This window comes from Xenopus laevis, chromosome 9_10L (genome assembly GCF_017654675.1).
Source record: "Xenopus laevis strain J_2021 chromosome 9_10L, Xenopus_laevis_v10.1, whole genome shotgun sequence".
Taxonomy (NCBI): Eukaryota; Metazoa; Chordata; class Amphibia; order Anura; family Pipidae; genus Xenopus; species Xenopus laevis.
In genome coordinates, this window is record NC_054387.1 from 3,966,150 (window position 1) to 4,110,328 (window position 144,179).

At 38.7% G+C, this 144,179-nt stretch overlaps 3 protein-coding genes and 2 non-coding genes across 5 annotated transcripts; all 5 read left to right on the forward strand.

The window, feature by feature from the left end:
• The first annotated feature begins 22,097 nt into the window (after positions 1-22,097).
• Positions 22,098-68,098, forward strand: uqcc1.L (ubiquinol-cytochrome c reductase complex assembly factor 1 L homeolog). Its single transcript, XM_018234790.2, has 10 exons — positions 22,098-22,253; positions 28,285-28,380; positions 33,684-33,785; positions 35,215-35,322; positions 38,112-38,184; positions 38,826-38,883; positions 45,285-45,393; positions 60,523-60,600; positions 60,866-60,979; positions 66,448-68,098. Exons 1-10 carry the CDS (start codon positions 22,230-22,232, stop codon positions 66,580-66,582), a joined length of 897 nt encoding a protein of 298 aa, XP_018090279.1. The 5' UTR covers positions 22,098-22,229; the 3' UTR covers positions 66,583-68,098.
• A 13,377-nt stretch (positions 68,099-81,475) lies between these two features.
• On the forward strand, positions 81,476-93,745 carry fam83c.L (family with sequence similarity 83 member C L homeolog). The gene is made up of 4 exons (XM_018234791.2): positions 81,476-82,207; positions 87,240-87,407; positions 90,641-90,765; positions 92,432-93,745. Exons 1-4 carry the CDS (start codon positions 81,692-81,694, stop codon positions 93,213-93,215), a joined length of 1,593 nt encoding a protein of 530 aa, XP_018090280.1. The 5' UTR covers positions 81,476-81,691; the 3' UTR covers positions 93,216-93,745.
• A 1,884-nt stretch (positions 93,746-95,629) lies between these two features.
• On the forward strand, positions 95,630-95,701 carry trnaq-cug. Its single transcript has one exon. It is a non-coding gene; the product is annotated as a tRNA-Gln (tRNA).
• Positions 95,702-96,009: 308 nt separating this feature from the next.
• Positions 96,010-96,081, forward strand: trnaq-cug. The gene has a single exon. It is a non-coding gene; the product is annotated as a tRNA-Gln (tRNA).
• A 1,812-nt stretch (positions 96,082-97,893) lies between these two features.
• On the forward strand, positions 97,894-102,981 carry eif6.L (eukaryotic translation initiation factor 6 L homeolog). The gene is made up of 7 exons (XM_018234792.2): positions 97,894-98,052; positions 99,619-99,749; positions 100,780-100,865; positions 101,445-101,620; positions 101,843-102,019; positions 102,327-102,508; positions 102,685-102,981. The coding sequence occupies exons 2-7, from the start codon at positions 99,643-99,645 to the stop codon at positions 102,692-102,694; spliced, it is 738 nt and encodes a 245-aa protein (XP_018090281.1). The 5' UTR covers positions 97,894-98,052; positions 99,619-99,642; the 3' UTR covers positions 102,695-102,981.
• The last annotated feature ends 41,198 nt before the right edge of the window (positions 102,982-144,179 follow it).

Genomic DNA, 144,179 nt, shown 5'->3' on the forward strand with positions numbered 1-144,179 from the left:
AAGGAAATATAAGTAGAATCCCTTGTCCAGAAACATGTTACCAGAAAGTTCAGAACTACGGGAAGGCCATCTCCAACAGAGTCTATTTTAATGGTAACTAAGCTACAGGAGCCCATATTGGTGGCAAAAAAATCCTACTGGGTTTATTTAAAGTTTTAATGTTTTTTAGCAGACAAACTATGTTGCAAACCCCCAGGTCTCAAGCATAGTTCCTATCCCAAAGTAAAATACCGTCCTTATATAAATCAAATAAATCCGTGCTGCATAACTTGGTATGGAAAGAGTAGTGCCGGGAAGAATGTAGTGACATTTTTTTCTTTACATTGTTACTTGGTATTGGAGTCAAAGCCTGAATAAGCTGAGAACATAAAACTGATCATATGTTGCAAATGTAACTGCAATTAGTCAACATATGATTTTGGTCTACCCCTGTATTACCATATGTTAAAGTATGCATTCCAACAGAGAGGTAAAAGAGCGAAAGCTCAGTCAGCACAGGAAGCCCTCAGAGATTTGCACTATGAGCCTTTAATGATGCTTGAAAGAAGTGTTTCCAAAGTCCAGCCTTGTTTAAAAAACATAAAACACAGCCGCCAAAAATATCAGGTGGAATTTGACCTCAATGACCTTCAGTCTCAAGGTAGTCTACATCAGTCCATGCCAAATAAAGCAAACGATGAATTGGAAAAAGCAAAGTACAACAAAGAACAGGCTGGTAGGATGATAATGCTTAAATCACACGCCGTTCCAAATCTTGACCCAAAGGAACATTTTTTTTTGGTTTAATATACTGTGAACCAATTCTAAATGACAGAAAGCCAGATACTTTAAAGTTGATATCATCAAAGGACAACAGAATTCAAATTGATAATGATATTTAATGTCAAGACTTGTCTTGAATGGTTCAATTAATAGTTCTTCCAAGTTCCTACATTCTACAACTCACTTTAATAGCAAAAGGGTACAGAAGGGGTCCTGGAAGCGAAACTGAGAATTTTGGGGGGCAATGGATGGCATTTATATCATCATGCCTAATATTTTCTTGTAAATAATGCTGTGAAGGTCAATATGGCATGGTCTATGGGACTTCCAACTACTCAGGTAATGGATGTTTAGGAGGCTATTTATCAAAGCTCGAGTTGTTTTTTCCTCTAAAAATTTGAGTTTTCAAGGGTTTATTTTTTGTCAAAAACTTTTTTCGGGTTAAAAAAAACCTTGAATTTTTCAAGATTTATTATACCCCAAACCTGGAAATTCCTGAATCTGAAAATATACCATATAAAACCTGTCCAGGTCATGTAGAAGTCAATGACAGAGGTCCCTTGAACCATTTGAAGATGATAATAGCCTTCATGATGTTTTTTTCGGTGGGTTTTGCTTGAAAACAATTTGAGTTTTTTCACCGCAAACTTGATCGAGTATTTGAGTTTTTCACCCCAACTACACTGATTTGAGTTTTTTACATTCAAGTTTATTTTTAAATTAGAAACCATTCGAGTTGTGAGTTCATTTGAGGTCTAAAAAAGCTCTGAAATTAGACCATAGTAAAATAAGCCCCTTAATCTTACTTTTCAGGTTCTGATTGTTTTATCGAGACAGTTAATGGATTTATGGTTGAATAATCACAACATATGCAGATTGTTTCCAAGTTTCCAAGCAGAACAAATGGGTTTATGGGACTTCATAGCCCAAAGAGTTTTGGCAATATCTGAAAGCAGCACATTTATAGTGCTTTGCAGTTGCATTTGAATACTGCTGGTTTTAGGAACTAAAGGTGAACATACCAATGGAATTCTAGTTTAGTTAATAGACTCTAGGTCCTAGTTCAGAAGATAAACTGCAATTGCCCATTGTGCATGCCATTCAGATGCATGTGCAATAAAATATGACCTAGGAGTAGATGAGAATATACAAAAGAGTAGAGGACTAGGAAAAGTGTGATTTAGTTCTAGAAATTCCATCAAAAGGATTTATTTTTGTAAAAGTTCTCCTAATAACTAATCATGATATTATTACTACTAATACCTGGAAACATGTTGTTAAACTCTTCCAACTCTAGTAGTGCTATTGCCTTATGCTCTCAAGGGAAAGATGCTTTTAGGTTGATCCTATATTTATATAGCAACAACATATTCTACAGAGCATTAAAGAGAATCTTTAATCATGCACATCATTTCCACTCAAGGCAGAGGTTACAGACAAACTTCACAACTTCAGGCACACAAATACACATTTGGGTCAGTTTAATCACGAGCCTGTTAACCTACCAACGTATTTTTTTGCTGCGGAAGGAAACCGGAACAGCCTAATCTAACCTATGCAAACACAAGGAGAACATACAGACTTCATGCAGACAGAAATGAGCCTAAGTCCATGGTGCTTTGAGACATCAGCACTAGCTGTTGTGCCACTTGGCCTTCTATCAACGCCAGAGAAATATCTCATTCAACATTTTTTTAAAATAGAATCTGTGTGGTTTGGGTTGAGTGGCTTAGAGGGGCTTGGATTGTCCAAACGTCCGATAGACAGTTCCACATCGATCAGGGCAAACAACTAGGTACAATAAAGGCACTCCTGGGAATCTAACCTGAAAAGCTATAACTAATCTTACCTTGGAAAACGCCAGAAAAGCTATCCCCTTTTGCTGTTTATAGGTTTCTTCCTTTATGGAGTGAAAAGAGAGGACACAGTGCTCACCTGATTAAGTGTAGCAGCTCCCAACCCAGTAAGTATGGAAGAGCTTTGCTGGAAGGACTTTGCCAGGCAGTTTGGTGACTTCAGACCAACTTATTGTTGCTTTAGACGCAACTCAACTAGACATGGACCTTCATCTTTGAAGCAGCCCCAAAGTTATCTACAAGCCAGAATGAATTTAAAATAAAGTAGGCAGATCCAAAACCATTACCCTGTAGTTGGACCCAGGGGGTAATTTATGTCCATTCTGCAGATTTTATCACAGTCAGTTCTATAAGAATACCAATCATTAAAAGTTAGTCATTGTGTCTCACCAGTGTTTTCAGTATAGACATCTAGAGGGGCAATTTATTCCTGAAGCTTGCACGAGGCATTTGCTGACCTCAAAGTTAGAGGGACAACACCTGCCTCCCTCTTCAGTTCTGCACCTTCAGGCCACCAGGTAAATTACTAAATGAAGGCTCACTGGCCATTCTGCAGATTTTCTCACAGTCAGTTCTATAAGAATACCAATCATTAAAAGTTAGCCATAGTGTCTCACCAGTGTTTTTAGTGTGGACATCTAGAGGGGCAGTTTATTCCTGAAGCTTGAATGTGGCATTTGCTGAACCCAAAGTTAGAGGGACAACACCTGCCTCCCACTTCAGTTCTGCACCTTCAGCCCACCAGATAAATGACTTAATGAAGGCTCACTGGCCGTAAATATATATGGAGAACATCGGAATGATCCACATAAGGACTGATCATTGGCCCTGGTAAGATCACCCATGGACTGATGATTGGTCCTCATAAGATCACCCATGGACTTATCATTGGCCATCATAAGATCACCAATGGACTAATCATTGGCCCTCTTAAGATGACCTTTAAAATGTAATGTTATATACCCAGAGAGGCTCATAACATACATATAAATATGAACGTTTCCAGAAAAAAAATTAAAAAAAACCCCCACATACAAGGGTCTGAATGGGTTTTCAGCTGGAGGAAATATCCTTTCTTACTTATGCTTGACTGCCCAGGACACAAACATTGTACTGTATGTGATAACGTGTAATTGTTCCAGCATGCTCCTACAAATGAGTGTGAGTTGTGTCTTTCAACACAAAACCGACACATTTCTTTAAAAACTGAACAACCTATTTGTATTCCATGGAAGCAACATTTGTAGCATTCCTTAAACATTACGGAAATACTGAGCTTGCCGCTAGAAAATCATGTTGTGCCTAGGTTGTTACAATAGGGTATGGGATTTTTTAAAATGTTTTTTTACATGTGCTCCAAGTTTTTTACAAGTCCAAAATTTCATCTGCTATAACAACCAATGAGCTATAAGTTTTGAGTTTTTTGCTACTTTTTTTGCTACTATATGAATAAAGAAACACCTAATTGGTTGCTACCGGCAATTGCACTTGTGCAAACTAAATTGAAGTAAAATATCACATTTTGCACACCACCTAGTGGCAGAAAGGAGCTCACTGTTTACATAAAGTACGTGCTGTAAATCAGGCCAACTACAAGATTTGTCTTCACAAAACATATCTATTCAGGTTTTACAAGTTTAGACAACATGACTGCCATAACAGCAACATAGCTAGAGGGTGCTGAATGTAAAGCCTGAGCTGAATTTTGAATTTCTGTGAATTGTGAAATTCTTTGAATTTGCTGTCCTCATTTACCCTGAAGGCTTAACTAGAATCTATATAAGCTGATATTTGCCTAAATTAATATTATTAGAACTACCGGAGGATGAAAGATTCCACCTAAGTTCCTACACCTTGTTATAAAGCAAAAGGGTTTGGATTTTTAATCAAAATTAGGAGACTGAGGTCAATTAATTTATCAGTCTAATAATGAATCCAATCTATGAGTCTCTACACAATTTGTTTCACAACCTTGTGAATAGCAGTAGTCTATCAGGACTAAAATGGGCATAGGGAAAACCAGTAGCAGAAGGTGACAATATGTACTAGGATATCTAGAACAGCAAATAAGTGTTTAGCCCAGTTCTGATCCTACTTGCTTTAAGTATTTTCTGAAAGATTAAATAAACATTTATTTCCAATCCACCCTCATTGATCTTTAGGTTGTGTTCACCATCTACATCTTTGGTGACCCCAAGAGGGTCAACATCAGAGTCAGGAAACCTCTTCTGAAATTCACGTTTATACAACATATTTTAGAAAATATTCTCTGCTGATATTTAAGCTAGCAGCATACAATATTTATTTCTATCCTAACACATTTCAGTGCCCCAGAAGTACTAAGAGTCAAGTTGGCATGCAGTACGTGCATCCCATGCCAAAACCCTAGAGCAGAACACAAATACCCTTTATTTGCACATTAGAATACTTGTGAGATGAATTGGCACACACATTTACAATGGCTAAAAGTCATTGGGAGAACATATGTTTAAAATATGGGCTGGGAGGGCATGGGTCTTTGCTGTGTAGATGCCAGCTGTAACAATACTGGAAAATTAATTTAGAAAATCAAATAACATTTGAGAACATAGACTCATTTATGCCGTTTTAAACCAATCAGTGATCAGTTTACCAGGTTACCAGCCAAAACAGAGTTCAAAAGGGCAGAAAAAGTAAAAAAAAAGAAATGGGGCATAGTATAGTTCCAGTGGATAGGCTGTTTGCTAAAATATTGTATATATGGTGGGGGTTATAGTACTGCTTTTCCACAGGTGGGGCCTTCCATGACCCCAAGCCCGTCCAAGGCCTCCATATGCCTTCTCGGGCTGGGTGGGTTCAGGCTGACAATTTACTTTATTGACGTTAGTGCCACCTCCCCAGTCCCCCCCAGTGCATCTCCAGTGATCAGAGAACAGGAGCAATTGTTAAGTTTCAGTGATAACAAATCTACATTCATACATGTAAGCATTGGTTTGTTTGTTTTTAAAATACATCAGAATACCTTTATCTCAGCCCTATCTCTGGTTTCTACTTCCAAGCAACCTTCAGTCATATACCATATATGTATTGACTTCATAATGCACATCCACAACTATTTGGTGGTTATGATTATGTTATGGGGCTAGACAGGTGAGTTGGGGGTTAAAGCATAATCAACAGATAAAGGTAGACAACATTTCAGGACCTGATGCAAGGCAAACAGGACCAAGCCTTCTTCTTGGGATCCACTGCAAATATGTTAGGGTTTTCTAACCAGATTTCAGGCCTAGAACTGAAGGAACAAGAGGAAAAGTATTAACTGTTGCGTGCTTTGTGTTGATGTGCTCCTTTCCACCATACTATTTCAGGTGGACAAGTACTCTAATTGGTATGTTTAAGACAAATGAGGTATCCATGGTCACCATTTGAGTGTTCCTTCTTCTAACATTACATAAGAATATCATATGAACTGCTAATTGGGTATTTGAAGTAGACAAAGTAGAGCAGAATATCATAGCCAGTAACCCTAGTGCTTTGATGCCAATCCGAGTTTATAATAATATTTCATATACTCTTCTTGCACCGTGTTTGACAAGTCTTTAGAATTAGCATAAACATTTGCTCAATATTGTAAAAGGATCCGAACATATGTTATTCTCTTAGGCCATCAGAGAACCTGCTCAAAGTGCACCTGCCGTCCATTCTGCAACCAAGCAAGGTTTTACCCCACCCTTTGGTATGTATGTATATGTTTATACTGGTTTCATGACATCTCCTTCTCACGAGCCTGATGAAAATGTGTTTGCAATTAACGACCCAGACTGGTATAAAAAAAAATAAAGGCAACGAATGACAAAAGTTTTAATGTGTTTATAGCATAGCCTAAAAATGACATATCTTTCAAAAATGTAGCATAGGTTAACCTCTCTCTGGCATCAACCATCTGGAATAAGCCCTCCTATGGGGATTATTTTGTAGTGTGCCTTTATTAACTAGATAGAAGACAGAGTTTGTATACATTTTTTTGGGAGAGAGACAAGGCGGATAAAAAGGAAAGAACATTTAGCAGTTACTCAGATGCAATTGAACTGCAGACTGTCAGCTTTATTTCACTGTATTGAACAAAAAAATTGCATAAAAATGTGAGGAACTAAAGCCTCTTTTTAACACAATCGCTTCATTTCAGGGGCTCAAAAGCAATTGGACAATTGAGTCAAAGGCTATTTCATGGGCAGGTGTGGCCAATCCCTTCATTGTGTCATTATCAATGAAGCAGATAAAAGCCCTGGAGTTGATTTTGTATGTGGAAGATTTTGCTGTGAACAGACAACGTGCGGTCAAAGGAGATCTCCATGCAGGTGAAACAAGCCATCCTTAAGCTGCAAAAACAGAAAAAACCCACCCGAGAAATTGCTACAATATTAGGAGTGGCAAAATGTACATTTAGGTACATCCAGAGAGAGAAAGAAAACACTGGTGAACTCAGCAACGCAAAAAGACTTGGACATCCACGGAAGACAACAGTGGTGGATAATCGCAGAATCATTTCCATGGTGAAGAGAAACCTTCACAACAGCCAAACAAGTGAACAACACTCTCCAGGAGGTAGGCATATCGATATCCAAATCTACCATAAAAAGGAGACTGCATGAAAGTAAATACAGAGGGTGCACTGCAAGGTGCAAGCCACTCATACGCATCAAGAATAGAAAGGCTAGATTGGACTTTGCTAAAAAAAAATCTAAAAAAGTTAGCACAGTTCTGGAAAAACATTCTTTGGACAGATGAAGCCAAGATCAACCTCTACCAGAATGATGGCAAGAAAAAAGTATGGAGAAGGCAACAGCTCATGATCCAAAGCATACCACATCATCTATAAAACATGGCGGAGGCAGTGTGATTGGGCGTGCATGGCTGCCAGTGGCACTGGGAAATTAGTGTTTATCCATCATGTGACACAGGACAGAAGCAGCCGAATGAATTCTGAGGTGTTCAGAGACCAGCAAAAAGTAGTCAAATAGATTGGGAGGCGTTTCATAATACAGATAGACAATGACCCAAAAACATACAGCCAAAGCAACCCATGAGTTTATTAAAGAAAAGTAGTTGAATATTCTTGAATGGCCAAGTCAGTCACCTGATCTGAACCCAATTGAGCTGCATTTCTAAACTAAACTTCGGACAGAAAGGCCCACAAATAGCAACTGGAAGCTGGTGCAGTAAAGGCCTGGCAGAGCATTAAAAAGAAGGAAATCCAGAATCTAGTGATGTCCATGAGTACAAGACTTCAGGCTGTCATTGCCAGCAAAGGGTTTTCAACCAAGTATTATAAATTAAAATTTTATTTTCAGTTTTTTAACTTGTCCAATTACTTTTGAGCCACTGAAATTAAGTGATTGTGTTAATAAAAAGGCGTTAGTTGCTCACATTTTTATGCAATCTTTTTGTTCAACCCACTGAATTAAAGCTGAAAGTCTGCAGTTGTCTTATTTAAAATTCATAGTGGTAATGTACAGAACCAAAATGAGAAAAAAGTTTCTGATTTATGGGCCTAACTGTATGTCATCTAAAGGCAGGACGTCTTTAGTTGTGATGATGCCAGGGCAAAACAGATATACATGGCCAGCCAACTGTTGCCCATGGACAGCCCTCAGCTGTTGGAATATATAAGTAATTCATACAGGATAGAAAACACTCACCATATTGTCCCATCTTTGGTATCTTTGGTATCTTGTCCTACTGTCGCCATCTTGCTCTACCTACTACCAAAGAAACATGATGACTGGATTGAGTTATAGTATGGTGGAAGAAGGACACTTTAAGAACAAAAGGTAAAGGTAGTGCAGCATTAGTCATTACAGGCTTTTTATTTTCTCCCCATACCATATTATTGAGCTTTACCTTTAAGAATTGCATCCAACAAAAGTTCTATTTGCATGAAGCAAGCACACATTTAAGCACTTAGCTAAATATCTAAATTACATGAACTTCTCTGTTTCCAAGGAGGTAAAATTTGCAAGCTGAAATGAAAAGCATTCCTATGCTATTGCCAGTTAATGGTCACAACCGAAGAGTGCTTTTCTTCATAACTCAAAAGGGGCACTATGGCGAGATTAGCATGTCTAATGGAATTGGGTTTAATGTATGAAAACGAATGCTCAAGTTGTATTTACAGGGAAATATGCTGTTTTCTATTAAGCAAAGAATTTGGGTATGTGTGTGTGCGGCAGTTACCATACTGTACATGCCAACATTACCTTTTTGGGAGGAGGACAGAAAAATGGATTGAGAAGGCCCAGGCTAAACCCCGTGCCTGTTATTTTTCATAATTCTGGTTACAGGACTATGAAGGTACCAGAATCACACACAAAAGTTTTATTTACAATAGACAAAGACAAAGGGGGAAGGTGCAAGTGCAAGTGCAAGGTAAATATGCCCCAAAGTCATGGTGATTATTCTTCAGAGGCATTATCAGCATAGGTGCATGCATGCATAATTGTTCTGTACAGGTTGTGGCCCCTATAGTACGGCCACAATCTTTGATGTGGTTTTTCACTTTTTCAATGTAATCTTTTAGCTATCTGTGTATAATCCAGGTTTGTTCATCATTTCTTTTTGAAAGGCATATGAAAGACATATGTTCTTGGCATATGGGTCTCGTCAATAAAGTGGCGTTTGGTACTGGAGATGGCTCCTTGCCTATTCTGCTTTCATGTGAGAACTACTGCTGAACACCCTAAAAGGACAGCTCCCCTTTATATTAAGCTGCTCAGAAACGACTATAAGCACCACTGCATAATGCCTCTTATACTCCTACCACCATAAAACTGTGGAATCAATAGCAAATGATAGATGCACCTCTCCAATGGTGCATGATGACTACTATAGAAACCTCCATCTGAAGGGATACATTGCATGTAGTTTAACTTAGCACACTGCCTTTGTATTACTTTTAATCATGTGGTCCAGTATATTTGCCCTCAGAAGGAACCTATGGCTCAAAGTTCTAGTCCTTTTCACCACTGTCCTTTTCCTTTTGTCCCTCCAGTCCTAGGCTATATGCAATGTTTTTGGCTGGTGGGTTGCATTCTTCCTACCTCACTTTCCTCTGCTTGGTTTCCAGGGTTAATGGAATTTGTCACAGTTGCCTCATGTGCCGCTGGAAAAAAAGTCCTCAGAATTGCACTTCCCTACTGCACCTTAAATAGCAATATTCAAACCCTAATTTGCTTTTTTGTGACCTGTTTGTAGGGGCTTTGCTCATCAGTGGTAGCTTTCGTCCACTATTTGCCTGGTGATGATATGCATTTGCACAATCACCTACTGGTGACCTCTAGCTTCATCTCTTAGTCCTTTCATGATTTCCTTTTTCTTTAACTGTGCAGGTATCTTGTTACTGAAGAAGGCTTAGGACTCCAGTGATAGAGTAATATGGTGCTAGGTAAGGAATCCCAAACCCGGAACAAACCCAAGGTCCCGGCCTCGGCTCACTCTTTTGCCTATAATTGTGACCTTTCGCTTTGGGAGGAGCCCTCCGCTACTTGAATGCCGACAGGTCTTATAGTGAGAGGGCCAAGGGGAAAGTTCTGGGCAGGCAAGGGAAACCGATGTGAACTAGAGAACGAGGAACAAGGAACTTGGTCAAGGGACAGGTCGAGTCGATACCAATCAGGGAGAGCAGTACCAAATCAGGAGACGATAGCGTAGTCAAGATCGGGGCAATAACGCCAATATCGCAGTACAATAACAGGGTCCAAGAGAGTAGTCAATAAAGGGCAAAGGTCTGGACAGGCAGCAAACTAGGAATGGCCAGGGACCGGCAAGATTGGACCCAGTAATTATAAAAATAGACCTACGTTGGGCGATTGGAAAAAGTTCATTGTAGCTTTAAATATTTAAATTATCTTGCCAAACGTGATGACATCAAGTAAAAATACGCTGGCGTCAATCCCACGCGTCAAACCCAGAAGCGGCAGTGCACCGAAGACAAGTTGGCGCCACCACTAGACCACCAGGTATTCTCACAATGGGCAAGTAGCTCATACTCAAGGTCATGAACCAAGTAACCAGCTTATATGACTCTATGTCACTCAATAGGCCCTTGAGGTCAAATGGCCCCAAATAAACTTCTTCACATATCCAAACATTTTAACTCAAAATATTACCATTTCTTTTGACTAAAGGGTTTGTCACAGCTTGAGCCCTCATGATCAGAGGAAGACCTAGAGAAGGTATGGCAGCGGCGTGAAAAGGGACGCAATTGAGAGAGCGAAAGAGAAAGACTTCATACAGACACGAGTGCAATAATGCCTCGATTTTGTTTACATAATCCTCTCGTTTTAATCTTCTGCTAAGATTTATGCCTCCTAAATGAGTTCAATATTTTTCTAACATTACAAATTAGTGACTGACGTATAAACTTTCACTTAACAAATGCCAGAAATAAAGAGCTGCCATTATTCCTTTGTGAATTGAAGTGTTGCCGTTTGCAGTTACTGAAACAAAATTCCTTTTATAGTACTTCAGTGGACCATAAATGACTACATCAGTTGAACTCAACTATTTCCTGCCTTCGGGGGAAAATAATTGCATGTGAAAAGATAATTATACCATTTAGGCATACTAAGTAACTGGATAGCGAGGGCAGGCATGGGGGCCCGCAGGGTAAATTGATGCCAAGAGCCCAATTTCTCCCTGCAGCACTTTCTCTTTCTCTCTTTACTGCAGTTTCAGTTTATAATCATCATTTTATCTCTTTCTTTTGGTCAGGCAGACCGAGCTACATATGTTCAATGTCGGCAACAACGGCTGGATGGCAGATTTTTGGCCAGGGATGGAATTCATTTTATTGGCCAAATTTATCAGCACATTAGGAACTGTAATAAGTGCACTCATTATCACAAATACGTTCAGTGGTTCCAAGCTGGCGCATAACTAATTACTGGGGGGATCCAAGCCCTTATGATAACTAGTGATAGGAGACATGGCGAGATCTGTTTACAGATTATGCATTACTGAAACAGTTGATGCAAGGCATACAGTTCAATTATGATTTATGACTTTTACCAAATGATTTCATAATGAAATAATACATTTCATATTAAATCATAAATTAATCAAAAGACCTCTCCTTATTGTTGGTATAGGAACATGGGGCCGATTTCTCAAAGGTAGAGATTGAAAACAAAAACTTATTTTCAATCTTTTATCACAAGTCAAAAAAAATTGGCCTCCCGTTGCAAGAAACAATCATACTTTTCTGTCTTTTTTAGTTAGCTGAATTTCCCCTAGACTTGAATTGTGGTAAATTTGTACACAGGAGAGAAAATCTGATTAATAGAATTAAGTGATAGTTTTGCTGCAAATTTGTTAAGATTCAACTCAGTGAGGAAAAGGTTTATCACGTTAAACCTCAATTTTTTTCTGGTTGGGTTTTTGAAGGGGAAAACTAAATTTTTAGAGATCTATTATAAAAATCTGAATCCGAAAATACTCCAGCTAAAACCTGTCGGGGTCATGTAGAAGTCAATGGCAGATGTCCTTGGAGCTGTTTCTTGACATTGTGATGCATGTTTTTGTTTTCGATAATCCGATAAATTTGAGTTGTCAAGTGGCATCCAGTTGATTTTCAGAGTGTCAATTCTAAAAAGTTGCACCATTCGAATTGCCGCCCGATTTTGTTGCAACGTTTTTTTCGAGTTGATTTTTTTGATGAGTTCAATTTGTGGATGGGAGTTAGGTCGACTTTGTTTTAAGAAAAAAGTTTGATAAATGCTATTTTTAAAAAGCAAAGTAAAAAGAAATATGTAACCACAGTCACAAAACTTTTTTGACATGTCTCAACTACTATTCGTATCCCGGACTCACTGTTCCTAAGACTCACTAGTCCGCCGCACCCTTCACAATTGAACCATAAAATTATCATCTTAGGTATTCAAATTTTACCTATTTAGTTATAGGTTTAATATATCAAATTCTCTTTCTGGTTATTAACGGAAACAGTTGAAGCACAAAGTTGAAGTTGAATCAAAAAATCTTAAGAAATACTAAAACCTATTTGTAATATGCATTTCCAGTGTGGTTCCTTTGTTCTTATGTTGCACTATAACAAACAGGGCCACTAAAGAGACACGGGGGAAGTCAACATACTGACACTTGTACTATAAATAGTAAACATTTAATTTATGAATGTAGAAAAAAATAGGGGAGTACTTTCTTTCTACAGGAGCTCAGGTGGGACCAGTCTGAAAACTGCTTTCACGGCAAAATCTTCATCCAAACTGAACTAATATTTTCTGAACAAATAATTACTACTAACTTGGGCTCCGAGGGGGAACCGGAAGACCACACCACATGTTTAATGGTAAAAGAGGAAGAACTTGGATATTTTTACTGGGGTGGAAGTAGGGTTACACTTTATAAAATGTAGTTATTTATTTTTAAACTATATGCACGGGGGGCTTGTGATTTAAATTGGTGAATTTCCATAGGTAAATTTCCAATGAATAAGTCGTCTGATCGGCCGCCACTATTTTTTTCTCTCTTTGACGTGAGAAATTTGGCTGCAAGAGACCTTGCTGCCACATTACGTTCTAAACGTCTTGCTTTTTTGATATATTTATACATTTAGAAAACATTTACTATAAAACCTAATTACAAATACAGTATGTAAGGATCTCCACTTGTATTAAAGATTAAAATCATATTTGTTTCTACAGCCTTATGACAATAAAGTCCTTTTCATCTGTCCAGCATAAAGTGGAGTGCTGTCCATATTAGGATAACTCATAGTCTATAGAAGAAAATGGCACCATGTTTATCCAGATTTTTAGTGCTCTTGTTCCTTAGATGTCCAAAACTTGGACTCTGAAAGAAGGCTTACTTGTTGCCAAACCCCATAACCAGAAAAGAAGACAAGAGTGTAATTTAAAATAATCTTAAATGTCTGTCAATAACCTGAAAATTACATTCGCGGGATAATATCACAACTGATAGCCAACTTTCTTTCAGCACTGACTGCTGCCAAAAAAGGATACGGTAATGTTAAATAGACCTAACGCCATTAGAAACACTGGGCACATTAATACTATAACACCTTCATGGCTGCTTAGTAGAATTCTGATGTATAAAACCTCAAACAGCAAAAAATTGCACAATAATAGTCTCATTAGTGATGACTTTGCGCTAAAGATGAAGGGAAAAAAAACCCCACACTGAACTGTTTTAAAGCAAAATAAATTGTATTCCTTATTATTCTAGGGCATATGCATTTATTGGGCTTAAACAAAAATTCCCAGTAGAGCTTTATGGCAGATCCCTCCTCTGGTCATTTCAAAAATGTAAAAATAAATACCTATCCAAGCTCTATGTGGTCTTCAGCTGAACAAAAATGCTGCCATTGGTATGGCTTTTTGACAATAAAACAAATTCTGTCAATATTTCTAAAATAGGCATTTTTTGAAAACCATTTATCAGGTTCAATTCAAAAACTCGAGAATTTTTCATTTGTTAGATCTCAAAAATTCAAGTTTGGAACCTTGAATTTGAAAATAATTGATCAAACAATAAAACAAATTGAAATAAAACAAATTCAGTCAATATTTCTAAAATAGGCATTTTTTCAAAACCATTTATCAGGTTGGCCAATTACTGCCCACCTTCAGGTAATATTATTGTGCTAGTGCATTAAAGTACTAAGGACATAGGAGTTCATCTAGACACACCAGTTTCCATCTGCCCATGGATTTAATAAAATTTAAATTTCAAAAGAAACTGAAATGAACACAGCACATTTACGTAAAAATTACACAAAATCACATTCTACTGTTCAATACCGTAGAGTTTGCAAAATTCTGAGATTTATTCAAAAACTCGAGAATTTTTCATTTGATAGATCTCAAAAATTCAAGTTTGGAACCTTGAATTTGAAAATAATTGATCATCAGATAGTTTAGAGAATCATACATGTTCCTGAACGACACAACTTTACTGAGTGATGGGCTCATTGAAATTGGGAAATGGATTTTTTTAAAGGGAATCTAAACCCAAAGATATTAGTTTAAGTGAAGGTGTTCATAGTGGTCCTCTGATAACTTTTGAAATGTACATTAATTTTCAGTTTTCTGAGCAGTTTATGTTGCTAGGTAGGCTTGGTTCAACAGCCCTTTTTGAAGACTCAGAGGGTCAGTGATCCTTACTGTCTATGTAATGTCTAGGCACAGCCTGTATTCAGTTAATTCTCGGGTTGTCAAAAACATGGTAGTAGTAGTTTACCACTGAAAAAAGAAAATGTATCTAAATTGCAAAAGTACTAAGAGAAGTACCATTAATTCATTTTTTGGGCTTAGATCCCTGTTAAAGAAGTAGTCGTTTTCGGTTTAGATTCCTTTTAAAGAGAGCATTGTTTAATACTGTGAGTGGTTCATTGCAAAAATCAGGTTTTAGAATCCCAAATTTTTAAATAAATGCAAGTATTGTATTTGCATTTCTGTGAAGTGGTAAATATTTAGTGAATGGCATGTTACCACACAGGGATATAAATTTCATCACAGAATTTCATAAGAATAGAGACTTTATGAACTTCTTTGATTTCAGGAAACATGAATGGTGCCTTCCAAGGAACTAAGTTTTTAAGCAGTGTGGTTTTAGTGAATGGTTGCGTTATTCAAAGGGGTGGCATTTTAGAATTCCTTGTGAAATTTTAGAATATAGTAACATTCCAACATATTAAAAATGACAGGCTTAACTGTATGCTTTCTAGGACAGTTGATATACTGTAGATATTAGAATTACCAGCAAAAAGAAATCCAGTTTGGGCCAGCAGATACACATTGTCCTACAGTGAAAGCCACAAATCCGTCTGTAGCCCATCTGTAGTATTCAGTACAGTTATGGTCTCCATTAAACAAAGAAACATCAAGGCCAGGCATGCTTGAAAATATTCAGCTATTATATGCTGGGCATGGTTCAGTTCCTTATACTGGAGGTAATAAGGGGATATCCAAAGACAAAACCAATTAACATTTCTGGAGTCAGAAATAAATGTTTATCATCATTATTTACTAACTAGAAGTAATTTTGAACTTATACAAATCATGTTTTCATTGGACATGAACTGTCTAAAGATCTTCACAAGTTGATGAAACCTTTCAAGAACATTTTGGAGCAGCATTAATAGGCCACGTAGTGCACTTTTTCACTTGGAGAAAAGCTTTTTATTCCTTGTCCCTCTGAGAATAGAGCACACTTTTATCTCACTCCAAACACCATCTTTTATTTGCAGTTACCTAAGAAGAAAAATACACAACTAACTTCATTGACAGATTTAAATCAAAGGTCCAAGTAGCAAGCAAGAAATCCAATGAAAATATTTAGAAATGTTGTTGGAAGCTTCAAATGTTTGATTTTCTGAATCTATTCAGTAGGCTACCATAAGGATCTGAAAAACTAATACAAGCCAAAAAATTTAAATGCTTAAGATTGGAAATCAAGATCGGTTCCTACACTGTCTGCATTCAATGGAAACCAGGCAACGTCAGGATCATAAGTAAACTTTTTAGTAGGGTTTTCTTGGAGAAGTAAAGCAGTGTTTGTCCAGATTTTAGTCCATTATACTTCATAGTATTTCTTCAGAAAGAGACTCGAAAGTCTACTGCCACTGGGGGTGAAACATTTTCATAGTTATGCAGCTAGTTCAGTTGTTTTAGGCTTATCACTGCTAGATACTGTAGAGCTGAAAGCGAGGTCCAAGTAGCAAGCAAGAAATCCAATGAAAATATTTAGAAATGTTGTTGGAAGCTTCAAATATTTGATTTTCTGATTTTCTCGTTAGGCTACCATAAAGATCTGAAAAACTAATACAAGCCAAAAACTGTAAATGCTTAAGATTGGAAATCAAGATCGTTCCTACACTGTCTGCATTCAATGGAAACCAGGCAACATCAGGAACAGAATTAAACTTTTTAGTAGGGTTTTCTTGGAGAAGTAAATCAGTGTTTGTCCAGTTTTTAGTCCATTATAGTTCATAGTATTTCTTCAGAAAGAGACTCGAAAGTCTACTGCCACTGGGGGTGAAACATTTTCATAGTTATGCAGCTAGTTCAGTTGTTTTAGGCTTATCACTGCTAGATACTGTAGAGCTGAAATCTTGATGGCAGAAAATCTCCCCTAGTGTGCTAAAGAACCATATACAGTAATCTTGTTAGTATGGCATCATCCTTTATGAAAAGATACGACCATGAAAGAGCAGAAAACTGGACCACTAAATGTAGAGAAATACAGTGTAGGTAGCACTGAATCAATGAAATTGTCCAGTAAAAAAAAAGATATGCCTGGCCCACCTTCAAAAGTGTCTCCTCCAGTATACCCATATGGTGGATTACAGAAAGATCAATTACAGATTACAAAAATCCAAGAGCTTTTATGTAATTGATATAAAACTACTCAAGGAATAGGAAAAGAGTAAGAAATCCACATAATATTTATTGTAATTCTTTCCTATGCTTCCACTTCCTTATGCCAACACTAGAAGACAGATTTAATAAAATGTAAGATCACGCGATGTTGAATATTTTTGAATTTGAGTTTTCTGAACTTGAATTTGTGAAATTAATCAATAGAAAAGATTTCAACAGTTTGAATGTAAAACATTCAGCAACTAAAAATATATAGAAGTCCATGGGAGATGTTATCAAGGCGGTTCAATTCGTAATGACTCTGGATTAAAAGAAACCTGCCCCAATGTGCGAAACAAGAAAATAGACATCAGGGGCAAATGTATCAAGGGTCGAATATCGAGGGTTAATTAACCCTCGATTTTTGACTGCCAAATTAAAATCCTTCGACTTCGAATATCGAAGGATTTTGCACAACGAACGATTCGAAGGATTTTAATCCATCGATCGAAGGATTATCCTTTGATCAGAAAATTGTTAGCAAGCCTATGGGGACCTTCCCCATAGGCTAACATTGGCCTCGGTAGGTTTTAGTTGGCGAACTAGGGGGTCGAAGAAATTTTTAAAGAGACAGTACTTCGACTATCGAATAGTCGAACGATTTTAAGTTCGAATCGTTCGATTCGAAGGTCGAAGTCGAAGGTCGAAGTAGCCAAGTCGATGGTCGAAGTAGCCAAAAAAACCATTCCAAATTCGAACTATTTTTCCTCTATTCCTTCACTCGTACATAGTGAATGGCCCCCCCAGGTCTTGTCAGGTGTCGACATCACTTCAACTTTGCTACTCTGTGTGTAAGATACTTTAAAGGGAAATGAAGGAAAAGTTCATGCCACTGTAAATCCATAATTTCACTTTTACAGACCAACTGTAAGTTTGGCCTGGGGCATTGCCAGTCTACGTATTTCGAATGGAAAACGCAGTGATAAAACATTTTTACCCATTTCTAAAGCTTCAAAGACATTTTTCTATTTAGAAATTCTCAATATCTGCTCCCGCAGCAAAAAAAAAAGATAATTTGCAGCAATGTCAATAATACTCTGAAAGTTGAATAATGGTTTCTTCTTCACCAAAAACATTATTTCACTGGGCTTGACCTCATCACTCATTTGCTCTGCTTTTACTCTTAAGTTTCATTGACCACAGTATAAAGTTCTTTATCTTCTGGCAGACATTTCGGCAGCACGTTTAAATTTTGCTGTCTAGGAAGAAGAAAGTTAACAATGTACCTTTTTACAGATTTCACATGTTTGAATGAGGCACTTTGCCAATCTGTACACACGGTAGAACCGCAGGATGGAAAATGTTACATTCTGAATCAATTTTGTTTCATTTTCCCAATTTATTTCAACATTCTTATTTATGTGAAACCCGCGTTTGTACAGTGGTCCTTGTCAGTGATGACCTTTCATTATTGTGTCTTAAATCTTAATGACTGTTTCATTTTGTTTTTTATGAATTCATTTTTTTTTGGGTATAGCAGATTTTAAATTGAATGATGTTCACTGGGGAATGAATAGGCTTTGTATTGTGAGTCATCCTAAGGTGTAAATTATATGTACTTCTGGTGTTGCCCAAAATGTAAACATATATGTAAAACATACACATATACGGGTCTGCTTCTAGTCACTGATGTCTGTGATGACACAGTCATTCATTTAAAACTCATATAACAGGTGAAAAATGTTCTCCATGTGCAGTAGCCCATAGCAACCTATCAACAGTTACCATTAATTGGTGTTCCGTAGTTGGAACAAAGCAAACATCTGATTGGTTGCTATAGGTAACTAGCCTTTTACAACATTAGCTCAGACAGATAAACCATTATATAACATACACTAGCACTTTGTAGGTATAAGACACACCACATAGGACCCAGTTAATACATCTGTAAAATATATAAAGCTGCCTTTAATTAGGGTATGGTTAAACTTCAGCCCCACTCAGTAGGACACCTAACACAAATGACTGTTGTTATGTGTGAAATGGTCATAAAAACAACTTCCAAGGGGATGGAGAACAGGGTGGACTCAGAAACTGCCATGGAGCTCAAGATGTTATTATCACCATCAAACTGCAATCCACATCAAAAAAAAGTTGGGAAACTACAAAAGGCGAATGCAAGAGATATGCCAGAGTTTTTAAAGCTCTTGTCTGAAGACTGGTTTTCAGGATGTATTGACGACTCTTCGATAAAGACCCTAATATTGTATAGGTCATGGTAATACCTTAACCTATAGCAATAAGCTATATTATATAGCAAATCCGATTTATGGTGCAGTATATAAAAGGCTCCTGCTTTAAGGTCCTAGCAAGGATGTTCCCACAAGTCTTAATCTTCTCACAGTAGAGTTCATAACAATGCAGAATATTTTGGAGAGGAGATTTCTGACAGGTGGTTCTTGTAGTGCTAGTATTCTTCATCATTGTTAGATTTGTGATGAAATGGAATGACCTGAAAATACAAGAATGACAGCATCATATGTAGGTTTAGTACCAATACCTAGAAGATCTGTATGGAGCATGAAGCAGGTATAACCTTCTGAAGGTCTACTACTACATGCGTCAGATGTTCAGAAGTTCTTTGGTGTGCCACGTGGATTTATCAAATGTTTAGGGGAATCTATAAGAAGTAGGCATTCTTAACCATCACAGCTGGGTTTAGAATATGCAGTTGCCTAGAAAAACACCTGCCTTTAAAGGATGTGCTTAGAGTAATATGAAACCCTTCCATTTGGTTAAGTAGGAACTATTGTGAAAATGAAAATTTAATACAAGCTTCATCATACTGAAATAAGAAACTTTCTAAATACAATAAATTAAAAATGATGTGTTGTTGCTGAAATAATCAAGTTCTTCTTCACTATCCCTCTCTCAGCATCTGTTTCTCTTCATTCTCTCTTCATGCAGGAGTTGGGTGTCAGATATTCATTGACAGTTTGAACCAATACATCTCATAAGGGGGCTCCTTTTGCCTAAAAGATGTATTAGAGCTCACTCTATTAAAATCACCATAAATCCTGTCTCTCTACATGCAGAATTTGCACAAAAGGCAGTTATTTTGTTAGATTTTGTTTGTAATGGAATCAGTTCGGTGAGCTCTATAAGATATATTGGATCTAACTGTCAATAAATATCTGACACCCAACTGCTGCATGAAGACAGAATGAAGAGAAACAGATGCTGAGAGAGGGACAGTGAAGATAAACTTGATTATTTCAGAAATTATGCCAAATATTTAATTGATTGTATTTACAAAGTTTCTTATCAGTATGCTGAATTTTTTATAAAATGTTCATTTTTATAATAGTTCCCCTATAAACAGTGGCCTTCTTGAGGTTCTTTTATGTAGAGATAACAAGGTCTTGCTCTTGGGACCTTAATTCTCCGGCAGTTCTGCCATTCTTATATTTTACACCAATTCTAAGGTATTTTCAAGAGATTTGTCTCGCGGGTAGAGCTGTTTCCCCACAAGCGGCAAATCTCCGCCTGTGCCATTACCATTACAAAGATATATAAATACGTCGGTTGAATGAGACATTTCATGGGAAGTCGTCTGTGCGTATATAAACACACTAGAGGGCCATAAATTACATTTTAACCTTCAGTGGAACAGAAATAGCCGCTGGAACATTATACTTGTGTAAATTTATGTTCATGTTATACATGGGATAGGACATTCCACAGGGAAACATGATCCTAAATACTTCTAGCAGGGTCACTTGAGGAAAGGCAAATAGCAGCTTGTTTATCTAATATTTGAGTGAAAAATTTGCTATAATTCTAGAAAATTTCAGGCCTCCACTGGAACTATTCATTGGGCACATTACTATGAGCCAGTGGTCCCCAACCAGTAGCTCATGAGTAACATGTTGGTCTCCAACCCCTTGGATGTTGCTCTCAGTGGCCTCAAAGCAGGTGCTTTTTTAAAAAAATTCCAGGCTTGGAAGCAAGTTTTAATTGCATAAAAACTAAGTATAGTGCCAAGTAGAGCCTCTTGTAGGCTGCCATTCCACTAGGGTTGCCACCTTTTCAGAATTGTTTTACCGGCCTGGTGGGGGGCGGGAACAAAAAGGGGCGAGTGTGACGTCAAAAGGGACGGTGCCGTGCCGTAAAAGGGTCGTGGCCACGGAGCAGACACTTCAAGACGGCCACAAAAGCTACGTTTTTACGGGGGATTGGGGGCAGGCCGAGGGGTCTTTTTAAGGGTATTACAAATTTACCGGCAGCTACATTGCTGGTAAATTTGTAATACCGGCCCCGGCCTTTGCAGGTGTTTTACCGACTAGGCCGGTAAAATACCGGCTGTGTGGCAACACTACAGTCCACATAGGGGCTACTAAATAGCTTATTTGGCACCCAAGGGACTTTTAGATGCTTGTGTTGCTCTCCAACTCTTTTTACATTTGACGGTTCGGGACCCTTACTATAAGCAATGCAGTTTGTCTGCTAAAACTACAGCCAGGGGCCTACAAAGGAAACAGACCCTGCCGGTCGGCCCAAGAGGTATAGGGACCCCGAGGCCCTAAATAATTTCAATATGTATTGGTAATAAAGGATAACCTCTGGTTATGTTCGGGGCCCTAATATGAATTTGCTGTGGGGCCCAGTAACGTCGTTGCCCCTGTACCGACTACACGCTAACCAGAAAGGTGACTTTTCAGTCATGAATTCATTGTGGTATAAATATTATTAAAGGCCACAATGCTGCTCGAGCTATTATCATTTACTTTACGGTTTAAACTCAGTCACGCCGCTGCTTTATATGAAAAAAAGTCTTATTCACTCCCCAGAAATCAAAGACATCCAGTCAAAATATCCTCACAAAACCTAGAACCCCCAAAGTTTGATGTTTGTCACGTTATATATCTATTAAATAGGAGAGTTTGGCTTCATAACTCGTTGAAAACGCATATTACTTCTATCTTCCCTATCTAGAAGTTTATATAAAAGGATTCTGGCGCAGCTCAGAGCTCAAATTTCTCTCAGTGTGACCTTCTCAGTCACACGCCGCGCTCTGACTGAAATCGACGCAACCCGCGCCAGTCACAAGATGGCGGACCATTAGAACTGAAAGAAAAGGGGCGGATGCGTGACGCTTTCACCGTCGGAAGTGTTTCAAGTTCCAGCATGAGACGAAGAGATAGGCTCCGCGTCTGCGAGTAAACTCTCCGGCGTCACTATGGCAGCGCTCGTCAGATTTGGAGTAAGTAAATTAACGATGTATTGATCGATCCACCTTCTCCCCCCCCCAGCGGGCGTGTCAGAGTGGTACGGTCCATGAGGGGGCGTGGAAAGGCTCTGGACTAATGGATTATTGTTATGAAACAAGGTCACTAAGGAGCAGTGTATTGTTTATATTAACATTTAGTCTGATGTAGAGAGGGAGATTGTGAGATCATTTGCATTTTTTATTATTTAAGTTATTTAGCTTTTTATTCAGCAGCTCTCCAGTTTGTAAGTTCAGCTGTCTTGTTGCTAGGGCCCAAATGACCTTAGCAACCATGCACTGATTTAAATAAGAAACTGGAATAGGAGAGGAAAGTTCAGTAATACAAAGAAACAATAACAATACATTTGTAGCCTTTCAGATGGGGTTGCCACGGGCCGGTGTTTTACTGGTTTAGCTGGTAAAACACCTGCCGGTGACGGTATTACAAATTTACCCATAGGGGCAGATTTACTAAGCTCGAGTGAATTTTCGAAGTTAAAAAAGTTAGAATTTCAAAGTAGTTTTTTGAATACTTCCACCATCGAATAGGATACTACGACTTTGAATTTACTTTGATTCAAAGTAAAAATCGTTTGAAAATTCGATAATCGAAGTACTGTCTCTTTAAATAAAAACTTTAACTTCAATACTTCGCCAAATTAAAGCTACCGAAGTGCAATGTTAGCCTATGGGGACCTTCCACAGCACTTTTCTAAGGTTTTTTGATCGAATAGAAAGCCTTCGATCGATCGCTAAAAATCGTTCGATTCTAACGATTTAATCGTTCGATCGAATGATTTCTATCTGATCGATCAAATACGCTAAAATTCCTTCCACTTCGATATTCGAAGTCGAAGGATTTCAATTCGAGGGTCGAATTGAAATCCTGAAGTTTTTTTTAACTTCGAAATTTGACCCTTAGTAAATCTGCCCCTTCATGTAGTTGCCAGTAAATTTGTAATACCCTTAACAAAAGCCCTTGGCCCTCCGCTTGAAACTTTCATTTTCTCCGCCTTCTGACCATCACCCGCCTGGCTCCACCCCCTTTTAAGTTCAAATTTCAAAGTAATTTTTTGAATACTTCGACCATCGAATAGGATTCTACGACTTTGAATTTATTTCGACTTCGATTCGAAGTAAAAATCGTTCAAATATTCGACCATTCAGTAATCGAAGTACTGTCTCTTTAAAAAAAACTTTGACTTCAATACTTCGCCAAATTAAAGCTACCGAAGTGCAATGTTAGCCTATGGGGACCTTCCACAGCACTTTTCTAAGGTTTTTTTGATCGAATAGTAATCCTACGATCGATAGCAAAAAATAGCTGGAATGGTTCGATTCGAACGATTTCTATTCAATCGATCGAATACGCTAAAAATCCCTCGATATTCGAAGGGAAGTATTTCAATTCGAGGGTTGAATTTCAAAGTGTTTTTAACTTCAAAATTCTACCCTTAGTAAATCTGCCCCTTCATGTAGTTGCCAGTAAATTTGTAATACCCTTAACAAAAGCTCTTGGCCCTTCTCTTGAAACTTTCATTTTCTCCGCCTTCTGGCCATCGCGCACCTGGCTCCACCCCCTTTTAAGTCACAGCCCACCCATTTTGCGCCACAGCCCGTCCCTTTTGTTCCGGTAAAAATTTTCTGAAACGGTGGCAACTCTACTTACGGAGCATTTGTTTTTTTTTAGATGGCTGTCCCGTCCCCCCATTTCAAAGCAGTTTTTGACAAATCACTCAAAAACTTTAGAATATAAAAAATGAAGACCAATTAAAAGGTTGTGCATTCTGCGCACACCAAAAGTTAACTTCCGAGAGCCTCCCGGAAAAGAATGGAACACCAAGAGAATGTAGACCATCATTTTAAAAAAATGTAAAAACATTAAGGGGCAGATTTATCAAGGGTCGAAGTGAATCCGAGGGAATTTTCAGCGTAAAAAAAATTGAAATTCGAAGTCATTTTTTGGATACTTCGACCATCGAATAGGATACTGCGACTTCGATTCAAAGTAAAAATCGTTTGTATATTGGACCATTCGATAATTGAAGTACTGCCTTTTAAAAAAACTTCGACTTCAATACTTCGCCAAATTAAACCCATGCTTTGTTAGCCTGTGGGGACCTTCTACAAACTTTTTCCAAGTCTTTACACATCGAATAAAAACCCTTCGATCGATCGCTGAAATCCTTCGAATCGTTCGATCGAACGATTTTTATTCGGTCGCAGGATTGCCAAATTTGCTGAAAAAACGTTGAATTCGAAGTATTTAAATTCGATGGTCGAATTTCGAAGTATTTTCAACTTTGAAATTCGACCCTTGATAAATCTGCCCCTTAAGGTGGCCATACACGGGCCGATAAAAGCTGCCGACAGACGGAAACTTATTGACCCGTGTATGTGGCCCCCGACGGGCTTTACCGATCACCGAAAGTCGGCCAGATCTCGATCGGATGGGACGAAAAATCCTGTCGGATCGCGGCCGCATCTATTCGTTGATGCGGTCCCGCGATCCAACCGGCCATTGCTATTCGTTAGGATCCGATCGTTGGGCCCTAGGGCCCACGATCGGATCAGCCCGATATTGCCCACCTCAAGGTGGGCATATCGGGGAGAGATCCGCTCGTTTGCCGACATCGCCAAACGAGCAGATCTCTCAGTGTATGGCCACCATTGTAATTGCTTATCTAAGTCCTCATCTCTAGGTTGTTGTATGAATACAGGCGCGTGTCCAGTTGTCTTCTGAGAGGCGAATCAAGCCGTTGAGTAGACTTTCCAGATCCAGTAATGCTGAAAATGAGCTTTGCAGATATCCGGAATTGGTTGCTTAAAGAAAGACCACCAAAATCTGCTGTCTTCAGTTGAAGCTTACATAATTCTTATTTCAGACTTGAGTCAGAATGCTCTACAAAGAAAAAGGTCAAGGCATCTTAGACAGTAGGACTCTACCAGACTATTAAAGGCAGTGAGACCGTTGCAGAAGACTTATGATAATGTCCTAGGCTCTTACAGAATTACTTTTTAAAGCCGAGAATCCAAATTGGACCAACGGGGACTCTTCTATGCAGGAGAAGAAATTGATGTCTCATCTTAAACAAAATGCTGGACATTCCTTTCACTTCTGCAGTTATCAATCATATGCCAAACTATTATCTCATGACTTTGAGATAGTTTCAGTACTGTAAGGTTTACCTGATCTTGAAACAGGATGGAATGCAGAAGACTTTGGGAACATCTGGCAAGGACCCACCAAATTCCACAGAGTGTGCTTACTTGTTTATAATGCTCTTCAGCCTTTGGCCATAAACCCTTGTCAAATTTACACTAGCATGCTAATGTGCTTGTACATTATTCTAACTGAGCTAAAATATCCAACACTGTCCTTAATAAAGGTAAACCAAAGTAGTAGTGAAGGTGCAACCAAGCAAGTTATGAAAAGAAATATGAAAATCACCCAAGAACCAAGGGGCCTAGAAGTAAGCACTTGGATACATGTACACTTCAAATATCTACAAAATACAGTTTACAAAATGCAGGACTTCAAAAAGTTAAAAACAATTTGAGTCATCAGGTCCACTGTTTCTGCTCTGACCCTCTAGGACTGGTAGTTTGAACTCTTGTAGAAATTTAATTGGGCCTAATTAACAGGCTAGAGGTCAGGGCAGATAGAACTAGAGTCCGATCAGCAGGCCAGATATTAGAACTTGGAAATAACAAAAAAGAAACTAAACCAGGCTCAAGGAGCAGGCATGAACTGAGGAACACTGGAGCTCAGTAATCACAAAGAGGCTGGATGACAGTTGAAAGCTTAATGATCAAGCACCTAGCTGTTACGTGAGGTAGGCTTGTAGATTGTTGACACTTGGAATTGGAATGAGGTAGGAGATGGAAACAGCAAAGAAGGAAGATATACATGATTTTCTAGTAGACTTAAGGCATGAAGACCCAAATTACGGAATGATCCGTTATCCGGAAAACCCCAGGTCCCAAGCATTCTGGATAACAGGTCCCATACCTGTACTAGATGCCTGTTATGGTTTTTGACCAGCCCAAGCACCAAAAGCCTCCAGTGGCTTACCATAGTAAAACACACAGCCCTGGTGTTGGATCCAGACAGGTCCTCACATACCCCCCTCCCCTTTGAGTATGTCCAGAAGAAGCTGCTCGGATGAGCAGTGAAACGTCTTCAATAATTATTCAGCAAGTCCAGTTGTTTTATTTTTTGAATTGCTTGTATTAGATATACCATGACCTGGATGAATGAAAATCTTCATAGTCTTATGTCCAGGTGTTAATTTTTAGGCCTCTTGGGTCTGGGGATGTTTTTGAGCATGCCCATTATGCTGGCGTGACTAAACCAGAGGGTGTTCATCTTCGTTAACTAATTCATATATCATATAGTTAGTTCCATAGTTATGTAGGAGGATTTCCACAGCCTCCCCAAAAACTGACCAGCATATTTCCTAAGAGAGTCACTCAAATAGGCTTCTCATCAACCCCAGACCCCTCTAACGTTGGCCTGTTTGGCCCAATACAGTACCAAGACTTTAGCAGCAGCATTCAACTGATTTCCTTGTTTTGGTTGTATGTTTAAGACTTTATACTAACAGCTCCATATATCATTTTTATAAAAAAAAAACAGCCTTCTCGGACCATTTAAGTGCGATTTACTTCTTTTTTTTTCGTACCTGAAATGTACCATGAGAAATGCGATCAATAATACGTATAGTCAGGCTTCACTACGCATAAAGTTTCCAGTCTAACCTGTTTAAATGTGTAGTCCTCTTTTAGTCTCTTTTTTTTGAAAGCAACATTGTGAAGAAAACGTAAATAGTCATCATTTCCACCACATATTTCTAAAGTGGACATGTTCCAAGTGTGTGGTTCATTATGGTAGGGTTGGTACTTGTCAGCATGCTGGAAGGAGACCACTCATACAATCAACTGCAGATGAGCTCAAATGATCTTTTCTTATGTGTTTGGCATGGCGGCCCAATTTAGCAGCAGTCGCCATTATAAATATATGCAGATTTAGTGGCACATCACAAGAAACACCAAACCCAGTGGCTGCTGTAGGGCCTAGTGAAGGTGTTCACTGATTGGCAGTTTCATGGTCCTCAAGGATTGGGTGTTTAAACATTCTGTGGGTCCAGTATCATTTGTTGGTTTAAGAAATCCTGGCAGTCCTCATTTCAAACATTCCCGATTGAATCGGACCGATATCGGATGGGGAGGCAGTGGGAAACTGCCCTTACATGGGCAGATAAACTGCCAACTTGGTCTTAAGGAGCGAAATCAGCATCTTCTGCTGATGTATGGCCATCTTAAGTCTTGCTTATTTAAGGAGAAACTGATAATTCCCAACTTTCAAAAATGTAAAAAAGCCATTACATGCCATGCTCAATCTGTCCTGGACACACCCAGACATGTTTTTTGGAAGTCAGATTGAAGGGGCATTATGCAGGGATAAGTGCTGTTTTAGAAGAACAGTCAACTCTTTGATGCCATCATCAAACATTTACAATTGGGGTTGCTGATAATTTATATATGCCACTCCCTGTTGGATTTGACTCACTAGTAACTTCACCTCTACTCAAAGTTGGAATGCCATAGTTGCCGCCATTTGAACACTGTCACTGATCCTTGGTGCTGTTTGAGAATTGAGGCCTTATGGGGTCCAAAAATGCCTCACCTACCAGATATTCGAAGCCCAATGGCCATATCTATAACAGTACCGTTGTGTTTATAAAGGCCCCTTTCCCATAACTATTAATTATGGAGTAAGTGCAGGGCCCAGCGTTATAAATAAGTGTATGGCATAGCTTTTAATATTTACCCATGGAATAGGAATGATATATGACTTATTTAGGACGGTTTTCCAAAAAGAATTTCTAAACAACTGTTTCCAATAATTCATATGCCACAATTTTGATTTGAAATATTCCCATTTAATGTGTTTTGTTCCAGCCTTGCCAAACAAAGTGAAATGATTGATTGTTAATCTTGTCTGTTTTCTTATTCCCTTTAGGTGCGAATAAACACGCAGATAACTGCTTGCAGTGCATTACCCCAGAGCTCCTTCATGCCCATCCATTGTATGGCAGCCCGGTACCGCACAGGCCAGGTAAGTTTCTGCATGTCTGCTGTCTTTTTTTCAGACTGCTGCATGGGTAACAAATAAAGACTCATTTGAAAAAGAATACAGCCCAGGGTGCAAAAAACAAGAGCAAGCCATATTGTACTGCACCAGCACTTTGCAGCCGTAGGCCCAAACTGGAGCACAACGACTTTTGTCTTCCCCATGAATACTATGCTTTCTGCGTTCGGCAACACTGTATTCATGAGGGGCAGTTGAATGGCAGTACATAAGCATGCCTGATCCTTACGTGTTCCCTAACTTGTGCATCATTGAGAGAAACAATTTAGGGAGCAAAGGGCAAATTTGGACTCTTTAGTGCTCATGTAGGGAGTAGTTATTACATTACTAATTAAATCTGTGCTTTCATTTCCTAACTTGTAGTAAGTCGGTTGCAAGCTTTCCTCTCCATGGGGCAAATTTACTAAAGGGCGAAGTGACTAACGCTGGCGAAAATTCTCCAGCGTGACGTCATTTCAGAACTTCGCCGATTTACTAACGGGCACTGGCGTAAATTCGCTAACGAAGGAGATCGACTCTACCGATACTTCACACTCTTAACACCAGGCGAAGTTTCGCTCTGGCAAATGAACATAACTACGCAAATTCACTAAGATGCGGATTTTACTGAACGTTACCTCTTGCGCCAGACTTGCCTTCGCCACCTCAGACCAGGCGAAGTGCAATAGAGTAGATAGGAGTTCCCAAAAAACACTAGCGTCTTTTACTTTTTACAGGGTGATAGGCTGAAAAAGATAGTACATTTTTTTTTGGGGTTCCCTCCTTCCCCCCTACATTTCCTAACATATGGCACCTAAACTATACAGTGGGCACATGTGTAGGGCAATATAACACCTCTATTTTATTTTATTAAGGTTCCCTGGCCTTTTGTAGTGTAATGTAGTTACTGCAACCTATACATCCATTGTACTTTAACTTTACGCCATATGCTAATTAGGCATCGCTAGCGTAACTTCGAACTGCTTATAGTATTATCACTAGCACAACTTCGCAAGCGTTCGGAACCCTTGACGCAATTTTGGATTTAAGTGAATTAGCGTTCTCCTGGCGAATCTAGTGTTGCGATATCAGCTGGGGCAATTTCGGAGGTAAGTAAAGTTGCCCCTATTATGGAAGGATTATTAAAGGATTAGGGTAGGAACAAAATTTGGAATATTTACACAGCAAGATCCTGCTGGGCCCTTGGACATGTCAACAGCTTTTGGTGCACTTGTAAAAGTGACCATTTGTGTCTGATCCAAGTAAGGAGCCTATGTTTGGATTCCTCACCAGGGAACAATTCTTACTGTGGTCAACAACCAGATAGATGGTCAATCCGACTGACAATATATTTGCATGCATCACTTTTAGGTACAGCTGCCCTGTATGAGTCAATTCTCTTAAAGTATTCTTCATATGCGCTGGATATTAATATGCATTAACACCATTGTAGGAAGCCTTCTCAATATAACATTGACCCAGCTAGACTACAGTAGGTGGCCAAGTGCTGACTAGTGCTCTACAAGATCACCTCAAGTTCCATGGGGACCAGTTCAGCATTATCCTGCACTCCAAGAGCTAAACTACCTCCATACTTGTAGAGCAGCTCTATTAACATGCAAAGATTTATTTTTGGGCTTAAGTTCCCCTTTACACCTCAAAGTGGGAGTCACCAGTGGCACCAACTCCATATTTTACCTATATATATGAAAGCAAGGCACCCTCTACTTCTCAAAGGAGATTTCTGCACGGATGATTATTAAAGTTGAGTACTAACTGCGACATCGGTTACTTAGCAGCAAAAACGGTACAAAATATTTGCTATTTAAAGGTCAGTAATGTTTTCACTGTAATATTCCTCAAACATCATGGATACCGAAAAAAATCTTAGTTTAGCACATTTTGATGGTCCTTAAGTGAGGTTTCTAAAAACGAAATGAAACTTAAATGGAAAAAAAACTTCTTTCCACAACCGTGCGGAAAATGAGATTGCACTGATTTGTATATTATCCAGATTATAGCTATTTAGGGGTATGTTGTGTTTTAACTGGAGCAATTTATTATAATGATCCTCTTACATGTCATACCAAGTCATGTGCATGCGTCACCTGGACCCTCTACTGTTCGGAATATTGTTTGTATCTTGCTAGAAACGGAGATGCCTTTGTTCCTTTTGGCCGTACAAGCACAAGTTTTACAATTTGTTCTAGTGCTTTAATTTTATACACTAATATGTTATGTGGAATAATATTAAAAAGGTTTGTGAAATTCAGATACAACTATGGAATCTATTATCCGGTACCCCCTTATGTATATAGCTCTCAGTTATGTTGTGTTGTTCCAATAAAGGCTTTTAAACCTTGGTTTGATGGTGTTGTTTATCGAAATTGAGTGTAATTTCCTAAAGTGCCATGTTTAGTTCGATCAGTTCTAGCTTCATGTGATCATGCTGCCAGTTCAAAAAGCACTTGCTCCTGGATCTGAATCCAGTTTTAGCAAGGCAGCCCTGTTCCTACTGTTTCAACTAGGCTTGAACTTATCGAACCAACCTAAAAGATCAGCATCTCTTTAATAGTTATGATCCAGGCCTTCAAGGTTGTCACAGGAGTTTCCCATTTTGGATTTTGTTAGGAATGTCTATGACATGCTCCAATAGTCCTCCCTGACCATATCTGGGCAAAATATCGATCTTGATATCGATCAGGCAGGTTTAATATACCTCTAGAGCAGGGGTCCCCAACCTTTTTTACCCGTGAGCCACATTCAAATGTAAAAAGAGTTGAGGAGCAACACAGGCATAAAAAAAGTCCCTTGGGTGCCAAATAAGGGCTGTGATTGGCCATTTGGTAGCCCCTATGTGGAATGGCAGCCTACAGGAGGCTCTACTTGGCACTATACTTAGTTTTTATGCAATTAAAACTTGACTCCAAGCCTGGAATTCAAAAATAAGCCCCTGCTTTGATGACACTGAGAGCAACATCCAAGGGGTTGGAGAGCAACTTGTTGCTCATGGGCTACTGGTTGGGGATCACTGCTCTAGAGTGAGGAACGCACAGCTCAGTGATGCAGTACTTGATTTGACCACCTGTATCTCTTTTGTTGCAATCTTTTGGGTCCTAGGGTCAACAATTGGATCAGCCCAATATTGCCCACCTCAACATGGGCATATCGGGGAAAGATCCACTCATTTGACAACCTCAACAAACCAGTGGATCTTCAACTGTATGGCACGCTTTAGACAGTGGTCTGAAAATGTTGGTTGCTGAAGGTTACGAGATAATTCAAACTTTATAGCTTCTATTACATTATCTATATCTCCTAATGGTCTACGTTTAGGTGGGATAATCCTGAATCTCATATCCCAAAAAGAAAAGGACGTCTTGCAGAGTGGGCGATATGGGTGTAGCTGGACATGGCCAGGATAGATTGGGGGTGTTGCCTGAATTGTCCTTGTTTTTAATATTAGTTTCTTGTCGTTTTAACCCTAAATTTGCACAAATACAGATGTCATCTGGCCATTTCCATTATGTCTCCTGCATCTACACAAATCTTGACATTCAAGCACTTTCCTTACATATGTTCTGGTACAAATGAAAGCATGGGGGGGAATGGCATAAAGATCCACAGCTGTGTTTATTATCCAGCACTAACTAAGATCCTAGTGGAAGTCTGTTCGTGGCATAATACCTCAATGATCCCCAGATGTTTTTCAAATGACACTTAATCAGGCAAAAGTACATAAATAGTAAGAAATATGTTTCATAAATCACTGCAAAGTCAGCTGCAAAATCTCCGCATTGAAATTATTTTAGAGGAAATGCCAATGCCGTTGTTTATAGAATTATCCTATGTTAGTAATGTAAAATATCTTCAAAAGTGCAGGCGTGTAATGTAGAAAAAGCATATAACCGTGAAAAGCACACGGCATGGCGTGAAGCGTCGCTGCCAGCGCTATGACACAGGAAGGCCAGGCGCCAGCAGCTGAGAAGATGATGACCTATATATCATGGGTTGCTGTGTAGTGAGAACGCTGGTACCCACAGAGATTGTTTTGATAGTGAAAGTTTTACTGGCAAGTGCCTGAACACGGAACATAGCTGTGGAACAGTCTTCTATTGTGGGCTCAGCTCCCTGCTAGTCCTTTTAGAGACATACTCTTCTATAGGCAAACCACAGACAGTAAAGAAATCTGGCTTCAGAGATGCAACGCCAGATAGCGAACCCTAAATGCACAAGGCCTTTAGTTCACAGGATACTTTTGCTAGTTGATTGGAATTTGCAGTTCACGTCTCCTCGGCAGTTGTACAAAAAGTGATTGTTTGGCAGTCAAGACGGCACATCTCTCCGGTACCAAAGCATGGATACCTAAGCATTTGCAAAAGAAAAGCTTTATTCCACGTTAAATCCATAGAGGTTCATTTATCCACGTTAAAAAGAATCTTGATTTTATGCCTGTATGACATGAAAAAGACTTTGAGAGAGTAGAAATGGAGAAGAAAGTAGGAGACGTCTAAATCCAAAGCCTCTTATCCATCCTGGGGGCCAGGTTGGCTTCGTAGGGAATTTAGTAATGGGGAGTCTACTAATGTGCGACCTGCACAATACAGTTGAACATTCTTCATTTTGTTGATGTAGCAAATTCATGAAAAGGCTCAGGAAATGCTGGTTCATGAGCCCCAGGAACTTTGTCAAAGGAATTAAGGTAGTGTGTCTTGTTGTGTAGCCTGTTTTACAGTCAGCATGTATCCCATAGCAACCCATTGTGCTCTCATTATTTATACATTTCCTAGGCCAATAAACGGCTTACTACTAATTCCTTGCTGTGAAAGATACTCAACTTGTTTTATCTTCATAGCCTTGTCGAGTACATGAGTATCTTGTATACTCTTCCTACCTATTGCAAAGGCTCACCTGAAAAAGTTTAGTTGGGTAGATATTATTGAACTTGCTCAATTTGCTAAAATTTGTGACCTAGTCCCTAGATTTTAGATCATTTTGAGGTATGCACCAATTAGAAGGAAGTTGGTTCTACTGAAAAAAAGAATACAAGGAGTTACTAGCTTGAGAAAGGCGTAGTATGGACTCACCAGGAATGTAAGACCTTCTGAATGAACCTCCGCAGACCCTCATAGTGGTAGCAAGTCATAATGTGACCGTACTAACAGTGGGAAGGATTGGTTGTCCTCTGCATTGTTACACAATGCATCTTAATAAAGTATCCTTTGAATGTAGGCTTGTTCTTCCCCATTAATAAAGAAAATAAAATCAATTTAGTATATCTTTTTTTCCAGCATCCCAGTCATTCTAAGGGTGAGCTGAGAGAAGTATTCAGTGGACACAGAACCCCTGCAGTGGCATCACAAATATGGAGACCTCTTCATGTCACTCACATGGTAAGACATTAGTTATTGGACTCCGTGTCTGGCTTTTTCATTTGAGTGCAGGGTATTATTCCTCTATAAGAACGCCTTTGCTTACAACAATACTAACATTTTATTTTATTGGCATAAAATAAATGTGCAACTACCACATGGATTCATGGCAGTGACCACTCACAAGTCCAGAAGACCTAAGAATAATTATAGGTCATGCATCTTAGGGCTGTTGAAGGCAGTATGGGTTGTTGTTGACAGCAGGAGCGGAACACACTTCTGGACCCTGCCTGAATGCAAATCGACCATAACATCTGAACATGCATGGAATGAAGCAGACTGTTATTTTCCATCCAGTTGGGGCACTCGACTTTACCTGCACTGATTTTGCTTTCTTTCCTGCTGTCACAAAACATTACGGTGTGAAAATGTTAAAAACAGACTCTTTGAAATCAGTCCTTAATATATTTGACAGTTTCAGAAGAAATGCAGGAAGAAAGTTACCCCTACCTGCGAAATGGAAACTTTGACACGTGTAACGTGAGCCTTCAAACAAAATTCAGTTTCTTTACATGTCCAAAATGGCTACATCAACGCAGAGAGCGTCCTGATTCCATAGTTACAGCTGTGTCTAGGCTTGCCCCGGTGGTGGCATTCTCCCTGTAGAGTTCAGTAAAACCATACTTTACAATGAAAAAATGCAAATATTTAGGGAGAGAGGTTGTCAGGTACCCCCTTATGCTTTACTGTTTATTAAACAGAAGACATGAATTATGAATACATATCTTAAAATATATTTTCTGTCTGAGTAAAAAGGTAGAGCCACATTGGATTGGTGCCTGGCATCCATAACCTGTGGACCTTCAGTCTCAGTAGAGAAATGTGGTTTCTTATTGTTGGAGCAGTTGTGGGAATGTGTTTCCAATACAGTTTGTATAAGAGATGTCCAACACGTGGTTCTCAAGTTCTACAACTCCTAATATCCCTGGAGGTGTTAGCTTAGCAGTGACTGGTGGATCATAGGGTTTTTTTTTGTTTGTTTCTTTTCAAGATAGGGTCCCTAAATTATCCATTGACAGTAATATGTCATGTGACTTTCATGCAGTAATCAGTGGAGTAACTACTTGCCAGCGGGCCCTGGTACATTATGGGCACCCGGGCCCCCTGTCAGTCCCTCCCCCCTATGAATCGCTTGCGCTGTAGAATCTCCACCTGCCTAGCCACCCTTGATAACCATTATCGTGGCTCCGGCGGGCCACAAGGGAGTGCGGGCCTGGGTGCAATCGCACCCTTTGCACCCCTGGTAGTTACGCCACTGGCAGTAATGGTAATCTTTGTCTTGGTAACTGATATCCTTAATTGCCTAATTCATTGAGTAATTTGTCAAAACAGCGTTTATAGATACTCCTCAGTGTTCTCGCTATTCAAGGCTGTTTTTTTTTTCATGTAGAACCAGACAACGAAAGACAAGCTTCAGCCATCAGAGGAAGAAGTTTCAACTTTTACAAAAATAATTGAAGCAATGGGTTTCACTGGACCTCTGAAGTACAACAAATGGGTGAGAAGCATTTGGTAGATCAGTAAACAAGTTAGAGGGAGTGTATCAAGCCACACAATCAAAATATTATTTTATTGCAGTTATGTAGTAGTACAAGTAAAGCCCCAGTGAAGGTTGAAGCAATGATACCTGTCTCCGATGTCTCATTGCAAAACCAGGGTGACTATATGAAGGAACATTGTTGGTAGAACTTGCTTCCATTCATACTTAGGAGGCTAGGAACAGATGTTGGGGAAATTTAGTCTGGCTTGCATCAGCATTCCAATTCATGCTGCTGGGGTTCCATCGGGTTTAGGTCAGGGGTTTGTGCAGTTCAGACAAGTTCTTCCACTCTAAAAACTAATTCTGCACGAACCTTATTTTATCTATGGGATTATTGACCTTCTAAAAACAAGAACATTCCCCAAACTATTGCTGCAAAGTAGAAAGCACAAAATTGTCAAGAATGTCATTGTATGATACAGTGGCACCTGTGTTCGCAATGGCCAATTCTAGTAATTAAAGGAGAGTCCAGATACTTTGGCCATATAGTATACATGTTGACTTTACCTCCATTTTAAAAACATTCTATGAATATTATTTAGTGCTGACAAATTAAGACCTCCCTAAACAGCCAAATCTTTCCACGGATGGCCATCTTAAGGTTTTCCTGTTTGACCTAATTTGGGGTTGCTGGATATTCCTTTTAAAACTCACTCAGCACCTTAAATGCTCTGACCAGACTGCCCTTTATTTAGTCTTAGAAGAATTTAATGTGAATTTACGTTGAAGGGTTTTCTAAGTGGAAAATGTAATATGGCCTTCATTTACGCTTATAGTTCCAATGTGCTTAATTTTAGAGCAAAAAAAGTCTTAATGCACATCAATAAGTGGAAGCCAGAGCCATTTTTTTTTTTCCAGAAAAAAAAATTAATAATTTTTATTTGAGAAGAAGAAAATAATGGTACTCTGTGAAGTATGTAGTGTGCAAACTGTAGGACATCTGTTCCTTGTGGGTTTGTGGCATCTGGCATGTTCTAAATGCTGACATTTTAACTCCTTTTAAATAAAGGTTAAGTGATTTAATGAAAACGTTAGGCCGAGATTTTGCCATTTAAGGTGCGTTGAATCACACTTTTTGTGTATTTTGCTACCTTTAGATCCTTCGGAGGAACTTTCCTTTGACCACTTCCAAATTTACATAATGAGTCTAAATTCTGAAGACTTCACTTGCTAAATGCAAGTTGTTCCTTGGGATTGCAATACCTTGGGCCATGAGACATTTATCAGTTGGTTTCACAGTGAACATGTGCTATCAGGCACGAATCTTAATTTTAAATATGAATATGCTCTAAAGTGCTAGATTTTTGTTAACAGACATAAATAGAAACTTAAAATAAATGGTCCTCCGGCTGCTCTTGGCTCCCCAGAATGTCAGAGTGTGCCCGTATGCAGTTAGGGACATAGGCGGATTGACTGAAACTTCTTAGCTAGACTTAGCTCATCTCAAAGTGCTAGGCAATACAAAGTGTCACAGGAATTGATTGTCTTGAGGAGCATTGTCTTGTCTTGAGGAGCATTATGGGCAAGTCTGGGATTTCTCCCACTAGTCTGACACTGCCCCCCCCCCATGTCCAAAGCCCAATTGGAGCACCTGCTCTTCTCTTATCAGACCTGAGGTGGCCATACATGGGCCTATAAAAGCTGCCGATCTGGTCTTTCCAGACCAATTTGAAGCGCATGTGCTCCAAGTGGGCTTTGGAGAGAAAAAATCCCAATGTATGGGCCTGGGCCAATATCTGCACAAAAATGTGCTCAGAGGGCTCGAGAGCAGATCCTTAAAGGATCCTGTCATCGGAAAACATGTTTTTTTCAAAACGCATCAGTTAATAGTGCTACTCCAGCAGAATTCTGCACTGAAATCCATTTCTCAAAAAAGCAAACAGATTTTTTGATATTCAATTTTAAAATCTGACATGGGGCTAGACATTTTGTCAATTTGCCAGCTGCCCCTGGTCATGTGACTTGTGCCTGCACTTTAGGAGAGAAATGCTTTCTGGCAGGCTGCTGTTTTTCCTTCTCAATGTAACTGAATGTGTCTCAGTGGGACATGGGTTTTTACTATTGAGCGTTGTTCTTAGATCTACCAGGCAGCTGTTATCTTGTGTTGGGGAGCTGCTATCTGGTTACCTTCCCATTGTTCTTTTGTTTGGCTGCTGGGGGGGAAAGGGAGGGGTGATATCACTCCAACTTGCAGTAAAGAGTGATTGAAGTTTATCAGAGCACAAGTCACATGACTTGGGGCAGCTGGGAAATTGACAATATGTCTAGCCCCATGTCAGATTTCAAAATTGTATATAAAAAAATCTGTTTGCTCTTTTGAAAAATGGATTTCAGTGCAGAATTCTGCTGGAGTAGCACTATTAACTGATTCATTTTGGGGAAAAAACATTTTTTTTTCCATGACAGTATCCCTTTAAATGTATGGCCAGCTTAAGTTGATCTTGTTAAATCACATTGACAAACTAAATTGACTAGTCACGGTGATATTTGCAAGCCATGACTGCTGATGCTTCTAAAATGCCTTTGAATTTACAGATATTTGCATGTTTTAGAGAACATAGACACAGGGTGAACATACAAACTCCTTGCACATTGTCCTAGCTGAAATCAAACTCAAGACCCCAGCGCAGATCCATTAATAGTTTACAGAAAACCTAAATATTTACAGATCAGAAAAATGCCTTACATTCCTTGCATTTTGCAAGATTTCAGTTCCAATTATTATTCTAATTCTATTTTGCTTGCAGAAAATAAAAATCGCTGCCCTGCGCATGTATACTTGTTGCGTGGAAAGAATAGATTACGATGAATTTTTTGAAAGTAAGTATATTCTAAGACCCTTCTGGTGCGTACAAGTCCGGAAGGCTTGGAACCTGGGGGGTTTCCTATAAAACATTTAAACATTAAACAAACCAAATAGGATTGTTTTGACACCCAAAGAATTAGTTTTATGTTCTTCTGATGGTGGAAGAATGTCTAGTTTCCATGGAATGCTTGTCAAACTTAAATATACACATACACTGTGGAGCTATGAGTAACGATGTCTGAAATGATAATTCAGTCAAACTCCTAGTAACCCATAGAAACCAGTCAGTAGTTAGATTTTTTGTTCTTTTATAATGGAGATGGCCCCCTAGATGACACCAAGCTGATGCTGCACCGATAAATGCAAACTGGGGCTTTGCTTCACAAATATTCTTGCAAAGGCCGGTCAGCATGATATTTGGGGAGATTACTCATCTGTATAAACCTATAATGAAACCTTCATTTTACATATCCTGATTTTATGTTTTCACTTTTTTATGGTCCCACCACAAGTATTGTTTTTGAATATGGGAGGAAACCAGACTAGAGGTGAACATAGAAACTAAATGCATAAAGCTCCCAGTTCTTTGTTTGTTTATGTATAGTTGCATACAATTCTGTATTATAGAGGTATGTTTGTGTCTTTTCAAATACAGAATGCAGTCTGCCGGACACACTAAACTCCTGGTTCCTTGTAACTCAACTTCATGTCTGGTAAGTTAAATATGAAGGATCCGCCGTCAGTATAACATTTGCACTTTAGTGGAGAGGTGGTTATTTATAGGTTCTTCACATACCTCGCTCCGATAGGAGTATAAACATCTAGGGGCTATTGACCTTTCGGTACAAAATTATAACGGAGCCCGTGCTTAAAGGGATACTGTCATCGGAAAACATGTTTTTTTCAAAATGCATCAGTTAAAAGTGCTACTCCAGCAGAATTCTGCACTGAAATCCATTTCTCAAAAGAGCAAACAGATTTTTTTATATTCAATTTTGAAATCTGACATGGGGCTTGACATTTTGTCAATTTCCCAGCTGCCCCTGGTCATGTGACTTGTGCCTGCACTTTAGGAGAGAAATGCTTTCTGGCAGGCTGCTGTTTTTCCTTCTCAATGTAACTGAATGTGTCTCAGTGGGACATGGGTTTTTACTATTGAGTGTTGTTCTTAGATCTACCAGGCAGCTGTTATCTTGTGTTAGGGAGCTGTTATCTGGTTACCTTCCCATTGTTCTTTTGTTTGGCTACTGGGGGGAAGGAAAGGGAGGGGGGTGATATCACTCCAACTTGCAGTACAGCAGTAAAGAGTGATTGAAGTTTATCAGAGCACAAGTCACATGACTTGGGGCAGCTGGGAAATTGACAATATGTCAAGCCCCATGTCCGATTTCAAAATTGAATATAAAAAAATCTGTTTACTCTTTTGAGAAATGGATTTCAGTGCAGAATTCTGCTGGATCAGCACTATTAACTGATTTTTTCCCATGACAGTGTCCCTTTAAGAGTTTTAATTAAAATGTTCATAATAATTTGCCTTGAAATAACAATTGCAGTAATTATACAGTTTAAGTAGAAGCACTGGATAAAACCCTCTCTCAAAGAGGCAATGTGTTTCTCGTGAACATAAAATTCCAAGTGATCCCTAGGACTACAGGTAACATTGTTAAACCACGGAGAATGCAGAAAATAGCCGCCTATATTACTGCTTTAAGTTCCTTAAAAAGTGGTTTCATTTATACGTCCCAGTTGGGATTTTCCTTGCATTTCTCGGTGGATTTGAAGAGTTATTGCTCCGATATTTGTTACACCTTAAAAATCCACCCGCAATTTTCCTAAATTTCAGATTTGTTGCTTGTGAAAATATTAAACGCCTAAGCAATATTTTTTTCCTTTTCATCTCCGAGGTAAATAGCCAAAAAAACATTGTTTAATCCGGCATCATTGAAAAGGTCACAGTGTGTTGCAGGAGAAGGAAGGTATATTTCTTAATGTGTAACAGGAACCTTTGCTAAAGTACATTCAAACATTTGCTAACATGCCGGCAAGAGCTAGCACATCATAAATTGAACTGATTGCTGAGGCTGCCTTGAGAAGAAATGTATGGAGCCTTATTTAAACTCTAGAGTATTTTTCATGTCTCAGGCCATGAAACTGTTTCTTTAGGTCTGGAATCCCCCCTCTGTATAGCCGCAGATATGGAATGTTCAGGCAGAAAGGCTTTGCAGGACTTTATGCTGCTGCTGGGGTGGTGGTGGGTTGTCTGGAGGTCTTACTTGACCTTGAAGACTGGGTGGACTTATGAGAATGAACACTTGTATATGATTCGTTTTCTACAGAGAGCACTCTTCCATCCATATAATCATTCACTTGAGCAGAGACGTGGCATCAACCACAAATGGGCATGTTCCCGTTGGTGGAAGTGTATTTAGAAACATATATTTCCTAAGGAACTATTTTTTTACATCAGTTGTTGACTCAATATTAAGGAACCAGGCTATGTTGTGTCTGACTCTGTCCACTGATATCAAACAGCGACCTTTGAAACAAATGCCTTTCCTCAATCAAAAATGTGAATCGAAAACCGAGGTCAGTGTTTCCATAACTAAAAAGGTCATTCAATTGGGGACTACTCTGTCTTCTAGCAAAAGAGAACTAAACGATTTTACCCCATTAGATGGTTCTGATTCATTAAAGGGGTAGTTCACCTTTAAGTAAACTTTTAGTATGTTCTAGAATGGCCAATTCTAGGCAACTTTTCAATTCGTTTTGAATTATTGCCCTCCTTCTTCTGATTCTTTCCAGCTTTCAAATGGGAGTCACTGACCCCATCTAAAAAACAAATGCTCTGTAAGGCTACACGTGTATTGTTATTGCTACTTTTTAGTACTCCTCTTTATTTTCAGGCCCCCTCCTATTCATATTTCTGTATGTTATTCAAATGAATGCATGGTTGCTAGGGCTGCTGAATAAAAAGCCAAATATCTCAAAAACCACAAATAATAAATACAATTATATATGAATAAATGAAAACCAATTGCTAATTGTCTCAGAAAATCACTCTCTACATCATACTAAGGGGCCGATTCACTAAGGGTCGAATATCGAGGGTTAATTAACCCTCGATATTCGACTAGGAATTAAAATCCTTCGACATCGAAGTCGAAGGATTTAGCGCAGATAGTTCGATTGAACGATTGAAGGATAATTCCTTCGATCGAATGATTAAATCCTTCGAATCGAACGATTCGAAGGATTTAAATCCAACGATCGAAGGAATTATCCTTCGGTCAAAAAAAGTTAGCCAAGCCTATGGGGACCTTCCCCATAGGCTAACATTGACTTTGGTAGCTTTTAGATGGCGAACTAGGGGGTCGAAGTTTTTTTTAAAGAGACAGTACTTCGACTATCGAATAGTCGAATAGTCGAACGATTTTTAGTTCGAATCCTTCGATTCGAAGGTCGAAGTAGCCCATTCGATGGTCGAAGTAGCCCAAAAAAAACCTTCAAAATTCGAAGTTTTTTAACTTCGAATCCTTCACTCGAAGTTAGTGAATCGGCCCCTCAAAGTTAATTTCAATGTGAACAATCCCTTTAAAAATTCTTCTTTTTCATGACATATTTTTCACAGGGACTACGTTTTACATGCACATTGCTTTCCAAGGTTAAAATTCAGATGTTGAGTGTAGGACTTGCCTATATATTGCAATATATGGACAAAGAAATTCACAAAATGCCTTAATGTTCTAAATATCTTGAGTGCAGAGGATTTTGTGCTGTTTTCCTTGACCACAATGTCTTGTTTGCATCTATGATATGGCTTCATGAGTCCCATGGTCACTCTATATAAAGCATTTCTTCTTTTATTCTTCAAGTGTTTAACTAACTGTACATAGAGCAGTTCGCTAAGTGTTCAGGCTCCACATCACCCCTTCCCTTGAGTTGACCATGCTTTTGACCTCCAGAGGTCTCCTAACAATCGGGAAACATCTTCAGTAACTGAACTTCCATACGCCAGTGATTTAAGCCCTGATAAATCTTTTAGGAAAATTTCAGTGTGGGTGGTATGAGCGTGCATATGTATGTGCACTGGGTTTCATTTGGAAGGGTTGAACTTGATGGTCTGTTTTCAACCCAACTCAAACTAATGATGCCAGTATCTCACAAATCAGTTGTTGTTCATAGTGGGCCAAGACAGATTCTAAGGTTTACCCATGGTGTCAATAAAGTCTTTTATTTTTCATTGACACATTGAGTAGTCTTTATTGACGCATCTGGTGTGCACAATGTTCATGACGCATCATTAATTGTAGTGGAAAGTAGGGTGTAGCTATATGTACCAGATGCATCAGTTAAGCCTGCTATTTCTCCATGTCTACATTTTCTTGTATGTCAGATGAGATGTTTAACTCGGTGACCTCAATGATCTCACATTTTCCACCTGAAATCCAAAAGGAATCATCACATATTCCCTGTCAAGTTTCATGTGATCAAATTCAGCATTTTTGGGAATGACATTGGCCTGTTTCTGAAGGAGTCAGGTGGAAAAAAAAAGAAGAAGAAGAAAAAAAACATGATTCCTGTTACGGAAAATATTACTAAAGTGTTTAAGTTGAGAATTCTAGCAGGTTTATTAAGATTTTGTAAACAGAAATGCAATGTTACCTTTGTGGTTTGACAATGATGAGTCAGACTCTTAATGCTCTACAGGACCAGCATCACGAACGGACCTGATTATAGAAGGGAGTTTTATTGACTGAGAAAACGTGTGTCTTTTAAACCCCAGATGGCAGGTGCAGGTGAAAAAAAAAAGAGAATGAAACTGCAATATTTTCAAATAAAAATAAAGAATTCCATGACCTCACTGTTTCTACTGACAAGTTGGTAGGCAACACTACATCAAGCATAGACCTTCTCCTCAACGTTAAAGACTCGCAGAGTGACATGAAGTCAAAGTGCAGAGTGACATGACTTTGTTTGGAGAAACCACATGAAAACGCACGAGGCCTGATTATTTTCAGACTGACAAATATGGCCTAGAACTGTTTAGAGAATGGAACCTCATGTCTGCCAGACATTTACTCAAGGGTCTTGTTTGGTGTTTTAACATGTATACTATAAAGACAGGTCCGTCATATCCCCTTTTATATAGGGCCAAGTTTAGACAAAGATTTGTTTGTCAACTCACCATCTCTAGGTTCAGCACTGTTATTGCAAATGTTATTAAGGGGAAAATCGTGTATAATACCAAAAAAAAAAAAAAAAAAACAAGGTTGGGTGTTTAACTCAGCTTGGCTCATAGGATAAATAGGTTTGGGTTTCCAAATCCTAAAAAACTGTTTTGTGAACATTTCTACTGTCTGTACTCTTGTAGCTTAAAGGGAACCCATCATGAAAATTAGGGATGTACCGAATCCAGGATTCGGTTCAGGATTCAGCCAGGATTCGGCCTTTTTCGGCCGAATCCTTCTGCCAGGCCGAACCGAATCCAAACCCTAATTTGCATATGCAAATTAGGGTCAGGGAGGGAAATCACGTGGCTTTTTGTCAGAAAACAAGGAAGTAAAAAAAATTCCCCTTCCCACCCCTAATTTGCATATGCAAATTAGGATTCGTTTCGGTATTCGGCCGAATCTTTCACGAAGGATTCGGGAGTTCGGCCGAATCCAAAATAATGGATTCAGTGCATCCCTAATGAAAATGTAATATAAACTATCCCTCACTCAGCATCTGTCTGTCCTCATGCAGGAGTCGGAGTCAGATTTTGATTGACCGTTAGGTCTACTAAGCTCCTTTTGCCTAGAAATACTCTCTCTCTACCTGCAGGATTTGTACTAGTCCGTTATTTTGTTTTGTTTCTGCTGGAGTCGGTTATTTGAGTTAGCTCTAATAAAGCTGCTAGAAAAAGGAACCTCCCTAAAATATGTATTAGACCTACCTGTCTATAAAACTCTTTTTAAAAATAGTAAAAACCACAAAAAGTCTAATACAAAATTTTCCAATGTAAATACAGTCCAGGTCCTATAGAAGTAATTGGGAGTTGTATTGATCTTATCAGAAATAGCAAATGTTTAGAGGTCTTCACAGTATTCGTATTTTTTGCAGATTAGAGGTTTTTTTTTGTTCATGCTCTTTTAAAGGGATACTGTCATGGGGAAAAAAAATTTTTCAAAACGAATCAGTTAATAGTGCTGCTCCAGCAGAATTTTTCACTGAAATCCATTTCTCAAAAGAGCAAACAGATTTTTTTTTATATTCAATTTTAAAATCTGACATGGGGCTAGACATTTTGTCAATTACCCAGCTGCCCCCAGTCATGTGACTTGTGCCTGCACTTTAGGAGAGAAATGCTTTCTGGCAGGCTGCTGTTTTTCCTTCTCAATGTAACTGAATGTGTCTCAGTGGGACATGGGATTTTACTATTGAGTGCTGTTCTTAGATCTACCAGGCAGCTGTTATCTTTGTGTTAGGGAGCTGTTGTCTGGTTACCTTCCCATTGTTCTTTTGTTTGGCTGCTGGGGGGAAAGGGAGGGGGTGATATCACTCCAACTTGCAGTAAAGAGTGACTGAAGTTTATCAGAGCACAAGTCACATGACTTGGGGCAGCTGGGAAATTGACAATATGTCTAGCCCCATCTCAGATTTCAAAATTGAATATAGAAAAATCTGTTTGCTCTTTTGAGAAATGTATTTCAGTGCAGAATTCTGCTGGAGCTGCACTATTAACCGATTAATTTTGGAATTTTTTTTTTTTTTTTTTACCCATGACAGTATCCCTTTAAGAAATTATACGGCTACATGTAGCTGTCAGATTTTGCGCGGATCCTAGGTGGACAAATGCGCAGTATAGAAATCTCGGAAACAGTTCTGAAACGCACATGTGATTGCGCAGGAGCGACGGGGGCCGGCTGGGAGATCCTTGAGTTACTTTGCAAAATTTCTGTTTCTGTGACCATTTGACCCGTTTGCTGTATTAAAGCATTGAATGTTTTTTAAAGGCAAAATACACCATATTGTGTGTAGTCATGAACCTGCCAGTTTCAGTCTCGTCATGCTCTGAACATTAACAATCCATTTCATTCCGAGCCATTTAAACCCCCTTGACTTGTTTTGATAGGATGTGCTTGGTGCGGATGAAGCAGGAAGGCCGTGCTGGAAAGTATATGTGTAGATACATAGTCCATTCTATGTGGGAAGATGTTGAACAGCGTGGGAAAGTCATGGGGGTAAGTCCTTTTGTCTTCTCAACAGATATTGTATTGAATGTATTCAGGATACGTGAGCTGTTACAATGGGAATGTGATTTGAGCTGCCGGAATTGAGCCTGGATTTAGACCCAGATCATATCAACCAGATAGATGCTGAAATTTTAAACTGGAGAGTTGAAAAAGAATCTAAAAAATTTAAAAAAAAAATGGAGATCACATTGTCTCAGAATATCACTCTCATCTACATTATACTAAAAGTTTATGTTAAGGATAACAGCCCCTCCCTGGAAAACCTTTCCTCTTTATCTTTCTTACTTACAACCATATTATAATGATTAGAATTACTTTCACAGGTAACGTGCTTGTTTGTAAACTTAAATTCACGTTCCTTTCTCGCATAACACTTGTGGGCCGATTCACCAAGGGTCGAATATCAAGGGTTAATTAACCCTCGATATTCGACTGGGTATTAAAATCCTTCAACTTCGAATATCGGATTTAGCTTAGATTGTACGATCGAACGATCGAAGGATTATTCCTTCGATCGAACGATTAAATCCTTCGAATAATTCGATTCGAAGGATTTTAATCCACCGATCGAAGGAATATCCTTCGATCAAAAAAACTTAGGAAAGCCTATGGGGACCTTCCCCATAGGCTAACATTGAGTTCGGTAGGTTTTAGATGGCGAACTAGGGGGTCGAAGTTTTTTTTAAAGAGACAGTACTTCGACTATCGAATGGTCGAATAGTCGAACGATTTTTAGTTTGAATCCTTCGATTCGAAGTCGAAGGTCGAAGTAGCCCAAAAAACACTTTGAAATTCGAAGTTTTTTTTACTTCGAATCCTTCACTCGAAGTTAGTGAATCGGCCCCTTAGTCCCGTTAACAACACATGAACTACAGAGAGCAGGGGATATTCTCACTGGAGAACCTTGCTGCATGTCAAATGAAAGAGGACATCGGCACAAGAAGTCAAATATTCATACAGAACAAACACTGCACCCCATTGATTTGGAGAGGGAAGAGGGTGTGACTGCAAGTGCTAGTAGTCAAAATAAAGTGTGCTTCGCTGCAGCCCACCGTGCAATGGAAGATGTATCAATGAGCATCTAACTGTACTGGAGGTCTCCCTACTGTTTTATGTTTTTTTTTTCTTCTGGTTAAATTTGTTTATGATGGTTGAGGGCTTTTATTTGATAATTACAAAAAATCTCCAGGTGTGATTTAGGAATGCAGTACAGAAGGCAAAATTGAGACACAAATCACCATGTTAGTATTAAAAATCGCATTTTCGAAAGTGTTTTTTCTAATTCAGAAATCACAAATGTGTGCTTATCCAGTTTAAAAAGAAATGGAATTTTAAGTTAAAAACATAGTGAAATTACATTCCACTTATAATTTCCAATTTCCAACAATATTAAGGGGCAAATTCATCAAGGGTCGAATATCGAGGGTTAATCAACCCTCGATATTCGACTGGGGAATGAAAAAAATGAAAATGAGATTTTGCGCAATTACTTCGATCGAACGATTAAATCCTTCGAATCGAACGATTCAAAGGATTTTAATCCAACGATCAAAGGATTATCCTTCGACCAAAAAAAGTTAGGCAAGCCTATGGGGACCTTCAGCATAGGCTAACATTGGGTTCGGTAGTTTTTAGGTGGCGAACTAGGGGGTCGAAGTTTTATATTAAAGAGACAGTACTTCGACTGGTCGATAGTTGAACGATTTTTAGTTCGAATCCTTAGATTCGAAGGTCGAAGTAGCCAAAAAAACACTTCGAAATTCGAAGTTTTTTTCCTTCTATTCCTTCACTCGAACTTAATGAATGGGCCACTAAGAGTAGCTTCCAGCCAATCCAAACGATAAGCAAGATCAGCTTAGTTGTTGTCCTAGCAGGCGATGGCGATATATTAGATATCCAACAATATAATATTCCTAGCCTAAAAACGGCTGATTATTTTTTATCCACTTTCGAAAGAGATCAATTTGTTTTTTTGCTCCAGTCGAAGGTATTTAAGAAAATAATTGGCTTCTCTATCTGCCTATATTTCCAGATGCCCACGTTAAAGAAAGGTTCATTTCTCCAAAGTTGCCACCAAAACTTCATATCTTGATGAATTTTTTCTCATTTTGTCATAAACAAAAGTGTACAGCAACCATTGTCCTGTAGGCACCTACAAAGCATGCCGAGTAGATGCAGTGCTTTTGTCACCAAGGAGAGTTTTCCCAAGATTAAAAATATATAAAACTATGGTGGACAGTATTGGAGGAATGGTCTTCTCTAGCTGCCTAGATTTTCAGGTGAACACGGTCAAGGAAGGTTCCTTTCTCAAAAGTTGCCACCAAAACTTAATTTCTTCATAAATTCTTTGCCACCTTGCCATATACAAGAGTGTGCAGCAACCACTGTCCTGTAGGCACCTACAAAGCATGCTGAGTGCTTTTGTCACCAAGGAGAGTTTTCCCAGGATTAAAAATATATAAAACTAGGGTGGACAGGATTGGAGGGATGGTCTTCTCTAGCTGCCTAGATTTTAAGGTGACCACAGTCAAGGAAGGTTCATTTCTCCAAAGTTACCACCAAAACTTAGGGGCAAATTCATCAAGGGTCGAATATCGAGGGTTAATTAACTGGGAATGAAAATACTTCGAATGTCGAAGTCGAAGGATTTTGCGCAAATACTGCGATAGTACGCTCGAAGGAATAATCGTTCGATCAAATCCTTAGAATCGAACAATTCAAAGGATTATCCAGCGACCAAAAAAACTTAGCCAAGCCTACGGGGACCTTCCCCATAGGCTAACATTGGGTTCGGTAGCTTTTATATGGCGCACTAGGGGGTCGAAGTTTTTTCTTAAAGAGACAGTACTTCGACTATCGAATAGTCGAACGATTTTTAGTTTGAGTCCTTCGATTCAAAGTCGTAGTTGATGGTCGAAGTAGCCAAAAAAACACTTCGAAATTCGAAGTTTTTTTACTTCGAATCCTTCACTCGAAGTTAATGAATTGGCCCCTTAATTTCTTCATAAATTCTTTGCCACCTTGCCATAAACAAGAGTGTGCAGCAACCATTGTCCTGTAGGCACCTACAAAGCATGCTGAGTGCTTTTGTCACCAAGGAGAGTTTTCCCAGGATTAAAAATATATAAAACTAGGGTGGACAGGATTGGAGGGATGGTCTTCTCTAGCTGCCTAGATTTTCAGGTGACCACAGTCAAGGAAGGTTCATTTCTCCAAAGTTACCACCAAAACTTAGGGGCAAATTCATCAAGGGTCGAATATCGAGGGTTAATTAACTGGGAATGAAAATACTTCGAATATCGAAGTCGAAGGATTTTGCGCAAATACTGCGATAGTACGCTCGAAGGAATAATCGTTCGATCAAAGCCTTAGAATCGAACAATTTGAAGGATTATCCAGCGACCAAAAAAACTTAGCCAAGCCTACGGGGACCTTCCCCATAGGCTAACATTGGGTTCGGTAGCTTTTATATGGCGCACTAGGGGGTCGAAGTTTTTTCTTAAAGAGACAGTACTTCGACTATCGAATAGTCGAACGATTTTTAGTTCGAGTCCTTCGATTCAAAGTCGTAGTTGATGGTCGAAGTAGCCAAAAAAACGCTTCGAAATTCGAAGTTTTTTTTACTTCGAATCCTTCACTCGAAGTTAATGAATTGGCCCCTTAATTTCTTCATAAATTCTTTGCCACCTTGCCATAAACAAGAGTGTGCAGCAACCATTGTCCTGTAGGCACCTACAAAGCATGCTAAGTAGATGCAGTGCCTTGTCACCTAGGAGAGGTTTGCCCAAGATCACAAATATATGGAGCTATGGTGGACATGTTTGGAAGAATCGATCTTTAGTATGATGGGACTAATGTATATAATGTTTAGTCAAGTCCATTCTATAGCAGTAGAAAACTTTTAGGGGCAGATTTACCTAGGGTCGAAGTAAAATACTTCGAATACCGAAGTCGAAGGATTTTACGCTATTCCTACGATCGAACAATCGAAGGAATAATCGTTTGATCCAACGATTAAATCCTTCGAATCGAACAATTCGAAGGATTTCAATCCATCGACCGAAGGATATTTCTTCGATCAGAGGCTAACATTAGCCTCGGTAGGTTTTAGGGGGTCGAAGAATTTTTTTGAAGAGACAGTACTTCGACTAGCGAATGGTCGAATAGTCAAACGATTTTTAGTTCGAATCGTTCGATTCGAAGGTCGTAATCGAAGGTCGAAGTAGCCCATTCGATGGTCGAAGTAGCCAAAAAAAACATTCGAAATTCAAACTATTTTTCCTCTATTCCTTCACTCGAACTAAGTAAATGGGCCCCCCCAAAGTCTTTTAAACAAAGCAAGGTAACTGGTGGGACATTACAGGAAGAAAGACCTATTGAGTTGGAAAGTAAATTGCATCCAGACAGCATTACCGAAGGCCCAACAAATTATTGCAAATTAATAGTCAACCTGAAGAGATCTTCACCATTTTTCTTGGCCAGTGTATGATCTTTACTTAAAGAAGACTTCATTGCACTGTAGATAAATCACCTGACCCCCCCCCCAGACTCAGGCACTGAGCAAGCTAAGAGTAAGAACCATGTTTTCATTAAGGAAAGTTGGCAGGGTGATGGGTAATCCTACACTATGCTGTCATTTTTGGCCAAACCAACTTTACAAAAGTAGAGTTAATTTGAAATTTGGACCATTCGTTCAGTTTGTATTTTGGTTTTCTTTATATTTTTTTTTCATAAATCCATCTACAACAAATGATGAGGGTTTTTATGCCCTGAAAGATGTAAGATGTCATTTTTAACGACGCTTTACACTGCTACCATTTTACTGCGGCGCTTATTTTCCGCCCTTCTTTTGAGTGCCGTCCTCCCTCCTTCCTGATGCTGTGAGAGCAGAACCAGGGCAAAGCAATCATTTTTATTCACTTCTGAAAGGTTACAGTAATAAAGAGACCCTTGTTAAGATCAGAGAACATGGCAGCCCAAAGTTTTCACAGGCTTGTCATTGTTTATTTTATCTGTAATTTGGAACCTTCTGCACTCTTAAAACATTGGCAAGCGCATGTTTAACCATTGGTCTGCTTTAGCGGCACACAACCTGCTGAACAACCAAGTGCTCTTTTCATCTGCTCTCAAATGTACGGCACAATCTAACCCTGATTTTCAAGAAGTGTCTACGTTGGCAATAAAGGAAGCGCGGTTTTGTGTTACCTTTTAAAACACGATCACACAAGTTCTCCGAAAAACTGGACAAACTGTACTGTTCACCAGCTGTGTAGTATGAAAAGCCTATTCTTCGCAGCATGAGGCTGTTTCTTTACCCAATTGCTTCGAATTTGGTATAGCCCCCTGACTCTATGTGCGCTTATAAATATCATTTATTATTATCGTCATTGATCTTATAAAGCGATACTGATTGTATGTGGTTCTGTGTACAACCCTGATGCGAAGAGTTTAATGCCCGAAGGTGCAGGGAGATAATGTGATTCGCCCGAAGCTAAAGAAAATTGACACATAAGACATTGGGGTATATTTATCAAAGAGTGAGCCCGTTTTTTTTGCCCGATAATGAGGAATATTTATCAAAGGGTGAAGACATTGCCACAGTCCTCTAGAGTACCACCACTCTCCATTCATTTCTATAGAATTTTTAAAAAAAGTATTTATCAATTGGTGAACGTGAAAGTTCATCCTTTGATAAATACGCCTTTCAAAATCCCACAGAAACTCTAGCAGACTGTGGCGATCTCTAACTTCACTCTTTGATACATATACCCCATTATCGGGAATTGAATCCTACCTGAGCTAGATTCCCATTAAATTAAGGGTTGTTTATGAACGCAGACGCTATTGAAGTTGTGCTCAAATGGAAGCTGACGTTTTTTATGCCATTCATTAAAGGTACTTGCACTTTTTACATAGATGCTTTAAGCGCCATTTTGTCTGCCCTGTCTCTACAGCTGAATCACACACAAGGGCACTTATTGATGCTGGGGAACCCTGGGGCTACTGTCAACCCTGAATGTGGTGCTAATTTTAGGCTTCCCTCAGTTGCTTGCACAAGACGAATCGTATACTAATGTCATTTTAAAGCCCAAAGTGATGTAGTCCCCACTGTCCAAATGTTAGGCTCAACATGCACCCCATTAAAGGAGAAGGAAAGGTTAAAACTAAGTAAGCTTTATCAGAAAGGTCCACCTAAATATATCAGTAAACCCTCAAAGTAATGCTGCTCTGTCAAAAGAAACAGCACATTTCTTTCCTTCTATTGTGTACTCATGGGCTTCTGTATCAGACTTCCTGTTTTCAGCTTAAACCTCCAGGGCTAGGGCTTGAGCATGCTCAGTTTGCTCCTGTCTCCCTTTCTGCTGTAATCTGAGCCCAGAGCTATAAGTGAGCAGGGAGAGACTCAGAAAGGAAGTGATGTCACACCAAGCTAATACGGCAGCTCCTTTCCTAAACAAACTCAAGTATGGTAAAACATTCTACAGAATAAATATAGCACTCTAGCTTGCGCTTTTGCAGCTCTATTGGCAATAAAATGCCTCTGTAGCTTTCCTTCTCCTTTAAGGAACATGTGCAGTTTCATTTCTGCCACATTGAGCGCAATTGTGGCAGATGCAGATTGTCATGATTTCTACCCACGGTGCATTTGTTTTTAATCGATTCAAATTTTTAACATTTATTTTCCTTTTTCTCTGTAATAATAAAACAATAAATCCTGTAACAATAAATCCTTATTGGAGGCAAAACAATCCTATTGGTTTATTAAGGCGTTTATTTATCAAAGGTTGAGTTGACTCAAATTTTCGGGTAAAATTATTTTTTCGAGATTTATTGTACCCCGAAGCTGGAAATAGCTACAGTAGAAGCCTCAATGGCAGAGGTCCCTTGAACCATTTGAAGATGTTTGTAGCCCTCGTTCGAGTTTTTTTCTGTGGGTTTCACTGAAAACTTGATCAATTCGAGTATTTTAAGGTTTTCACCCTGACGACACTGATTTGTGTTTTTTACATTCAAATATTTTATTAAATCAGAAAACTTTAGAGTTGTGAGTTCTTTCGAGGTATAAAAAAACCTCACAAACCTCTAAAACTCGACCGTTGATAACTAACCCCCTTAATGTTTACATGAATTTTTAATAGACTTAATGTATGAAGATCTAAATTACAGAAAGATCCCTTTTCTGAAAAACTCCAGGCTGACAGTCTGGATACCAGGTCCATACCGGTATCTTTTAATACAAACTTCTCAATAATCTTTTTATTTGAATAGACTTTCTTTTCTGCCTCTCTTGATTGTGTACATTAAAATGCAATCTGGTTATTAGAATGAGTGGCCTCCTGGAGCCAGAAATCAGGAAGATTATGTTTTTAGATTTTTCTTACTATGATTCTTATTGCCTAGTTACACAGTAAGTGAAGACACATGTCTACCAAGTTCAACCTTTTGCTTAAATAATTCCTTTGTTCTTGTTGATCCATTGGAAGGTAAAAAAAAAAATCATCTCTAAGCAGTGTCGCACTATTGACTACTCAAAATGGACCGCGCGTTGGATTTCAGGTTGACTATAACGCAGCACAAAGTCGTTGAGTAAAAGAAACATACCAAAGTTTCCTTTTAAGCAAATAGCAGTGGGTCCACTGTCAGGGCCGGCCTATTGGACCAATTGGGCCCAATAGGGCCCCACGCCAGTGGTGAGCATGGACAAGTATTCCCCCAGGACATGACACTGCCCAGCCACCCCCAATTTCGTAAGTCCAGCCTGCCCCCAACTCCACAAGTCCAGTCCACGCCCAATTTTATAGGCCCAGCCTACCCCCAACCTGATTGAGCCCACTCCCAACCTGAATCTGTCCAACCTGCCCCAATCCTGATTGGTCCAGTCCACTGCTATTTCCTTCCTCGCTCTTTCGCTCTCTCTCTCTCATGCCCCTATTCCTCCCTCAATTTTGTGCCCTTTTTTCCCCTTTCTCTCTCTCACTCTTGCCCTGTGTGCCCCTATTTCTTCCTTTCTCTCTCTCTCTCTCTTATGCCATGTGCCCCTATTTCTTTCTTTTTCTCTCTCTCTTACCCCTTTGCCCCTATTTCTTCCTTTCGCTTTCTCTCCTACCCTGTATGCTCCTATTTCCTCTCCCTTTCTCACTCTTGCCCTGTGTGCCCCTATTTTCTCCCTCCCTCTCTTCCCTTGTGTGCCCCTATTTCAATTTATCTTGGTCCTGTATGCCCCTATTTTCTTATATACTTGGTGTGTCAGTAGTCCGCAACACTTTGGGGCAAATTTACCTAGGGTTGAATATCGAGGGTTAATTAACCCTCAATATTCGGCTGCTGAATTGAAATCCTTCGACTTCGAATATCGAAGGATATAGCGCAATTCGAACGATCGAAGGAATAATCGATAGATCAAACCAATTTCCAATTTTCAACCAATTTCCAACTTGCTAACCGTGAGGCAGGTAGTGTAAATTTCAATTACATAGTTCTATTTAATTAAGTATTAATTATGCAATTTGTGACCACAAGACTATCCTTTACAAGGGTTATACCCACCAAGACACCTCAGCCTACTAATAATACATGTTCCTTGTGCTTCTTCACTTAAAACCCAGCAGATATTTGGTGCGTGTATATCGGGAGATGAGCCGACCGATATTGACAGAAGACTTGGATATTGGTTGGCTCATCGTTGGGCAGGTCAGAAAATTTTGAACATTGCCCATGGTTTACTGCTGAATTGTCAGATACAGGTAGAATTCTATTATTTCTACCTGTATTTCTCAGCTCTAAATGTCTGAATTGGAAACAAACTATCTTTCCTGCAACCAATGGTCTACACACCACGCAACTTCTACAGCTACCTAGGTATCTTGTCTACTGATCCCTGGTAAGGCCTCATCTTTAGTATGCTGTGCAGTATTGGTTCCCAGTCCTTAAGAAGGATATTAATGAGCTGGAGAGAGTCCAGAGACGTGCAACTAAATGGGTAAAAAATGGAGCAATTAAACTACGAGCAAAGACTATCAAGGTTGGGGTTCTTTTCAGTGGAGAAAAGTCGCTTACGAGGGGACATGATTACTCTTTACAAAAGGACATTATAGTCAGATAGAAGGGAATCTTATGTCACATAGAAAAGAACAAGAGGTCCCTCTTTAGACTTAGTCAATAGAACTTTCACTTGAAGCAACACAAATGGTTCTTCATGATGAGGCTGTGGAATGCCCTGCTGGGTGATGTTGTGATGGGCTTTAAGAAGAGGGGCTTGGATGACTACATTGTTTGGGTGGTCTCTTTGAGAAATGGCATTCCCATATTTTGGCTCTTTCTGGATAATAATTGTACATGTCTGTAGAACATGTATGATTCTAAACCATATTAGAAAGCAAAAGGTGCAAGGAGAATAACGTCCCCCAGTTGATGCGAATCAATGAAACATCAATTATTTAGGTTTGTTCAAATGTGTGGAGCTTTTGAAATAAAATCTGAGCTGGTTCTAAAATTCCACTTAGCAGAAAATCAAAATACAATTTAGCTTGGATATTTCTTTAAATACGATCCCTGATCACCAACAAAGCAGCCATGGGAGAACCTCACCGCTTTCCTTTGCCCTGGCAAATCTCCTGCGGCTTGCGGAATTCGCGAAAAACTATTTGGCCATTATAATAAACTTGTAATTAAATTTAAAACTTACAGCCATCAATTTTCCATCATATAAAAGCAACGAGTGCATCATTTACAATTTTATTTATTTTTTTTCCAACTATAAACACCTGCGCAAGGGATCCCGGTCCTACTTCCATCTGGTTATTACAATATTTTAATAAGCCCTTGATAAACTAACAAAAGACACATTGGAAGGTTTACATTATGATTGCAACTTATCTGTTGGTCCAATTAGATTTTTTTATGGCGCTCGCAAACAATGATGTCATGTCTGACCAATGAGCGCGGCGCTTTCTAAAAACCAGTTTCAAGACATGTTTTTTCTCAGCGGAATACATTGTAAATTAGCATTACTTTGCTTTAATAAGGCAGACTGGGTTACATGTCGCACACTCCATAAATTACTTCTCCGTTTTTAAATAAACAAATTCCACGCCTCGCAATATATCTGCTATGCTCTTTTTATGACACAGTAAAATTGTTACCTTGAGAATTGCTTAACACTTATTACAAAACTTGCGTCGGGCAAATGTAAAGAATCAGGGAAAATAAACAGTGACTGCTTTAATTGCAGTACTTCGGGGCCGTGTACCTGAAGTAAAAACCAACAGCTCGGAGAGAGAGAAGAAAATTAAAGCCCATATCGTGTTACCGAAATGTGTATGCTTTTGCTGGGAGTTTTAAAATGTGGCATTAACCCCTTGAAAACTTGCCGTTGGGTAGTCAATTGGTCCTTTTTTAACAGCTTGAGCAAATTGCTCTCAAAACATTATATATCAACAGTAGTAGGCCTTATGGGGGTTTAATATTTACTTTGTGCAAATGGATAACATACATAACAAGGTGTAAGTTTGGTGCATTTGGCCACTGTTTAAAAGGAGGGTTACGCTAAATATTCCCACGACTCAATAAATGGGATGTTGGACATCCCGTGCTACTGAAATGTGCGAGTTTTGTGGGCGCAGAGTTAAAATGATTTAAATGTTGGCATTTTTGTACATAATTTGAAAAACACAAGGGCAGATTTATAAAAGATCGAGACTGTTTATCAATTTTTTTCTACTACTTGGGGCATTTTAGGGATGCACCGACTTCCAATCTAAAGTTGCATAATGATAATTTAAACAGTCACCTGATCATTATGATCATTCTGATTTGTTCCACCAGGCAATTGGGTTCGGCCGAATCCTGAAAAAAAACGTTTCCAAGTTGGTGCATCCTTTGATGCACCAGGCTGATGAATTATGTTGCTAAATTATGTTTTTATTAAACATACGGTACGGTAAAACCTATTATTTCTTTCCCGATGAAATGTCAAATCACATTCGGACAATTGTTTTCCATGCTGGGAACATTTTTTTAAATAGTACACATCCATCCAAAAATAAAAAAAAATAATGAACAGTAATTATTTGCCCATAGCTATATATTGGTAGAGAGTTGTAGTGATGTGCAGGTCAGGAAAAACTCGCACCTGACCCTAACCCACAAAATTTTAACTCACACCCGACCCTTACTAGCAAAATTTTACCATTGTAGGACCCATCCGTTACCTGCGTTTTCTTGATCTCTACGCTACTTCTGCTCATGCCTCTGGCCAAGACATGGAATCTTTGGGAGCAGTAGAGGAGTGTACCTCCCCAGTCTGACTTGCACCCAACCCTAACCCATAATGGTTGGCCAAATTTCAACCCAAACCCACCCAACCGGTGGTCAAACCGCACACCAATGGAGACTTGGATGTTAATGGTGTGGAGAGAGTGATGATTCTGCCATAGTGTTTTTAGTAGAATTCCAGGCTTGGAGACAAGTATTGGTTGCATAAAACCAGATGTACTGCCAAACAGAGACTCATTTATACTGCCAGTCCACATAGAGGCCACCAAATAGCCAATCTCAGCCCTTATTTGTCACCCTCAGGAACATTTTTCATGCTTGCGTGTACTCTTTTTACAAAGTGAAGACTAAGAACACTTGTTTAAATCTCACTGATCCATGAGTACTTGAGGTAATAGCTGTCATGCTCAGTAGAAGGTCTTCTACTGATAACCTAGCCATCTCTAGAATTCATTAATACTTCAGGAATATAGTTATTTAGATAACAAAAAAAATCACAAAGACATTATTCAACCCCGCAAATCTTCATTCATTTGGTTGTCCTATGGCAAGGATGCCACTTATTTGGCTCTTCTACAGAACTCCTCCAGGTGCCTCAGCTGGAGTTCCATGAGCCTAGAAACCTATTTACCCTGTAATGAAATCTACACATAGATGTACTTAAATGGGTTAATGGCCAACTGTCCTGTTTATGTGAAAGAATTTATAGTGCACTTAGGGTTTGAAAGCTCATAGATTTTGTCAAGTGGACTTGATGGGAATTGTAAGCTCTCCAAAGCGTGTCTGCGACTACAAAGCAAAAGTGTGTCTAAAATTTCCCATATATCATAACGTGCAACGAATCTATACACTCCATATAAAGAGAGCTATAGAAAGTGCTTCTGTTTTCAGATCTTGGCCAGATATTATATATTACCAAAGGAAGGAAATTCATAAAGCTGCGTCACACTCCATTGCCCAGAGCAACAGGAGTATAATTAGAAATCACATAACGCCAGCAGTTCCTATGTCATTGGAGGGTAAAATTGTATGTTTTCATCTTTCCATGTGAAGATCTTTTGTAAATGTTGTACAACACCACTGTTTGCTTCCAGGTTTCTTGCTGCTTGATCTACTACCTGCTGCTGTCACTCCATTAGAAAGCTCATATTTTATACTGGTCAAACAGGGGGTTTCTATATATATAAATGATAGACCTTGTAGCCAAAAGGATAGATGAGCACCACGTTGGGATTGAGGAGACCCTCCCCTTTTTTATGCAAAACATTAGGAATTTTGAGACGATTTTCCATTTTCATGGAGTGCCTTATAGACCGTAGCTCACCGAGTAGAAACAGCTGATAGCATTCCAATTGTAGACTGGTTTTGGGCCCTTCAGTGTAGTTCAGGGCTTTCTAGTCAGCATATGTAAGCCTGGAAAGTGATTCTACTTGAAATACCCAATAAACTGAAGCTCATCCCTTAAATCAAAGCCAGTGTAGCTGCAAATTCCAAACACAGTCCAGTTTATTCCTTATTGGGTCTTTTTGATGATGTGGTGACCATTGAGATTAAGGACACCCATTCTACATTTGTATGCAATCAGGAATCCTTGGATGGAATATTCTATAGGCTGAAAAAGGTTGGGGATCCCTGCTGAAGTCAATGACCAAGAAGCTAAAAACACAACATATATGATAACAATAGGGAAGATGACTGCAGATGTCAAAAACACAGACAAAAATGCTTTTTCCAGGCTAGTTTATTTGTGATTATTGATTGTTCTATCTGTTGTACTTGTGGAAGTATCTCCTTCTATATAAAGAACTGAGCCACGGGCTTTCTCTTAATAGAATATTAATATATAGTAAGTTTTAACCTCTGTTATGCACTGAAATGTATGTTATGTTTATCAGGGACCCACTGGAAGTATGGGTTAAAAAAACTCATAACCCTTGACTTCCATTTAAACCTGTACTGGGATGGGGGAGACAAAGATATACCCCATTATTTCCATTTATTCATATAAACATCCTGACTTACAGAAATGTTCTTGGCTATAAAACGTGTTGATTTACAAGATGCTGGTACCAAATTGAAAAATAAAAATCGAAATTACACACCATTCCAATATAATAACAGCCATACTGAAATATGTTCTATTTATAAGGTGTGGAAGTGGGGTCTTTGTACAGACACATAATAGATTAAGGAACACAAGTATAACAAAAGGTAAAGCTGTGGCCTCCCTCATGCCGAATTGGAGCCAGATGTATTGAAAGCCATCTAAAAAAAATGACTTCATTATTTAGCTTTTTTCCCAATACACCTATAATGTTTAAATTTTATGTAATTTGGAGGGGAAAGAAAAGCAAAGATTACATTCTCACAGCAAGGGGGATAGACCAAGTCGTCTCTGCTTTGATTGACACAGCTAGTCATTGGGATCTTAAAGGGCCCCTGCTGTTTTGAGGGCCCTATTTGGATGACAGCCCAGTCGAGGTCTCCATTTCAGACCTCTGCTTTGCCGACCTGCTCTTAAGTGTCTCTAGACAGAAGGACTTCCAAGCTATGTCTGCCTTCTAAAACAAAGTTGGCTAGTTATTACCTAGTAAAGCCCTCCTGAGAACTGGCTAAGGCGCCGCTACAGCTGAGACCTGTGTTTTGAACTTTTGTTTTTCAGACCATTACCACCTTTCAGGAATTAATTCTACTTTGTAATCTATATTTTCCAATTTATATACAAAAGGCCTCTGTCCAATCACAGAACTTGTCTTTGTATCCAAAAGAGCTTTCATGCATGGATGAATCCCTTGCTTTGGATCATCTGTATTAAAGCTGTTTGCATACTATTTGTTTGGTGTCCCATTGATGATGGTGTGTAGCTGATCATAATCCTTGTTTTCTAGTATGTTTAAGATATTTACATATAGTCCATATCTATGTGAATTAGTGGCGTTGAAGAAGTAGCATATTCTGGAAACCACTGCAGATTCCAAGTGAATAAGCCTTGGGCCCCATTATCACCATTAAAAGTTGATAATACTGGAGACATCTCCGTTCAAGGGAAGCAGTTGATATATTCTAAGATTGTTTCATGTTTGCTTGCTCCTGGCCTTGCCATCTCAAGCTTGTATCCACCAGATCAGCCTTAGTCAACATAAATTTATAACGAATGCCAAAGAACAATGAAATGTCCTCAAAAGTAAAAAAAAGCCATCCCTAATTTGTGATAGTACAACTAGCAAGAGACCAGGGCCATTGTTTGATGGTTCCTCTGGGTGTAGGGCTGTGATAAATACTGATGTTGATACCTTAGCCTCCAGAACAGCTCTACTTGAATGATCTACCACTTAATGGCAGCACCTCCATACATTTCAATTGTCAGATGGACAGTTTCTCTTTTGGACTTGGTGAAAGAAGGGTCACCGAAACCCATTTATAAAGACATAATATTTATTACAGATGTTGTTTGCTGGTTTGAAATTCCCCAAATCCCCCATTGCACCATAAATCACCTGAAAGAGCTTGCTCAAACACTTGACAGGTAATTGTTGCCTGAAAATGCTGTAGTAGACTTTTCTAGGCAAGAATAGCCTCTCACCTCTTTTTTGGGGCCTTTAGGTGCTAGAGCCCTTTACAAGGATGGGTCATTTGCTTACCCATTTTCTTCTCCTTCTGCAATTCATTTGAAGGAGATCCAAGTTGATCCAGATTATGGAAACCCCACTGATCCTGAAATCCTCAGGTTACATACCTGTTGTCTTATTATATGCACTTGTTTACACAGTTTTTTAATGCATGATTTTGTTTCCAACACCAATATGGCCCTGAACTGGAGCGTTTGTCTTTTTGCATTTTCAGATTGATTCTGTGACCCTGAAGAACAGTATGAGATCTATGACTGAGATTTTCTATGCTGCAATATTCGGCTATGATGAGGTATTCCATATTAATAAATAAATAAAGGGAAAGGTAATAAAAGGTACAAAGGTACGGATCTAGTAACCCGTAGCAACTAATTGGCAAATAGCATTTACTGGTGGTATGACAGCAAAGAGTTTCTATCTCAAAGAGCAGTATGCAATATTTATGTGTAGGACTTGGATTCATTATATGTTTTCTTTAATATATATATTCAAAGGGCCACAGCCTGTTGTTCATAGAGGTCACGCCCATTTATCAATTCAGTGTTGTATGTTTTTAGGGAATTATATCTGATGACCGAATTCTCGCTGCTGCCTTGTGGAGGAACCTTTTCAACAAACAATGTGATGACCCCCGAAAGCTGGAACTAATGGTGGAATATGTACGGAAACAGGTACAATAATTGCCAGTTTCTTAGGCTGATCAATGATGAATGTTTCAATGGCTTAGTTACAGACACAGTGCAGAAATATGACACGAACAACCATATTTTTTTTACCCAAAATGCAGCATTTTCTCCAGAATGTAAACATAGATAGGACTTTTCTCATACCCAGCAATATGCCATGCTTCATGAGTCTGACTGCAGCCGACCCGATAAACTTTTCCACATATGTGTGTGTGAGAAGCTATGGTCTTTAAATGAGAGGAATGTTGAATTCATTTTAATTAACAGGGAACTAATGCTCTCGGCTATATTCTGGCCAGAAGCCCAGTGTAACTGGCACGATTCCTGATGAATGGCTGGGGCTTGTTACTGCACTTTCCTCGTGTGGCTCCTCAAGCCGATAGAAAACACAACCTGACTTTGCGGTAGTAGTAGTACATGGAGCACACCATAGTGATGCAGGGGTAGGTAGAAAGAAATTGCAACCATGTCTTTCAGGGTGGTAATCCTTCCACTGCTGTAGGAAAATTTCATATCCACCATGTCTGTGGAATAGAAAGGCACATAGAACTGTATAGTGGTTGATTATAAGGTAAGCTTTCATAGATAGAAGCTGATATGTCGGTGAAGGAGACCATACCAGGTCTTCAATGAAAATGCACACTGAATAACTATACTCCAAGTTAGAGACTATCCAGAACCCACTGTGCTACCTACAGAGCACCCAAGCAGTCCCATAAATCCCCGGACTAGAAGTCAGTTTCTTGCCAGCTTTTGAAGCCATCTCTAGTTTAGTTCCAAAGCTAAAGCACCTATTACTAGTTGAACTTTGTTGAACTTGTCTTTTTTTCAACCCAACTTAACTATGTAACTATAGTCCTCTCATTGCTGCTAAACCAGCATATACCATCTACTCTTCTGGGAAGGCTTTACACGAGATGGTAGATTGTTTGATTGTTGGTGGGATTTGATTCCATCATATGTAAGAAGCTGGGCATTGATGTTAGGGATCAGACCTGGTTTGCACGTTTATCCCTCAGATGTTAAATTGAGGTGAGGTAATGGCTCTGTGAAGGTCACATTGTTCCACTCTCATCTCATCAAACCTTTCAGACAAGTGGTGTTATTCTGCTGAAACAGCAAAGAGTCCTCCCCAAACCAGAGAATGTCATTGTATGATGTAGTGGAACCTCTGTCAGTCGTGTGGTTTAAATAACCAATTTTTAGAAGGCATATTGGTATACGTTTGACCATATTGTGTATTTGATGGGTACGGCAGAGGTCCACCAAGAAGCATAATGACAGTAACAGCAGTTACCAGGACTTGTTGCTCTTTATGGAGGAGTAGCACACAGAGATGACTTTTAAAACCACACTAAGTTTGTGAATCTCAAAGGACGGGCTATATCCTTTTATATCCTTAGCAGTCTCTCGGCAATAGAGACCACTTTTATTTACTTAACTTGATTCCTAAAGAGGAAAAAAAAAACCCTTAAAGGAACAGATAAACCCGCAACAAATTCTGGTAGCAAATAATGAAGGACATTATAAAGCCTTTACATTATCCACTTTTAATATGAAGCAGGTGGCCAAGCGAACCATCGTGCTGGGGAATCTGGAGTTTTGTACTTCGGAGACTGTGTCTTGTGTTGCACAGACACATTACACATAGACCTGGCATGTGGTATAATTACCCACTAGGGGCATTTTCTATTATGGGCCAGTCCAAACCTGATTCTTTTTTATTACTTGCATATGGACATGTGAGGTATACAGGGACACAGAAAATCATCACATGCTACTTTCCATTATGGTTTGGAGAGCAAATATGAAGGTTTTTCAGCACAGTGTCTTCTCCGTTATCGGTTTGACGGCTGTACCGGAGCCCATAAAATGATATTAACACTGTTGTGACATGTTTAATAATTTTTCTGTTTCGAAAGAATGTTTAATCTCAAGTGATTTTTTTTTTTTCCTAAGTCCGTCTACGGTTGGGTTTAATGATGTATTTTTCTGCATGGTCTGAACTGTGTAGCTTTACAAAACACCTGTGTGTGACGTAATCCCTTTCCCAAATGACTACATTCTCTTTTAAAGGATTCTGGTAGATATTTTGCAAAGATATAACCAGTTGAAAGGAGTGCTGAAGTAGACGTTAAACCTCTTGTGCCACAGAAGTCACAGTTCCCTTAACTGCAATTGAACATGGTCGCCCAAGTGCCAAGCATGTTGCTCTGATCGGTTGGGTGGCTACTTCTGTAATCAGATACCGTTACTTTTTCCTTACAAAAATACTGGCAATCCCTCGTTTTTTTGTTAGAAAAAGGGCCAATATTGCTGTTTAAGGTCCCCATAGATGTGACGATTCTTTGGTGAACGACCGATTTCAGTGCAGTCCGACCAATCTGTCAAATTATCGTGCGGTTAGTGGGATTCGAACGATTGTACATCTTACGATTTTTCAGATCTTTCAGAAGATTGATCGGCCAGGTTTAAAAATCTTTATCGGTCCCAGTGCAATCTCTCTATGTTTGCAGGGCCAAGCAGGCAGCTTCTCTTCAGTTGTGCTGGCAATATCACCTGAAATGGTCTTTTTATTTGATGACACATCATTTCGAGATAATCGTGGTCTCACGATAACGATTGGATCTTTTAAAAAATCTTTACATCTATGGAATACGTTCGTCTTTTCATGAATTGAAATTTGAGAGCAGTATGACAATCTTCTTTACCCACAACATTGAGTGCATGGTGGTGGGCCACTCCTTGAAAGCACAACCATTCATTTCATAAGCACATTTGCTGATTTCTGGCCCGATGAATAATATGCCATGGACAGCAGCATACCTCCAAAGATTCACAACCGGAAAAAAGGAGAGACATAAGACCACCCCTAAAAATCACCCTGATTACATCCAGACATTCATTGATCTACTTGAAGTGCCACCTTCTTTCCAGTAAGGTCTACCTTACTAGAAACATCAGAACACTTCTCTGTTTTCCTTTTGAAGGTATCTCTTTTTTGACTGTATAGTTGCAGGAACTGACCAGCAGGTGGCACTATTGTTACACAATTCCTTGTATTGGTGGTTAATAAAAGCTTAAATAGCTCTGAAACTGAAAAAGTAAATAATATAAATTGCAAAAGTGCTTAGAGAAGCACCCTGAGCAATTTTACATTCAGTTTTTCATTGCTAAATACACCCTATTGACTTACTATTCCTGCAACTTCATTCAAAAATATTATATATTCCATTTTTTAAGACCAATGACTGATGTTAATGTCTGACCAAACTGCACCGACTGCTGTGTAGCCATATATTAATGGAACAAGGACCCCGCTTCAACGCTAACAATGAACAAAATATCGCCAAGTAATGGTGCAGAAGTGTATGTTACTATGTGTACTCATCAACCATTGCTACACAGTTACACAGTCATTGGTATAGAGTGTCAAGATCCAGGAAACCAAATCCATAAAAGTGGAAAAAGCTGAACAATATTGGGCTATGTCAGTATAGTGGAAAGTGGTGACTTGGCAGGAGAACTCTGTAGGCTCACTGTTTAAGGCCTGATGCTAATGATTGGTGAGGTTGACTACAAATTAGCAAAACCTACTAAAATTTTGATTTCATACGTCTTGATCTACACCGTGTTTTCCAAAGGAAAGCGCTTAGATCTCCTAAAAAATAAATATTACAGGGACAGGGTTTGTTTATATAAATCCTCACTCGTGTGATGTTTGGCAGGTAAAGCAAAGGTGAATGGAAAGCAGCAGGGCTTGTGATAGAGAATAGACCCAATGCAGTGATGGAAGCAAAGCTCCCCAACAAAGCAACGGTTAATAAATCATGGATGCCCACCCTGCAGACCTCTAGCTTTGAAAAAAAAAAACTTATTGCTCCTGGAAAACTGAAGGTGCTAAGGAGTTGTAATTTAAGAACATCCCTCATTAACTATAAAAATATATCTGGTCATTTAATACATTTAGAGCTCCCTTGTCTCTCCTGAAATTTCCAAGAGCAAGGAATTTATCAAGGATAATTTGCTCAAAGGCAAATCCATTTGGAAAGCAGCTTCAGCTCAGAGAAGTGATGCCGGAAGAGCAGACATGCCATGGGACTTTCTGTTCCTGCTGGGATTGGGAAGTTCCAGCAGATACTGTGGAGTTCCAGACATGATGGCCAGGAGATTGTTAGAGTTAGACATTTGATCTGCAGTAGGTAGTTTACCGTTCCAGAATATCATGTGCAGTATTTTGAGGTTCTAGTCTACAATGTGCAGCAGCGTCTTTAGGTTCATGGATCTAATTTGCTAAGATATTAGATTCCATCATATGGTTCATGGTACTATGTGGTCCAGGTGATGACATTTTGAGAGGCATTGGGCATATTATATTAAAAAGAAAGGAAAAAAAATTATAGTATAGTAGGTGTGGACCGTTGGGTTTAAAATAGGTGGTAAAGTGTTCAAAGTTTCACATATAGACATTGGTATATTTCATATCCCCAGGGAAACAGACTGCTGAGAACTTGGCAGATGCCATTCATTTGAGGGACTCAAGAAAGTAGTTGAAACAGAACCATTGAGCACAACCCCCTTGGGTAATGCCTCCTACAGTGGGTTCATGGTGGATCTCTATGTGGTCCTTCTGGTTAATTTGTACCAACAACTACTGTCTTCAGTTAGATTTTTGTAGGTGCACCACACATCTATGAAGATGTCCCCACTCAACCTGCTTTGGCCTTTTTTAACAACATGTTACTACATGTCAGCAAGGTTTTCCACATACAACCACCTTTAAATTTACTCAGTTTTGGAAAGTAAAGTTAATTTTACTATGCCAGAATGAATTGGTCCTCTGGACGGCAGAAAACTTCAGAAACCTGTTGACAGTGCCGCATCTTTTATTAGGAAAACTTAATCCTGCAAATATTTTATGCTCAGGCTTATCCCCCATACCATTTGTTATTTGTGTTTTCCTTTAACCCTCTTTGCCTGCTGGGGATTTTAGATCTTGTAGTGCAACATGTTGCTTGGAAGGATAGCTCAAAGGGAAACCTGGAATCGTAAAAGCTACGATGCTGGCAGTTAGGTACCTGCCAGCTAGTGCTGTCAGTTTTAGGATCTATGGAAGCAAGTGGTTAAATGTCTCACACAGATTGAATTCTTTTGTTTGCTGTTATACTGAGGCTAATGCTTGTCTTCACAACCCTTAACTGTATAGAACTACTTGCTTTAATTTCTGTTATACAGCCTCTATTCACTGTGCATTAACCTGCCGTGCAACTTCCCCTAGATAATCTGTTCCGCTATTCCTGGAAACTCTGTATTGCTCTATTTGACTCAGCACCGGGCAGAACTGTGTCTGATTATTTGTTTGATGAATAACTGATTATTTGAACTGGCGGACTTATTAAACATAAGCGTCAGCCAATAACCCAGCCATTGCAATACTCTGCTTTGTATTTCAGGTGCAGTTCCTGGACACTCTCGATGGAGAAGACCTTCTGTTAACTGGAGAAGTGGCCTGGCGCCCTCTGGTGGAGAAAGATGCTCAAAGCATTTTGAAACCGTCAAAACCAACCTATAACGATGAAGGACTTTAAATAGTCGTAGAGGACTTCATAACCTAACCCAGTAGGATGCCAAGAGAGAAGCCAAATGACATGGGTCACCCCCCATGGTTTATGTGTTTGTCGGAATGTGACAAAGTTTTTGGAGTGAATTAGTTTACATAAAAACAATCAGGGAATTACTGTACATGCAAATGGCGCTAACACAATCATTGCCCCCCATTAGTTGGATTGGGGTCTGAATTATACTGTGTGATAGAACCATTCATTGCCCTTCTTGGATTGAAGAAGTTGTCTGAATTCATGCTCACTGCTAAATTTCTGTTTTTTTATTTGGAATATAACAATGTCTTTGGTAGAAAAGAGCTTGTTTTTTCCTGTTCTGGTTCTTCCACATGGGTAGAAAAGTACGCCAGTTCCCCAGTTGGTAATTTGCTTTGATGGGTCTTGTGCAGTTAGAATAATGAAAACCGGTGTCTGATTGGTCGATAACAGATGCACCCGTGCTACAAATATAGGGGTCAAGTTTGTTTGTATGTAGGATAGCCTTTTTTCGTATGTTTATACTTCTCACAAATTGCTTAATCAAGGAGTGAAGATATACGTGTGTTATTGAGCTGAAGAGTTGGTTCATCACAGTTCTTCTTGTGTTTTGTCTTCATACACAAGACGAACATACAATAGAACATGTTATATTTCTGTGTGTCCCATATGCCAAAAGTCATTAAACATGCAATATTCCGAAGCCTCAATCTCATTTTATGGATATTTCACCTTGTTTTAAGTAGATTTCTTTTGGGGAGAAACTATTATTCAGGTTGCAGCTGAGGGAGAAGGCTAATTTTGGGGCAAAGCAGATAGGGCCTTTCCTCATGGTCCTTCAGGTATCTCACTGGCCACCAGATGTACATAAAAAAAGTATGACATTGCAGTTAAGTCATACTCTAATCTATGGCCTCATATGTGCTGTTGATGTAAAACAGCATCACTGGAGGCCAAAGGCTACCCAATAGTGCTGGCATTTGTAGGTCAACGACATCTCAGTGGCTGCATATTTTGTTCAGGTATAACTTTACATATTTTATTTGGGTATGACTTCTCAAACCAGTTCTAGAGCACACTGAGCACATTTCATGAAAGTGTCAAAGTGCATCTTGCTGTTGACGCACATTTAGACTTTGAGATGTTCTTCTGTAGACCACATCTTGGAGAAAGGCTGTTCCTGTTTATATAGAGCTAGTCACCTCTATATATGCCATGCCATTTGTTGATCTGTTTTGCAGCATCTTTAGCATGTTCTACCTATACATTATCCCTCTAACACTGTGGCAGTGACCCTCAGCCTTTTCTTAAAATTACACATTCTGGAGCACATGAGACTTTTCCTGTTACTCTTTGAGCTCAAAATGGTTGAGTTTTATCATGGGTCATAGAGATCATTATAAACGTTAAATGTATTCCCTTCTCTGTTAATGCTACCTAGTGTTTTATTTTCATTGCATTATTGTTTGTAATGCTAAAATAAAAAAATATATATATTCATGTTAAACAGTCTTAAATTGTCTGTGTTGATCTGCTCTTTAAGGAAAATGATCTGGGCTAAGGGTGGTGGAAGCTTCAGGGTTCCCCTGAGTCAGTAGCTTCCCTGCACACGATTCTCTAGAGAAGGTAGAAGAGAAGTAGTGGCACCAAAAAAAATCTAAAAGCTGCCAAGTTCACGTAGAAGACAATGGAAGTTGTCCTAGGCTAAATATGAGTGTTTTTTTTTCAATTCAAGTTTCTGAATGTTATTGAGCTTGTAAACTCACATATTCAAGGTATTTGAGGTTTTTTTTCCACCGTTTTATTCAATCAAGTTTTTTTATATTCAGATTTTTTAATAAATAAGCAAACATTCAAGTTTTTTTTTAAGGTGTGAGTGTATTCCAAGTAGGAAAAAACCTCTAACAATTTCATAAACAGACCTCTATGAGAAAAAGATTCAGAAGAAGCATATCCATCTTATTCAAGTTATAAATGCATAAGATGCAGTCGTGCACAAAAGACCAATGTCAGCTCTTTTTGCTTTTTTACGGATTTTGGAGACCTTCCAATCTCAGCAGCAATAAATATGTTCATCCGTAGTCAGCAGACCCGTATTTCTACTGCATGAAACAGCTTGCGTAATAATGGTAATTACTGTGGCAATGCACAATTTAAATTAAACATAAAAACTGAAGAAGCTAACATCCTGAAGTCAAAAGTTGGCTGTCTGCTTAAATGTTTTTTTGGGCAGATTTCAGAGTCCTGGTGTTATCTTTCATAGTGCACTCATTGCTTTTATACGGTAATTCCACAGCATCGTATCACTTTCCTCATTTGGAAGTTCTCTGACTTCGCATTTCTAACTTTAATGTTGTTTAATCATGAGGCTGCACCTTCAACCTAGGAGCGCTGAAGCAACTTTTTAAATGTTTGATCTCAGTTCATCGATGTTCGATCTTAGATCTAAGGTGTAACGCTTTCTGCAGTCTACGGCTACACTTTATCCCAATTATTTAAGATTGGCAAAAAAGAAACGCAAGTTATTGTTGAAAAATCTGAACATTTTAAAGCGCCTATCCTTCTGTCTTCTTCTCTCCAAGGTTGAAGGTCTGCAGAATAGAAATCCAAATTATCATTGAAAAATCAGAAACTTTTTAGATGTTATTCTTTCCGCAGCTTCTGCTACACGTTGTCCCATTTATTTACTCTCCAAGGTTGACGGTTGGCAAAATGAAACGCACATTTTTGTTGAAAAAATCTAAATGTTTTTAAGCTTCTATCCTTCTGTCTTCTGCTCTCCAAGGTTGAAGGTCTGCAGAATAGAAATGCAAATTCTACTCAGCAACTTTTTAGATCTTAGATGTTATTCTCTCTGCAGCCTACGTCTATGCTTTATCCTGTTTATTTATGCATTTACTTGTCCCTCACTTTAATGCATTAGACCTCTTTGTTCTCAGGACACCACATGCCTTGGGGCTGGTACATAAATCCAAAACATTTGAGGGCTATTTAGCAGCAGCACAAAAGTCAACACTTTTGGGCCCATGTACCAAACACTTGTGCCTGGGGCAATGGTCTGTGCAGTGTGGAGTCCAATGTCATTGGACAAAGGAGATTACTGAACTGACAGTTGAGGGCTCTCATTTGCTTTGAAGCCCTTGATGAACCAAAGACAAAGATCTCAAAGACAAAGTGCTCTACAAAAAAAACAGGGCGCTTTGTGCACTTTGCCCCAGAAATTAGGTCCAAGTTGTAGTTTTCCTATCCTAATTCTTTTTTGGCCTTTAGTTCTCTATTAAACAATAACGTCATAGTTTCCTACACACCTCGAGACTTTTCAGCCAGCCGACAGAAAAATCCATCTTTATTGAATATATCCCATCGTTTTTGTCACTGTCAAGCTATGCGGCCGGACCTTATCAAAGCCGACGAAACCCCCTCTCCGTCTTCCATGTTATTCTAAAGAACCTCATTCTTGAGAACATTTTTCAGCTGCCAGATTCTCTCGCCAGTCTCCAGAAACCGGGGGTCCAAGAAAAAAGCATTTTAGTTCCTTCTGTTTTTTAAGGCCAACTTCCTCACTTTAACTTGGTATAAAATGAATCATATAAAGGAACTTTATAAGTGTGAGGTATATCCCACTTCTATAAAAACATTACAAAGCAAACAGAGCTTTCTCGGTTGACTTTCGATGCTTTTGTTGCAAAGTGAGGGCCACAGAAACCACTTACGTGAGACAATATCACCTTGTAATGCATTACAGCTGGATTCTATTTACATAAAGAGGGCTTAGCTGTGGAGGAATTTGCTGATTAATTCCTTTTTAATGGGAGAGAAGTATACCGGTACCAAAATAAACTTTGCGATGTGGATCTTGCCATTCTGATTATATATGGAAAAGTTAATGGCGAGGGCCTTGGCTTCGTTAAACTCGTATAAAAAAATGTGTAATTTATTTTCTCCAAAGTCCTTATCCAATGCCGTTTTAAGGAATACAACATTAAATTTGCAGGGCTTAAACGAGCGGGGCGCTGTATTTTGTATTTTAAATCCGAGTTTCTTTCCCTTTTTTTTTTTAGATGTTTCCTGCGTTGTGTTTGTCTCCAAGGCGACAACTTCAAGGAAAAATTTAAACTTGCAAAACCACATCACGGTCGCAAAACTGCTAAACCTTGTGAAAACAGGATCTATATTTAAGGTTGGAAAGGGGGCAAATTGCTCTTTGCGGTTGGCACAGGGGAAAATGACAGCTCTCAAGTTGGCGCAAATGTTACGTTTTTTTTCATTTTTGATTTAAGGAATATTAATGGCAAACGACAAGGCGCCCTTTAACAGAGGATGATACAAAGATACAACTTATCAGTTTTCCACGCGCATCTTCTGGAGGTCACATAAGGTGTTGCTAAAATAATATTAAAATGTTAGGAATAGAAACCCCCCCCCCAGTTATATTTATCTACTTCTTAGAAGTTCTACTTTTAAAGAGCCAGTGTTGTTTTTTTTACAGAAGATTATCCCAACTGGCATTGGTTTTTTTAGCACGTCTCTATAAAGGCAATGCTATGAAGTATTTTACAATTTTTCCTTGACATTAGGTAAAAAAAATCATCTAAAAAAATCACAGTCACTACTATTTTCTCATTTGCAATTTTTTTTAAATCCTTTATTTGGCTTTAGCTGCCCTTAAAAAGTGAAAGAAAATCTGGGGGCGCATAGGCGAAAATATAATTGCTTATAGATGATGATGATGATAGATAGATAGATAGATAATTAGAAAGATAGATAACTAGAAAGATAGATAATTAGAAAGATAGATAGATAATTAGATAGATAGATAATTAGAAAGATGGATAGATAATTAGATAGATAATTAGAAAGATAGATAGATAGATAAATAGATAAATGACAGATAGATACTGTAGATATATAGAGATGACATAGATAGATGATAGCTTGATGGATATAACTATTATAGATAGATGACTGATATATACTGTATAGAGATGACAGATACTTTAGATATAGAGAGAAGATTTAAATAGATAAATAGAGGTAATCGATAGATGACAGTCAGATGGATACTGTAGATATAGAGAGATGAGATGGATAGATGACAGCTTGATGGATATCATGAATATAGATAGATGACAGATAGATAAATACTGTAGATAGATGACAAATACTGTAGATATAGAGAGATGACATGGATAGATGGTAGCTTGAAGGCTATAACTATTATAGATAGATGACAGATAGATAGATAGATGACAGATACTGTAGATATAGAGAGATGAAATGGATAGATGACAGCTTGATGCATATAACGATTATCGATAGATGACTGTACTGTAGATATACGGAGATGAGATAAATAGATGGGTGATTGATCGATGACAGATAGATACTGTAGATATAGAGAGATGCGATAGATGACAGTTTGATGGCTATAAGATTATAAATAGATTACAGATAGATAGAGAGATGCTATAGATAGACAGACAGATAGGTGGGTAGATAGGTCTCTTCCCTCTACATGTTTTTCCTCATTCCCATATTTGATACACTTTATCTCAGTATTATTGCTCTCTTTCTCACCCCTTGTCCCCCGTCACAAGAGCTGACACACAGGAAGCTGCAAGAACTGGCATATCCTTTCCTATTCCTCATTGAGCTGTTTCAATATACACTTCTTTCTGTGGTTTCACAGACCAACCGACCATTATGGATGGCAGAGGCAACCGTACACCACGGCTAAAGATAAAGCTAATGGCCCCATCATGTTGATGTGGGTACGGCAGGGAAAGTAAATGTGCTGATTTCAGGCCAGGCAGCCTTACTCCTGGGTAACGATGGGCCGCCCCATCCTGCAAATGAATAGAGAGATCTGAGAAGAATTAGGCCTGCGACAGACTCCTGGAGCAGCTCCAGCTCCTCTGACTCCTTCTGATTGCTAGCTTATAAACTTCTGTCTTAAAGGGCAACTAAGCCTGAAATATATATGAAAGAGGCACAGATACAGGTTTCCAGAAGGCTCTGAAATAAGTCCTAAATAATTCCTATTTAACCCCAGCTACCTGTTTGTTTGTATTAATAAAACAAAAAGAGGCCACATTTCGGCCGGTGGAGTGGGCTGGGTCGCCGGGGCCTACAAAGGCTGGTGACTCTGTCCGACACTGACCCCCAGGTTTCAAGCATTCCGGATAAGAGATCCCACTTCTGTAATATTAACACTTATATACAAATATATATATATGATCATTAGCGATGGCACAAATTCGCTGTGAATTTCCACGTTTCGCCGACTAATAAATTCACGAATCTCCCGTGAAAATTCAGCAATTTCCAATTTTCAAGTTTTTTTTGTGAAAACGTTCAAATTGCTAAATTTTTTTGTGAAAACGTTCGAGTTGACAATTTTTTTTAGAGAAAACGTTCTAATTGCTTGATTAAAGTGAAAATGTTCGAATTGCTCGATTTTTCAGCGAAAATGTTCGAATTGCTACATTTTTTGGTGAAAATGTTCTAATTGCTCAATTTTTTGGTGAAAACGTTTCGAATTGCACGATTTTTACGTGAAAACGTTTCGAATTGCACGATTTTTTCATGAAAACTTTTGAATTTCACAATTTTTTGGGTGAACTTTTCGATTTCACAATTTTCCGCGAATTTTTCAATTCACCCATCACTAATGATCATGATCACAGAAAACCACATCGTGTAGGTTGCCTTAAGGCATTTTGTCTATGGAAATTATGGAGGATACAGAAAAATTTGAAATGCATGTCTGAAAAATACTAAAGAGCCAGAGAAAAAAAAATGCATTGGGAATGAGATAAATCGGCCTATAAAGGAGCAAGATTTGGTTAATGAAGAAAGGGTTCCCTCTCGTGGCTTAAAGTTGCTACTACAACAAATAAAACGGGGAATTTTATTCTCATGCTTATAAAATATATTCACAGGTAAGGGGACTTAATATGTACAATGCTTGGGTGCTGGGTTTTAAGGGCAAGAGATTTTAGGTAATGTAAAGCACCCTGCTTTAAGAATACAGTGTCCACTGAGCTACAATATCATATATTTTGTACAATATCTTGAATTGTTTCTCCCGTATGTGTCCCTTGTGGCAGGGGTGATAAAGCTAACATAGTGGGGAATTGTGGATGTTGCCGGACAACAGGCTTCTAGATAACAGGCCCCAAACCTGTCCTTGATTAAAGGGATCCTGTCATCAGAAAACATGTTTTTTTCAAAACGCACCAGTTAATAGTGCTACTCCAGCAGAATTCTGCACTGAAATCCATTTCTCAAAAGAGCAAACAGATTTTTTTATATTCAATTTTGAAATCTGACATGGGGCTAGACATTTTGTCAATTTCCCAGCTGCCCCTGGTCATGTGACTTTAGGAGAGAAATGCTTTCTGGCAGGCTGCTGTTTTTCCTTCTCAATGTAACTGAATGTGTCTCAGTGAGACATGGGTTTTTACTATTGAGTGTTGTTCTTGGATCTACCAGGCAGCTGTTATCTTGTGTTAGGGAGCTGTTATCTGGTTACCTTCCCATTGTTCTGTTGTTTGGCTGCTGGGGGGGGAAAGGGAGGGGTTGATATCACTCCAACTTGCAATCCAGCAGTAAAGAGTGATTGAAGTTTATCAGAGCACAAGTCACATGCCTTGGGGCAGCTGGGAAATTGACAATATGTCTAGCCCCATGTCAGATTTCAAAATTGAATATAAAAAAAAATCTGTTTGCTCTTTTGAGAAATGTATTTAAGTTCAGAATTCTGCTGGAGTAGCACTATTAACTGATTAACTGATTGAATTTGTGAAACCCAGGCCTGATCCAAGCACACAGGAGGTCCATATCTGACCAATAGACAAGACTAGTTGGGCGTCTGCATTTGCAATAAGAGGAAATATTTCAAGGAATGTATGTTAGGGTCCAATAAAGACGGGTTAGAGCCTTCTGGCTGTTTTTTTATGAATACTGGCCAACTGTGAGAGTGGCAGGACAAACAGGTTTTTCTGCTCCATATAATCATGACTTCCTTATTTTAAGAAGGTCAACCCCCCCCAATGCATAAACACAATCTTACAGCTGGAGAATTCTGATTGGAGGAGGAATAGCTCATATGCAATGAAAATAATAATAATCCCATTGTGTTTAAATATGCCCAGCTGGCAAATAACTGAGAGCAATATTGAAGGTCAGGATGTAAACATATCCTAGATCTCAAGATGGCAATAGGTCCTTAGCTGACTCCTATTAGTGTGGTTTTATGAAGCCTATATATGAATTTCCAGATTAGCTCCGATATGTACCACCATCAGAGTTGCATTGACTCCTTCCATACTAGAGACAAGCCTGTTGGATCCATACAGGAGAGAACCTGGTCAATGAGTGAAACTGATACAAGTGTTCTTGCAAAACCAGAACCTTCTCATGAAGGATCAGTTACATCTACTATAGATTTACTTTTCTCACGTGTACAAACTACCACCTTCTTGTAGAACGTATGCACAACTTTTGGTGTCCCCTGTCTTGATGCTTCCTGGGAACCACCAAAGGTCCCAGCGTAGTTATTAAAGGAGAGCAGTCTGTTGTTTTACTACACCTAGATGTTTCTGCTCCACCTCTAACACTCTAATTGGATGTACATCTCTAACACTGGGAGAGAAAAACGTGCCATCACCTAGTATAATTGAAATATCCCTATAATGCTATTATCCCTATAATTATATTCTATAATGTTATCATTTGCATACATTGTGCCCAGTGCACAATGGTATTGGGGACCTCTTCTGCCATCATTGCCTTAGGTTTGGCCCTTCTGTAGATCATTAGGTCTAATGATGTGAGTCGGCTTGAGTAATTATCATACTTCCCCCTTATCACATCTAGGTCATTCAAGGAAAGAATAAGCCAAAGCAGTTATTTTTTGGAGATAGTTTGTGTGGCCTGCAAAAGAAGACCAGATATTAGAAGGGTTGCAGTCACATGTAACGTCCATGGAGCCAAGTGAGCCATTATGATCAGTACAGGTCTACTATGACTTCTCCAAACCACTACTCAAATGCCACTCCTGTGTGTTATGAGCACATCGACACAAGGCAGAAAACTCATGTTTTTTTTTTAATTTAATTTAAGTGACTGTAGAGGAACAATCTTTCAGCAGGTAGCACAATCAAGAGTCACGTTGTGCACTAAATTGCACGCACCTACTGTATGAGCATTAGGCTAGGACGGTATGATTCAGATATGACTAATGTTTCACAGCTTTTCTGAGCATATGAGATTAGCACTTGTGCTCTATGGGATCCATTATCCAGAAATTAAGCTGCAGAAATCAATGTTGATGGCTGAACAATCCTATTGGTTGGTTAAGTTGACTTAAGGCATGGCACTGCTTATCCAGAAGGCCCAAGGTCCCGAGCTTTCTGGATAATAGATGCTATACCTGTGAAGGCAAAACATTTCTTTTGAGGGTCACAGGCGGTTGGGGAGACCATCTCTAGCCACAGGCCACCCCATCATACAATGCCACAATCTACCCTGCCAGCTGCCTTCCATTGGCTGATTTATATACTCACACCTTGCACAACCATGCCTTCTGCTGAAGTCAGAGATGGGTGGGGCAGGCATGGCTGTATAAATAATGATGGCTCATATTTATTTACCCATGTCGCCCAACCTGCCCATCTCACTAGTAAACTGGCCTTCCAAAAGTTGTAGGTAGGGTTCCTCCCGACTGAAATCCCTCAAGGTTAGCCTGTAGCATGTATTGTGTTCGGTTTAGGGGACTGATGCATTCTAGAACGCTCAACATAACCCCCTTCAGGTATGTCTCTTTGAAAATGATCAGATTATGCCTTCATTATATATTTTGTGACCCAGATTTCTTTGGGCACTTTCACATATTTGCTAAAACGTATAATCTTGAAATAAAGTGTACAGTATGTGTTTGCTTTAAGACAACATTGCAAAGTGGGTTACTTATGTGCTGAACATTTATCCAGTGTGAACCTGTCTCCCAACATTGCTCGACAAACAATATATACATACATAAGGCACCAAAAGAAAATCCACACCACAGCAGAACCAACAATCAATCAGTAAAAATATCCTGCCTTTCTCATGTGAACTTGGTCTTTGTTCTCTGTCAATGAAGAGCAAAGGCTTTGTTAGCCAGGTGTGTTTTGTAGAAGAGCCTTCACTTGGGTGAGATTAGTAAAGCACATGAATATCCGGCGATGGGAGTGGAGAGATGTGCTCATCATGCAATTACTGTTTCTGCTTGAGTTATGTTTCTTTCTATATCTATAGTTCCTTGCCACAATGAATGGACTTTTGCCTATACAACATGGGCAGTACTATCCATACTGCCTGCAATGCACACAAGCTCAAGGGGGGGTAAATTAACCATTTGGTATCAAAGTTTTCAATATTTTTTGAATGACCTAGGCTCTGTCAGCAACGGGATTCTTGCACCAAGGTCTTCCAACGTCCATCACCAATGATCAACACAACTGGACATGGATATACGGGTAACCAGCCTCCAGGTGGTTTAATTAACTTGCTCATCCTCTGTAATGATATAAGCAGTGCATGCTGTACCTGGGAATAAGTGTAATGAAAGCCATCAGATTGCACATGTTGGTTTAGTGTTGACATTTGTCACATATTTCTTGCATTAATATAACAAGAGATTCCAATTCTCCTTCCACAAACGTAGAGTGAACTGCGTGCACTTTGTTCCCCTGCAATGTTTGCTGAAACAATGGTAATTGTTGGTTTTTATTCAGACTTTAGCTCAACCATGGAAACTTGCTGTTTGGTAGTCGCTGCACAAGTTAAAGCCTTAAAATGACTCTTTCATAGACAGGATAGCTTTTCTCTTTTCTATACTCCAAAGGAATTGTCATGGCCTAGCTCCTAGACTGTATTTATTTAGTACCAAATAGGTTTTTTTAGGGTGTTACTTCCCCAGTCTTGAACCAATTGCCACATCTAAGGCAACGTCCAAAAAACTTAAGCTCCCCATGATTTCAATTATCTTGGCACCACCATGCCTTGATCCTGTAGCTGATGGGAAGTTGAAGTTGGTGAAATTAGTTCTTGGTTGTTAATGAGGTGATAAATATGTATTATTTGACAAAGTTATTGTGGTAGTTGAGGACTTTTGTAGGGGGCTACAAAGGAGTCATCTATGGGTGACTGGTAAATGCTTACATGTAAGCATTGTGAAATCGTGAGTTTTAATGGAACACCAGATGCTCTGCAGGGTAAGCGAATTTTCAGTTCTGGGTGTAAATGAATTCCAAAGGTAAGGAACTGCTCTGGTCAAGTCCTGTGGATTTGTGAAGGTTACTAGAGAGGAGGAATATCTAAGGTTCTTGAAGGAATGCAGTTATCAATTTGGAAAGTATCTGGGGATATGCTTTGTGATGTAACCACACTGTTAAAGAGTTATAGTAGGACAATATAGTGACAGTAGGGCAAGTGGAAGACATTAGTGTAAGATAGAGGCAGTAGGGCAAAATGGCAGCTGTAACACTTCATATTAGTATGGCCAAATCCAGCGCCAATTCTGACTGAGACGGCTCCTGCAATGCCGCCCACCCTCACCGGCTTACCTGTCGGGAGGGGAGGCAGGAACACTAATGCGGAGAGCGCAATTGCTGGTTTAAATTCAGCTCTTAAAGGTGCAAGAGCGGCTTTCTGCCGCCCCTGAAAACCTCTCTGGCGCTGCCGCCTGAGGCGAGCATCTCAGCTCGCCTCATTGGCGGACCACCCCTGGCCAAATCTGTAGACCTCCAAAATATCTCTCTTAATGTAGCATGACACAAATGAAGATAAGGAGTGAGAGTTGGAAGAAATTCTTGTTGAGCAAGCATTAGTTGAGCACTCCCTGGAAGACGGAAGACAATCAGTAGTTGCCTTTGAAAATACACAGAAAGGCAGACAAAAGCTGAGTTTGTTCGGCAACTGGGTGCATTTGCAGCAAGTCCTATTGTCATGGCAATATTAAATAAGCCTTGGTTTGTAATGTCTGTCATGCTCAGCTCTCTAGTACTAAAAAAGGGAAATGGTCGTTGATGAATGTGTCGTTAATGAATGTTAAATAATATTTACTGAAAATTGTTGAATTGTGGCTACTCGAGATGAGAGTTAAAATTTGGATATGTTTATTGCTGCAAAATAAAAGAACTTATTTCCTCTATTGAGAGAATGTCAAACTCACATGTACTGTACATACTCAAAGATCTCAGGGCATGATGTTGTAAGAGATTAAATGGGTGGTAAGTCTTTAAGGTATTGTGATCAGTCAGAAATCAGAAGGGTCGGATCAGGATGGAGCAGGTGAAGACACAGGAACATTCAAAAGTGGGATGGAGTGGACAAAAGGAAAAGACCAGGCAGCATAGGAGCAGGAACTAGGTCCAAGCCACAGTGTTCAAGCTTTTAGGCCAATGAAGTGAGGCCAAGGAAGGGCCAATAGGGCTCTAGGCCCTGGAGCTAATTCACAACATATTGACAGGGCTTTCAGATTTGAGGTTTTCTATCCCAGTGATGGTGCTTGCAAGGGTCTCATTTTTGTTAAATTTCTATAAAAGATTTACACACACTTGTTGAAATGTACAACCAAGGCTGGTGAATTAGTTTTAGTTTGAGCAATGGAAGCAATAAACATGATAAAAATAAAAGGCACGCCATGGGAAAAGGCATCTTCCAGACACCTAGTTGTAAAGGGCTTTATGGTCTTGAGGAATGAATGAACGTGGGTGGATGTCATTTCCTTATTAAACTATGTACGGGGGTGTCCCAGGAAAGACTTTCACAAAAACTGAAACTGAATTAGATCATGGCTGTGTTGAGCCAGCTCTTCCTTATTATATGGGTCTTCTTGCCTCTTTTCAAAGCTGTCAGTGGAGGAGAAGTGGCCATGTCTCAAATACACTAATATAGAAAAGATCAAAGAACCAGAAGCCATCCCTCTTTATTTGAAGCAGCGAAGGTAGTTCTTCAAGTGGTGGGCAGTGAGATTGGGGAATATCCTGCCAGGGGGATGTTTTGATCGCAGATTTTACTGGTGCCTTTAAAAGAGGTTTGGAAGACTTATTGGAGAACAATAATATCCATGGCTATAGTCATTTCAAGATCTACGGTTAGTTTAGTATAGTTATGTGTACATATATTTTTATACACGTAAGCGTATCAATAGGTCTGTATGGGTATATGTATATATGTGTACTTGTTATTTGTAGGGGATGGACTTCATTCAACTCAAATTAACTAGAAAACAGAACACCACCAGAAGCTTGATGACATTTGAAACTGCATAACCTGGCATCAGACACCCTGTTTTAATTAGCTTCTATTCATGCAAGGCCTAAACCCTCTTTACAATGTAGGTGCTGAAAATGAGTTAATCTCCAATATTTGACATGCTTTGACTAGAACAATTCTTTTTCAGTCAATCACTAAGCCCTAATGGTGAGAAGATGACATGTATCTAACAAGCACGGAAATGGTTTCCGCAAACTCACCATGACCTAAATCCTCAGTTAATGTGTGATGCTGGCCCATATTAACTAAATGTGTTGAATGTCTTCAAATCTGAGTACAGTAGATTTGAGTTTATAATCCAGAACAATGAGTGAATGGAAGGTCCTTACTGCATAACTGATGCACACAAGGGCAAAGACGCTTAAGAATCATGATCTTTTTATCGCTGTACTTGGGAGCAGAACCATGCACTTCTTGAACCAGTATGCCCTCCTCTTGCCAATGCACCATGCTTTTTAAAATAAAATTGCTCTCAGGGCATTTGGCACCAGCTTGAGTAAGCAGTATGTACGGGCTCCCTATGTTTTTTGCACCTAAAGGCATTTTCAATCAGTGTATTTATTAAAAAAACATATTGATGAAAATCACGAATGTTCGGATTCCATTCTCTAAGACTGCCAGTTAACAGTTATGGGCGCCTGGCCACCCTTGTGAGAAGGGATTCTTGAGAACAGAGGCTTCTTTTAAGCAGGGTTGAAGCATAATTAGTCTATTGAAAATCTTCTGCAGGTATAATATTGTTTTATCAAAGATGAACTTCTGCTTAAAACAAATTCAAGTAGTAGCCCATAAGTTAAACACCGGGTTAAGTGTCTTTATACACATAGTCAGAAAATAAGCAAAAGTGCCACAATACCGTCTAAGAACAGGACACACCCAGTTGTTCGTGGATCTATAAGCCTACAGTAGGTTGGCTCTGTATCTGAGGGTTATAAACACTAAAGGGCAAACGCTCATTATTCCCAAATGATATGTCCCATTTGGAATGGCAAGACCGAGGCTGGTCTCATAGTCCGGGAAGCTCCGTTGCTTCATATTTGGGGGTTTCTATAACTTTTATATTTTCTGGCACTAGGATAGACACAAAGATAGCCACAGCATCAAGACTACTTTCAACAGCCTGCACTAAACTAAAATTAGGCACAAAATTGCAGAATTGTGCCCATTAAACTTATAAAAAAAGTCATAGGAGTTACCTGTCCTTATAGATACTAGTAGTCTTCACCAATTTTACCAACTGTGCCTATTCTGGCTCAAATTCCAGCATGGTGTGAGTAACGTTACGGTCCCCTATACCTGACACCTATGAGATGGTAAGTTTTGTGGTGGTGACACAATTGTTAATAAGGGTCCATTCTTTCCTGGTAAACCCATTGCATTAAGAATATAACTGTACGCAGGATATTAAACAAGTGTTTCTCAATGCAAACCTTTCACATTCTATTGTCTAGAGAAAACACCTTTCCAGTCTGCTAAGACAGGTTGCTTTTAAAACTCCTCCCCTGACTGCAGGTTGAGAAAACCTAACCAACAGGTTGCTGGGGGGGGGAGGGCTTGACTCTGCTCTATCACAGATCTTATAGAATCTCTAAGGCATGAGGAAGTTCAACAGAAACTGACTGAGATCATGTGCATGTATATGCTTACAGAGCTTTCAGTCTGGAGTTCTGAGCTGTGCGGGAAGATATTTAAATTGCTGGTTTAACTGGGAACTCAAAGAAGAACATCTTAAAAGACTATTCTCCCACTGGGTTTGTGGATCTTATTTACAAGTATGTTAAATCCAGAAGCAAGGAGAGGGTTGCGAACGTCTGGGCAGCTGAAGAACAGAGTAGAAGAGCTTAAAAATCCCTGGAGACAAAGCTCCCCCCTTGTCTTTAATTACAATGAAACAGCTCGTCTTGCCACCGATGCCTTAGTGGAACGCGGGGAGAAAGCCTATCTGCATGTCCTTCAGGAAGAAAAAGAACTGCCTTTCCTTTCCAGCTTGGACATTGACTTCATCTGCAACAATGTCGCAGCCAGTGGGAAATCTAATCAGTCTATTGTTTCTGATAAGGACCTTGATGGGACTAACTCCTTGTCAGGAGACCACTGTCCCTCTGAGCTGACATCTGGTACCTATTTTCCTTTCATGTCAGACTTTGATGCACCTGATTTGGAACTGGGCTGGCCGGAAATTCCTCTGGCCACCAAAGCCAGGAAAACAGAAGTTCAAGTTTTCTTCCAAAAACGCAGATCCAACGAGATCAAGGAACTGATAAGGTCGCACATAAATATGGCAAAAAGAGTAAGTCATTGGGGTTATTATCAAACTACTCTTGATTAACATTCCACTTTACCAACATTCTACAGCTACAAAATATATGTATATTTAATCTATATAGATTTGTGCTGTTTTGGTTGTACTGGTTTCATGGATTGCCATGTATATTTCCAATGTGGCTTTTAAAATCAAATCTGCTAAATCATATGGAAAACACGTGAACGAGAAGCCAACTGTCCAAACAGTATGACAGGTGAAGCAAGGCATGGCTCCTCCCTATGTTTTCAGTCTATTCAGGTGCAGATATGGTGAAATTCCCTTGTGCAAGTTCTGCCCTTGGCCTTGGCTTGACCAAAGTAGATTGAGATTATGAAAGGATAGTCATTCCCCAGGTTCTATGGCTCTGGTCCATTAACTTCCACAACTCTACTTATGTTTAGAGTAATTTCTATAGTTTTGTTGTTGTATAGTGGCTGCTTAGTCAATAAATTAATTGTATTTGTGGGAGGAGAGAGTAATATGAAGGGCAGGAAAGGAAACAGAACCTTTAGGCAAAGTGAGCTGCATTTTTTAAAAATTACATGTGTCACAAAATTGAATGACATACCAATGAACACATGGGTGTGGGGAAGCAAGTCCCAGCATGCTCAGCCAAACAGCAAGCAAATATGCTTGGAGTTGCAATTTATCTACTGTAGATAGAATTTGTTGTTATGGTTACACTTTTTCTATATGTAACAGTAAGTTAAAATTTGCCAGAGCATTTTAGACTTTGATTAGATATTCATCCACTATGTTCAGGGCTCACATACTGTATGTACCTTTCCAACAACAAAAAAATAAATAGAATTAGACTTATCACATGGTTTGAGCCATGGAGAAGTCAGATTTGATTTTGCAAGGAAATAAATTCATGGAAAAATACTTTACTGTGTTTTTGAGAATTGGATCCACCAAGTCATGTGGAACATCCTTTGAAAACTCATGAAGGAGGAACCAACTGTCTAAACCATATGACAATGGCAGTTTGCCATGTCTCCTCCTTAAAAGAGAGAAGCAAACCCAAAAGTTAAAAAAACCTCTACCCCCCCTACCCTTCCTAGACCCCCCTCCCCCAGCCTAAGTGTTACCCCAGGCAAATGCCCCTAAGTCTTTATTTACCCTTCCGTGCAGATTCTGTCCAGCAAAGTTCACGGACGCCATCTTCTTGTCTTCGGTAATCTTCGGAATGAGACCGGTGGAGCGGCGCATGCGCAGTTGGAGCAATTTTCTGTCTTGTGACAACTGCGCATGTGCTGAAACTCATGAACATTGCCGAAGTCCAGATCTCATTCCGAAGATTAATGAAGCATCTTAAGATGACACCCGTGAACTCCGATGCCTGAATCTGCACTGAGGCGTAAGTAAAAAGTTAGGGGCATTTGCCTGGAGTAACACTTAGGCTGGGGGGAGGAGGGAGGGGGGTTTATGTAGGGTAGGGGGGGTAGGGTTTTTTAACTTTTGGGTTTGCTTCTCCTTTAACAGTCTGGTTAGTTGCAGACAAGGGGAAAGCACCCTATGGAAATTCTTCTCTTGGCCAAAGCAGAAAAAACTCATGAAAGGGCACGTTCTATGGATAGTCAAGGTAGACTACATGAAGCCCAGTAAAGAGCTGGTTCATAGGCTTATTTTCAAATCTGTTAATCTGTTGATATACAGAGACAGCAACTAAGCAGTCTCTGGAATAAAAGAGAAACATGAAAGGTAGCAAAGGAAATTGAAAGGGATGCCTTTTGAAGGAAAGCTCCGGATTTAAAGGCCATCTCCTATAGAGTCCATTTTAACCAAATAATTCTAATTTTTAGAAATGATTTCCTTATTCTCTATGATAATAAGTACTTGATAATAAGTTGCATGAATCCATATTGGTGGCAAAAGAATCCTAAATTATTTTTAGCAGGCTTAAGCTATTACAGGTATTTTGGAATTACAGAAAGATCCCTTATCTGGAAAACCCCGGGTACCAAACATCCCGGAACCTATACATACTTGAAATAGCTCCTTTAGGCAAACTGAGCTGCATTTTTTAAAATCCATTAACTGGACAGAATAACATCTGATGCAAATGTAAAAAGGGGTGTGGAAAAGCAAGTCCAGCATGCTCAGCCAAACACCAGGGAAATATGCTTGGAGTTGCCTGTTTAGCCAAAGCTGGTACTGGCTTTCTAAAGCTCCTTATATAAGATCTTCTCGCCCTCTAGTTGTTGGGAATCACAGGATTTATAAAAAGACAACAGACATCCTTTCTGATACTATATAGTGTAATATTCTTATGAGGGTGATGCCTTGTTCCCAAGTAGTGCCAAAGTTGTTCCGATATTCATGCCAGTTACTGGATTAACTTAACAGGTTTTCCATTGGGACCTAAAATTGCACAATATACAAGACCTCAATGGTTCTTTTCTCTTTAGTTCCTTCTCAATTCCTTTTACCACGTGGCAGAGATATTTTCCTTTTCTCGGCTGTTTGTTTTGATACAGGAGACCAATCTCCTTTCTTCTCCTTCTTGCAGTTAAGGACACAGTGATAAAACTTGCAAAGAATACAGAGCCTGCCTGTGTAAACGAGCCCTCGTGATGCTATTTCTTGGCTGGCTCCTTTGTTAGTTGGTCATTAAATGGGGAAATTAGGCTGTTGATACAGAAAGAATACCGGAGCAAATAATGCAATTAGTCATGGTGGGTGTAGCCTGATTATTTATGAAATTAGGCTGCAATCCGATATAATTCCCTTTTCTCACATGCATCCTTACATGAGCAATGAGGGCTCTGTCTGTCTTGCACAATACCATTAATTGGTGTCCTCTAACACCAGGGGAAATTAATGGGGTACGTCAATGAGAAGATCAAAGTTCCACCATGTACAGATTGCATTATTACTACAAGTTGCTAGAAGTCCCTGATCCCCTACAACTTTAAGATTTTTACAAACAGTATGGGGCAAATTCACTAAGATTCATAGTTGCGCCAGGCGTAACTTCGCCGCACTTTGCCGCACTTCGCCACACTTTGCCAGGCGTAGTTTTGCCAGCGCTCCGCAAATTCACTAAAATCCGAAGTTGCGCTCAGGGGTAGCGTAAGGTTGCGAAGTTGCGCTAGCGTTGATTCGCTAAGCGAAGCAAAGTTACACTAGCAATGGTTAATTTGCATACAGCGCCAAATTCAAATTTCAATGGAGGAATACGTACAATCACTACAAATGCGTGGGAAACCTTCAAAACATCAAATAAAAATTTTTTTTTGCCCTACACATGTGCCCACTGTTTAGTTAAGTTGCCATGAGTTAGGAAATGTAGGGGGGAAGGAGGGGAGCCCCAAAAAATTTTTTGATCTTTTTCAGCCTATCACCCATAATATAGAAAAAACGCCAGCGTTTTTTGGGACTTGGAAAAAATTTTAACTTTTTTTAAAGAAATCCCAATCTACTCTATTGCGCTTCGCCTGGTCTGAGGTGGCGAAGGAAGTCTAGCGTAAAAGGTAGCGTTCAGAAAAATGCACGCGTTAGTGAATTTGCGTAGTTACGTCCGTTGCGCAAATTCGCCAGCCGTAAGGGTGCAAAGTTACGCTAGTGAAGTTACGCCAGCGTCCGTTAGTGAATTTGCGAAGTAACAAAAATGGCCAACGCTAGCGAATTGACGCTAGCGTTAGGCGCTTCGGCGCATAGTGAATTTGCCCCCATATATCAGTCAGGAGCTCCCCACCATGTCTTCTATTCTTCTGAGCCTCCTCAGTTGTTCTGCAATGACTCTCTACCCCAGGGGTCTCCAAACTTTTTTGCCTGTGAGTTGGCCATTTGTTAGACCTTATGTGGACTGTCAGTCTGCAGGAGACTTTGCTTGGCAGTATACCTGTTTTTATGCAACCAAAACTTGCTTCTATGCCTGAAATTCAAAAATAAACATCTACTTTGAGGCCACAGGAGGCAATATCCAACGGGTTGATGTAGCTCAGGAGCTGCCCACTGGGTGGGTAGAGTAGATCACTGATCTACTCTATGGTGACATTTGGCAACCCTCTAAAGATGCCACTTGTCAAATACATGTTACAATTTCCAGCCACTGTTTCCTCATATCAATCGTTTGATAAACTAATTCTTGGAACTAGCCTGAAGTACATAATGTGATGAAATAGTAGCCTAATCCAGTTACTCATTCCGAAACCCATTATGTTGTTTATGGCAAAACCCTTGCACGTGCCATAGCGTGCGTGAATCAGAGCAAAATCCGTGACTCTGACTAATGCGCTACCTGATTTTATCCGGTTTCTTTGCCTAAAGGTACGTGGGCTTTCAGTTCCCCAGAACCCGCATGTGTTTCCTGTAATGCCCCGAGGAACAGAAACCGTGGCATATAAACAACATTTCAGTTCCACGGAATTTATTTTTAGCTATTCACACAAATGACTTTACTGGAAGTGTAAAGGTGTGGTGTGAAGACAGGGGGAAAGTGCTCTATAACACACCCCATACAACTATTTTATATATGAGATATGGAAGTGACATTTCTAAAACATAATATAATGTCTGGTTCAACCCACAACAATGAGTCACCATCAAGGAAAAAGAATGGGCTGGGCCACAAACACACACATTGCACGTGATTATAAACATAGACTGGCATATTTTTTACTTTCGGCATCCAACTATTATATGTACTATTAATACCAGGACGCACAACATATCATTATTATTATGCAGCAGCACAAATAATATACCAGATACACCCAAATAACGCAATACAGACCCACATTCACATTTGTGCAACCATTCTGTTTCAAGATGGCATTTTTGTGCCCCATTCAGTGTAAACACAGGTAGGAAAGGACTAACAGTGGGAGCTGGAGACCACATGGCAACCCATGTCCCACCATATAACTACACTGAAATAGATAAATCATTATCACCTTTTTCCTTTGATGAGATTGCAACAAGTCAAGGTGTGTGTGTGTTTGTAACTAAGGAATACCAATGTTAGGGAACCTTAAAAACTTTGAAACATCTAATTCTCTCTCTGTTGCAGGTCATTGCTGTAGTAATGGATTTATTCACCGACGTGGATATTTTATGTGACCTCCTCGAAGCGGCGAGCAAGCGGAGAGTGCCCGTGTACCTCCTACTTGATGAAAAGAACCTGGTGCATTTTATCGACATGTATGAAAAGCTGGGATTCAACAAAACTTCTTTTGAAGTAAGGAGCCCTCTGTGGCTTTGGCATTTGTTATCTCTACTTGTATTTCTATTTGGCACTCACAAGAACTTACTGTAGCTTTCAGGGTAATATAAAATAATCTTTTGGGAGCAACTTTGCGCCAGTGCAATAACTTGATCTAATCAGTACAGTGGTGCTTAAATTAAGAAAGTAAATAGCTGATTGGTTGCCGTGGGTTCCCTCAAAGATGCTGTGGATGAACTATTATTTTACACAAAATATGATATAGATATTGCTGACCAATGCTGGTGGACGACAGCTCAAGTGATCTTAGACATTTATTAGCTGTAGGCAGTTGAGAAAATATCTAATTTAATATCTTATTATTTATTTTCAATATATGATTAAAAGGGAGAGCAACCAGAAGAAAAGCTCACTTGGAAGCATGGGCATTGACTGAAACATGGCCAGATATTGTGCATGCAGGGAAGGGAGGGTGGTTGGCAAACATTGATACTTTCGGTGATATAATAAATGGCGTAAGCTCCCAAACTGCAAAACATTGAGTGTTTGTGGATCCGTATATGCATTCTACAGTTGCTAAGGGACCAAGCCTGGTCAATGGTTAACCAGCACCACCAGTGCAGTGTAATTGAAAATAGGTGTGTGGTAGATCAATCACATCTACTACAGACATGGTGGCCGACATCCACGTTGCACTTCTCTGTATTTCTTGAAGATCTACAGACGAAGGTGGCAGCTCTGAGCTAAGGTGGTCAAGTGGTGCCATTTGGGAGAGGGCAGACAGGCCTATGCAGGGAGTGAACTGGTTGGAAATGGGTGGTGGGTGGCTTTGTTACCCTTTGATAGATTTGTTAGCAAGTAAAACTAGGTGGGAAGCTTGCTCGAATATTGACCATATCCTGGGAAAACAATCCAAGGAGGCATATTAGCACTTCAAAGACAGTGATCAAAGGGATTGCTATAGAAGGTTTTAGGAGTTTCCATCGAGGACTTGTGTTATTTATACCACAGTTAAGGTCAGGTGAGTCACTATTATTGACTCACTAATGGCACTTCCTATTTTCTACCAGAAATGCTGGACACCCATCACTCAGGAAACCACCTATAGTATTCAATGTTATTATATTGGTAGGTAGCTATTGGCAAATATCCCTCAGTTCACCTGAAAATCTGTCCATTCCATGAAGATAAACGGCTTCTAGGCGTACCAGTGTTTAGTGTACACATACCAAGTCACTCTATTGTCTACCAAAACGTTTCTTTTTTTAATCCCAGTCTTATGCACTTCTATAGAAACTTGGCTTCATAACTATGTCATACAAAGACGTCAAGCGACTCTTAGGGAACAGTACGGTAATAATCCAGTCCTCGCAGCTTTTCAGTAAGAAACGCATGGGGTGTCATATGTTGCAGGGTGTGACTACAGCATGGGTACTCTCATTGAGGAGTGATTAAGTGGCTTCGCTGAATTCATAAGGCATGGCTAAATGCATATTTCATTTCTTATTTTTCATATTGTTTGTCTCATGGAAATACTGAAGGTATTTTGTGCTATTTTCCTATGTTTTGCGATTGGTAGGTTCTTCTCTGTATGATACATCTCTATCCTTTTTCCACCCAGAATCCCCTCACAAAGATAGACACTGGGGCATTCCTTGGAGATACGGAGTGTGGCCTAATATGACTGTGGCTTAATATGACTGTTGCTATGGTTAAGACTAAAACTTTCTGTAATGGAAATGACAAGAGTAGTTGTTCAAAGCAGGGGAACTTGCAAACATCTCACATTAGAATGATACCATAAAACAATGCTAAACCCAGGGACCAATGGCTGGATCATGCTACGTCCCGAGTGAGGACCACATCAGCACACCAATATGGTTCTTGGGCGATGGGATTATTAAACCTGACAGTTATTGGCGACTAAGTCAAAATCTGTAGAGATGACTAAGCGTAGTACATTCAAGGCTGTTAATCCTGGTGGACACCCCCGTCACAGGTGTATCAATTCAAAGTTTCAACCGGTTCACTCAGGAAGTCAGCCAACACGCAGAGCTTGCTGCAAAGTGCTTTTATTCACAACACGTTTCGGGCTAAGCAGCCCTTTATCACTTAACACTTGATAAAGGGCTGCTTAGCCCGAAACGTGTTGTGAATAAAAGCACTTTGCAGCAAGCTCTGCGTGTTGGCTGACTTCCTGAGTGAACCGGTTGAAACTTTGAATTGGCGACTCCAACTCTGGAGAGGTTCCAACTTTTATAAGCCCGTGTATGGCCAGTTTACTATCAAAGTACTATTATGTTTATAGTTTCAATAGTACTTCCATTGTTCCACAGGGGTCATCTGCTCTTGAATGGGTTGCACACTCCCAGTTTTTTACACTGCACTTTGCCCTTTAAAGTATTACTATTGCCACCTTGCCTTATTGCCAACAATTTGCTCTACTGCACCATATTCCTGCCAACAGCTGCTGGCCATTATATACCAGGCCCTGGGTAGTCACCCTTGCTTGAACCCCCTAAACGCAACATAGTTACATAGTTAAATTGGGTTGAAGAAAGACCAAAGTCCATACACTCTGACTTAAAGAGGCTGAGCATTTAGTCCAGAGCGGCATCTTAGTGGTGCTCCACTTGGGATGGATGGGAAAATGTTCTCTGGCAATTACTAAATAAGCCGCATATTTTTTTACATCATATATACACAATATAAATACAGCTTTTAAAATCTATTTTGAGGTTTCATTATAGCAGTGTGTAATAAGGAGATGCTGGTGATGCTATTTCAATGCTTTCTGTACAGGGCTGAAAAGAGCAACCTGCTCTGCGGAGTAAAAGGGCCGCACCTATGCTTTGAATAATTTAGTTTTGCTACAGGCACAAAGGCCTTTATTTCTCACGGTGCCCCTGATCCAAATGTCAGACGGATAATTGCCCCTCGCTGTTATGTTTTTGGATTAAGATGTCAGCCTATAAACAGATTAGAATCAGATTAGAAAGTTTTGCAGGCACACTCAATGGGAAAATAGAGCAAGTGGGAAGATTTACCCTTACTTTATGTATTCAAAAATATTTAGCGTTGATCACAATATTTAATTTTGGTAATAGTTTATAGGGGTTCAGTGTTTTAGCTCCTATCATTCCCAGCCAATGTCATGTGATCCCTTGCCTGAATTTAAATTTGTACGCCTGTATACTAAATTTGCCAGCCAGTATGTAACAGCTTTTAAAATTTTTTATTGATTTCAGAAAATGAAGATCCGCACTGTTTCTGGGGACACGTATTGCACTAAATCAGGAAAGAAGTTTACTGGGCAGTGCATGGAGAAATTTCTAATGACGGACTGTGAACATGTGTTTGCTGGATCTTACAGGTAAGCTGTAGGTCAGTGAACCCCAACCAGTAGCTCGTGAGCAACATGTTGCTCTCCAACCCCTTGGATGTTGCTCCCAGTGGCCTCAAAGCAGGAGCTTATTTTTGAATTCCAGGCTTGGAGACAAGTTTTGGCTGCTTAAAAACCAAGTGCACTGCCAAACAGAGCCTCAATGTAGGTTGACAATCCACAAAGGGGCTACCAAATGGCCAATCACAGCACTTGTTTGGCACCCCAAGAACATTTTTCATGCATGTGTTGCTCCTCAACTCCTTTTACTTCTGAATGTTGCACATGGGTTCTAAAGGTTGGGGATCCCTGCTGTAGGTCATATAAGAAATATTATACAGGTATAGGATCCCTTATCCGGAAACCCGATATCCAGAAAGCTCCGAATTACGGAATGGTTGTCTCCCATAGACTCCATTTTATCCAAATAATACAAATTTTTAAAAATGATTTCCTTTTTCTGTGTAATAATAAAACAGTAGCTTGTACTTGATCCCAACTAAGATATAATTAATCCTTATTGGAAGCAAAACCAGGTTATTGGGTTTATTTAATGTTTAAATGAATTTCTAGTAGACTTAAGGCATGAAGACCCAAATTACGGAAAGATCCGTTATCCGGAAAACCCCAGGTGCCGAGCATTCTGGATAAGAGGTCCCATACCTGTATATGTTTTAGGCAGGGAACTTATCTGTGACACATGCAAAAAAATGCAGCATGGGGAAGGAGTATAGGCACGGGTCAGGGAAGGCAGCAAAAGTCAAGAAACAGAAAAGGAGTCAATAACTGGGAGACACTGCGCACCCAGGAACGTAACTCATTAATACCAACAGCCTGGGCCCAGTTGTCCTTTTTTAATACATTTTAGAACATTTTATGCAGAGTAATGACATCCTTACCTGGGTGTAACGTGCAAGTGTATTGACCTCACTGGATTGTGCAGACCTCAGTGACTATAGCCTTTCCTTGAGGTGCTTTAAAGCTGAAAATAAATATCCCGAAACGAAGGCCTAGGGCCCATACTGTTGTGTGTGTAGTGACCTTTCAGAGAAAGGGAAAAAAAGAGCGCCCCCTATCTGACATGACAGGCAAATAGAATATATAAAGTCACCTCAGAGATCTGAATCCAAGGCGCTTTGATAACAGCTGAGCATACATATGGCAACACAAATGCAAATTTTGATATTTGGCAATGGACATTTACTCCCAACGGAATACTAATAAAATGCAATGTAGGTATAGACAAGGTCAGACATGTTGTATAGGTAAAAGTAATTAAAGGTTTTCATTTGTAATGGAAAATAAAGAATGTTACAGATGTTAAATTATTGTAAAATGGGTAAAAAAAAGATAAAAATCTTTCATCTTTTCTTTTTTTTTTGTGAGGATCAGTAAGGAATTGTAAAAAGCTTTCTAAAATGCTTAAACCTTTTAACTTCTTAGACACTTAATCCTACCCTATTTTAATAACTAAAGAGATAATGACACTTTAAAAAAAAAAAAAAAAAGGGTACACATTTGAAGAATTTAAAAAAAAACAACACAAAGCATCCCCTTTGTTCCAAACCTGAACGTTATAAATGTAGAAGTCTGTATCTACTCTACGGTAGACAATAACATATAGTTTATGCGCAATATTTCTTTCTCTTTTTTTCAGTTTCAGTTGGCTTTCGAGTCACGTGCACAGCAACATGGTGACATACTTGAAAGGAAATATAGTTGAAGAGTTTGACAGAGAGTTTAGATGTCTCTATGCGGATTCATTGGAAGTTGATTATTTTAACAACTCTGAAAATGAGAACAGGTCTTTCATACAAGGCATGCCAAAGAACCGATGGACCCCATTAAACACCCCACCCGCGCCTCTACCCATTTTTGGGCACTCGACTCCTTCCAACAGCGACTCCAGCACTGACAGTCAATCAAGCGTCAAGACTCCTCCCTTTTCAAAGAACCAGGCCAACACCATCATTCATGAAGGGAGGGTAATCGGTTCCAATCACATCAGTAAAAAAGAAAACGATCAAACCAAGCCAATGGTAGAAAACTTAACAGAACGAAGACAGTCAGATCCTGAACCAGACATGAAAAACCTTCACATTATGCAGAAGTCTCCACTCTCAAGGTCTTCTCCTGTTCTCTCTGACAAAAACCACCTACCGCCCACGCCTCCATATATAGGTAGGTTTGGTGGCTTGCAGAACAAGGTTTTGCAGCCTGAAAACAATATAACCTCCAGAATGAAGAGCGATATAGCTCTAAATAAGGTTCCTAATGGTGTCGGCATGGACAGTAGGAAGGATGGTGAACTCCTGACAAACGGGAAACATGATATACCGGCCATTAATTCCAAACGAATGACGCTCGGACACAGTAAACTTGAACTCATCACACAATACAATAACATGGCAAAAAAGGTCTTTAGTCGATTTGAAAAATAAATAATTTTCACCTTATTTGATGAGTACGGGTGCAGTTCTTTGCAAAATTAAGACTTCTAACCAAACATACTGTACATAAACCACAGAAATGCAATATACGTGATGACAGGGAAATGATATTGCTTTGTGTTACAACAAACCATTCCGAAGAGAAGTCAACAATCAACAATGTCAACGATGTGGTCATCTGTTTCCATCGTCATTTGTCATTTTTGCCTAAAAAAGTTTGAAATGGACACAGGACCAATACAAGCTCTGGTGGTAACCCACCAGCTGCAACTGACCTATTTTTTGCCAATAAACCAAAGGAAATGGAGAAATTCTTTCTGGATATCGGTTGGATATCATGGGTGTTTGGAAAGCATTCTTTGTTGAGACATTTTTTTAAACCAGATACCCAGGACTTTTTCTGTAATATTTTTGGGGCTCACAGAATGTGACTGAGATACAATGGTGTTTGAACACCGACATAAGCTAAATTGGTTTGATAACAGAAGCAATTAAATAAAGTTGTACATAGATTCTAAAAAGAATTCAAGGAAACAAGTTATTAAATAAAAGGTAAAGCCACAAATCAAATCTAAGTTTTACTATTGCTACATTCATGTACAGAGGGAGTTATACATGGTACAAAGGGCTCGATTTTAAATGGGCTACGTAAAAACACAACCCTCAAGTTCTCAAAACCATCCATCTGTATTGGGTCAGTCTTGTTGCATGGCACTTACCTGAAAATGTACACGTAGGTGTTTTTAAAAAATATCCTGACAAGTGACAATGGTCAGGTCCTGGGGGTGATATGAGTATGCTTGATAAACAAACACATTCTAGGCCCAAGGTCTGTGAAGTGTGCAGGCCCCAAAAAGCAAAATCTGATAGTCAGAAGCCACTGGGACCCACAGCAAAATCATTTTGACCCCCCTAAACTTTGGGAAGAAGACATTATTACGTGTGGAATAACAGTCAGCTGATCTTCTTGTCTGGGTTTATCAGCTGATCCTGAACAGTATGGAGTAACACTCCCACACATTGATTCAGCCAAATGGCTTTTCCAAAAGTAGGGTCATGTTATACGTTAGCTGATCTTCCTGCAGGTTGATATTGGCCCGATATTGTAAAATTTTACCCAAGTTTCTCCTGAGTGCCCATCTATTGTCCAGATTACCCAGGAGGGTTGCACTACTGCACTCAAGTAACGCTGAGCTAAAGGGTAATACATTAGTGATACTGGTGTGATTCCCATGATTATTAAAGTGTGCCAGAATGTAAGATTTTGGAGGCTTCTGCTAAAAAATAGGAGTGCACAAAGAACTTGGGATCAGACTGGCCTACCAGAAGATATCTTGGTGGGCTGGTGGGCCCTAGCCTAGAACAATTCAGGACATCAGGCCTATAAGCAAACTTGTATCATATGACACTAGGGTTGCCACCTGTTCCAGAAAAAAATACCGGCCTTCCTATATATTTATAATTTTCCCTATTAATAACATTGGGCTCAATCATCATTTTTACCAACCAGGTCGGTAAAATACCGGCCAGGTGGCAACCCTATATGGCACTGTCTATATGAAATTGCTATTAAGGTGGACCCAGGGTGTATGGTTCTCTAGTGGACTTTAGGAGACCCGACTCAACGCTCCCAGTTAAATTAGTTTAGTGTATAAAATAGACCAAAACCACATTGAATGAGTATAACTCATAAGATTAGGATGTATTACCGATATGGGATCCATTATCCATAGATCCATTATCCAGAAAATTCTACATTATGGAAAGCCATCTCCCATAGACTACATTTTAATCATATAATTGAATTTTTTTTAAAAAAATGTTTACTTTTTCTCTGTACTTTGTATTTGATCCCAACTAAGATATAATGAATCTGTATTGCAGGCAAAGCCTTCCTATTGGGTTTATTTAATGTTTAAATGATCTTTTAGATCTTTTAGCAGACTTAAGGTATGGAGATACAAAATACAGAAAGATCCCTTATCCGGGAAAACCCCAGGTCCCGAGCATTCTGGATAACAGGTCCCATACCTGTACTTCAAAGGCTCACACTTAATTCTATATGTTTATCCAGAAGCTCTTGCTGCTTATATAGTGTAGGTTCAGGAACTGTAGATTCTATACTTTGCAACGCAGAACTGGTCAGACTGGTTTGGGGCGGTCGGTTTAACTAATTTCATTAAACAAATTAAATAAAAACTTTTACATTCTTAAATGCAATGTCAGAGCGACACAATCAAATCACAAGGGCTTGTAACGATGTTTAATTACATCCTAATTTAGTTTTCTTTGTCATAAATAATAATTACTTTATAATTGTAGGTATATGTATCTTGCTGTTAACCGGCCTGGGTGATAAAACTGGGTGAACAGTGGAAGTGCAATCCTCTTAAAGGGCCAGTAGAGGTTCCATGGTGTAATGGTTAGCACTCTGGACTCTGAATCCAGCGATCCGAGTTCAAATCTCGGTGGAACCTTAATTTTAAAAAATATGCAGAATTATCTTTAAATATATACATATGTACAGCACCTTATTCATGAGCAAACTCCTGTCTTTAATGATTAGTAAAAGGTATTTATTAGGCACCAACAAATTTGGCAGTGTTGTACGAGATTTATAACTATGAACCAAAGAACAATGGAACACAATTGCCTTTTTTGTTGTCAACAATAATTACTTTATATTTGTAGGTATATTTGTACCTTGCTGTAATATCTATTAACTAGAATGGGTGCTACAACTGGAAGGACAATAGAAGTGCAATCCTCTTAAAGGGCCAGCAGAGGTTCCATGGTGTAATGGTTAGCACTCTGGACTCTGAATCCAGCGATCCAAGTTCAAATCTCGGTGGAACCTTAATTTTAGAAAAAAATATTCAGACGTTATCTATAAATACAGTATATATGTACTACATCATCTTTATAAGCAAACTGGTGCCTTAAATGATTATTTGAACCAATTCATTAGGCACCAACAGATTTGGCAGTATTGTACAATAGTTAAGGTTCACACATAAAACATACAAAGTAACCTTGCATAAGAATACTCACAGGTATAGGAGATAAGGAAGAACCTTCTCATTACAGCTCTCGATGTAAAATTCAATCCATGTTCTGGTTTTCATTATAAAATATGCTGGAGTTAAAGGTAAATAATTCACCAAACAGCCTCTGGTGTCTGAGATGGCAGCCTTCTGGTGCCTAGGCCTCAAACTATTATATCCCCTATTGTTAGAACTTTAGGTTTGTTCAGATTCAGTAATACAGGGCAGAAAATCTCATCGCTGGAGGTCCACACAGGGCCCGAATATGGTCCATGGCTGATGGGTTTGTGAGGGCTGGTATTTTACAGACCTGGCCGGTAAAAATGATGCTTTATGCCAATGTTATTAAATTGGGGCTAGTTTTGAAGTGCCACTTGGCTAGTTTGGAGCTGGTTTTGTAGCTGACTTTGAAAATCAGACCTGGAAACCCTGGAGTACCATGTGGTGTGTGTGAATGTGATAGGGACCATAGATTGTCAGCTCCACTGGGGAGGTGAATGATGTATGATTTCTGTTAAGTGCTGTAGAATATATTGGTGCTAAACAATTGAGGGAGGAGGATTGTATGTATCCACCAGTAAAGATTATTTCTCATGTGTCATATTGTCTGCTGACTGGAAGTACGTCCATTCCTGGTGCTAACTTGTTGATGGGAATAAACATGTCGGCCCTACCCCTGTGAACTGACACTTTAATGTCCAAAAACGTGCACACTCTGGTTGCCACCTGGCTGGTATTTTACCGGCCTGGCCGGTAAAAATGATGGTTGATCCCAATGTTATTAAAAGGGAATAAAGATAAATATATAGGAAGGTCAGTGATCCCAATGTTATTAATAGGAAATAAAGATAAATATATAGGAAGGTCAGTGATCCCAATGTTATTAATAGGGAATAAAGATAAATATATAGGAAGGTCAGTGATCCCAATGTTATTAATAGGGAATAAAGATAAATATATAGGCAGGTCAGTGATCCCAATGTTATTAATAGGGAATAAAGATAAATATATAGGAAGGTCAGTGATCCCAATGTTATTAATAGGGAATAAAGATAAATATATAGGAAGGTCAGTGATCCCAATGTTATTAATAGGGAATAAAGATAAATATATAGGAAGGTCAGTGATCCCAATGTTATTAATAGGGAATAAAGATAAATATATAGGAAGGCCGGTATGTTTTCCAGAAGAGGTTTAATCCTATCCACTGACTGGTAAAAACGTCCATCCCTGGCGGCGGCTCTTGTTGATGGGAATAAATACGTCAGCACTAACCCTAGGAACTGGCACTTTAAAGTTAAAAACGTTCACACTTTGGGCACAGTGAGGCCTTTTATCTGGAAAACATAGGGCCCTGCTTAGAATAATGTGCCACCAATGTTACTGGGCCCTGCTCTCACATTCTGTGTACAAGTTAATGAGCTTAAAGCTGAGAGTTACCACAGAGGAGTTTATGGTGACTGAAAACAACACTTTGGTGTTAACAAGTTGAACACACAATATAAATTATATCCAGAAGACTCTAAATGTCTCTTTCACAATTCCACAGAGGCCTCTGAACATCCGCCATCACTTAGTAACCGCTGAAACCCCGCTCTGCCCTACTTGCAAATGGCGAACGCGATCCTACGTCTTTCCCCCGCCACCCTCTCGTTTCCCATGATCCTTCTCGCAACCCGGAAGCAGAGAGCCAGGCTGTTTCTCGGAAGTGCGTTTGTGCTGGTGGCAGGCCACGTGTTTGCGTTGCACGAGTGAGGCAGAAGACGGGGAAAGATCGGGGAAAGGTAAAGTGACCGGGACAGCTCGTTGGGGCGAGGGGAAAATGGATCGGCCCTCCTGTGGCGTTAATTCTGCGCTTCCTGTACCTCAAGGGACGTTTGGGAGAAACAAGATGTTTAACTGGGAAGAAATTAATGGCGTGGTTCCCCTTTAAATGAACTGTCAGTATGATGTAGAGAGGGATATTCTGGGACCATTTGCAATTGGTTTTCATTTTTTATTATTTGTGGTTTTTGACTTATTTAGCTTTTTATTCAGCAGCTCTCCAGTTTGTAATTTCAGCCATCTGGTTACTAGGGTACTAATCCCCCTAGCAACCATGCACTGATTTGAATAAGAGACTGGAATATGAATAGGAGAGGCCTGAATAGAAAGAGGAGGAATAAAAAGTAACAATAACAATAATTTGTAGCCTTACAGAGCATTTGTTTTTTAGATGGGGTCAGTGACCCCCTATTTGAAAGAGGAAAGAGTCGGAAGAAGAAAGCAAATGATATAAAAAAAAAACTAAAAAATAAATCATGAAGACCAACTGAAAAGTTATTGCTACTTATTATTCCTCGTCTTTCTATTCAGGCCTCTCCTATTCATATTCCAGTCTCTGATTCAAATCAGTGCATGGTTGCTAGGGGAATGTGGACCCTAGCAACCAGATGACAGATTGCAAACTGCAGAATAAATTGCAACCCTCTCAACATAATATTAAAAGGTGAACAATCCCTTAAAAGGTGGTGGCACACGCTAAGATTCTGGGAGATTTAGTCTCCCACCATCAAATCGCCTCTTCTTCGGGCGACTAATCTCTCCGAAAAGCCTTCCCACCGGCTAAAATGTAAAACGCCAGCAGGATGGCACTTGTAGCGACTTTGTTTTCCGAAGTCGCCCGAAGCAACTTTGGGAAACATCAGAAAACTAAGCCCACTGATTGCCATCCCACCAGTGATTTAAGGTGGCCATACACGGCCCGATAAAAGCTGCTGACAGACCGAGTCGGCGGCTTATTGGCCCGTGTATAGGGCCCCCTGGCGGGCTTCCCCGATCGAGATCTGGCCGAAAGTCTGGACAAATAATCCCGTCCCGTGCTCCGACTGCCCGTTCCCATTCGTTAGGATCAGCCCGATGTCGCCAAACGAGCGGATCTCTCAGTTTATGGCCACCTTTAGATTCTAGCCGGTGGGAAGGCTTTTCGGGAGGTTAGTCGCCCGAAGATGAGGCGATATGTGAACCACCTCTTTAAGGAAGGAACGCTGCCTTTATACACACACTGTAATTGCAAAAGGCTAGCACCATTGTTGTTATTATTCATAAAATATCAATATATTCTTCTGTGATGAACAATAAAGAGGTGTATAAATTACGCAGCTTTACATACGAAAAACAACCAGTCACTGATACTGTAGATAAAGCAGGCGCTTCCCAAATGAGCTTACAGTCTATAGCGATGAGACCACAGCGTGCCACAGCATTAAAGTGACAGTACATTGTATAAAGCAATTTCTTGGTAGAGGAATCAGGCTGTCAACGTTATGAGATTAAAGCTTCATTTCTCCAATTTTTTCTCCCTCCAATAGTGCGGCGATCTCCGAGAAGCAGCCATGGCCGTCCGTGCGTCTTTTGAAAACAACAACGAGATCGGCTGCTTTGCCAAACTGACCAACACCTACTGTCTAGTGGCCATTGGGGGGTCAGAGAACTTCTACAGGTCGGGGTCCTGCTGACAATGCGCCAACTTCACCCTTTCCTCATTTATGACGTTGAATTCCAATACAAAAGTCGTAAATTGATAATTAAAACTGCAGCACCTTATCTGTTCAGCTGTCAAGCGTGGATGACGGACAGGACCCTTTATAGTTCATTACATGTTCAACGTTCTCCCCAAATAGTGGTGCCATAATGTCATCTCAGCCATTCCTCAGCCTAACTGCCTGTTCCTACTGCCAACAACAGAATTCTGTTACTCTCCATTACACACTTCGTTATTATTTATCAGATTTTCCCTGTATTTATCTTGTGCATTTTTTTTTTTTAAAAGCTTTTATTTGTTTTGTGGATTTTTAACACAAGTAAGGTCAGGAAGAAGAAAGTAGGAATGAAGAAAGAGAATGTTCTATTGCATTATACATCATTTCATATACATCATTTTCTCGTTACCCAAGTGCTCCAGATTGCGTCTAAAGGTGGCCATACATGGGCCGATAAAAGCTGCCGACAGACCAAGTCGGCAGCTTATTGGCCCGTGTATGGGGGCCCCCGACGGGCTTCCCCGATCGAGATCTGGCCGAAAGTCGGCCAGATCTCGATCGGATGGGGTTAAAAATCCCGTCGGATCGCGGCCGCATCTGTTCGTTGATGCGGTCCCGCGATCCGACCGCCCGTTTGGCGAACGCTAGGATCCGATCGTTGGGCCCTAGGGCCCACGATCGGATCAGCCCGATATTGCCCACCTCAAGGTGGGCATATCGGAGGGAGATCCGCTCGTTTGGCGACATCGCCAAACGAGCGGATCTATCCGTGTATGGCCACCTTAACTTCTTGGGGCATCTTCTCGTTATGTTGGTTCATTTTTGCTTTTTAAGTGTCATTTCCAGAGGCCAAGGGGGGAGGGGCTGCCATTGACTTTCATTACAGTAGAATTGCTTTCTTTTGTGACTGCATTTGAATGAACACTGTGCAGGCCTGAGAGATAATGGAATGACTAGTTCACAACGGATATTTTTTCCTTTTTTATGCAGTGTGTTTGAAGGAGAACTCTCCGAGACCATACCGGTTGTACATGCCTCTATCGCTGGCTGCAGAATCATTGGGAGGATGTGCGTTGGTGAGTATATTGCTGGAGTACGGGTTTTTTATAAAGTGTCCCATACCTGTAGGTAGAGTCCTACAGCGGGTCGGGTACCCGCGGGTTACCCTCAAAAACCTGCGGAAGTTGCAGGTAGAAGTTCCAGGTATAGGCGCTTCTGTGGGTCGGGCCACGGGTCTTCTCAATAGCGATTTTACTCCTTTTTTTGGATTACGCTACTTCTGATGATGTCACTTCCGGTTTACAATGACAGCACTTCCTGATTCTTGATGGTCAGCGGATCCGGGTTGCGGATAAAGGTACTTTTGGGTCGGGTAGCGGGTAAGAATGCGGGTCCAGGTTGCGGATTGCAGGTTATGGCTACGGGTTCCAAAAAATGGACCCGCACAGGACTCTACCTGTAGCTGCTCATATTTTACTTGCATATTGGCCTCTTTCTTCCAGCGTTGTGCTTTCAGCCCTTTCTTTCCATTTTAAGTGAGTTTGTGGTGTAAAATGTTCTTTATTTTTCCTCGAATACATTTGGAAGTAAAAGTCGGCGTTCCTTTAAACAGGAGTCTTATCTTGAAAAACTTGACAAATTCTTTATCTTTGCAGGCAACAGACATGGCCTGATGGTTCCAAACAACACAACGGATCAAGAACTCCAGCACATTAGAAACAGCTTACCCGACTCTGTTCGAATTCAGAGAGTAGAGGAGCGCCTCTCGGCCTTGGGCAACGTTATTGCATGTAATGACTACGTGGCTCTCGTACATCCAGATCTTGACAGGGTACGATATGATTTCCCTTAAATAAACGGACGTTGCCTACAAGTTTGGTGCCCCACTCTATTCACTGGGAGCTGTCTCTTTGGCCAACAGTTATGGGCTGTTAGAACCCTGCAGGCAGAACTATTTTTAAGGTTACTAACAATGGGAATGTTTCTTCTTTGTTTGTTGTTGAAATGTAACAATGTTAACGATGTGCAGTTTGAATCTTATCTTCTCTTACAGGAGACAGAAGAGATCTTGGCAGACGTCCTTAAAGTTGAGGTCTTTAGACAGACCATAGCCGATCAAGTACTTGTAGGCAGTTATTGCGCCTTTAGTAACCAAGGAGGCCTGCTACATCCCAAAACATCTATTGAGGATCAAGATGAACTGTCTTCTCTACTTCAGGTCCCTCTTGTGGTAAGCCGTGTGTTTGTGTGTCTACATTTGTTTGTATGGTAATCCGTCTATGAAATGCTCATTGGTTAACAATGAAAAGACAAGTCAACAGGAAATCGCATAGTTTAGTCTCACTTTCTGACAGTTGAGTATTCAGAACTCTTCCTTGTTTGCTGTACCTGAGAGCACAGGCAGCACAAGAGGTGAAAATGATAGAGAGCGCACAATTTTAAATAAAAATATCAACAAGTTCTTCCCCCATCCAACACTCTGCATAAATATTTTCGTCTATGGTCCGATGTTGCAGTAACATGACATGACTTTGCAGACGGGAACAGTAAACCGGGGCAGTGAAGTGATCGCGGCAGGAATGGTTGTGAACGACTGGTGCGCTTTTTGCGGCTTGGATACCACAAGTACAGAACTGTCTGTAATAGAAAGTGTCTTTAAACTGAGCGACGCACATCCCAGTACTATTGCCACCAGCATGAGAGACTCCCTCATTGACAGGTAAGGAATTTTGAATTTTTCTATTGAGCATCTTTCACTCTTCGTTGAGGAAACAATACTGTGAAATATTCCAAGATTGGGCTTCTTTGTTTAGGGCAAGATGTTGATGTTTCTAAAATGTTATAAATACCAAAAAAGCCCTAACTTATTTTACTAATGAAATTATTTCATTTCAGTTTAACATAAAAAAAAAGTCAAGCTTCAGCACTGATGGTTTCTTGCTGTAACACGCCGCTCTGTCCTTAGCCGGCCTTCTCACCCAAACTGGACTTTCAAGATCACGGTCACCCAAATATGTCATTGTTCATCTGTCAATGCATTTAACGGTATCTGAAATAAAAAATATAACGTTTCCTTACTGCAGTTTGTGAAAGGGGGAAAAAAAAGTGTTTTAGCTTTTCTTTGCTATATTGCACTTATATACTATATACTCTAGGTTATGAAAAATAAACATTTTTATTACTCAAAAAAAAGACTCGTTCCTCGTGATTTCAAATCAGACATTACAAATGGCGGGTTGTCTTGTATGAATTTGTCAATACTGGTAAAGCTTAGGAAAAAAAAAAGATTAGATTGCCTTTAAATTATGTGGAATTGTCTCATGAGAAGACTTCGGGTGACTTCAGAAAATGAAGCGCTCAGAGGCAGTTCGGGAGATTAGTTGCCCTGAAGAAGAGGAGATTTGTCACCCAGCGACTAATCTCCCCGAATCTGAGCGTGTGCCCTGACCCGTACCGTGGTTCAGTATTCATAAACCCCTTTTTAATGTTTCTGTAAATTTTCCCAAAGCATTCTTTACATCATTATTTCTTAGACTATAGACAAGAGGGTTCAGCACAGGTGTTACTTGCGTGTACAAAACAGAGAACACGTTGTCCAGGTAATCTGAGTGTTCGGAAGGAGGCCGTATGTACATACATTGCACAGACCCATAGACCTCCCACTCATAATTGTGCGATACTGTAGAGCAGGGGTCCCCAACCTTTTTTACCTGTGAGCCACATTCAAATGTAAAAAGAGTCGGGGAGCAACACAAATAAAAGAAGTCCCTTGGGGTGCAAAATAAGGGCTGTGATTGGCTATTTGGTAGCCCCTATGTGGACTGGTAGCCTACAGGAGGCTCTACTTGGCACTATACTTAGTTTTTATGCAACCAAAACTTGTTTTCAAGCTTGGAATCCAAAAATAAGCACCTGCTTTAAGGACCCTGAGAGCAACATCCAAGGGGTTGGAGAGCAACATGTTACTCACGAGCAACTGGTTGGAGATCACTGCTGTAGAGGGTGACAGATTGCAAGATATCGATCATACGCCATGGAGGACAGTACCAATGCTTCTGTGCTTCCGAACAGAATAAAAAAGTACAACTGGGTGAAACAGTTTCTGTATGAGATTGAATTGTATCCACTTAATAAAATGTCCATCAGTTTGGAGACAGTGGCTGTGGAGAAACCAATATCCAAAGAGGAAAGGTTGCCGAGTAGAATGAACATGGGAGTATGTAAGTCAGACTCTGTACACACTAAGGTAATTATTATTATATTCTCCACAACCGTAGTCCAGTAGATCAAAAAGAAAACAAAAAACAACAGAAGATGATTTACTGACGTATCTGAAAAGGCCAAAATATAGAATCCTTCAAAATATGTGTGGTTGCCCATGAAGCTCTTATTTATTAAACAAAATGTATCTGTATCAAGTTATTTTAACTTATATTTCAAAATATAAACCAACCTGACTTGACTTTGGTTAAAACCTAGTACAAAAACAAAACACTCCTAATGAAAATAATGAGAAGTCTTTATCTAACAGACCCCTTACAATAGCTTTTCCAACTAAATTTACAAAAGTTACTTGCATAATTCCCTGTGCCTGATTCCTTGGATTGACTCCTAAATCAACGGCCTCTAATGAATATGTTGGGACATCAAGTCCAGTAGTACATTGTATGAAGGAAGAACTTCTACTAGACAACCCATAATGCATCTTCCCTTTTTAATAAGATGTTTTACAAATATTTCACAGTTATGTTATAATACATAGTAGTTTAAAGTGTTGCACTAAATGGAACGTCCCCTACAATTTTCTTATGTAGCATCTTTTTGGAGCATGTGATTTAGCTGCAAGTACCTTGCTATAAGTAACGAGATTATGCCAAAAATTACGTTGAATGGTTTTTCACCAAAATGAATCACCACTGAGTGGTTTCACATATTTTTTTAACAAATCAAACTTTTGTATTAACAGGTCATCAGAAAAAATGTTTTTACTTGATTCACCAACTGAAAGAATTAATAAATTTAAAACAACATATTTAGCATGAAGGAAGTGGCATTGTGGTTTGGGTTGTTTTTGTTGGCTCTAATGTTGGGGACCTACAGATTGACTGAAATTCTGAATTCGAAGAGCTGCAACCGGATTCTTCAGTGCCACACCATACCCCCAACGTCTAAGCTTTGTCAGAACCATTTGATGAAAAAGAAAAATGATGGAAAGCTGACCTTAACCCCATTGAGCTGATTTGGGTTGAATTGTCCACCAAGGTCAAGACTAAACTATTGTAGATCATTTCTAAGATTCATTGTTTTAATTTGTTTTTTATTGTCCAGAAATTCATTGCCACTGATCCGTATGAAGTGGTCCCTCTGTAACTACGTGCAGTGTTCAAAAACCTTTGGTAGTGTATAATATTCGGTATATTCTGCATCTGTATAAATAAGAATTCTCACCATTTAAAAAAAAAAAAAAAAATTGTTCCAAAACAAGAATGAATTCTTACTAATCTCCAGATCCTCTGATGGTTTTTTTTAGAGATGAAAAGCCGTAGTGCACAAAGAAACAATTTCTTTTATACCTTCAACCAGTCGTGCACCTATTAAAGATTATACCTGTTCGGAATAGAGTTATGGAATCAAAACAATTAGGACAAATTTAATGACAGTTGTTTTGCGTTGTGGTGGAAATCTACAATTTATTATTGTAAAGAGAAACTTTAATCCAACTTCTGTCTAACTAGTATGATATTTGATATTGCGAATTCATGGAATCCCTGTTATTGGTCTCCATTAACTATAGCCAAAAACACAAAAAAGGAAGAACTCCAGTAGATTGACTGCAAAAACATTACATGTTCCTATTTAAATATTAAGGGGCACATTTACTTAGCTTGAGTGAAGGAATAGAATAAAAAATATTTTGAATACTTCGACCATCGAATTGGCTACTTCGAATTGAATCGAACGATTCAAACTAAAAATCGTTTGACCATTCGATAGTCAAAGTACTGTCTCTTTAAAAAATAACTTCGACCACCTACTTCGCCAACTAAAACCTACCGAACATCAATGTTAGACTATGGGGAAGGACCCCATAGGCTTTCTAGCAAATTTCTGATCGAAGAAAAATCGTTTGATCGATTAAAATCCTTCGAATTGAACGATTTAATTGTTCGATCGAACGATTATTCCTTCAATCAATAGCGCTAAATCATTCGACTTCGGTATTCAAAGTTGAAGGATTAAACGTCGACGGTCGAATATCGAGGGTTAATTAACCCTAATGACCCTAAGTAAATGTGCCCCCCAGTGACCTTTAACCTTATTAAGCCTAAAGCATTCTGGGTAGCCATTTAAAGTGAAACTCATTAAGCCCAGAGCAATTCTGCATAGCTATTTAAGGTGAAACTATATCAAGAAAATGGCATTTAAAATACAGTGGGACACAATTTTGCAAAACATCCAATAACAAAAATTAAAACGATTGTACTAAGAGTTCATCTTAAATAGTCCGAATAAAGTCCAAAATCCTTAATTAATTGTCTTTAAAAGTCCACAGAGAAAAATCCAGAAGACAAAGTTCAAGTAAACCTCACTTAGGAAGGCCACTGCAAGGAGCCCGACCTTTGTGATGATGGGAGACTGCCCATAAGTCATATCCCAGGTAAAGAATTCCCTAATATATTACTCAAGGTTAACAAAATAATGACTGTACTAATGTGACTAATGCAAATATATATAAGTATGTTTAACATGCTAGTAGCTATGAGGTCCAGAGCATTAGTAACGCCATCTCCTCTAACTCACCCATATACAATTTATGGCAGGAGATCCATGTTTCACTGCAACTAGTTGGCCCATTTCTTAATAAATAAATGTTTTTGCAGTCAATCTGAGTTCTTTTTTTTTGTTTTTTGGCTTTGCTGACTTAACGGAGTTGCAAGTTGGATTCCCTTAACTATTATACAACTCTATTTAGTATATGGAGCTTACTATTCTCTGTCTAAACTATATCACACAGGTGTTTCCTGAGACCTTCTCAGATGACATACACAACAATACTCTCTTATGCATATGGTCTGGGACTGTAAAGTCTTGGGTCTTCTGAGGTCAACCAACTTTGTACATGTGAGAGACTAATACATATGAACAAAGTCGGAGCAATAAGAAACAAACCAAATAATCTTGGGTAAACGGCAACCATTTCATGGTCTGCTATGTACATTGATGTTTTATACGACTGCTTCATCTTCTGTACTTGAATTAATTACACTGCCAGCCAAAAGTTTTTTGAGCACCCCATATTCATCAGTTTTGGTAGAAATTCAACCAACAATCTATATTTAATTAGAAGTGGTCAAATTTATTGTATAAAATGGCAGCAAGAAATAGGAAAGAGATTAGAAAAGATCTGGCCATCCTATATCAGAGACACATGACTCCAAGGTTGTGTTTTTTGGAGTCATCACGATGAGTTTTTGTATGTTGTCGACTAGATGAGAAAATTAATTCTCCGTGTTTTAAATTGACAAACATGGAGGGGTAGCGTTAAGGTTTGGGGATGATTTACTGGCTCTAAAGTTGGGTAGCTGCATAGACTGACAGAATTCCAAATAAGACTTATTGGTCAACCCTTTTTGTGATGCAACAGTATAATATTTCTAAAGATACTTCCAAGCTCTGTCAGGACTACTTGAAGAAGGAAGAAGATGAAGGAATGCTGAAAGTGATGAACTTAATCCCACTGAGCTGATTTGGGATGAATTTGTGTAAACAGCCAACTAGTAGAGATCTTTTATGGGCCCTGTCATACTATGAGCCTTTATTAATAGAATGTGTGGGTAGTTGATTCTGCTGTGATCGCTGCAGAAGGTGGCCTGAATTTAACCTGGTTTTGCTTACTTGGGAGGTGTTTGTGATTTGTTTTATATGTTATTTTTTTTTTAAACTTTCTGCTTTGGGTGAGGCATTGATAAGTGCTTAAACTGTGATAAAACGCATATCTTCTAGGTTTTGTATCATGTATTGTCCCCTGGTATGCCATCTGGCCGTTACACTCGCAGTCTGATTGGTTAGATACTGTATCCAGTTGGCCAGTGGATGTCTGCCTTAAATTAGGAACATCGATTCATGTTTGGGTAGACAAGAAATCCTTTGCTTCTATTAGCCCGTTTCCCTAACTGTGTTTGTTTATTTGTTTCCCTGCTCTTCGAGACCTACCCCCTCAGAAGCCATGTTCCAATATCTTGCACTGATGAGATCTATGGAGATTGGAACATGATGTCTACAAGTTTTCATGGAATATTTTTTTTTGTTTACAGTAGTCCCAGTTTATTTCAACTTTTTAATGTTTTTTAGAATACTCTCCCAAGCATTTGTAACTTCATTATTTCTTAGACTATACACAAGAGGGTTCAACATAGGTGTTATCGCACTGTACACAACAGAAAAAACTTTGTCCAGATCATCTCTATTTTCGGAAGGAGGCCTTAGGTACATACATAGCGCAGTCCCATAAAAAATAATCAGAGCGGCAAGGTGGGAGGAACACGTGGAGAAGAATTTCATTCTGGCACCTGAGGATCTGAGGCGCAAGGTCACTAAAATTATTTTAATATAAGATATAAGGATCAGCATGAGTTGTAACAGACCAAGTAGAAATGCATCTATGTATATAAAAGTTTGAAATCCAGAGCTATTGCAGGAGATTTTGGACAAAGCTTTAACATTGCAGAAGTACGCATCAATATTGTGTGCACCACAAAATGATAAATTTGAGGCTAATAAAATAATAAATAATGAATTCACGCAGCCCATTATCCAAGGACCTCCAACAATCAGGGCATATTTCCTCCCACTTATAATTATGAGATACTGTAAAGGATGGCAGATTGCAACATATCGATCATATGCCATGCAAGACAGTATTAATGCTTCCGTCGTAGCAAAGAAAATAAAAAAGTAGACCTGAATGAAACAGTTTCTGTATGAGATTGAATTATATCCAGTTAATAAAATGTCCATCAATTTGGGGATAGTTACTGTGGTGAAGCCAATATCCAAACAGGAAAGGTTACTGAGTAGAATGTACATGGGAGTATGTAAGCGCGAATTCGCAGACACCAAGATAATTAATATTAAGTTCCCCAGAACTGCAGTCCAGTAGATCAAACACAAGATAATAAACAAAAGAATTGGATCTACTGGTGTATTTGAAAATGCTAAAATACGGAATGCCTCAAAATATGTGTGGTTTCCCAGCTTGTGAGTCATCTAGATCATTTAAAAAATGTATAAATTAGAATAACAAATTTTGCAGAGGAACAAATGGAACAAGTTTGAAAAACTGACCAGATACGACTTGTACGGATAGAGGGTTTGCAAAAGTATTGAGCAACTTTAGTGAGTTAAAGGAAAACTATACCCCCCAAACAATGTAGGTCTCTATTAAAAGATACTGAGTAAAGCAGCTCATGTGTAAAACCCTGCTTCATGTAAATGAACCATTATCATAATAATACACTTTTTTAGTAGTATGTGCCATTGGGTAATCATAAATAGAAAATTGCCATTTTAAAAAATAAGGGCCGCCCCCTGAGATCGTAAGATTCACTGTGTACACATACAAATCACATGTAAGGTCACATGAGCCAATTAACAGACAGAGTTCTGCCTTTTGCTTCCTCACTTCTTCCTGTTACAGTTAGTATTGTAGTATTTCTGGTCAGGTGATCTCTGAGGCAGCACAGATAAGAGTCACGAAATGGTGGTTCAAGGCAAGAGATGTAAAAGGGCAATATTTATGTAAATATATATTCCAGTTTGGTAAGATTCTTTAATATGTCATTCAATTTGATATAAACTTTCTGTTGCTTAAGTATTCATTTTGGGGGTATAGTTTTCCTTTAATGAAATATTTTTTTTGCATGGAGGATTTGTTGTTGGGAAACACAAAAACATAACATTTATATTTTACAAACACAATGAGGAACTAATTGCTTCATATGCAAAGAGTAATCCAAACATGTTTTAAAAATGCAGGTTTCGCAAGACTGGGTAGACGCTAGTTTATGGCACACAGGATGTGCAGGGCATGCAATATGCAATCAGGGTCAGCTGAAAGGCTGGCAGAACTCAGTAATGCTGTTGGCCTGCACCAGGTACTTTCCAGATAGTCTTCTTTACTGGAAATTTGCCATTTTAGGATGTAGAAAACCATTAGCCAGAAACCTTCAGCAGAACTAACCAGTAGATGGCTCTGTTGTTTCTCTTTTATTATAATAGCTGTGTAAAAATGGCTGATATTGTGAAAACTAGAAAAAAAAACTATGTAGGTTGCAAAAGTAGCTCTGAAAAACTTTTCATTAATTTGTTTTAAGGGCTTACATTTCCTTTAAAAGCCTGTTTGTAGGGTACTAAAAAAAAAACTGTCAAGGCCTAGGACACACTTTCAAATGTCTTTGTTTAAGATGAACACCAAAATGTCAATGTTTATGTATATATAATTAATAAATAAGTTAAGCAGCAATCCTTTTCACAGTTTTGTGCCAGCCTAATTATGTCTAATGATTGATTGTGGAATTCTCGTCTAGCTGAACATTCAGGGGTTATTTACTAAACTTTGATTTTTTTCTGGTCAAGGTTTTTTGGGCAAAATTTTTTAGATGAAAAAAAAAAACGTTGAATATTTTGAGATTTATTATACCCCTAGGCTGCTAAAAGTCTGAATCCGAAAATCTGCCATCTCAAACCTGACGAAGATGTCAGATTTCTCTTGTACAAGAAGATATTGTATTGTATTGATATCTGCGTTGAGTTTTGTCGATATTCCGAGAAATTCAGGGTTTTTGGGCGATAACCCGAAAACATTGAGCAATTTGGTAATTGAATCTGATAAATTTGTATGATTTGAGTTTTTGCTTGATTTGGAGTTTTTCCAAAAAGTTTTTTGTTATTTTATTGATAAATAAGATAAAATCATGGATGGGAGTTTGGTCGAAAGTGGTTTAATAAAAAAGACACGATGAATTTGAGTTTTAGTAAATAACCCCCTCAGTGTGGCGAGTCTTGCCACACATTTCCCTTTCCTAAAATTAATAGAATTTATGTTTAGACTAACAGTTAACTAATAGCAAAAGAACTGAAGTAACACAGTGTGAGTGTTAAACTAGGTTTCTTGGATCAGTCCAAGTCTTCAGAGTGGGTCCTTATTTAACACATACTGATACTCATCACAGTTATCCATTCATCATAAATATGGTGCTTTTTAATATATTACTAATTTCCATAAAGCTTACCTCTTAGTCATTTTAGAAAGAAAGATTAGTGAAAGTATGTTGCTTCTATGTTCAAAATCCTAAACCAAAGTAAAGGATCTTTTTTAATCTCTTCTCATGAAAACAAAAAGAACTGAATATTATACAGTATAAAATATCTGTGTTATAGGTCCCTGCACAGACTTGGTTTTTATACTTTGTTCCATGCACCCAAGACAGATTCTACCTCTAGGGAACAGTTAATTATTCTAGAATGTAGCAGAATTACTTTGATAATTCTACTAAGGGATGTTATTACTTTTAAATAACCTGTAAATCATTACTTAAGTAAAATTTGTATTTGTAAAGGTTTTTATTTCATTTCAAATACGCTTGAAATTTTACCAAACTCAAGTGTTTGCTTGTTTATAAAAAAAAAAATGGAATATTTTGAATTTGTGTTCTTGTTGCATTTATTTTCAATGAGACTGAAATACGCGAGTGTTTTAGTAAACTAGAAAAATAAATAAAATTGTTAAAGGGATTCTGTCAAAGGAAAACATGTTTTTTTTTTTTTTACAAAATACAACAGTTAAAAGCCCTCCTCCAGCAGAATCCTGCATTGAAATCTGTTTTTCAAAAGAACAGATTTTTTATATTTAATTTTTAATGTCGTTAGTTTCCCAGTTTCCCTTAGTCATGTGGCTAGTGCTCTGATAAACTTCAGTATTACTGCGCTGCAAGTTGGAGTGATATCCCTCCCTCTCTCCCCCAGAAGCCCATCAAAAGAACAATGGGAAGGTAGCCGGATAACAGCTCTCTGACACCTGGATTGCTAAAAATACAGGAGAAGAGCACTCAATAGTAAAGAAAAAAGTGTGGCTAACCCAAGTTCCAACTCCTTCAGTTTCATTGAGTAGGAAACACTACAAAAATACATTTTTTGGTTCTAGAATAATAATTAAGATGGTAAAATGAATTACTGGCAATGTACACAGTGTAATTTAATGATAAAAACTGTACCATAAAAATTTTAACAGAATCCCTTAAATAATATTCCCATTGATTTCTACACAACCTCGTCGACTTTTACTTGCCGAGTTTTTTCTGGCGACATTTCCTGATTTTTTTTCTAAAATAAATCCCAGGTATTCAAGGTTTCAAAAAATATTTGCCCTAATATTCACTTTTTCTTCACTCATTTTATCTCAAATCGAGAAGAAAATTCAACTTGATTTTTTTACAAATATATCCCATAGACTAGGGCCTCATAGTCAGGGGTGTCTGTAAATTACCCCCTCTGTGTTTTTTGAAAATGTATTGTAGCTCGCCATATGCTGGTTCATGGTTTCTACTTTACAAAAGGAATTTTCAGAATACAGTTTGTTTAATTACTTTAGGGGAGAGTGTTACAGCCTTGTTATAATTTAATCCCATGAGATGTAATAAGATTACTGCATGAAATACCATCCTGAGAATTATATAATAGTGTTGTCTTACTCTTAAAGCGTTTGCTTTGGATCATTATCTTATTTACCTTTAACTAGCCCATTGGGGATCTTTTCACTAACTGATGTAATTCTTTAAACTCTTGCCCCAACAGGAACAGTAGAGTTTGCAATAATTGTTTCTCTTGGTAATATGTTGGTTCGGTAGCCACAATTATCCAAACTCTTAAATGTTATGATGCAAACACTGGAAATAGACCTTTAGCTAAATAATAAAAACGAAATGTAAGTAACTAGATATAAGTGTAGCTACATCAATGAAAGTTTAATTATTAATTATTTTTTAAGCACTTGTTTAGACTTGATTAGTCTGTTTAATTTTTATTTAATATATTTTATTACATTTCACACCATTTTTATATTTTAATTGTTTAAATGTTCAATATTTTTAAATTATTTTCAATGACTTATGGACTGATTTATCAAAAATTGTAAGAGAATTTCATAAATACAAACTAGATACAGTATAAGTGTAACTACATCAATGAAAGTTTAATTATTAATTATTTTTGCCACTTGTTTCGTCTTTTGAATTTTCATTTTATTAAATTAGATTTTTATATTTAAGGGTTTAATTAAATGTTCAATATTTTTCATTATTTTTAGTGACTTATGGGCTGATTTATTAAAAATTGAGAATTTCATAAACTTTCATAAATAAAAACTAGATATACTTGTAACTACATCAATGAAAGTTTATGAATTATTTTTACCTTTTGTTACCTAGCGTAAAAATTGTATTATTTTAACATTTTATTTAATCTGTTTTTATTTTATTAAATGTTATCACATATATTATATTTAATTGCATGTTCAATATTATTTAATCAAAAGTTTGAGTATTCAAAAAAAACCAAAATGTTTTGAGCGATCTGTATATTTCATTCATGTTCCCTGATTATTCAATGACTCAAAAAGTCATAAAAAAGCACATTAAGTAATCATATGAATTTTTCATTGTCTCTAGTTATCAAGAACTGCAACCATATCATGATGACTTTTTGATGGCTAGTGACAGTTTTAACTTGAAGAATTCAAAGGATTTTTGATGTTATCCCTATTTAACAAAATTTTCTAGGAACATTTTTAAGGAATCGTTATATCATTCGTATATCCAAAAAAGGAACTTCATGAACAATATAAAAAATGCCATGAAAATATGTATTTCCCCACTCCAGTCTCCAGGTGCCACTGTTGCATTGCTGGATAAATGCTTCCACAACTACATTTTCGATATCAACATTTTGAGATATTAAGAAACTCATTTTCCTCTTTTTTTGCATCTTTTTCATATGCTGGAAATAATTTAAGAAAAACATATTAAATTATGTTTTATTGAGCACCTTTAGAAGAATAATAATAATCCAATATCCTTCTTGGCCAGTCTCCTAATAGTGGACCCGTTTCCAAGAATTCATCAATCACCATAATAATAATATTTTATCCTTGATTTTTTTTTTACAGTTTCTAGTTTTAAATTGATCTTTGTCTAATTATTTGAACTATCATTTTATACTTGTCAGATTAACTTTATAGGGACAATATGAGGATGTTTCAAATCTAAAGGGACAGATGTGCAAGGGGCGAAAATATAGTTGTTCAGAAATTTCTCCCCAAAAAGTTTTCCAAGTGAGTTGGGGTTTACTGTCTTATAAATATACACATAAGAGCTAATTATTTTCCCCTACAGACTGGGTTCCTGTATGAGCAGCTATAATATTCAATATTCTGGGCAATTGTACGTTTTAAACATATTTTAGAAAGAAGAAATACCTTGGTTACTGTCATGGGAAAAAAATTTTTTTTCAAAATGAATCAGTTAATAGTGCTGCTCCAGCAGAATTCTGCACTGAAATCCATTTCTCAAAAGAGCAAACTGATTTTTTTATATTCAATTTTGAAATCTGACATGGGGTTAGACATATTGTCAATTTCCCAGCTGCTCCAAGTCATGTGACTTGTGCTCTGATAAACATCAATCACTCTTTACTGCTGTACTGCAAGTTGGAATGATATCACCCCCTCCCTTCCCCCCCCCCAGCAGCCAAACAAAAGAACAATGGGAAGGTAACCAGATAGCAGCTCCCTAACACAAGATAACAGCTGCCTGGTAGATCTAAGAACAACACTCAATAGTAAAATCCAGGTCCCACTGAGACACATTCAGTTACATTGAGAAGGAAAAACAGCAGCCTGCCAGAAAGCATTTCTCTCCTAAAGTGCAGGCACAAGTCACATGACCAGGGGCAGCTGGCAAATTGACAAAATGTCTAGCCCCATGTCAGATTTCAAAATTGAATATAAAAAAATCTGTTTGCTCTTTTGAGAAATGGATTTCAGTGCAGAATTCTGCTGGAGCAGCACTATTAACTGATTCATTTTGAGAAAAAGTTTTTTCCCCATGACAGTATCCCTTTAATATCTATTTATTGCATTGGGGGTAGAATGCTCCTGGCAGTTCATGCAAATCATAGAGACTACTAGAGCATTCTAGTCAGAATGTGAAAAATAATATTTTGTAACAAAAGACAAACATATGGGATTAATGCCGTCAAAGTCAGTCTATATATACACACTATTAATCCAAAGCATCCCGATCCACAAAATGCTCAAGGGATATAATAAAAGCTGTTGAACATGCAGTGTATGTAGATAATAAGCAATAACCTGATGCTCCAAGTCATTTATGTGATCTGCACATTAGGAACCAGTAGAATACACTTTAGGAAAGGGAGGTGTTATTAGATATGACTTTGTAGCCTGGCATTTCTTAAATGACAAAATGCATTAAACAGAGCTCACAAGACTTACATTTGAATAATGTCCCTGGGGTTAAAGAGAACATATAGAGGCACATTTATCAAGCATCGAATTTTAAAAACTCCCCTAATCTCCCATTAATTCGAAATTCGACCAATTTATATATAAAAAAAAAAAAATCGAATTTTTAAAACTCTGATGAATGGAATTGGCCCGAAAACTTGAATCCAATGTCAGTAAGGCTGCAAACAACTCAAAATTGATCCCTGGACCTCTCCCATTGACTTAAACAGCAATTCGTCAGGTTTTAGGTGGCGAATAGAGTATGATAAAATTCGGATTTCGAATTCGAATTTTTAATTCGATCCTTGATAAATTTTGCCCATAGCATCTACCCTGATTGTCACTACAATAGCAGCAGGCACTTAGTTCTTCTAAGGTTTTTTTAAGGCAGTCTTGAGTTTTTTAAAAGGATGCTTAATATTTACAAAGCATCTATGTATTATTTGTTAGTTGGGTGACCAAAGAAATACAAAAAACATGGAAATGAAGAAGCAAAGAGCTGGGTGGGGGTTTCGTGCTCATTTAATGTGATATCCAACTTAAATAGCTGGTCCCATACCAGGTCCAAAATTCAGTTATTTCAAGTAACAATCGCCTGTTTGATGAATTTCGAACAGCTACAACCTCCTCCGACCGTTTATTGGATCGTTTATATTTCTGCTCCATAATTGCTACTAATGAGCCCATTTTATGGGAGGATAAAAACTTAGATTAAGAAATTTGTGAAATGCAAGTGGTGCTAACTCGACAGTTGAACTTTTGTTCTTCCAACGCAATTTATAGGGTGCGCTGCGCGGCTCAGTGGGAAATCTTTAATAAAGCACAGCCAAAATGTCATGTTTTAGACATGCTAAATGTTTTCAAATTTTTAGAAGAAATAAAGCAATGAAAATTCTTGCAACTAAATGGAAACACTAATAATATTATTTAAAAGAAATAGGAAACCGTCTCAGTCTCTTGATATAATGAAATTACCTGGATGGCAAAGGTGGGAATGTGATGCTAATAACATTCCCACGTATGCTCACTTAAGATGAGCAAAACGAGAAAAAAAGCAGTTGCTTTGCATTCGAAAATATGAAGTCTTTATATTCACTGCATTAATTCTGTTTTAATCATTCAATAGAGGTCAGATACTTGGGGAAAAAGGAAAAAGAAGCCGCTCCACTCATAACTAATTGGAAAGTCAGACCCCATTACATTATATTATTGAAAGATAAGCTTAGCAACTCCATATACTCTTTTTGTACACGAAGAAATCGAAAGAAAATCTGCTGATCTGGAAAAGGTTCTTACTGAAGGCTTAGCGAGAACAGGTGTGATTTTTCTCCGACACTGCAATTATGGAAATTCATTTCTAGTAATTATGTATAACGTTTGTATTGTTTCCCTGGGTGTGGGAAGTTTTATATTAAGTATAAATGTGAAATAAATACATGAAAATGTATTTCTGTAGGAGAAAAAGACTAACCCAATAAAATTTGCATTCGGATAGACAGCCCTTTTCTTTCCCACGGAGATATATACAGTAAGGGGCAGATTTATCAAGGATCGAAGTGAATTCGAGTAAAAAAATTTGAAGTAATTTTTTGGATACTTCGACCATTGAATATGATACTACTACTTCTAATTCGATTCAAAGTAAAACCGTTAGAATATTCGACCATTCGATAATTGAAGTACTGTCTCTTTAAAAAAAACTTCGACTTCAGGATACCCAAATTCAATGAAAAAAACTTTGACTTCGATATTCGAAGTCGAAGTATTCCAATTCAATGGTCGAATTAGTATTTTTAACTTTGAAATTCGACCCTTGATAAATCTGCCCCTACGTATAGGGAATGCTATGGTTAGAAGATGCTTCCATTGTTCGATTATCTAATAAAGCTTAGATGCAAAAGGCAGCACCCCAAATGTAAGGCCAAAAAATGTTCACACAGCCTTCAAAGCGGAACATAAGGTAGGGGGTTATTTATCAAAGTCTGAATTTATTTCAATATTTTCTGCTACAATTTTTTATGCTTATTTATTATTAAATTTCCTCGAAAATTAGCTTTGCAGGAAAAAATCAGATTTTCAAGTTTTTTACCGGATTTTTCACCCAAAAACTCAGATTTTTGCGCGGGGTATTGCACAAAACGCAACGCACATCAAAAAAATCATTGGGACTTCTCCCTCTGACTTATATGCAACCTCGACAGGTCTGAGATGGCAAATTTTCTGATTCAGACTTTTCCACCCTCAGGGTTTAATCGATTCCGAAAAATTCATGATTTTTTAAAAGTCCGATTTTATTAAAAAAAAATCACAAATTTAGTGATTTTTGCATTCGCAGTTTAGTAAATAACCCCCCATGTATGTAGGACCTTCATGAGAAAAATACAAGCCTTCAAGGCCCCTCATTTATAGTTAGAAATTGGTTCAATTTAATTTCCCTTAAGTAGATGCTAACGTATAAGGGCCAAGCTTACTGTGACCTTCTAAAATCCTATTCTGTGCTTCAGAGAATATTCTTCTGTTAGCCTTGAATAATTGCTTTTGTGCAAATGAGTCCCTGGTTCATGAACCTTCCTATGTGCTAGTTCCCTTGGCCCATAGGAACCGGACATGGAGTTGTTACAGCAACTTTACTCCACCTCAGGTTGTGAAGAACCTAAACGAGTTCATATGGAGCCGATCAGGTAGAGGAACAGAGCATTAGAAAGTGAGAGTGCCATGGGAGATGTCCAATAAATATAATCAAATTTCCTATATTACAGCCAGTTATGGATGATATGGCAAATAGCAGGACCAAGGTATATAAGGCAAGAGGATGGACTTTTTCGTTATATATTAGGAATTATAGCAGCCTATATTATTACTCATTACTTATGCATTCTTGCCCATGCCTGAAAAGTGCACTTCTCTTCCCTCGAGAAAGTAGGCATTCAAAAGAATACATTCTCCCATAACATCAGTGACGGAAAGACTTTAATCCACCGCATTAGAGTTTTAAAAATAGACTATTGATAATAGAAACCAGACTGCGTATTATCCTGTCCATTATGTGACGGCCCTTGGATCAAGTCTAGATCTATACATAATTGTATCCATACATTACCCCTACTTTTATGTCGGATTTGAAAATCGAATACTATCTCAGTCCCCGAATGCAATAAAACATATATGACGCAGGTATAAAAACCGAATGGAAAGTATTAAGTAATCCTTCAATAACAGAAAGGCCTTATAGTGAATCTCTTGCTCAGCTGAAGTGCGTTAATCGAATTATTCTTAAACCTCTTTTCTCTCGATCGTTATATTTTAAGTGCCACCGGGCCTTCTGTTTCATTTTCCTATGATGGAAATACACAAAGTGGAAATGTATTGTCTGGGACTGGTACATGGGTACTGGATGCTTTTGACCATAGTTTCCTTCTCACCAGCCCACCCCTAATTATGTTGGCTTTGAAGAAGCCAACATATTGATCTACTAGTTCAGCTCGTTCTTCTTCTTTTTCTTATTATTATTATTATGTTGGCTTTGAAGAAGCCAACATATTGATCTACTAGTTCAGCTCGTTCTTCTTCTTCTTATTATTATTATTAGCGCCCCCCCATTTTCTAAATGCTACTCCTCCTACAGTTTTAGGGGTACAAGCGCCAAACTTTCCACACCTATTCGCCTTATAGCAAAGTACGTTGCTTGTGCTTTAGTAAGCGAGAAAATGTCAAACACTGTCATTCCCACAGTGTTAAAGCCAGAGACCCAAAACTTGGCACCATTGGTCACTGGGGTTAAAATTTTGAAAAGTGGGCAGAGTCTATCACAGCCAATCAAATATTAGCCATTTGTTTAAATGGGAAAAGTTAAAACTGTCGCCGCTCTTTGTTAATGGGAGGGTCCTCAGACTTGGCACAGTTGGTCACAGGGGGACTGGGATTCAAATTTTAAAAGTGGGTGGAGTCAAAAACAGCCAATCAGGTTTTTTGATTGATTTTAATGGTACAATTTGATCTGCTTCAATTTTCACCGTTTTAAACCAGATTCTACCAACTTTGAGTACTCTCTATGCACCAGGGGCGACTGGCCCCAACACCTCTTGCGTTTCAAAGCCAACATCTTGTGGTTTCTTCAGAAACGACACCATCTAGTTTTCTTCTTTTGCATGACCTGAATCGTGCCTAAAACCTTCACGAAACTTTTGAGTAAATGTGGGCAATTCCATATTCATGAGTGGTGGTGTGAAAGTTCATTCAAAAGCACCGTTAATGTTATTGTTTCTTTACGTCATTAGAACCTATGTAATTCCAACCTTTCACAACAGCTCACTTTGTATTCTATGAACATCGGTAGCTTGTTACATCCCTAGGGGATCTACGGCATTAAGAATGATTGATGAAGCCACTGAGAAACATTCAAGTCAATATCCATGGCTTGCTAATGTACTAGACCTTAAGCATGGGGGAAACTGTGTGTAAATGAGTTGGCATTAAATATAATAAACATACAAAGATTCTAAACCTGTATTTATATTCAGAAAAAGAAGCAACGCACATTCATGCTTAGAAAAATCCTAGAAAGCTGGATCATATCCATAGACTGGTTGCCTTTCAATAAAAAACATCTAGTTGTAATACATGGTTTTAAAAGCAACGTCTAACATTATTCATACTTCTGTTTATAACTGGCCTTTTGAAGAGCTCACGAATCTGAACTGATATTAAAAAAACCTGATTAAATTTGAATGTATTCATATCTCTCGGGCTCCTCAGTCCCAAGAATATTTAAGAAGATAATGCCACATTTAACTTCTTTTCATCCTTTGCGTCTACTTAGAAAGAAATCTGACTTGATTGTTATTAAGGAATTGTGTTTTCGTTGATTGATGTCATTTGTCGGGGGCATTGTATAGTTAGCTATGTTTATTGGTGGGGGGGGGAGTCCTATTCTATGAAATATCTTCATACACATATCTTCAAAATGATAGACATTATACTATTCACTTTTATACAATCGAATAGACCACTAAGTTTGGCCAGGTGCAGTAACCCATAGAAACCATTCATTTTCTTACATCATCCCATGCATGCATATCAGTACCCGGTATGTATTTTGGTTGAAGGTGTGTTCCTATATACATAGGACAGGGGGTAAGTATGCAACTACCACCATTCCCAACAATGTATTAATGGGGGTCGACTGTGGGTTTTTGTGGCTGGAAATTAAAAAAATGGCAGCTTGCACTCGTTTTGTTGCAGTTTATACCCTGCCTTGTTTCATAATGATAAATTAAGAATTAAAAGTGAATATTTTGGGGCCAAAGATTAAGCGTAACTTAGGGGCAGATGTATTAAGGGTCGAATTTCGAGGGGTTAAATCCCTCGAAATTCGACTGGGGAATAGAATCGAATAGGCAATTTGGGTGAATTTACACGCTGGCGAATAGTCGAATGGGCGAATATTCGCCAGGCGAATAGGCGCACGATCGAATATTCGCCCGGCGAATAGGCGCATGATTGAATATTCGATGGAAGGATTTTCATTCGATCGAATGCCTTTTTATTCGATCAAAAACTTGGAAAACAAGCCTATGGGACTTTCCCATAGGCTTTTAAAGCAATTCGGTAGGTTTTAGGTGGCGAAGTAGGCAGTCGAAGTATTTTTAAAAGAGACAGTACTTCGACTATCGAATGGGCGAATAGTCGCATCGTTTATGCGCTCGATCCAGTACTTCGACTATCGAATAGCGAATAGTCGCATCATTTTTGCGCTCAATCTATTTGAATCATTCTACTCAGGCGAATTTAAGCCAAGTCGATAGTCGAGGAGCACAAAAAACTACTCGAAATTCAAGCTTTTTTTCCCTCTATTCATTCACCCGAGCTTGGTGAATGGGCCCCTAAGTATTCAAGTCCCTTTAAAATATCAAGGCTTTGGTAAGATGAGCTTGAATTATGAGAATAGGAAAGCCAAGGAAGGAAAAAAATACAAGAATGAAACCGGCTTAAAATATAAAAAATTTTTTAAAGAGAATTGACTGATGACAGTTCCACAAGATAATGGCAACATGGACTAGAATCATAATAGGAAACATATTCTGTATTTAAATGAATTCTTAGGGACAAACTATTAATTTAGCCAACACGGTCTTGCCCCATACGACTACCAAAGAAGTGATGACCGAATTTTCTTTCCTATTAGTTTATTTTAAAATATCTTAACTTTTGATCAACAAGTTTTAAAATTCCCTTCCATTCAATGACCACTTCAGGATGTACAAGTGGAGCATTTTTTGTTATCGCTTTCCAAATTAAATCTGAAGCCTAAATATGTAGTTTATCTTTGAAGGAGCTTTTAGTATGACGCAGAAACTAATATTTTCAGCCCATTTCTAACAGGTTTTCATTTTCAGTTATGATTTACCTTTTAAATCAGCGTTTCTGTAGTCTGAAATCTAATAAGCCGGGGTCAGCAAAGCCTGAACCCAGTAAATGAATTCTTTCTGTGCCTCTATAAGTTTGTTGTTATGTATCTTTCCATCCAGACCATCTCCCATTCATCTTCCATCTGTCATTCAATCCACTGCTTGTTGCTTACCCGAGCCGAAGTTACTGTAAATTATATATTGAACGCTGTAGAACAAGAAGGAAGATCATTCAAATACCAAAAATAATACCAAAATACAAATTGTTACAGAATACTATTTTAGAGCATACTAATGTTTAACTTTAATGTCAACATCCTTTTTAGCAGAAGGTATGGAAAGCTCTAGTCCCAAGAATCCTGGATGATGTACCAGAATTTTCCATAATATCAGTATTTCAATAGGATGTGCCATGCAGAGATAATGTAGATCTTAACCAATTGGATATACAACTTCTGGCTGTAACACAGGGTATCCCAAATCCAGAACTAACTCCAAGGTTCCGGTCTCGGGCCACTCTTCTGTCTTTAGCAGCCGCCTTTGGCTTCGGGTGGAGCCCTCCACTACTCAGATGCCGCCAGGTCTTATTGTGGGAGAACCAAGAAGAGAGTTCTCAGCAAGCGAGGGAAACTAGCAGGGTGTTGTAAAATGGGAAATAAGGAACGTAGTCAAAAGCCAGTCCGGGCCGGTAACAATCAGTCAATACCAGTGGTCCCCAACCAGTAGCTCGTGAGCAACATGTTGCTCTCCGACCCCTTGGATGTTGCTCCCAGTGGCCTCAAAGCAGGAGCTTATTTTTGAATTCTAGGCTTGGAGGCAAGTTTTAGTTGTATAAAGGTGTACTGCCAAACAGAGCCTCAATGTAGGTTGACAATCCACATAGGGGCTACTAAATGGCCAATCACAGCCCTTATTTGGCAGCCCAAGAACATTTTTCATGCTTGTGTTGCTCCCCAACTCCTTTTACTTCTGAATGTTGCTCAGGGGTTCTAAAGGTTGGGGATCCCTGGTCAATACAGTACAGATACAGGAGACGTAGGAATGGTCAGGGTCACAGGCCGAGTCAAACACACCAAAATCACGGTACAATATCAGAATCCAAGAAGGTAGTCAAAATGGACAATAATCAGGACTGGCAGCAGACGAAAACCAGGGACAGGCAGGATCAGTAACAACTTAGAATACACAAAAGAAAGCACCCGGGAACTTATGAAAAGACCTTTACATTGGGCAATGATTTCCCCATAGACAGCTCTTTAAATATTTAAATTTTGCACCGGCCGGTGATGTCACATTCGGCATTTTCCAGATAAAGCCAGAACCAGCGAACCTGGAAGACATGCGCATTCAACGAAACTGCGCCGAACAGGACGGACGCGACGGGCGTCCCAGTCGCACCCCCACTAGACCACCAGGGTGAGCTGTTACACTGGCCTCTTCCTTAATAAATTCTCCAAGGCATGCTAATAAGTAAAAAAATATACTTTATTTACATCAGTTATTAAAATACATGAGAGATAACCCCTCTAGCGCCTAACGCGTTTCATGCTTACCCAGCACTTAGTCATAGGCAGAATCCCACACTGGCCTCTTCTCCTTGTCCTTTTCACTCTTTCATGAATAAGAAGGAAACAGTAATATGAAAGGCATGTTTTTTTGGGAACATACAGTCACAGGTTACGATTACTACAGGATAGCATAAAACTTTTAGCTAAGAGATTGCCTTGACCTTTACTACAGAGCAGATTCTTTCTTAAATGAGCTTTAGGAAAGCTGTGTTTCCTTTATTTGTTTTTTAATGCTGTTTCTGTTATTTACCTTAGGTGGTTCCATAACTGCTGACACAGACGCACGCTAATAATACACTCCTAAATTGCAGTGAGTAACAAAAACCATTGGTTTTATGGGCTTAATGCAAAACGATAATGTCAACACCTTTTCCCGATTGCTTCCTCGTTTTCTTTGTAAAGCTATAAAGCAGGCAAGAGCCTTCGATAATGTTTAAACTTTAGCAAAAACGTCAGGATTACATTGTAATGATGATCAGTGTGGAATGTCTTGTAGATATGTAGATTGTATGTCTGATTTAATATCAGACATTACTTTACAGAAGGAACAGTAGATCCCCAGAAGGCATTTCTATTAGATTTTGGTAAAAATAACTAGAGATAAAGAATTTAAAAATCCTGGGGAGAAAAACAAAGCTCCCCCTAACAGAAACGGAAGCCTAAAATTAAATGTGCCGATAGGAGTGCTATCAATTGCAGTTGTTGCTATGCTAATGTAACAGTCTTATTCTTTAGTAAATAAAAATATGGGTACTTATTTGAAAAGTAAAACTCTCAGATGAGTGTCATGGTAATGTTAAAGGGATACTGTCATGGGAAAAAACCTTTTTTTTCAAAATGAATCAGTTAATAGTGCTGCTCCAGCAGAATTCTGCACTGAAATCCATTTCTCAAAAGAGCAAACAGATTTTTTTATATTCAATTTTGAAATCTGACATGGGGCTAGACATTTTGTCAATTTCCCAGCTGCCCCAAGTCATGTGACTTGTACTCTGATAAACTTCAATCACTCTTTACTGCTGTACTGCAAGTTGGACTGATATCACCCCCTCCCTTTTCCCCCCCAGCAGCCGAACAAAAGAACAATGGGAAGGTAACCAGATAACAGCTCCCTAACACAAGATAACAGCTGCCTGGTAGATCTAAGAACAACACTCAATAGTAAAATCCAGGTCCCACTGAGACACATTCAGTTACATTAAGAAGGAAAAACAGCAGCCTGCCATAAAGCATTTCTCTCCTAAAGTGCAGGCACAAGTCACATGACCAGGGGCAGCTGGGAAATTGACAAAATGTCTAGCCCCATGTCAGATTTCAAAATTGAATATAAAAAAATCTGTTTGCTCTTTTGAGAAATGGATTTCAGTGCAGAATTCTGCTGGAGCAGCACTATTAACTGATTCATTTTGAAAAAAATTATTTTTCCCATGGCAGTATCCCTTTAACTAAAGTAATTATAGCTGTAAAACCACATAAATGTTTCTGTGTAGGTCCCTCTTTCTCTGCTTCCCCCAGCATATTTTTCCTACAGTCTATTTATTCCATTTATTGTTGAAATAGGAACTGCTTTTAGGCCTATGGCACCCAGAAAGAAGAAGATGAAGTTTTTATAGTGCATGTTTCTTTAGTCTAAGTCAAGAGCAATTTGGTTGTTCTTTAGGCCAATATGAGTAACCTAATAATACAATATACCAAACAGGACTGACGTCACCAATTAACCATTGTATTTAAAGTCCTACATAACATGCTTGCACCATATTCATACAAAATAGTAATATTTTTCATACAAACAGGACCCAGTGGAAATATACACATACAGTATGGAATAACTCAGAATGAAAATGTTGACTTTCTGTGACCTAAATTGAATATGTTCTGCTCCATTAATGCCGATAACAGCAGGATTAAAATTCTGTGGATAGTTAGTACCTTGACGTGATATGAAATGTGCAGTCGGTCAATAAATGCACTGGCTGGCTAAACGTCACAGCTTTTAAACTTCGGTTAGTTTGTTTTCTGTATATGCTTATGGTTTAATAAACAAACAAGAATCTATTCTAAATTTCTCTATTGCTATTAGATTATCCATTTCTTCCCCCGGCCTTTGTTGCTCTTCATAAGTGACTATTTTGCTATCTATTACTATTTAGACAATTACTGGCTAAGTTCAACACCCATAATGTTGTGTGCTTTCAAATTTAGTTGCTTACAATAACTTTAACAGTAATGGAAAGGTATTTTCAGGCAGAAAGAGCTAGGGAGCTGGAGGCCTGTTACCATGGAAAGGTACCAAGGAGAATAGTTAGTTACAGTAGATAGTGGTAGGTTATATTTGGATTCGATTTGTGGAGCTGGCTGTAGGCGGTGAGAGTTAATGGTAGGTTAGTGAGACAAGCAGTTGAGGCTCCAACAAAAGAAACCAGTGTCCTGGTGGTACCTCGCCCATATAGAGACCCAGTAAAAGAGGGACTAGGTTAAGTAAGGCCAAGCACCTCTAATGCAAACATGATGACCCCTGTGCTGAAACTCTCTGAGAAGGTACCGCGTCCCTCACAAGAAGGAAGGAGCAGGGAAGTAGGTATCAGGTTGGGCCCAGTGATACATTATGCTGATTATATTGTTTATTGGGAACATATGTGATCACAATTATCCAAGAAGCTGTGCTGGCGACAATAAATAAAGGGTTTCCAGAGTTCACTCATAACAATGTGTGAACCTTCAGTCAATTCACTACTAAAGTGTACGTTACAAAATTCCCCCAGAGTTTAATGGTGGTGTTGATACCATTTGACTAGATGATCCAAGGAATTACAGTGCACAAAGTAGTAGCACACTTATATAACACTATACAATGTCCTAGTTCAGTCTGATCAGCTAAACCCAGGCTATAAACCTGTTTAATTATCTCTGTACCCCTCCTCCTTCTCTAATGTTATAAAAACACAAATCACGCCAGGTCTAGTTGACCTCCCGATCTCAATACAATAGGAACTTCCCAATGTTCTTGGTAAATCATATTTTAATGAACAGCTATAATTTTTCATGACCCGTTTACTTCAATTTGGATGTTATAAACAACTCCCACTACCTAATTTCATCTCCAGGATTTTGTTTGCTGCCACATCACTATGCAATTCAGTGTGTAGCTTCTAAAGCCTTTGTGTGTCCATACACGGATACACACACGTTAATGTACAAGTGTGGTCTTTATTGCAGCCGACACTAAAAGATCAAGTGATACAATTTTTGTTTTTTTCTTTTCCATCTGCCTTGAATGGCAGGAGTTATTTTGTATTTGCTAAATGCCATTCATATTCAGTTCACTGACTGTACCATCAGCACGGCATACTGTTCCGCATATTAGAAAAAAAAGATATTAAACTGCGTTTTCTTGTTTTCCTAAGAAGTCGGATAAAAGCAGACTAATAACAAATGCGCATGCAGGCAATGGCACACATGGGATTTTTTTCATCTTATCAAATGATTGTGCCTTGATCATCAAAATGGCAATTAGCATACATGCCCTGCTATCTACTGTTTCTTTTACTGAGTATATTAATCCTCTGTTTGTACCTGCTACGACATCTCCTGATTGTTTTCAACTACTTAAGCCTTGATTTCTTTACATGTTTCTTCTTTACAGGTCTTTATGGCTATGGGATCCCTTATCCAGAAACCTGTTATCCTGAAAGCTCAAAATTATGGGTAGACTCTTACATAGAATCCATTTGTCACGGTTGGCACCCTAATTCAGAACCGATGCTAAGCACCCTGTTCTCGACTTTTGCTTCCACCTTTAACAGCCACCTTTCACCTCGGGAGGAGCCCTTGGCTAGTCGGATGCCGCCAGGTCTTATTAAGAGGGGTGCAAAGCGAGGGGTTCTGAACAAGCAAAGGGGCACAACGGTAATGCAAAGTCTTTTGGGCAGAAGGTCGCGGTACAAGGCTTAGACAGAAAGCGAAGTCAGATCAGGCCGGGTTGGGGCAGGCATAGTACAAACGGAGTCAGGCAGGCAAGGATCAAACCAGGAGATCAATCAGAAGGGATACGGAATAAGCGAAGTCGGTTAACAGGCAAGAGTCAGGATACAGAAGTCAGAATCGTCCAAAAACAGGCAGGGGTCACAACAGGAATCAGATCACAGAAGCTATAAAGCACAGAGGCACCAGGAAACTCACAAGGAACAAATCCTATAACGGGCAAGGATTAACACACAGGAATTCCCTTTTATACAGAGTTTCGCGCCAATGTGCGCTGGCGTCAGGGCGCTTTTGAATCTTGCAGAGGCGTGCCGCGCGCCTGGGACACAGAGGAGCGGCGTGGCGGGCGTCCCTGCCGCACCACTGAGTTGTTACATCATTTTAATGAAATAATTCAAATTTTTAAAAATAATTTCCTATTTCTTTGTAATAATAAAACAGTATTTTATACTTAATCCCAACTAAGGTATATTTAATCCTTATTGGAGGCAAAATCATCCTATTAATAACACACAATAAAGTTAAAATCTCTCCACAAATGCAAGCTATTTCTGATATCTTCAATTCTAATTTTAAGTTTTTAGTTGGAAATGTTAGGAAATGATTTTGGCTTTCAACATTTCTTTTATCAATAAGGTTTCTCTTCCTTTTATTTCCCCTCCAATGAAAAGTGCCTGTAGCTGGTAGTGTACAAAGATCATTTCGCTTCAATAAAATAAAGGACAATAGTCTTCATATAAAGTGATTTCTTTGCTGTATGGTAAAATGATGTATCTATCGAGTCCTTCAAGTTAAGTGTTGTTGCTCTCATAATTCTTATTTATCTTCTAGCTGATTCAAAGAAAGTTAAAAAAAAAGTAAGTTTAAAATACATGATGCATTCTTTGAAGGCTTCATAAATACTCCATCTACCTTGAAACTTAGGTTCCTTCTCTTTTATTTTAGTGCTAAGTAGCATGCTTTATAAACTCTGTTTATTTGCTTAGGTGGTTTGATCTCGTGTTTTGATATATTGATATGTACTCTATAAAGCCACCCAAAGCCATATCATGACACTCAAGAATCATGGGAAAATTCACGTTGGGGAGAAGACTTCTTAAATGAAGACATCCTTAAAATAATTCATCCAAGGTATGAGATGCCTTTCTCGTTTTAATTACAAACACATAAGACACAATAGTATTTCTAGACCTGTTGATACTTAGGGGCCGATTCACTAACTTCGAGTGAAGGATTCGAAATTAAAAAACTTCGAATTTCGAAGTTTTTTTTGGGCTACTTCAACCATCGAATGGGCTACTTCGACCTTCGACTACGACTAAAAATCGAAAGATTCGAACTAAAAATCGTTCGACTATTCGACCATTCGATAGTCGAAGTACTGTCTCTTTAAAAAAAACTTCGACCCCCTAGTTCGCCATCTAAAAGCTACCGAACCCAATGTTAGCCTATGGGGAAGGTCCTCATAGGCTTGGCTAACTTTTTTTGATCGAAGGATATTCCTTCGATCGTTGGATTTAAATCCTTCGAATCGTTCGATTCGAAGGATTTAATCGTTCGATTGAAGGAATTATCCTTCGATCGTTCGATCGAACTATCTGCGCTAAATCCTTCGACTTCGATATTTGAAGGATTTTAGTTTCTAGTCGAATATCGAGGGTTAATTAACCCTCGATATTCGACCCTTAGTGAATCGGCCCCTTAACCTGTATTACTCCCTGAAATACATACAGCACAATCCAAATATTTCAAGAATTTAACACATTTCACCTCTAATCCATTCGATGGCAGAATTCCATTCTGGTAGGGTTTTTTTTAAACTTGTCTCTGATTACAGTTAATTAAAAAAAACTTTAAATAATTGATAAGTTAAATTATGAGTCACAAAAGAGAGAGCAGCAATTAGAGCTGAGCAAATAAGCTGTGTTTAGAATCATGAATCATTTTAAATGACATCACTGTTCAAATTGCCCTGGCATTTATTTCAAATTGATTTGCAGATTGATTGGAATTCCATGAATTGTCGTTATTTTTTAAAAAAGCTATACTTTTGAATCAGTATGGTCACTTTTACCGGCCCATTTATTAAAGGTTGGATTTTAGTGAAAGATCTTTGAAACCCGTGATTAAACTCTAGTTCTCTAAAACCACGAATGCCATGAAAGTTATTAGATCTGAATATAAAAAGTGCTGCACAATCTGAAAAAAGTTCAATATCACTAAAACCTCTAGAAATGTAATTACAAAAGTACGAAAAAACTCTAAATGTCTGAATGGCTAAAAATAATGTCCAATAGGATCAGCGCAACTTCCATTGGATAGGACCTCGACTGCTTCTACTTGGAGAAGTTTCTATTACAGTTTTTTGTGGTTTTTATACTTAATATATCTCCAATTTTTAGAGACATTTTTTTAAAACCCGCAAATGTTTAGGGAAAAATATGTGATTTGTGAAAAAAAGGAATCCGAATGTTAATAAATAATCCCCTTAATGTAAATTCTTGCTATTGATAGTATATCCAGGGGTGATGAAGAACATACAAAGGGTCAGGGTGTTTGGACCACTCCTGGATGGCAGTGGTGGTCAAATTACTTTGAGGCACATTTATCAAAGGTCGAATTTCAAATTCATGAGTTTTTAAAAACTCCCCTAAACTCCCATAAATTTGAAATTCGGCCAACATAAATTTATTAAAAAAAAATCTAATTTTTTAGACTCAGATGAATGGAATTGACCTGAAAACTCGAACAGAATTCAAATCAAATTCAATTTGAATTTTAAAAATTCGATTCAAGTTTTTGCTCCGGAAAAAACTTGAATGTTAGGAAGGCTGCAAACAACTCAAAATTGATACCTGGAACTCTCCCCTTGACTTAATCAGCAATTCGGCAGGTTTTAGGAGTCAAATTCAAGTTCTTAATCTCGAAAATCGAATTTAATTTTTTTTTAAAAAAACTCGAATCGAATTTGAATAACTCCCTAGTCGGATTTGACAGTTTTGACCATAAAAAAACTCGAAAATGGATGACACTACTTTGCATTATATTCTCCCTTTACATTTTTGACTTTACCCTGGCCAGGAACACACCATATGTATGAAAATGATATTTAATGATATCGTTTCAAAAACCCGTTGAGATTAAAATGACAAAGCACGCCTGTTTTACAATGTACTGAGAATTCTTCCATTTGCTATTCTTTTTATGAAATAATGTCAACAACTTTAAATGTTTTTATTGAAATTAGTCACAGAGTATGGGGGTCTCACCGTACTTTTGACTTTTCAACCCTACAGCTTTTTAAAACTCCATTATTTTGCCCCTTAAATTCTAATCTACATACTCCTTATTCCTTAGGTAGGAGTTACTGCCATGCTTTTCCCAAACATGGCATTAAGGATTGATCAGGTCTTCACTGGAGAAGCAAATTCAATATTTATAACAATTAAGGTAATTTTATATCGATTTAATGCAGTTTTTCTCTTGGACGGTGAATTGTTTAGTTGAAGGAAACGTATTCTGTTAAATATGTTTTCAATCGAATTGATTTTATTTTAGAAATGCTGTATAATACTGAACATGGGATCCCTCAGTTATATATTTGGATTCGTTAACATGGGCTGGATCAGTCATTATGGCTTTGATGATGTAGATTCATTTTAAGATGCTATTAAAACTGAGGTCCCTATTGGTTTTTACTTGTTTTCTGATATTCTTGTTTCTCTTTCCTTTGTTACAAGAGCAGTTTACTCTGTCTTTATTGCAAGCTCCCGAGATATACACAAAGGATCCAAGCAAGACTCTCTAAAGACATACAGCAAAATTAGATAACATTGGCCGAAAATGTTCAATTATATTTACTGTACTGCTGTCTTTGCTACCTGGCTTGGCTCTGAGAGCAGATCAGACACCATGACATGCCTGAGGCAGTGCAAGCAAAACGATTCAGCTTTTTAAATATTTAATATACCAGGTGTCCACCATTTTTAACATTATGAATTAGAAAAGCAACAAAGACTCGAAAGCCGCACACAGTGCATGCATGGGAGCAAGGTAATATTTTTTTTTTTTCGGAATAACCATGAAAACATAATGCTCAACCAAAAGACACGTTTCCAATATTATCTGAAAGAAAATAAAGTAACCCTTTGTAAATGGATTTCATGTACTCTAATTTTTGTCTCCCATCAATGCGGCATCGACAAATCAACGTTAGAAGAAATTACTTTTCGAACCATTACCAGAATTATTCCATCAGTCATAACACTAGAAGTATTTCCAAGCACCCTCGATTCCAATTTCTGTATGAACTGATACGGTCTTTCTTCCCGGTAGACTATTTCGCTAGGTGACCTGCTCTTCAGCCATCCCAGAATTTAATCTCTTTTTATGTGATAAACACAATTGCAATTTATATCATAGAATAAGAAAAAGTCACTCCAGCCTACACACTCCCAGCACTGATTTTGTTATATAATATATCGCAAAGATATTAAACAAGGGTTAGAAGTTGCCTTTGAAGGAGTCATCCACCCGAAACCAGTTTTTTGCATATTGAAAGAAAATGTTATTCTAAGCAACTTTCCAATATGCATTCAAAAACGATCAGTGATATTAAAATCATTTATACATTTAATTGCAGTTGAAAGCAGTATTTTTTCTTTCTGGTCTCTGGAATGTCTCTTCTTATATTCTTTGACTACACGGCCCCGGCAGGTCAGGAACAGTTACTAAACTTCTAATCAGTCATTAAAGGGATCGGAAAACATGATTTTTTTCAAAATGAATCAGTTAATAGTGCTGCTCCAGCAGAATTCTGCACTGAAATCCATTTCTCAAAAGAGCAAACAGATTTTTTTATATTCAATTTTGAAATCTGATATGGGGCTAGACATTTTGTCAATTTCCCAGCTGCCCCTGGTCATGTGACTTGTGCCTGCACTTTAGGAGAGAAATGCTTTCTGGCAGGCTGCTGTTTTTCCTTCTCAATGTAACTGAATGTGTCTCAGTGGGACCTGGATTTTACTATTGAGTGTTGTTTTTAGATCTACCAGGCAGCTGTTATCTTGTGTTAGGGAGCTGTTATCTGGTTACCTTCCCATTGTTCTGTTGTTTGGCTGCTGGGGGGAAAGGGAGGGGGTGATATCACTCCAACTTGCAGTACAGCAGTAAAGAGTGATTGAAGTTTATCAGAGCACAAGTCAGATGACTTGGGACAGCTGAGAAATTGACAATATGTCTAGCCCCATGTCAGATTTCAAAATTGAATATAAAAAAATCTATTTGCTCTTTTGAGAAATGGATTTCAGTGCAGAATTCTGCTGGAGCAGCACTATTAACTGATTCATTTTGAAAAAAAAAAAAAAAATCCCATGACGGTATCCCTTTAAAGAGCTGATTTAAGAACGTTTGGAGAACATTTGTCTCTCCAATTCTGTTTTTTAGAGCAAATGATTGTATTTTTCTCATAATACCTTAATTGATAATTTTTCGTAATTTATGAAGGGCCTGAGCCAGAAAATCCACAAGTACGCCAAATTAAAGCTGTCAAGGTCATGTAGAAGTCAATGGAAGTTGCGATTATTTTCTTGCAAAGATCTGTCTTCCATTTAGTGGTTTTTGGAGAACCGTTACGAGGAAACCGTTGGTTTTCAAATCTTTTTTTCAGATCGTTCTGTGGCTGTTTTCATTTGTGCTTTTTATAATCAAATCTTTTAATAAAAAAATGCCATTTGTGGGTTTTAGAGAAAATGAGTTTAATTGGAGTTTCTGATACCACTAAAATTAGACCTTTAATAAATGAGCCTCTAACTCAGAGCAAACTGATTTGCAACCTGGCCAAAGGAATTCTGCTGATCCTCAGCCTATGGGGGTTTTCTCCCGGATGCTATAAGATATTGATGGTTAAATAAAGTAATGGTTTATTTAAAAGCAGCAAAGCAGTTGCTCTAAGTCCCATACCAAATCAGCTGCCCTAGTGTCACCAAGGAGCCCCAGTTCCATATCTAATACATACAATGAAAAATAATTCAAAGTATCCCCAGGCAATGCACAAATCATCCAATTCAGTGAGCAGCTCCCTCTGTAGCTCCATATCTGTCACAAGTAGCCAATGTCCTCTTGGAAAAGAATGAATAAAAAGTTTCTTTGTCCCATGTGAGTTTGGTACTAATTGGTACTGGCGTGTAGTCATGAACTGATAATCGAGGCCGTCATTTGGGGCTCAAATATGGCCCAATGGGTGGACAAGACAACATACTGTATATTTGACAATATGGAAAATGAATAGTGATGGGCGAATTTATTCGCCAGGCGCGAATTTGCGGTGAAATAGCGCGATTCGCCGCCAGCGAATAAATTCGCAAAACGCCCCAAAAAATTCGCCGGCTTCAAAAAATTTTTTCACCAAAACGGACGCCGGTGTCAAAAACGGGCGCCGGTGTCAAAAACGGGCACCGGCATCAAAAACGAGACGACGTTTTGCTAATTTTTCGCCGTTCGCGCAAATTCGCCCATCACTAAAAATCAATTCTTACAATGGAACCTCAATTTTACATCCCCTGATTTTAAGTTTTCCCTCATTTTACATTGTTGTTTTGTGGTCCCACCTATATATTATGCATAAAACATTTTCCTGGATTTTACACCATTTTTTCTGGTCCCCTAAAAAATTTAAAATGTGGGTTCTACTGTATATGCATAATGCATTGATGCTTGTGAATGTGGGATGTTCCCTGGTGGGTTGGAATGTCAACTTCGGACAAAGAAATAAGGCTCAACGACTAACACTTAACAGTCAAATCTAAGCCTGCAGGGATATGCCTTTTCATAGAAGCCTCCAAACGCTTGTACTTGTACTATAAACATAACCTAAAATTCTAACCTTGTCAAATAGAAAGCAGCAGCAAGGCAACAGCTCGCTCAAGGGACGAAAGACTGAGCTTTTGTTGTTTTTTTTCCTCCGCGTTTCACTTAATTGGAAGTGGCAAGACTGTCTGAATAACAATAAGGTACCTGCAGAAGTTAAAATGAATAAATGGCAACTAATTGATTCTTGAACTATTCAAGGTGCACCGTTACCTTTTGAACCAATCTGAGAAGGCAGTGGTGACACCTGCCTAGGGTATAACAATTTTGGGGAATGGTGGGGGGGGGCGCAATTGCAGAAAATATTTATTTTCAATCCATAGGAGATTTAGGGGCAAATGCATCAAGGGTCGAATATCGAGGGTTAATTAATCCTCGATATTCGACTGGGGAATGAAAATCCTTCGACTTCGAATATCGAAGTTGAAGGATTTTGTGCAAATACTTCAATCGAAGGAATAATCAACAATTAAATCCTTTGAATCGAACAATTCGAAGGATTTTAATCCAACGATCAAAGGATTATTCTTCGACCAAAAAAAGTTAGCCAAGCCTATGTGGACCTTCCCCATAGGCTAACATTGAGTTCGGTAGCTTTTAGGTGGCGAACTAGGGGGTCGAAGTTTTTTTTTAAAGAGACAGTACTTAGACTATCGAATGGTCAAATAGTCGAGCGATTTTTAGTTCGAATCGTTCGATTCGTAGTCGAAGTAGCCCATTCGATGTTTGAAGTAGCCAAAAAACGAAATTCGAAGCATTTTTTCTTCTATTCCTTCACTCGAAATTAATGAATGGGCCCCTAATTGTTTGAATCCAATGAATTGTCAATAATAGATCCTAAGGACTTATTGACCCTGGATGCAAGTGTTAGAGCACAATGTAAAGAGCTTCTGGGGGGCATCTTTGGAGGCACATATGTTCACTGCAAATGGGATGTGGTGGTTATAGACGTTTTAAAAAAATAAGTTGTAACATTTCTTTCCTAATGTTTGTGGCATTTTAGCTTTAATAATGTATTAAACACTAAAAGAGGATTTATGATATGGTTTATTGGGTTCCTTTAAATATTAGGAACTCACCCTACAGTTGGTTTTATATAAAATATAAAAATGTGCATATAAACAGCATTGCATTTAGATGTCAATAGCAAGAAAACCCCATTGGCCCTACATTCTAAAAGACCTATGACATTGTCTTTATGTTGAACCCCTAAAAGTCTTTTTCCATCAGCAAAGCTCTGAACATTAGCTCTGCTCTTGGACTTTGATTTTTTCTTGACTTTTCCACATTGAATCAGAGATCTCACACTAGGCACTGGCCCCAGTTATCATCAAGTAGCTTATTCTGGGTTCTTTTGAGGAGTCACAGAAGGGGAAAGATTCTGGGGTGCTTTTGTGTTCCTCTGGATTTTAGATACAAACTTTGAATGTGAGCATGTAACAGCAGCCACGCAAGTCATCCATAATTCATTAAATAACTGAGTTTACTATTTTAAAATGGCATACTTACCAACAAACTTGCCATGGGGCATTATCACGGTATGGAATATTATTTACAAAATGAGCAGCCATTCCCAGTGGTACAGTGACTGCTTATTATTTTCAACAGGCTTCCCTAGAGCAAATGTTAAGGTCTCTGAGTTCACAGGAAGTTCTCACAGCCATCTTTAATTATTCAAAGACCTAATTAGGAAATCTTATTAGCTTGCCAAAAACCAAGTGGACCCAAGCTTTAATAATCCTGTGGCAGGTCACAGGTCATAGTTAGTGCTCTTAGTAGGTCTCCATTCGGTTAAGATAACCTCTCGCAGACTCATCACAGTCCAGAAAATAATCAGAGGTACTTTTGAAACATTATTAAATCAAATCCGAACCATGTAATTCAAAATCAAGATGAATTATTGAAAATTGCAAAGGCTGAATAGAAAATAGTGAGTCTATATTCTGGAAACAAAGGCACAACCGTTTACATTAATGAAACCGTAGACCAGTGATCCCCAACCAGTAGCTCGTGAGCAACATGTTGCTCTCCAACCCCTTGGATGTTGCTCCCAGTGGCCTCAGAGCAGGAGGTTTTTTTTGAATTCCAGGCTTGGAGGCAAGTTTTGGTTTCATAAAAACCAGGTGTACTGCCAAACAGAGTCTCAATGTAGGTTGAGAATCCACATAGGGGCTACTAAATGGCCAATGACAGCCCTTATTTGGCAGCCCCAGAACATTTTTCATGCTAGTGTTGCCCTCCAACTCCTTTTACTTCTGAATGTTGCTCACGGGTTCAAAAGGTTGGGGATCCCTGCCGTAGACAAATACTCATGTCCGGATCCAGGAGAAAATGATAATTCTGAAATAGGGTTGAATAATAATAGATTTTTAGAGGAGTACTCTTTTTATTAAGTCAACCTTTTGGTTCCATTCCAGGCACTTTTATCCATCACCAAAATGGGGCATTTAAAAATCTTAGGCAAGCTAAATCAAAAAGTTGATGTTTCAGCCCTCACTGGGACCTTCCTCAAGAAAACACACTAGAACATGCTCTCCAAACCTTTATATATACTGCTTTGTCCAAAGAACATCTACACCTTGACCAAAGATCCCTTTGGAAGAAAATGATTGCTCTAATTGAAGCAAAGGAAACAAATCATAATTAGTAATATTAAACACAAGTAGTCTGATAAATCACGATGGACATTTTCTCTCCGATTGACTCCATTCTGAAAAAAATGGAGACTTGGTAGAAAAAGTCTTTGTTAAGCTCTTCTGAAAATGATGAAACTCTTAAAGAGCCATCGTGCAACTGTACTAGAATTAATGATGTTTTTTAAAACCTCATTGCATTCTATTTTTTCAGATTTAATATAATTCATGGCAAGCCATTCGTCTGGATATTGTTACAATGTCGGAAAGGCGTAAGCTTCAGGAGGACCAATTTATGAAATTGTTCGGATATGAATGCACTGTATAAATGAACTATGGAACTAATTATGTCTTCAGAGATTGGTAGTGCAAATTAAGACTCCTTTAATGCTCAGTGGTGTCTGCTTCTCAATCATATTTGGATTAAAAAGATTAACAGAAACCTTCCTACAATGTAAATTGGCTACAGAATTCTGTATTTGGAACCATAATCTAGAATGCTGGGGACCTGGGGTTGTGTTTCCATAACATGAGGCACCATCACTTGGGGGCCGATTCACAAAGGGTCGAATATCGAGGGTTAATTAACCCTCGATATTCGACTGGGATTATTCCTTCGATCGAACGATAAAATCCTTCGAATTGTTCGATTCAAAGGATTTTAATCCAACGATCGAAGGAATATCCTTCGATCAAAAAAACTTAGGAAAGCCTATGGGGACCTTCCCCATAGGCTAACATTGAGTTCGGTAGCTTTTAGATGGCGAACTAGGGGGTCGAAGTTTTTTCTTAAAGAGACAGTACTTCGACTATCAAATGGTCTAATATTTGAACGATTTTTAGTTCAAATAGTTCGATTCGAAGTCGTAGTCGAAGGTCGTAGTAGCCCATTCGATGGTCGAAGTAGCCCAAAAACACTTCGAAATTCAACTTTTTTTACTTCAAATCCTTCACTCGAAGTTAGTGAATCGGCCCATTAAATTTGTTAAAAAACCATTAAAACCTTTAAAACACAATACAAAAATATAAACGTGCTTGTTTAAATGGGACACTTTAAATGGAGCATCCCCATAGTTTGAAAATATTCATCGGCATTGACCAACCAATAATCCTGGACAACAATGGGAGCTCTGAATTCAGGGGCAAATTAACCTTCTACAGGGCCCCAGCCCATCTTCATAGAAAGGATAGCCAAAGCCATAGGCTGCCTGGCAACCTAACCAGTTCATGGATCCACCAAATAATTCCCTGGACTTGCTTCAGCAAGATATGTTAGTGTCCCTTCAAGCTCTGGTTGCTGTTCTTCCTTATCCGTGTATCACTTATAACAATGTTCCTTCATACTAGCTGAATGTTGTATTAGTGCCTCTTTATAATTTAAAATTCCTTCAGTGTCTGTATGAATGAAGGCAGGACTTCATATATAAAAAAAAAAAGGGGCCATTAAATGTAAAATAAATGATTATTGCAGTCTTGGTGACATCCTTAAAATGATAGCAGTCTTAACATTGCCATGGGCTGTGCTCATTGCTATCAGAGGTTCTCAGTTAATGGGTGATTTATGCCTCATATTAAGTAACTGAGTCTCAAAGAACACATTTTGGGTAACAGAATTATGAACGCATCACCATGGATTTTATTGCACTTTATCTCTATGTATCATTCATCGAGGATGCTTGGGGTCATACAGTAATTTGCTTTTGTAGCAGAAAGAATCTGTGAGGATTTAGGAGCACAGAGGCCTACTGTCAGCTCAGACCAGGACCCCTGCTTCAATATTAGAGTTATTGGTGATTTGGAACTGTGGTGGTGCTAAATTGTCAGTGTTGTATGTTTGTGTTTGGACAGTATGTCTTCACTTCCACATCTACACCTTATTGTAACTTGTGACCCAATCAGATAGAACAATGTCACAACATCCCCATAGACCTAGAGCACTTGCAGTGTTCTACTGCATTGAGAGGCACCTTCTTGAGCTCCAAAGGTCAGGACTAATGAAGCTGTAATGAGTGAATTAGATATTGCCAAGACCAAAGTATTTGGGTGTTGGTCTGGCCCATCACTCTCTCTCTTAAAAGTTACAATTGGAGGAGGATTAAGCCTGTGAAACCAGTGCTTTGGTTTTGACGATTTCTCTCCCATAAAAGCTAACATGAGACCAGTTCCTTGGTCAGAAGACACTTATGCTTAGAAATTCAGCCATGCGGGATGATACCAGTTTATGAAAAATATGACCGGAGCTAAAGAGTTTGGACATTTAGGGTTTACCTTGATGTGGTATGGTGGCTTGCCAATTTAATTATAATAATTTTTTAAGGAAAAACCCCTGTTTTTGAAAGTATATGCACTTGCACAGATACTAAACTACTAACGAAACAGGGAATTAGCGAACGTGCATTGATCAATCCCCTCTCTTTTGTATGCTTCTCAAAACAGGGAAATTGTGTGAATAAAAGACACAGCTCTAATCATTCATTGCCAAATGTTTTGGCACACGGGTTACAAAAACTTCAAGAGCAGAATAGGAAGATGGCAAAAGTTGGAAAAAAGTATATCCAACAATTTTAAAAATAAGGCGATAAGAAACCATAAGAAAAAGGGTTAGGGGCAGAACCCAACATTTGAATAGGACAACCGAATGAGGGTGCAGTGGAGCTGAAGGGAGATAAAGGCATAAGAGAACAGAAGTCTAAAGAATGGCCAAATAGAAAAGGGGTTTAAGAATTTACAAGCGGACGACAAGGCACAATGATATAGCAATGGGTAGACGGGCTGTTCAACTGGAGGCCTCTAGTTCTATATGGTCCTCCAAGAGATAGTTGTGGTACATAGGATGTCCAAGATCTTTTACTGTCTTAGAGAACATTACCTCTTTTAGGAATTTCTGGTTAGTTTATGTGCGTTTCTTTGTATAAGTGAGAAAGCAATGCTTGTTTTATAAAAACAGCTTTAAAAAAAAACTTTGGCTTTGTGATCCTGCGGGGAATTGCATCAGGCAGCAATAGGAAATTATGAAAATGCCATAGCAGTTAGTTTTGCCAAGTTGCTACTTTTTACTTCTAGATATTAATAATGCATTTATCTATCCGCCTCTACACAGGTTTTTTTTTTTTTTAATTCACAGATAATATCCTATTTTCTGTTTCTTGTTTATTTTAGCTGAAATGGGTCTATCCTCTGTGTGATTGCCTTAGTGTTTCTCATTCTGTTTGTGTAGCACAGTAGTTGCTATATTGGAAAAAGTAATTACTCAGCGTTAACCGCTTCACCCCTACCTCGTTTTTTTTAAAATATAAAAGTTTTAGCAGGCTATGAGTATTTCAGTCCAAAACGGACAGAAAGTACTGTTTACTCTTTGAGGACATACGTATCTTTCAAGTTCTAGAACAGTCCATATTGTAGTTGGTCACGGGCCATTGAAATTAACGACAAGTTCTGTTATTTTTGGAATACGTGGAATTACTGTAGATGCCTTTAATAATTTAACCCATGCTGATGGTGAACTTTTATCTGGTGTGCATGTCCAACTGGCATCACTCTTTAATAGAAGGTTAATTAGACAAATCTTTCTACTGACCATTGAGTATATTTGTGCATGTTAATATCATGTTCTCTAAGGCAGTTCTGATCTAGGAAGAATAAACTTCCACTTGGCTTCGTTGTAAGCTAGATAACCCATACTTGTTTTGGTTATCAAAAAATAAAACTTTGGATAAAGGTTTTTGACCCAAAACATGTTGTTTTGCCACAACCTGGAATAAATGTTTTGCAGTTAATCTGCTGGAGTTCCTTTTCCTTTCAATTTTTTGTTTTGTCTATTCAACTGAGCTGCCGTACAGAGCAACTAGAAGGAATTGGAAATATGAGTATTATCATTGTTGTGTACAGACCACCAACCCCATTTTTTGCTTTGGTTGAACTTTGATGGCTTGATTGGTTGAACTTTTTTACCCTTCACCTTTGTCTTTCATTGAACGGATGCCTAAATCTTGTAATCTGTATTCAAGATGTGGTTTATCAATTATGTATGCATAGATAGAAATGTTTTCATTCCTTGAATCACATCAAATTCCTCAGAATATTATATTCAACAAGACAACCAGTTCAGTACAGTTTTGGTCTCCATCACTCAAACAGGACATTATTGTATTAGAGAGGGTACAGAGAAGGGCAACTAAGCTGTTGAAAGGTATGGAAAATCTTAGCTATGAGGAAAGACTGGCCAAATTGGGGATGTTCACGCTGGAGAAGAGGCGCTTAAGGGGAGATATGATGACTATGTATAAATATATAAGGGGATCATATAACAATCTCTCTAATGATTTATTTACCAGTAGGTCTTTCCAGCTGACACAAGTTCACCCATTCTGATTAGAAGAAAAGAGGTTCCACCTAAATATTGGGAAGGGGGTTTTTACAGTGAGAGCTGTGAAGATGTGGAATTCTCTCCCTGAATCAGTGGTACAGGCTGATACATTAGATAGGTACAAGGAAGGGTCGGATGCTTTATTCACCAGTAGCTCCTCCCAGCAGACAGGAGGGAGCCAATGAGATTAGAGGAGGGAAAGGGGTGTTACAGGGAGAGCTGGGAAGTGAATCAGTGGTACAGGCTGATACATTAGATAGGTATAAGAAGGGGTTGGATGGTGTTTAGCAAGTGAGGGAATACAGGGATATGGGAGAGAGCTCATAGTACAAGTTGATCCAGGGCCTAGTCCCATTGCCATTTTGGAGTCAGGAAGTAATTTTTTCCCCCTCTGAGGCAAATTGGTAAGGCTTCAGATGGGTTTTTTTTTGTCTTCCTCTGGATCAACTGGCAGTTAGGCAGATGTAATAAAAAAATTTTTAAAAAAATGAACTTGATGGACGTGTGTCTTTTTTCAACGTTACTTACTCACTATGTTACAAATTGTGAGAACAGGATCAAAACAGCAAAATTGTTGGATTCCAAAAGTACCTGGTATGCAGAGGTTGCATGGGTAGCTACAGTATATCTCTCTTGATGTGCTTTGCCAGGCAAAATGCAATCAAATATAGGTCAGCCACCAACTCAATTACATTTAATTACAAATGTTGAGGCTGTTGTTAAAACCTATTTTCATTATAATTTAAGAATGTTTTTTTAGCAACGCTCAACTCCAGGTGTTCTCTTGTACAGAATACAGATTAGGCCAGATACTGGAATGAGAATAATGAACATTATCTATCTGCAGTTGACGTAGGTACCAGTTAACAGACTTTCATTGGCTGCAGTCACATTGCTAACACAATTCAATCCATGTTTATCACACATTGAAATGCAGAGCAGCACAACGAGACCTAAAGAAGAGCTCTACATGCACCTATGGATGCAAGCCTCTTGCTTTTGCTTAAATAATAAATAATGTTTGTCCAAAATACATTATTGTGGTTACAATAAGAGCTTTACACCATCAAAGCAAGACCTAGTCCTCCATGAAGGCTGGGAAGGCAATGCCTTCATATTTCTGAGTTCTTGCCATATTGAAGCTGGACTTGGTGGAGTCACAAAGACTCCGGTTGGCTGTTACAAATGTCACAATGTTATTGAAATAGTAATTGAATTGGCAACTGTACTTCTGCTTCCATAAAACGCTGTAGCTTTTCTCCCATCATTAACTGAAAGAGTTAAAAAAATGCAAATTAGATGCATATTATTAAAGATGAGGGAAGCAATTTAACAAGTTTTGAAACTGGAAACATGTGAGCTAGCAAATCATAGGGAGATAAAGACTTTAAATGGAGTCAGGTCAGCACAATGTAACATATCGCCTCAAATGAGAAAGATGGCTGTTTCTTCAAGCCTGAGCTGCTACTATGAACTATTTTCAAGATTATTAAAGCCAATCTTAGGGTTTTTAAAGCCAAAACTATTTTTTAGTTTTTGGAGAATTGTCCTCAGGACCTTGACATAATTAGCACTGTCATCAGACAGAATATTTTTTTTTTCCAGATGTATATTGTGCGTCTTGTGAATTTACCCTCTAATAAATCTCACCCTGAGTGGAGTGAAAAACAAAAACCAAGCCAGCTTAATTCAACGGAATAAAAACAGAGAGTTCAACGGAGGCCTCAACTGAACCGAGCCAAATACCTTCAGGTAAAAGGATCAGGAAATGCAATAAATTAAAATAACATTTCAATCCACTTTAAGTGAAAGTACTCATCACTCAATGCTTTAGGAAAAGATTAATTGAAGTAAACACCTGCTTTGCAACCGGATTGAGAATGTTGAGCTCAGTGTCACCTCCTGTCAGATGTCAGTGGTCATGTACTTTGCCTGTTGAATATTTTAGCATAAGAGATTTTGAATTGATGCTTTTTATTGTTCTTGCAGTGCTTCATGTGGATCACAATGGGTTTGACCCCCATACATTACACCCAACAGGAATTTCCTGTTAAAAAATGACACTGTAAGGCTTAATGTCTATAACTAGAATCTGATGAGATGGTTGTTGCGCTTCCTCGCATAGTAGACCCTCAAAGAAGTAGATGGGGAAATAGTTGAGGGCCAGAGCTATTGTTGTAAAAGGGATTCTAAAAGGATGAATCTTCCAGCAGCAGTAGAACAAACAAAATCGCAAGAGTAAAAGGTCATGGCAAGCAGCAGGAGTCAAAACAGTTTAGTCAAGCAAAGTACCAAAAAAGATTCAAGAAGTGTATTCAAAGAGTCACTTTGTAATGTCTATATAGAGGGAAGAAGATTCATGTAATCTTATAAAATTACTGCTCAGGAATTCTCGAAAATTTTGGTCTCATTGGTTTTATTAAAACTGGTCATGTCCAGCTCTTTCCATGTAGAGAATTGCTTTAAGAGGTCCTTCTTTTGGCCATCTATGGTTGAATCAACAGAACTTTTAGGCCAAACTCATGCCAATGAAAACCTAATAAGGACTGTTTTAGACAAGTTTATAGCACTGTGCATCCCAACCTAAAATTATCAAGGATATATTTTCATGTTGTGGTTCTCCAGCTGTTGTTCAACTATCATTTTCAGCACCCTAGTGACAGTGGACATCCCTAATTTACATCAGTTGGGGCCCCCAATCTTCCCTCTCTAAGATGGCCTCCTTCAATTTTATTTCCTGCCCTGATCACTCTATGAACAAGAGATTAACAAATGGTAATTATTGCCAGGCACCCTCAAATTTTGTTTCTGTTTAAGACTCTGTCTGTTTCTACTTGGAGGAGACTACAGAAGCAACAATTTGACCTTTTTTTCCCTTGCCCCAAGCAAAGGTTTTCTCAGGATTTGTTTGCTCCGGAAATGTTATTATGTAGTCTGGGCATTCACGAATCATGAATATCAGGTAATATGGTTTAACCGCATTTACAG

What these genes read in the sequence shown, in the direction of transcription:
- uqcc1.L (XM_018234790.2), top strand. Translation starts at nt 22,230, where the DNA reads ATGGCAGCGCTCGTCAGATTTGGA. An exon ending in CAGCGCTCGTCAGATTTGGA is followed by an intron (nt 22,254 to 28,284) that starts GTAAGTAAATTA and finishes TATTCCCTTTAG; the next exon opens with GTGCGAATAAACACGCAGAT. An exon ending in CAATATTCGGCTATGATGAG is followed by an intron (nt 60,601 to 60,865) that starts GTATTCCATATT and finishes GTATGTTTTTAG; the next exon opens with GGAATTATATCTGATGACCG.
- fam83c.L (XM_018234791.2), top strand. Translation starts at nt 81,692, where the DNA reads ATGTTAAATCCAGAAGCAAGGAGAGGGTTGCGAACGTCTGGGCAGCTG. An exon ending in ACATAAATATGGCAAAAAGA is followed by an intron (nt 82,208 to 87,239) that starts GTAAGTCATTGG and finishes TCTCTGTTGCAG; the next exon opens with GTCATTGCTGTAGTAATGGA. An exon ending in GTGTTTGCTGGATCTTACAG is followed by an intron (nt 90,766 to 92,431) that starts GTAAGCTGTAGG and finishes TCTTTTTTTCAG; the next exon opens with TTTCAGTTGGCTTTCGAGTC.
- eif6.L (XM_018234792.2), top strand. Translation starts at nt 99,643, where the DNA reads ATGGCCGTCCGTGCGTCTTTTGAAAACAACAACGAGATCGGCTGCTTT. An exon ending in GGGTCAGAGAACTTCTACAG is followed by an intron (nt 99,750 to 100,779) that starts GTCGGGGTCCTG and finishes TTTTTTATGCAG; the next exon opens with TGTGTTTGAAGGAGAACTCT. An exon ending in TACTTCAGGTCCCTCTTGTG is followed by an intron (nt 102,020 to 102,326) that starts GTAAGCCGTGTG and finishes ATGACTTTGCAG; the next exon opens with ACGGGAACAGTAAACCGGGG.